This window comes from Mustela lutreola, chromosome 6 (genome assembly GCF_030435805.1).
Source record: "Mustela lutreola isolate mMusLut2 chromosome 6, mMusLut2.pri, whole genome shotgun sequence".
NCBI lineage: Eukaryota > Metazoa > Chordata > Mammalia > Carnivora > Mustelidae > Mustela > Mustela lutreola.
Window position 1 is genome coordinate 26367965 of NC_081295.1, and position 125244 is coordinate 26493208.

At 41.5% G+C, this 125244-nt stretch overlaps 2 protein-coding genes and 1 long non-coding RNA gene across 6 annotated transcripts; 2 read left to right on the top strand and 1 right to left on the bottom strand.

Annotated features, from left to right (window-relative positions):
* The first annotated feature begins 46775 nt into the window (after nt 1-46775).
* POPDC3 (popeye domain containing 3) lies at nt 46776-65370 on the top strand. 2 transcript variants are annotated; one of them, XM_059176986.1, is made up of 4 exons: nt 46776-47269; nt 61733-62472; nt 63421-63529; nt 64533-65370. In XM_059176986.1, the coding sequence occupies exons 2-4, from the start codon at nt 61988-61990 to the stop codon at nt 64812-64814; spliced, it is 876 nt and encodes a 291-aa protein (XP_059032969.1). In that variant the 5' UTR covers nt 46776-47269; nt 61733-61987; the 3' UTR covers nt 64815-65370. The 2 variants fall into 2 exon arrangements, with proteins under 2 accessions (XP_059032969.1, XP_059032968.1); XM_059176985.1 differs by having other exon boundaries at nt 46776-46920.
* LOC131833564 (uncharacterized) lies at nt 63527-82398 on the bottom strand. Its single transcript, XR_009354529.1, has 3 exons — nt 81733-82398; nt 74642-74742; nt 63527-63780 (listed from the first exon to the last, which is right to left on the bottom strand). It is a non-coding gene; the product is annotated as an uncharacterized LOC131833564 (long non-coding RNA).
* Nucleotides 82399-82500: 102 nt separating this feature from the next.
* Nucleotides 82501-120233, top strand: BVES (blood vessel epicardial substance). 3 transcript variants are annotated; one of them, XM_059176981.1, is made up of 8 exons: nt 82501-82679; nt 86281-86517; nt 90151-90275; nt 93296-93483; nt 94220-94328; nt 100727-100894; nt 101816-101957; nt 116384-120233. In XM_059176981.1, exons 2-8 carry the CDS (start codon nt 86292-86294, stop codon nt 116506-116508), a joined length of 1083 nt encoding a protein of 360 aa, XP_059032964.1. In that variant the 5' UTR covers nt 82501-82679; nt 86281-86291; the 3' UTR covers nt 116509-120233. The 3 variants fall into 3 exon arrangements, with proteins under 3 accessions (XP_059032964.1, XP_059032965.1, XP_059032967.1); XM_059176982.1 differs by lacking the exon at nt 82501-82679 and adding an exon at nt 82759-83311; XM_059176984.1 differs by lacking the exon at nt 82501-82679 and adding an exon at nt 83329-83681.
* The last annotated feature ends 5011 nt before the right edge of the window (nt 120234-125244 follow it).

Genomic DNA, 125244 nt, shown 5'->3' on the forward strand with positions numbered 1-125244 from the left:
GCGAAATTCATCATATGTACTCTTTGATATAATGCGATGAGAATGGCACTTTCCTTCCCCAGTATTCATCCCTGGAAGCCTCAGTCTAGTTATGAGAAAACACAGACAAATAAAAAATTGAGTGACAATCTATAAACTACCTGGGTAGTACTCTTTAAAACTATCAAGGTCTTGACAAAGAAAAACTGAGAAGCTGTCACAAACCAGAGGAGATTAAGTACTCATGACAACTCTACGCAATGGGACATGCCGGATAGGAGCCTGGACCAGAAAAGGGATAGTAGTGGGAAAGCTAGTTAAATCTGAATAAAGTCTGCAGTTTTGTTGATAATATTCCAATGTTGATTCCTTAGTTTGACAAATATATCATAGATTTTGTAAGATGTTAACAGTAGGGGAAGTAAATGGAGAGTATATAGGAACTCACTGTTCTATATTTGCAATTTTCTATAAACCAAGAATTGCTCCAAAATAAAAAGCTTTAAATATAAATGAATGAATAAATAAGTGTATTTATATATTTAGTATCTATTTAATAAAGATATATTTGATATAGTTAATATACTTAATACATTAATTATATAATAAATTATTATAACATTATATAATAATTTATTTGAAGTTCTGATGGAACAACATATATAATAAATAAATTTTAAAAATATGTACTTAATAACTATATATTTATTTATATTTATTATATTTATTAAATGTATCTTTATAAATATATTTTTACATATTTAATATGTATTTGTATATATTTATGTATTTATAAATATATTTAATAAATATATATATTCAAATCCACATATTATGTACTGAGCACTGGCTCAAGCATATAAAAGTGTTTCTATTCTATTTATTCTGAATTTGCTTTGCCTGGAAGCTGAAACCTGATTTCTTAAAATCAACCAGAAAGAATGGATATAGAGATGAACTTTCTCCTCTTGAACTAAAATGGTATATAGAAGTTCTTTCAACCCTATGGGTAGAGCCTGTGATGTGCCGGAACAGCAACTGCCAAAGTTGAGCAAATAAGAATTATAGGTCTGTGTCAAGAAGGCTTCATTTCAGCCCTTTGTAATTAACAGTTTGCTTCCATGCCTTAATTCAGCATAAAAGAAACCACAAAGGAACCAGCAGTCTTTGCCATTAAGAATTGCCAGTGGAAGTGTTATTTGCAGTTATTAACACTTTTCAGTTGCGATCCTTGGTAATTACTTCTATACTCCAACATCATCTTCAGTTTTCGCTTCAATTTTTTTTTTTTTTTTTTTTTTTTTTTGCCAGTGCAGGGAGGAGGGGCAGAGAGAGAGAGAGAGAGAGAATCTTAGGCAGGCTCCACACCCAGGGCAGAGCCCATCACCTGGCTCCATCTCACAACCCTAAGATCATCACCTGAGTGGAAATCAAGAGATGGACACTTAACCGACCAAGCCACCCAGGCACACTCCCTTCAATTCTTTCGAAAACACTTATGTGATACACAGGGCGTTGAAATTAATTTTACCTGCAAAATCAAATTTTAGAAACTATCATTTAAAAAGCACTTGGGTCATTTCCTCAACTAATATCTATTTGAACAAAATAAAATTTCCTCTTTTACACGAGATTTAAAAAGTTAAACATGCCAATAACTAATTTTATACTGTACATTTGCAACTTACTTTTATATACCTAAAAGCATCCTTACAATAACCCTTTTGTGTGGGCAGGACAAATGCCATGAGGGTGAAAAGTCAGGCAAGCTGACTTATGTCACACCGGGATCTCAGCAGCAGACAAGTGGGAAATCGGAAAAAGCTCTCGTGGGAGAGACTAGATTTAGGAGAACTGGCACTTTTATAGACAACCCCCCCAGAGGGAAGACCGTGGGCTGCATCTGGCCTGGGCCAGAAGACACCTCATCTGGAGTTGGGGAATGACAGAAAGAGCATCATGGAGCCTGTGGAGAGCCTAGCTGATGACTATGGTCCCGAGAGAGAGAAGGTATCATGGCCCTAGCTATGGCAAGTCTCTGATCCTGGGTAGAATATTAACCAAAACCCAAGCAAAATACCTCACGGGGTACTTCTAACTTTTTTCCAAATTGTCTCAGAACCTATCCAGAAGGCAGTCTTTTTCTGGAGACCTCAGGACATCAGCTTAGAAGCCTGGAGAGACAGGTTGTAACAGTCACTCTCATTTTTTCCAAATTAAGAAGTAGGTTAAGTGATGACAACCAAGGTGAACTCTGTGGCCAGACTGCCTGGGTTCAAATTCAGATTCTCCCACTTCCTGGGGTGTTAGCCAGTGCTGGCCAGCCTGTGGTAACAAGGAGCCCCCCACAAAATGTAATAGTTCTTGTTTGTTTTTCATCTGTGTGATACCCCAAGGAGGCTGTTCCTGATTGATGGGAGTGATTCGAGGACCCAGGCTCCTTCCACCTGCGGCTCTGCACCCTGCCAGTGCCTCGTCCTCATCTTCCTCTAGCCGGCAAAAATGCACGGAAGGGGCACTCCAGCTTCTAGAAATGGCACACGTCTCTCACGTATCATCAGCTGGTACTTAGTCCGGTGCCGCTCTTTCCACAAAAGAGGCTGGGAAAATGTCAGCGGGATTCGTGTCCAGAAAGAAGAAACAGGTTTCGGGTGAATGCGGTCTGCTACCCTACCTGTCTGACCACAGGAGAGATATTTCGCATCTCTGTGCCTTATTTCCTCTCATCTGTAAAGTCAGGAACCTACTACCACCTGCCTCAAAGAGCCTGTAGGAGAAGGAACGAGCTGACACACCAAAGCGAACAGTGCCCCGTCCTCCACCAGCGTTCCTCAGACGCTGCCTCTTGCCGTCATCAGCAGCATCTTTGTCACTGTGGTCGTCGTTACCATGTTTATTTGAAAACGAAGTGGCTCGGATTTAAACCTGCAGCTCTGGACTCGGAAATCAGGAAGAATTCATCCTTCTCTTCTAAGAGCGCCACTGCAGGCCCAAGCAGCCACAGAAAATGAGTCAATTCTCAGCTTTCCTCCTGAAATACAAATATTGTTTCTCTAAAAGACATAGATGAGAAAATGTGGTCACAATAATTGGAAGCAACTGTTGGGGCTAATGGAAGAACGCTGTAGCCTTATTTGATTTCATAAGTAATATTTCAGGGTTTCTTCTTATTTTGAGATTTTTCATTTCAATGAAAGACAGCAAAGAAATGCCATTCTGGGAAGAAAATCCAACTAAAGGCTCATTGTTCCCTAGGTCTGTATTTTAAGGGGATAATATACATATTTGATTTTTTTTTTTTTTCAGAGAACAGCTTAGTATCTCTCCTTACACATTCATTTATTCAGGACCTATTAGAGCAGCCACGGAATGCTTACTCGATTATTCCTTGCCCTTCTAGCCTTTTGGCTAAAGCAGATTATATCATTCCATTTTTAGTTAATTCTATTTCATTTGCTTGAGTATTGAGAAGAGTATCAGGAAATGAAATTTTCCTTCGGTGGATAAGCCGGACACTTTTCAATCAGGTAAATAAAAATAGTAGGACACATATCATCCCTCATGAACGATAAGTTTTTCATTCAATTTTCATTTTCATCCTTGAGCTACTGGGCCATCTCACATTGCTGTCTGTCTGCATATAAACAGGGGCTTTACTGCAAATGCACTGTGATTATGATTCATTCTCAGGCTGCCTGTGCAGCTTGCCAACGGCCTCGACTCGTTTATTATTTTATTTCACTCGCTGGATGGGAAAACCCACAGCATTCTTGCTCCAGGCCTGCAAGACCGTCTCTGCTGAGATGATGTGATACTGGGCTTGAAGCATCAATTTATTCTCACCCGAACAGGAAGCATTAAACAAGTCAATCCTGAGAAGGCATAATCTGGTCCTTTTGTTCACTTTCAAAGTCACGGAGGGAGAAAGAGAGTCTGCTCGTGCCTTCTCTCCTCTGTACTCAGGAAATTCCAGGTGCAGCATTTTTCAAGAAGGTGTCGAAGGAAAGAATGCCGTGATGTGTGGGTCTGGAAAGTGTCCTGGACACTTCTGTGGGGATGCCGCCCCTTTGTGGGTGATCACTAGAGGCCTCAGGGAAGTCCGTGAGGGAACTTTAGATAGAGTGAGGTGACAGGGACTGGGAGTTATCTGCAGATATCTGCTCGCCACTGTTCAAAAGTAATGGAACTGTAGCTGTGTCCATGGCTTCCTGGCATGATTACATTTCCCGAGTGTTCTTGCAGTGATGGGCGGCCGTGGAGTGAAGATTTCACCCAAGGAATAGGAGAAGTGATATGTGCCACCTCTGAGTCATCAAAGTGGCCTCTGTCACCCCACCATTCCCTTTCCTACAGGTCAGACCCTGAAGGTGGGGCTCAGCTCAGACAAAGCAATGAGAAGCCCTAGGGTCTTGCTATACTGGTGAGGTCAGGGAATGGCAGCATTGCCTCATCAAGGAACTGTTAGAAATGCAGAATCTCGGGTCCCTCCCCAGACTTTCTTCTTCTTTTTTTAAGACTTAATTAATTAACTTATTTGAGAGAGAGAGAGAGAGAGAGAACACAAGCAGTGTGGGAAGGGGCAGAGGGAGAGAAGCCAGGCTCCCCGCTGAGCAAGGAGTCCGATGTGGGACTCTGTCCCAGGACCCCAGGATCATGACCTGAGCTGAAGGCAGATGCTTAACTGACTGAGCCACCCATGACCCCCTGCCCCAAATCTTCTAAAGTAGAATCTGCCTTTTAACAAAATCCCTGAGGAATTCCTAGGCATCTTAGGTCCGTTATTAAACGCAACAAGACTGAGACAAAGTGAAAGTTATTTAAAGTCTTATTTTATGATAAGTATTAGAAGTCAGACTGATTGGCCAGTGGAACAAGACTGAGACAAGGTGAAAGTTATGCAAAGCTCTATTCTATGCTAAGCATTAGAAGTCAGACTGACCGGTCAAGGCTGTGTCTGAAGAGAGAGACCACCTCCACCTTACAGGCTCAAGAGTCAACTGACTCCGAAGAGGGCGACCCCTCCCCATCTTACAGACTACCTTTTATACAGCAAAAGCGTGGCCACATATAGGTGGCCAATGAGATTGTAACACACAGAGAAAGTTGCATAGTCATGTTAGGTTACATGCAGATGGCCAATTGAATTACAATTTACCCTTTAGTACCTGTTTGAACTAACCTATTACTCTGGTCAGAATTGGCGCTCAAGTCTGGCGCCCAAAAGGCGGAGTTTGCATTCTTTGGTGGTTAGGGAGACAATATGTGTACTTTTACTGATTGGATGTCTCCACCTGGCCTAACTTGTCCTTGTATTCTGGGCTCTGTTATTAGGAACTAGCCGGGTTTTACTCTGGGGGGGGGGGGGGCAAGGGCAGGGTCAGTGTAAGTTTTATTGTACAAACAACAAAATGGCTTTTAACCAAGATGGAGTCACTCTGGTAAATAGGTCCTTACAAGCACATCAAAGATTGAGGCACGCTAGCCAGGAGATGGCAGAGCCATGACTTGGAGCCGAACTGGGTCCTCATATGAACAAAGCTACCACACTGACCTACCACACTCACTCTGAAACTAGTACGTGAGAGAAAGAAACTTTAAAAAAACAAAACTAGGGGCGCCTGGGTGGCTCAGTGGATTAAGCCGCTGCCTTCGGCTCAGGTCATGATCTCAGGGTCCTGGGATCGAGCCCCGCGTCGGGCTCTTTGCTCGGCGGGAGCCTGCTTCTCTCTCTCTCTCTCTGCCTGACTCTCCGCCTACTTGTGATCTCTCTCTCTGTCAAATAAATAAATAAATAAAATCTTTAAAAAAAAAAAAAAAAAACTATTATTATTATTGATGTTGTTATTAATGTCCTGCTATTTTGGAGTGTCTTGATGATGAGTCTTAGATGTACCCTAATACAAACAATGTGACACTGTCAACAAGGTCTTATTTGTCAGACCTTAAATTAAATTTCTTATGGGAGTTCTTATCCCCAAACAGATCAGTCTTAACAGCCTGGACTATTCTCAGCTTAAAGCTCTACCAGGTGAGAGTTCTGGACCCAAAGACAGCTGACACTAATGACTAGGGATCCTTGCCCTACAAGATTCAGCCGCTCAAATCTCATCAGCAAAGTCAGGAGCTCAGAAAGAGAATTCCCAGTGAAAGTCATGATAGAGTCCAGACTGGAAGTTGAGAGGAACCGAAATAAGTGAAATGAGAGCCGTAAAGAAAGCTCTGGAATCCTCATGGCTCTGGAGCAGCTACTGTCCCGCACCCCCAGCCTGAACCCCTGTCCTCCCCGAGTCCACTGGCTTGTTCAGAACATGGGGGTTTGGGCCCTATCCATCTTTGCCCCCAAATTATTTTAAGGTCAACGTCTTATCTATGAAGGAAATGACAAAATTGTATTTGTGAATGGTATTTTCCACATGAACTCAATCTCATTTAATTCTCTAATGGCTCAGCACATGTGACCCGGCCCTCGGTTCGATGACTTACCACCTGTCCGGCATTCCCACCCTTCCTCCCCTCCTCATCACAGGCCTGCTCCACGTATCCCACACAGAACGCCTGCCATTCCTTTGGGACATTCCCTTTCCCTTCTCTTTGGCATTACATGTGCTTTTTCCTATAGCTTAAGTACTCAGATTTCCAGAACAACGGCCTTTCTCTACCTGGGAATCATTCCTCAAGACCAAATGTAACGCTTCTTTCTCCCAGAAGGCTTACTACCCTGGTTCCACTGTGGCTCTAAGGCTCTCCCTCTTCTGTCTACAGCAGCTGGTAACTCAAAAGACATTTTTCTTTTCTTTTTTGTTTTCTTCTCTTACTTTCAAATTATCGGAAATACTTAGAGGGATGAACTTTGTATTTAAGTTCATCTTTAAGAAACAAAACAAATGAGCAAAGGAAAAAAGAAGGAGAAAGAACTTAACTATTGAGATCAAACGGATGGCTACCAGAGGGGAGGTCGGTGGGGGGATGGGTGAAATAGGTGATAGGGATTAAGGAGTCACCTGGGATGAGCACCAGGTGTGTAGGGAAGTGTTGAATCACCATATTGTACACCTGAAACTAATATTACACTGTATGCTAACGATACTGGAATTACAATAAAAAGTTAATGAAAATAAATAGGTAGACGAATAGCTAGATACATTCACCTTTGAATTCTCCATGGCAGAGTCCAGCTCCATGGAAGGTAAGTGACTGTTTGCTAAATAAATTTTCTCTTCCACCGCATTCTCTCTGGGCCTATTCATGCTTAACTGTTCTAATTGAGCTTCCTTTGTAAACTATATGTACACAGATTCCTGGCTGCAAGCTTCCATTCTTAGGACCCATGTACACTTTTAAAAGAACATGTAAGTACTTGGAGAGCCTAAAAAATGTGCAAAGAGAAGGTATAAAAATAATGTTGGTTGGTCAACTGAATGAAAGGTTTTCTTTAGGAGTTTTTAAATAGGAGTCTGCCGAGTCACTCAAGTAAAAATTTGAATTTTCTGCTAGATTTAAAATATATACACATTTCCATTCTGTGCCTTTGTCAAATTTTTAATTTTCCTATTAAGAATTTGCTTTTTCTATTTTTTGAAACTTTGTATTTAAAAGAATCCTCTCAACACGTGGGTTTACCTTCACTATTCTCCTACTTTACCCTTAGTGCCCAGATTTTGGTTCCCACTACCATTTCCACCACAATGAACCAGGGCTACCTCCAGAAATGGCTGATTCCAGGTCTGAGACAGGAAATGTGTAAGATACTTTATCACACCAAAAAAACAAGAGCGCTCTCAAAGACTTCTAGAAACACGTCAGCTGGAATCAGGAAGCAACTTGCAGTGGCTTTCACTTGCCAAAAAGGGACAATTTGGACATTTATAAAATACGTATTTAAGATAAATATAAATTTCAATGGATTGAAATAAATCAATTAAGTTTTTAAAAAAATCCATGGATTTGTAATGCCATGCGCACCCTTAAAACAAAACAAAACAAAATTAAGAACCCTCATTGATTACCTCACTAATCATAGGCTCTCTGGAACTGATTCACTAGTCTAAAAAGTAGTTTGAAAGGGAAAAGCCAAGCATTATTCTACCTTTTATTGTAGGAAATATACTCCAGAGAAGGTAAAACCGAGTTCATGCACCTTCCCATATCTGCACAGCCTCACCTGCCCCTGAGGCGTGGCCCCTTCTTCAACGAACATCCCCATCGCTACCACAGTCACCTGCTCTAACACAGCAGCTGTCTCAGCCTCCCCTGAGGTAAGAGCTCGGCTCTGAGCGTGCGGCCATTCCTGCTGCTGTGGGGCACCAGGAGCTCTAGTGCCCAGGTCCAATCTGAGAGCATGAGCAGAAACATGCTGCCTCTTCCAAGTGCTTGTGGGCCCAGATAATAGTCTTAAACATTAGGACTTGGGATATGGCTTCCCCAAACGCTGCCTGGGGTAGTCTGAGAGTTCAACCTGGAAGGTTAGAGGAGTTGACAGCTTTTGAAGTGAACTTCGAATTTTGACCAGTGAGAGACAGGATATGAGAAATCATCAGCAGATAGATTTCCCTTCCCTCCTCCATTTTGGACTATTCCAACATGTAGTGTGTCACAACTCCAGAAGCTGTCCTGTGTGACCAAACTAGCTGTGTGGGAAGCTTTACCAGCTCAGTAAAATACCTCTTTGCATTTGGTTTTCCTCCTTCCTGCCTCGCTTCCCATTTTTTCTCACTCATGCTATCTTGAGTTGCATCTCTTAATAAAACTTTAGCATGCAAACTTTGCCTCAAACCTTGGTTTCTGGGGAACTTAGTTAATTCACAGGGTGACCGAATGGATGAAGGAGTGAAAAACAAAATTGGGATTATGTAAGTTCATACATGACAAAGACATGATAGACTAGAACATCAGCATTTTGCTATTTTATAAAATAAGATATTTTATACCTATTAATGGCTATACTAAGTTTTTTTTTAATCCATGGATTTGTAATGATATGCTTACCCTCCTAAAAAACAAAACAAAATTTAAAACCCTAATGAAGGGGCACCTGGGTGGCTCAGTTGGTGAAGCATTTGCCTTTGGCTCAGGTCATGATTCCAGGGTCCTGGGATCGAGCCTGCTGTCAGTGTCCAGTTCCCTGCTCATCGAGGAGTCTGCTTCTCCCTCTCCCCCTGCCACTCCCCCTGCCCCAGCTCATGCTCTGTCTCTCGTTTTCTCTCTCTCTCTCAAATAAATAAAATCTTTTTAAAAAATAAAAACCCTAATGGATGCAACGAGGGAAGTCTGTACTCTGATTTCTGTGGTGGGAGAAAGAGTCTTTCTTCTCACAAAGACTTACATGATCAGAGAGTTCCTATCACTTGTGTCCTCCATACGTGAACTCACCTCTCTAACCTGATACCATAAGCCTGGCACACTTCAGCCAACATAGTCTCTCCTTTCTACAAATATAACCTGCACTTTTTAAAGATCATGCCATCATATCCATTCTTTGACCTTCTTTGAAAATTCCATACAAACTGCCATCTTGGAATGTGTGCAGAAGGACTGGAAGGGAGAAGCATTGCACAGATCAAAGATCCTTGCCCAAGGGTGACTCAAGTTTATGCCAGTGATGCCCCAGTTGAAAATAAACTTTCCTTGAACAAGTTTTCCTTGAATATTTTCCAAATAGAAGTGACATTTTTCCTCCCAACAGTCTCTAAAGCACTTGTTTTGTAATTTTTGCAAGTTAGTGATTACTTCCATCCTTTTCAAACTGAAGTATTTACACCCACATGGACAACAGACCAGGATTTAGTCAAAACCGCGGGGTAAACATGGGACCTTTCCTAAGTTGTCAGTTTTACTTAAGTATTTGAAACATTAAACAAAATTTTAAAGCGTATTTTGACATTAAATATATAAACAAACACATACACACCCGAGAGTACATATCTTGCATAATTTTTTCAGGTAAAACGTGTAGCAGGCAGCTTTAAATTTGATCCTAAACTTCCCTGAGTCACACTCCTTGTCTGAGGGAGGTGGAGATGATGTAGGTAAGCAGGTTGGTCATGATTCTGGTTTAGTAAGGGCTTGGTGAGTCTGAAGGCATCACATACACCTCCACTGCTTTTATTACACAGAACTTAACGTTTTTTGAAAATGGGTGGTTACTCTGATAAGAAGACAAGACGCCTTCTGGAAGGAAAATATTGAGACCTCAGTCCTATTTTTTAAAGGTTCAAGATTTTGGAAACATGGACAGATAGAATAGGATGTTCCTCATAAAGGCTATGTGGCAGGAAAGAGCTACAAGTCTCCTAAAGGACAGCCCTATAAAGATAAGGGTGGCTTTTGCACCAAGTGTCAGAGGTCCTCCTTGAGACAGTGGCTTGGTCTTCAGATCCCAAATGGTAACCCATTTGTTTTGGAAAAAACAAAAGGGTACACTGAAAGACATCATAACTTCTTCTGTCAATGTCCATTGCAGACTAGAGTTCTTCCTATAATGGAAAGGTTCGTAGGGAATATTGAAGGTCCAAGTGAGTCCTTCATTCCTGTCATGTTGCAAGCTCATTCTATACCCTTGTTGTAGGAGAGTCACCCATGTCTATTCAAAATCTACATAATAATTTTGGCTTTCAGTTATTTTATATAATAAATACTCTGATTGATAATTTTAAAAAAATAACTCTATAAAAAATGCCACTGAGCTTCTGATGGCAATAACATTGAATTGGAAGTGTTTTTGGTAGTATGGATATTTAAAAAACATTTAATTTTCCATTTAATGAACATGAGATGTCTTCCTACTTATTTGTGTCATCTTTAATTTCTTTCATCAATATTTTTCAGTTTTCAGTGTACAGATCTTTTACCTGCTTGGTCAAGTTTGTTTGTTTGTTTGTTTTTTAATAAATATTTTTTTCTTTTTGGGAAAAAAAAAACCCAAAGTCTAATACACGGTCAGACTAAGGCATTGGCTTGAAGAGGAAGAAGCAGGGGACTCTGCCAGTACTAGCAGAGACTTTTTAAAAATTATGTGAACTGCACTTTCTAATCCACTTACTTCCCCTTTGTTCTAAACACAACTACCACCCCTAGTTTATCTCTATTTAGCTGCAGAAGATCAATAATGATGATGATAATGAAGACAGATACTGTAGATATGTATGCATATGTATACACATACATTGTATTCTTACATGTCTCTCATTTAATATTAATTAAAATTACATTCTTGGGGCAGAAGACCTCCTCCAGTATTTTTCTCTTAATGCTCCAGAGCATGCAAAGCAGGCTTCTACACACCGTGAGTGGACACTCAAGGAAATTTATCAACTAATTGATGAAGTTACTGCAGGGAATGTCATCATTTGCTTTGCTCTTCCAGGAAATGAGGATTTGGTTTTTATGAATACCAATAAAAAGCTGCTTCTCTGGGTTTCAAAACATCATTTTCTTCACTAACACATTCATATTTCCCAAACATAATTCTCCAAATTCAATGATAAGAAACCAATGGTAAAAGGTTTAAGAGATTATATCTTATTGCATGAAACAATTCTTTTATGCAGGAATTCAATTTTGCTGGGAAGGCTGGAAAAGACCTCAGTCTATGTCAGCACAGAGATGGATAAGATTTAGTGTTTTTTGTGTGTTGATGTGGGCATTATCAGAATTCAAGGCATGCTCTAATTTTCCTTGGAGTACAAAGGATGCAAGAATAGGGAGCTAGAGGTGCCTTACTGGTGAAGAAACAAACACACATATGTGCATATGTTACACTGGGCTTTTTAAGGGAAATTGTTGGTTTAGGTAGCAATGATCTCTCATTACAGAGCAACCTCTCTTTGGGCCAGCACCCACAGAATCATATGCTTGTGCCAAAACATTTTGTTTCATGAAGCACTTTGGACTTTGGCCATAATGAGGATCTGTGAATCTGACAAGGTCAGTAAAGGTCATCAGTAAAGACCCAGAGTCTACAAATCAGACCCAGCCAACTGAGTTACAGGACTGCTATAATAAGAGTACCGGCATCAGCAGAATTACAACCAACAGAGAAAAATAATGACTTTATCAATCAGAGTGCAGAAAATGGCCTGCTTATTAACAGGCAGCAACAGAACCAGCTCGCATGGACTGTGATTTCTAAGACTTCTCAGAAGTGTCCAGTTTGTTTTATTCTTTGTTTCTTACTCTGAGATTCACAGTCAAAATTAATTTCATTTGGGCTTTTTCTATCTACTTTTTCCCTTGTTAGTCTGGTACTCTGTTAATGTAATGTAATTCCAATTCCTAGCTGTAAGGAGAAAAATAACTTATGCCCAATACATGAGTACTTGTTATGATAACTAACCAAAGAGACTAAATGGGAAATCAGCATTTGCCAATCTGCCATATTCTTTTGGTGCACGTTTAAATATACATTATAGATTTCATACTATATTAAAATTGTGAAACTCATCACATCTTTCTATTATTTCTTAGTGGATAAGAATAAACCAGAGATTCTGAAAAATCCACCTCTAACATCATTCCAGTGGGGAAAAATGGAGAGCCTATCCCCTAAGTTCAGTAACAAGACAAGGATGTCCACTCTCACCACTTTATTCAACGGAGTACTGAAAGTCATAGCCACAGCAATCCGGCAATAAAAAGAAAAAGATGGCATCCAAATCAATAACAAAGAAGTAAAACTTCCACTATTTACAGATGATATAATACTATATAGAGAGAAAACCTGAAAGACTCCATCAAAAAACTGCTAGAACTGATAAATGAATTCAGTAAAACCACAGGCTACAAAATCAATGTGCAGTTATCTGCTGCATGTCTATACACTAATACTGAAGCATCAGTAAGAGAAATTAAGAAAACAGTCCCATTTACAATTGCATCAAAAATAAAAAGATACCTAGGAATAAATCTAACCAAAGAGGTGATGGAACTGTACTCTGAAAACTATAAAACACTGATGAAAGAAATTGAAGAAGACACAAAGAAATGGAAACACATTCTGTGGTCATGGATTGGAAGATTAAATACTGTTAAACTGTCTATACCACTCGAAGCAACCTACGCATTTAATACAATCCCTATCAAAATACCAAAAGCATTTTTCACAGAAATAGAACAAACAATCCTGAAATTGCATGGCGGGGGGTGGTACCTGAATGGTTCAGTTGGTTCAGCACGTGATTTCAGGATTGTGAGTCAAAGCCCCATATTGGGTAGAGAGATAACTTAAAAATCTTTTAAAAATGTTAAAATTTGGGGTGTCTGGGTGGCTCAGTTGGTTAAGCTACCGCCTTCAGCTCAGGTCATGATCCCACAGTCCTGGGATCAAGTCCCATATTTGGCTTCTCCTGCTCTGCAAGGAGCCTGCTTCTCCCTCTCCCTCGGCCTGCCACTCCCCCTGCTTGTGCTGTCTCTCTCTCTCTCTCTGTCAAATAACTAAAGTCTTTTTTTTTTTAAAAATGAAAATTTGCATAGAACCACAAAAGACCCAGAATAGCGAAAGTGATCTTGAAAAAGATAAGCAAAGCTGACGGCATCACACTTGTCTCGACTTTAAGTTACATTACAAAGCTGTAGTAATCAGAACAGTTTGGTCTGGCACAAAAACAGACACATACATCAATGGAACAGAATAGAAAAAGCATAAATAAACCCCTGGTCAATTAATCTTTGACAAAGCAGGAAAGAATATCCAACGGGGCAAAGACAGTCTCTTCAGCAAATGGTACCAAGAAAACTGGACAGCTACATGTAAAAGACTGAAACTGGATCACTCTCTTACACCAGACATAAAAATAAACTCAAAATGGATTAAAGACCTAAATGTGAAACATGATACCACAAAAATCCTAGAAGAGAGCACAGGCAATAATTTCTCTGACATTAGCCATAGCAACTTTTTTTGAAAGAACCCCCCCTGAGGCAAGGGAAACAAAGGCAAAAATAAACTATTGGGATATCATCAAAATAAAAGTGTTCTGCACAGCAAAGGAAATAATTAACAAAACTAAAAGGTAGCCTATGGAATGGGAGGAGATATTTGCAAATGACATATCCAATAAAGGGTTAGTATCCAAAATACACAAAGAACTCATAAAACTCAACACCCAAAACCAAATAATCCAATTAAAAATGGGTAGAAGAGATGAACAGACATTTCTCCAAAGAAGACGTCCAGATGACCAACAGACACATGAAAAGATGCTCAACATCACTCATCATCAGGGAAATGCAAATCAAAACTACAATGAGATACCACCTCACACCTGTCAGAATGGCTAAAATCAAAAACACAAAAAACAACAGGTGTTGGTGAGGATATGGAGAAAAAGGAACCCTCTTGCACTGTTGGTGGGAATGCAAACTGGTGCAGCCACTGTGGAAAACAGCGTGGAGTTTCAAAGGGATACACATACCCCTATGTTTACAGCAGCATTTTTTACAATAGCCAAGATATGGAAGCAGCCCAAGTGTCCATCGATTCATGAATGGCTAAAGAAGGGGTGTGTGCATGTGTGTGTGTGTGTGTGTGTGTGTGTGTGTATGCACACACGCAATGGAATATTATTCAGCCATGAAAAGAGCAAAATCTTGCCATTTGCAACAATATGGATGGAGCTAGATAGTATAATGTTAAGTGAAGTAATTCAATCAGAGAAAGATACCAAATGATTTCACTCATATGTGGAAATTAAGATACAAAACAAATGAGCAAAGGGGAAAAAGGAGGGAGACAAACCAAGAAAGAGACTCTTAAATATAGGGAACAAACTGATGGCTTCCAGAAGGGAGGTGAGGGGGGAATAGTAAAATAGGTGATGGGGATTAAGGAGGACACTTACAATGAGCATTGGGTGATTAAAATAAAAACTTAAAAAAAAAAAAAAGAAGAAACCAATGGGAAATTTTAGCTGGAAGGCTTTAAGGAGCACATGTTTAGGCATGAATGCTCACATCAGGTAGATCCTAAGGAAGATGTTTACTAAATAACATCAACAGCCATTTAATAAAACATGACTGATAATATTATTATCATTATTGGGAGTGTTAACACACACAGTAAATTAGGGACACATTTTTAATAGGTAATGCAATAATCATTATATCAAACATCAAATTATATATATATATACATATATATATACACATACATAGAGATATCATATATCAAATGAGTCTTGGAATTGTTTTGATTAGAGAAGTACATAGAGTAAAAGTTGGGGAGAAAATGGACTTTAATATCTTTTTCAATCAGCTTTCTTAGCTTTTATACACTAAATGTTTCACAAATACACGTATGTGGCCATTACCATAATTGAGATGTAAAACATTGCTAGCACCCAAAAAGATTCCTTGTGTTCTTTTGCATTCAGAACCCCCTTCCTCCTGGCCCCGGGGAACCAATATCTGATTTCTGCCACTATAGGTTGTTGTTTTGTTTTTGTTTTTGTTTTTTGCCTTTTCTGGATTTTAAATGAATGGCACCATATGTATGCATAGTATGGGACCACCTTTTTTTGCTTAGCTTAATATTTCCGAGATTCATCCACCTTTTTGCATGAAAGAGTAGTTCTTTTTTCTTGCCATGTTGTTCCCCATTGAGCATAACTTGTTGGACCAATTACTTTCGACTTGTAACGTAATGCAGTGAATTTGGTATTTTTACTTTATTAATTTTGATTAGAGGCATCCAAGTGTCATCACCATGAAAATGTCCAGATGGTTGGACTGACCAGGATTTTGGTTAAACAAATACAAAAAAAAAAAAAAAAAAAAAGACATCTGAAAGCGTAAAGAATTTAGTAAAGAATGAACATGGTACGATCATCAGGGTCAGTTATTACATTTCCACTATTATGGTAGGTACATGGTTTAAATAGTTTTCCTTTTTGGAAAAGTCATTCTTCATTTCCCTGATCAGATAAGCTTTCTTTTATATTTAAGCAATATTCATTCTTTTTTGTATATGGTGAGTAAGAAATCATCTTCATATCACCCTCTGGATTTTTATTCTCTGCCCTTCACAAGTTGGCATGATCCTTTCATGTTCCTTGGAAACAGTGGATTTTTTACATAATTACTATAAACAGTGAATGTTTTTGATATTTATAATATTTGAGTTGTTCAAATAAATATCTGAAACAGAAAACAAAATGAGAAATAAAACAGGGGCACGTGTTGGCTGGAATGTCATATGACATGATAAGAGTCACAAGTCAGTAGAGCATGTGACTCTTGATCTTGGGGCTGTAAGTTCAAGCCCCACACTGGGTGTAAAGATTATTTAAAAAAAAAAAAAAGTCTTAAAAAAAAAAAGACAATTAAAACAAAAAATATGAGGAAGAAAAAAATTCCAAATCCCAAGCTCTGAGAAACTCAGATACCTGTCTTGTGTGTTTGTCAATTAGTTTAATACTTAATATATAGTTAGATATAAAAAGAACTCTCCAACAGATATTCGCACAAAACAAGAACTGAAATAAAGCTCTCTTGAATTTCTTCTCATGAAAATAAAGTTGAAAAGCAGTTTGTGCTACCAAATCACTGGTGGTATATTTTGCAAAAATGAGACAAAACGTTTTAATTGAGTAAACAGAGACTCCGTGATACTATGGTGAGCTTAGCAGACAGATTTCTGGCTCCTACTGGGCTCACGCTCTAGCTCAGGGGTCAGGGAGGCAGCAGCAGACATTAAAACCTTTAAAACATTTATTTAATAATGTAATAAGTGAATAAATGTTATGAAGGACTATAAAGCAGGGTCAGGGGCTTAGGATGGCAGGGGCCGTTTCAGGTGGGGTGAGCAGGGGAGGGCTCCGTGAGGACAGACGGGAGAGGGAGGCAGGAGCTGTGTGAGGGCCTGGGAGAGAAAAGACAGACAGAGCTTCGGAAGGGCAGAGCCAGTTCACTTCTGGCTGTGGTAGACATGATTCTGAGCAACTATGGTCCAATCAGATATGAACCATGGCTTCTCCAGATAATTGAAAAGAGCATAACTTTCTCAGTGAAGGATAGTTTGCTGGTGTGGACCCAGGAAGCAGAGGGTTGTCCTGAAAAGGGGGAAGAGTTACTTCCAGCTGCAAATAGCCCCCTGAGGTCATGTGGACCAATTCTTCCACTGAAGACAACAATAAAATCTGGAACTTTTTTCTAATCTTAAAAGCATCATAGAGATAAAAAAATGGATTTACGAGGGCTAACTTTGAAGAGGAAAATGGAACCTTTTCTATCCTCAGTCCGGAGGAAGCAGTCAAAAGATGATTTGGGGAGAGCAGGGAAGTGGTGTGGAAGAGAATAAAAAAATCAGAGTCCAGTACCTACCAGGGTTGGAAGCTGCTGAGCTCCTCCGCTAAGTCCTGGGCTGGGGTTCCCAAGGGCGGCACCATGGAAACAAGTCTACGGTTTGCAGGCCATGGACCACTGGCACCTTCAGAGGCTGACAGAAAAGATGCTTTCTGCAGGAATAAAACATCAGCTTAGGTCCAATGCCAAGCAAAAAAAAAAAAGTAAGATACACGAGGAGATGAAACAATGTGAACCACAGACATAACGGACATAACAGAAGGTCTGAAGAGACCCATGGGAAGGAACTCCAAACAGTGGAATTATCAGACACAAACTATCACACGGTTTTGCTTATCACGAGCGTGGTGATAAGGGCCAACCTTGGAAATGCTGCCAAGGTGCTGGAAATTTAAAAGGAACATTGCAGTTTGAAATAACCGAGTGCAAAGTGTAGAACTAAAAAAAAAAAAAAAAAAAAAAAAGTATATATAATAATTGAAATAGAGGGAACAATAGATAGGTAGCTGAAGAAACTATTCGTGAAATGCAAAAGAATTTCAAAGAAACTGTCTGGAGTGAAGCACAGAGAAACAGAAAAGTGGCAAATGAAAAGAGAGGGTAAGATGTACAGCGGCTGTGTGGGAAGACTTAGCATGCATCTGATTAGAGTCACAGGAGAGATGAGAAGAGTGGAGGGATATTGGGAGAAACAGGGGCTGAAATTTTTAAAAACATTCACCCACAAAGTCCAGGCGCCTGACAAAGTCCAAGCTTTATGAATAGTCTCTGTTAAGGAAACAAGTTTAAACTACTAGTGTAGGTATTTCCTGAATTTTTTTTTTTAAGATTTTATTTATTTATTTGACAGAGAGAGAGAGATCGCAAGTAGGCAGAGAGGCAGGCAGAGAGAGAGGGGGAAGCAGGCTCCCCACTGAGCAGAGAGCCTGATGCAGGGGTTCCAGGACACTGGGATCATGACCCAAGCCGAAGGTAGAGGCTTAACCCACTGAGCCACCCAGGCGTCCCCTGAAATTCTTTTGAAGTCTAATATGGAACCCAGATATCTAGTCAAATGATTGGGATAATGACATCAATGCAAGGAGCTTTCTTTTAACTTTTGAAGTAAAGGGAATAGGTAGTAAGAAATTAATTAAGACCTACACCCATTACCAAGCTCTTTTGCAAAGCATTTCCCCCAGCATCTCTCAAAACTGGTTTTGTTTTTGTCTGAGGACTGTAGCATTCATCATGGTAAAATGCTTCAAGTTCTTACTCAAAATTATGCTTATGTACCTTAATTATAAAAACCTAAAGGGTTAGGACTACACCATCAAAGAGAAAAAAATAAATATTTATCTACAAATACTGTCTTATCAGATTCTTCAATATTTTCCACTTAAACATGAATTTCATAATTTTATTTTTAAATCCCTTCTTTATAGCAAAGACTCTTTTTTTTTTTCTTCAAAGAAAGGCTGCCTCTTGAATTTACATTTGCTAGAAATTTCTCTCTCATTCTAAGTGTAATATGGGAACTCCAGCACAGAAATTGTGCTGGAAAATACCAAGGGAAAATACCTTGCATGAGTCATATAATAGCAATGCACAATGAATCAACAATGTTAAGAAGTGTTTCTTACTGTATAGAGGGAAATAAGTATGTACATCTTTTTTATTGAACACATTTTCCCTTTATCTTTACCTTTGTTCTTGGTATCACTAGACTTCCCCTGGCTGGTAGTTGAATAAGGCCCTGATATTTGCTTCTTCTTCCCTGCATCAAAAAGGAAAATCCTTGTGGATTAGCTTTGTGTATTTCATGCTTCCTGAATATGGCCTCATTTTATAGATCTCCAGATCCATGTCTCTAATTAAATATTCCTTGGGAGTCATAAAGTCTTTCCTTTAATATTTAAGTGTGACCATGGCAAGTCACCACTTTGCTCGGAGTCTCTACTGATGAGGGGAATCAGGCCCCCACACCCAACAGAACTTCAGCAGATGCTCTAAAAACTAAAGCTTAAGTGACAATGAGACATTGAATATTATTCCAAGTACTGCTGCCCCTATAGATTATGTGTATCTATACAACCACCAACTATCAAAGTTGATTATCAGTCTTCCCTTCAAATGGTCTTTTTGGAGTTTGCTAACTTAATACATCCCCTCTCCTACTGGGGAACCAAGAATGGGAGGTATCTTCTCCCTGTCCTGAACACATGGAGACCCCTCCTCCCTACTGACACAAGTCAATTTTTGGAGGTGATCTTAGCATGTACTCATGAGAGTACACCATCAGACAATTCCCAGTTGAGGGACATTCTGCAAAATACCTACCAGTACTCCTCAAAAGTGTCAAAGTCATGGAAAACAAGGTGAAAAAAGCAAGGAGAAACAGTCACAACCAAGAGATGCCTAAGAGGACATGATGACTAAACGTAATATTATGTACCAGGTAGGATCCTGGAGCAGAAAAAGAACGTTAGATAAAAACTAAAGAATCAGAACAGACCAGTTAGCAGTAAGGGGATTAAATCAGTAATTTAAAATCTCCCAACAAACAAAGTCCAAGACCACATGGCTTCCCTGTGAATTCTACCTATCATTCAAAAAAGAATAAATACCATTCCTTCTCAAACTCTTCCAAAAGACAGAAGAGGAGGGAGCACTTCCAAACTCATTGTGCAAGGCCAGCTTTACCTGACACCAAAACCAAACAAGGACGCTACAACAAAATAAAAACACAGGCCATATCCCCAGTGAACATACAGATGTAAAAATCCTCAACGAAATACTAGCGAACAAAATTCAACAATACATAGAAAGAATCAGACACCATGATTAAATGGGATTTATTCCACAGACATAAGGATGGTTCATTCAGCATCTGCAAATGAATCAAATGTAGTGATACATTACATTAACAAAATGGTTAAAAATAATGTCCATAAATGTAGAAAGAGAATATCACAAAATTCAACACCCATTTAGGATAAAAACCCTCAGCAAAGTGGGTAGAGAGGACACATACCTCAACATAATAAAAGCTGTACATGACAAATCCACACCTAACATCATACTCAACAATGAAAGGAACAAGACAAAAATGCTTACTCCTGCCCCTTTTATTCCACGTACTATTGGAAGTCCTGCCCAGAGCAATTAAGCAAGAAAATGAAACAAAAGGCCTCCAAATCAGTAGGAAGAAGTAAAACTGTTACTATTTACAGATGACATGATACTATATATAACAAAACCCAAGAGATTCCACCAAAAAAAGTATTAGAACTAACGAATGAATTCAGTAAAGCCGCAGGATACAAAATCAATATATAGAACTCTGTTGCATTTATGCCATTAATAACAAACTATTAGAAAGAGAAATGAGGTAACAATCTCATTTACAAATGCATCAGAATGAATAAAATAGGGGCACCTGGGTGGCTCAGTGGGTTAAGCCTCTGCCTTCAGCTCAGGTCATGATCCCAGGGTCCTGGGATCGAGCCCCACATCGGGCTCTCTGCTCTGCAGGGAGCCTGCTTCCTCCTCTCTCTCTGCCTGCCTCTCTGCCTACTTGTGATCTCTGTCAGATAAATAAAGAAAAAGTCTTTAAAAAAAAAAGAATGAATAAAATAACTAGTTATAACTGAAGAGGTGAAAGACCTCTACACAATGAAAACTATAAGACAGTAACGAAAGAAACTGAAGAAGACACAAATAAATAGAAGATATTCTATGCTCATGGATTTGAAGAATTAATATGGTTAAAATGTCCATACTACCCAAAGCAATATATAGACACAATGTAATTTCTATCAAATTCCAATGACATTTTTCACAGAAATAGAACATAAAATCTAAAACCTGTATGAAACCACAAAAGAACCTGAATAGCCAAAGCAATCTTGAAAAAGAAGAAAAAAGCTAGAGACATTGTGCTTCTTGGTTTCAAACTGTATTACAAGACGGTAGTAATAAAAACAGTATGGTAGTGGCATAAAAATAGACAAGTGGATCAGTGAAACAAAATAGAGAGACCAGAAATAAGCCCACACATATACAGTCAATTAATTTATGGCCAAGAATATACAATGGTGCTGGGAAAACTGGACAGCCACATGCAGAAGAATGAAACTGGACGACTTTCTTAAACCATACACAAAATTAAGACCTGAAACCATAAGACCCCTAGAAGAAAAGATAGGCAGTAACTTCTTTGATGTTAGTCTTGGTGATGAGTTTTTAGAATTGAAACCAAAAGCAAAAAAGCAAAAATAAAACAGTGGGACTAAATGAAACTAAAAAATGAAAGTAGAACTACCATTGGATCCAGAAATTTCACTTCTGGGTATTTATCTGAAGGAAACAAAAACACCAAAGATATGCTCCTCCCCCCTCCACCCCGTGTTTACTGAAGCATTACTTACAATAGCCAAGACATCGGAGCAACCTACGAATCTTCTGACGGATGAATAAAGAAAATGTGGTGTATACATATATACACACACCCAGGATTGGTTTTTTTTGTTATTACTCAAGGTGTCTTTCCACACTGCCATCTATCATCACTCCAGTTTTATAGACAGAGAAACCAACTTGTAGGAAAAGCAGACAGGCACACATATACATACATACATACACATACACAACAGGCTATTATTCAACCATTAAAACAGAAGAAAATCCTGCCATTTGTGATCGCATGGATGGAGAGCGTTACACTAAGTGAAATAAATCAGACAGGAAAAAAAAATAAAAACTAATACCATATGATATCACTTACACATGGAATCGAAAAAAACAAAAACAAAACATATTCGTAGATATAAGAGGACCGATTGATTGATAGATGCCAGAGGCAGGGATCTGGTGGGAAGGGAGAGGGAGGAATGGGTGAAGTTGGTCAAAATAAATAAACTTCTGGTTATAAAATAAATGTCATGGGCATGTACTGTGCAGCATAGTGACTATAGTTAATAATACTGTATGTCAAAGCTGCTAAGAGAGTAGATCTTAAAAGTTCTTATCACAAGGAAAAAGATTTGCACCTGTGTGTGTTAATGGTTTTAATATGACTTACTATGGCAATCATTTCACAATATATACAAATACCAAATCATTACACTACACACCTGAACTTAATATAATCTTACATGTTGGTTTTATCTCAATTCTTATTTTTTTTTTTAGATTTTATTTGTTTATTTGACAGAGGAAGATCACAAGTAGGCAGAGAGGCAGGCAGAGAGTGGTTATATCTCAATTCTTAAAAACAAGGGAAATCTGAATAAACTATACAGATATTAATTAATAATAAACTATTAATATTGGCTCATCAATTGTGACAAACATACCATACTATCATTAGATGTTAACATCAAGGGAAACTAGGTGTGGGGTATATAAGAATTATATGTACCATCTTTACAACTTTTCTATAAAGCTGAAACTATTCTAAAATGAAAAGTTTATTTAAAAAGAAGAAAGTTTGCCATTCTGATAAGTTAATTGCGGTTTGCAATCTCCAGCTTCCGGCTGATAAGAATTTCCCTTCTTCCATCCTGCACTGGTCTTTATAAATGGAAAAGCATTGGGTTTTTATGTGATCACTTGTTTCTTAATATTTGACTTCTAATTCTGAGTCTGTGGCCTGCTTTTCCTACAAGTCAGTTTCTCCACCTATGAAATTGGAGTGGTGATAGATAGTAGTAGAGAAGGACACCTTGAGCAAGAACGAAAAACTACTCCTCTGTTTGGGTATGTTCAGCTTAACATTGGGTTCTTACCAACGTGCCAAAACCTCACCAACAGAGATGGGCAGGTTAGCTGTCCCTGGTCTTTACCTGACAGTCAAAGTGGACCTGGATGTGGATCCTTCCTTCAGAATGCCTCATTAAATTCTCTTTAAAAAAAAATGCCGGGACGCCTGGGTGGCTCAGTTGGTTGGACGACTGCCTTCGGCTCAGGTCATGATCCTGGAGTCCCCAGATCGAGTCCCGCATCGGGCTCCCAGCTCCATGGGGAGTCTGCTTCTCTCTCTGACCTTCTCCTCATTCATGCTCTCTCTCACTGTCTCTCTCTCAAGTAAATTAAAAAAAAAAAAATCTTAAAAAAAAAATGCCTTACCTTCCTGGCAATTTCTGAGTCTCCCAGACAAGTCAGTATTTTACAAGACAGGCTAACCAGAAACTCTCGCAGAGCCCTCTCAGGGTATCATCAGCTCATTTATGAAGCACAAAATGTTTCACCTCAGCTGTTGTCAGAAAAGGTGAGTGGAAAGATTCATCAAATGACACTGAGAAAAAAATATATATTAAAATGTCGCACTAAAACCAAGAACTTTTCAAAAGAGTCTCTTTGTTTTTCTGCCTTGATGGAGCTCTACATGTAGATTTATCTTTCATAAAGGAGAAAAGCACACAATTAATCAAAGACAGAAATGAAAAGTCATGCTGTCTAGCTTTATTGCATTAGGAAACTATTTCCAGCATTGTTTATTTTGGCACTGCTAACACGTGTTGAAATGAATTTGAATAATAAAGGGTAAGATCTTTAAGAGACATACCTATTTTTATACTGAGGAAGGTAGGCTATCACAGCAAGGTATGAGCGTTTGTGTGTGTGTGTGTGTGTGTGTGTGTGTGTGTGTGTAACAAAGTACAGAGAAGTTATGATAGGATCAGAAACCCATAAGTTAACCTGAGATGACACACTGGAAAAATAGACCTATATATCCAAGCTTTCTGTGTTGGAGACATTTACAATAAAACGGCCTGAAATGTACACAAAAGTCTGAAGGAATTAACACCCTTTTCACCTAAAAGTTCTCACTGTTTTGCCCCCTACCATCTAAACACTTTTCGTGTCTGGGGAATTCTCCTCCTTAAAAGTTCTGGTCACAGGTAATGGCCACCTCCTAGCATGCAAGCTAAAACAACCAGATTGTTGCTCTCACAACATCTCAATACCCCTGCGGCAGACTTTGACAGGGGACACAGAAAAGCAAGAACAGGAGGGGATCTTCTCCAGCAGTAGCAGCAGCAGGAATATCAAGGACTCCGAGTCCCAAGGAGCAGCAGCAGCCTGGCCCCACAGGTGGAGCAGCCTGTCCAATCCACAGTCTGCACAAGTCAATGATCAAAGAGCCAGGGGCAGTGTCCTCACTGGAGTGACTTTGTGGTATAATTTTAGATGCCTAGGATTCAGGTCTTAGGGCTTCAGGAGCCAATTCAGAATTGGGCTGCCTGGTTTCAGTGGGGATACCAGAATCCAGCCCTCTTGGTATTTCTGTGAGTTATCCCGTATCTTCCCAATACAGTTCTTTCCTGCTTAAGTCAAGGTGAGTTGGTTTATTTTTCTTGCAACAGCATCCTAACTGCTGTGGGGACGGCTGCAGGCAATAGATTCCCAGAGAAATAGGGCAGAATCGGAGACTGATTACTTGACCTGGCCAAGGTAAAAGGCAATGACAATTCAGCTATGATTGAAGGATTAGGGGTCGGGGCAACCCTGACCCTCTTAGCACCTGCGAAGGTGAAACAAGGCATTTCATTATTTCTCCATGGTCATCAGGAATCAAGTGCCCACTGAGGGGCTATTGCCATGGACTGGTTTCTCAGCTTTAGCTCCACTGACATTCTGGGCTGGATCATTCTTTGCTGGGAGGGCTGCTCTGTGTGTGCACCGTAGGCTGTTTAACATCCCTGGGTCTGCCACAAGATACCCATAGTACCCTCTCCCACAGCTGTGACAACCAAAAATGTCTCCTGGCATTGCCAATTGTCCCCTCGGGGGCAAAATCGTCCCCAGTCGAGAGCCACTGTCATAAAAGAACATGGCGAAGCTGATGAATTAAGGGACTCTGGGGTGGATAATTTGATAAAGGAGAATGAAAATCCATAATTCTTATATTCTTAGTTCAAGGATTGGAGAGAAGACCAGGGACTCCACCTGACTTTCCCAGTCACAGCTGCCAGGCTATGAGAGCCAAAGGTCAGTCTCAAACTTGAGCCTCACTCTACCATGTGGCTCCCAAAGCAGAGACAGTGGTGCTCAGAATGTTGCCAATGGGAAGCCATATGGAACTTGAGGCAAGCTTCTCTTGAAGGACTTGCTTCTCCAGCTTCTGGGCCTGGTGGGGAGCCTATAGACAGCGTTCAGCTGTCAGCCCTCTTTTGGAATTACCTCAGCTAAAAGGGGACATGACTTTGTCCAAGGTCATGCCTCCTTCCAGCAGAAGTCGACATCCAGAGACTGATGAAAAAGGGCTATAGATGCCCAGCTCCCTGACGTCAAATTTGGGGACAACTCTAAAGGGCCATCCAGCTCTCAAACAATTCGGCAGAAGTTAACTGGGCTTTCTGGACACGGGGTGGGGGGTGCTGATTTATAACATTTGCCAATTTCTGTGCACACTAGTTCTAACATACCACTTGTCACAGTCCAACTTCTCTCTCAGTACCTTTCTGCTTTCTTTCCTTGTTATCTACAGGTGGTGATGCCAAGACCATGTCCTGAACAAACTCTTGGACTCCAATCTCTGTTTGTCTCAGCATCTGCTTCCAAGGAAAACCAACCTTGGAACAAATGGCAACTCAGGAAAATGGTTGGCCGCTAGAAGGGAGAATATGCTCCCATTAGAGAAAAGAGCTCACTGTTCAAGTCACAAAGAGCCTCGCTCATCACAGAGTTGTTTGGAACTTATTTCATAGGCAATGAGGTGCAGGGAAAGTTTTAACTAGGACATTAACAAGATCCGATATATATTTGGGAAATCTGTTCTGGAAGCAGACTACAGAATTAAGTGGAGACTTATTGGAAAACAGCTGCCATAGTCCACTCGGGATAGTGACAGTGGGAATGTCGAGGAAAGCCCACAATAAACTGGAAAGATATGCTGACAAGATTAGATGTGATGGTGGGAAAGGGAGAAAGGAGTCCAAGAGTAAGTTAAGATGACTACTAGTTTGGGAGACTAGTCAGATTAACTCACGGCAGAGAACTTTCGGAAGAAGATACATTTCCACTATGTTGACATTAAGGTATAACCACATGGATCAATAGGATAGAGTTATTCAGAAGGGGAAGGCATACATGATATAAACATCTGTGTGATATGTCAATTACTTAGATTCATACCTATTCCAAATCAAGGCTATATATGTACATGAAGGCAGGATGGAAATAAGTAAATGGATGAAAAACTGAGGTGAAGAGAATTGAGCAAGAGGTGAGGTTAACACACAGACTTTAAACAACAACTACAGAGAGGCCAACAAATTTCCCTGAACTTCCCAGTTGCAAAGCAGAGGGAAGAACAATCAACCCTATGTTTCATTGAGACCCTCAATTAAAACCAAGTCAATGGCTCCAGAGAACCACTAATTCCTACTGAGATCAGAGGGGCAACATCTTCTGGGACTAAGAATTAGTTGGATATGGAGAAAAGAAGGTTTGTAAGTGAGGCCCATGATGGGAATGGAGGTGTGGGAGTTGGGGGACGTGGGTGGTGGTGATAACAGTAGGCACAAGGACAGTGTGTGTCATGAGAAGAGAAAGGACCAAGGATGGAACCTAGGAATACCGACATTTAAAAGAGAAGTTGGAGAAACAGAGAAAGAGAAAGAACAGAGAATATATCAGACATATGAATTGCAGACACACAGTTCGAAAGTACTTAGAAGTGTGTCTTATAATTTTATTGTTTATGTCAATGACAATAGAAACCCTAGTCTTGAAACATACCAGTAATAGCCTTCAAATGCTTGCCTGGGGTGGGGGGAAACCCCATATCAATCTCGTTTCTATTAGAAAACACAAATAAAAACTACTGTCAGAACATAACCCAAAATGCAAAAGAATATTAGGTTATATCGTTGATGTCATGGTTACTATGATATGACTAAAGGGATGTAACTGGCCATGTGAGGATGTCCATACAAGACTTTAACAATAGCCACTGTCTTCAGTCTAATTTTAAAGTAAAAAATTATAATTCACATTCACCTCAGAAATAACCGCGTCTTGAGAAAAAGATACAGTTTTGAACAGTAAGCTTGTCCTAACATCCTGTCTTAAGACTATACAAGTTTTGTGGGGTTTGGGGGTGTTTTTGTTTTGTTTTGTTTTGTTGTGGTTTTTTGTTTGTTTGTTTGTTTGGTTGGTTGGTTGGTTGGTTTTTTGGTCTTGCATACGAATTCTTATCTATGTCATCCTACCATAAGAGAATCACCTGGTTTAACCTATGGATTAGCTGATAAATGAAACCAGATAATCTTTGCCCTGAGGAAACTTGAGGCCTGCATATTCTCAGAGAAGGAAGGCTTGAGAGCATTCGCTCGAGAGGTCAGTGCAGGTGCTGCTTTCCTTGAAGGGTTTGGGAAAAGATGAAATAGCACAAAATGCAAAGAAATGATGTAAATAGAAATGAGGGAGTCCTCAAATAGTTCCTGATGTCTTCAGTCAGTGGAAATGTCATGGGGAAAAATACACTATTTTGTACCAGATTTTTAAATAGCCATAGAAAATAGGAGTAGTCTGTGCATCTTGTATGAGAAAAGAATAAACAGATGTAAAACAGACAACCAGATGAAAAACCCATTGAAGAGAACTGGATGATTCATGCACTACAAACAGGTTGGGACAGCGTGATTTATCTCCATCTGAGAACTGAAACCTACGATGCAGAAAATGAGGTTAAAATGAAAAATGTAGGAATCTTGACAAACAACAGAACAAGAGCTAATCTATGTTTAAAAGAAGGGCATAAATTAAAATGAAGAGCCAAAATTCTTTTAAAGAATCCAGGAATCTACTGACATGTGTTGGCGAGCAAATAGAGTTGGGATTTTTCTTTAGAGAACTTGGGATTCTTCTCTAGCCCAAGATGAAGCATAGATCCAGAATGACATGACCCACTGCCTTTCTTAATAAAATGATGACACTTTATGAGTGGCAGAAATATTACAGAGGGCCCCAGGCAGGACAGTGGAAGCCGCTTAGATTTTTCTTTGTGGTGGATGCAGGGGAATAATTAAGGGTTCCCAGAGACGTAGTTGCACTCAGACAGTGAGCCATTGCCAAAATCAAATAAAGACAACCTAGAACCAAACTCAGAATTCAACAGTATTCTGATAGGATTCATAATCAAAATAAAAGATCAGTTACCAGGTGGAAGACAAAGTGGTAGGGATGCGTTTTCTTTCTGCAGATGAAGGTTTCCGGTGGAAGGAGAGCCATGTCAAAGGTAAAGATGAACACACGCTCCAACCTCCGATGTCCTAGTGGGAAGACATTTCCAGAATTCTACAGTATAAACTATTCGGGTAAAAGCAGTGTTTTCCTACACTTAGAAGGAGGAATGTCTCCATTTTTCCTGTTCCCACTTTCTAAGATCAAGGCCCCACGTTTTCTGGAAGATGTCTTTAAACAACTGAAATTTCATTATGGTAACAGTTGGTTAACACAGCCCTGTTTTCTTTTTAAACCAAGAGCAGTATCGGGTACTGATTCGTGGCTTTTTATTTTTCATTTTGAATTTTTTGTAATGTGAAACTTTATTGAAATACTTATGCAGAGAGGCACCTGGGTGGCGCGGTGGGTTAAAGCCTCTGCCTTCGGCTCAGGTCATGATCTCAGGGTCCGGGATTAGGCCCTGCATCAGGCTCTCTGCTAGGTGGGGAGCCTGCTTCCTGCCGCCCCCCCCCCCCCGCCCCACCGCCTGCCTCTCTGCCTACTTTTGATCTTTGTCTGTCAGATAAATAAATAAAAATATTAAAAAAAAAAAAAAAAGAAATACATATGCAGAAAGTGCACCCATAAAACGTGTATGGTTCGATTAATTTTCACAAAATGAACACCCCTATGAAGCAAGCGTTTGGATGAAGAGCTAGAACAGGACAACACCCACCGAAGTCCTCTTGTGTCCATCCCTGTCACTCACCTTCTCTCAAGGGCAACAATCATTTTGAATTGTAACACAATAAATTAGTTTGGTCTGGTTTTGAACTTCACAGAAATGGAATCACACAGATTTATATATTATTGTATTCAGCTTCTCTCATTCAGTATTGTGGGATTCACTTATATAGTTGCATGCGGTTTTACTTTGATCATTCTCATTGCTATGCAGTATTCCACAATTTATATATCTACCCTATCATTGATACATATATGTTGGGGGGGGGTTCCTTCAATTTTTGATGGGAAAACACTGCTATGAATACTTCTACATATCTTTTTGGGGAACGTGGGGGGTGATTTTGGAATCGTTCAGATGTATTGGCTATATTTTTGATAATTTTGAATGGAACTTAAAACTCTTATCTTTTCTCTCTTTTCAGTGTTTCCAGTATTCCTTCATTAATTCTTGAGAACATCCACTCTACTATATGTTTTATGTTAAATCTTTCCCTAACAGTGCTTCCAGGGATTGCTTTAATAAATGGCGAAGGCTTAAGCTCCTTGAACATATTACTGCATGATACAGAAATTCAACAGTAATCAAATAAGATGTCACTATAGACTTCTGTTATGGACGTATGGTAGATGAGGTTCACAACCAATGGGAAGTGCTGGATAATATTTATCTTTTAAAAGTCTTCTTAAGTGCATTGACAAACTGCCTAGACTAGACTATACGGAACACTCAGGTCAAAAACTAAAGGGAAGAATGCAGAGAGGAGAGGACACTGATGTGCCTTTCATCTTGCAGGCCTGTACTGGAGTGAACAGAATCCTTAATACGTGCAGTCTCCTGGGGCTGGGCAAGAGAAGATAAAGCCCAGGGCTTGAACAAACAGTAAAGCTAGGACTCAAAGACACTCCCAGTGGAAGGATGAACTAGAAATAACCCCTATCTCCCAGGAAATTGCAAAGATAATCACCAATGAGTGGAAGAAGAAAAAAACATGTAATAAAAAATAACTCCAAACTAGTCCATAAAGTCTCAATAAGTTTCAAAGGAATGGTATCAGAGAGACCACATAGCTTAGAAACCAGCAACAAAATAATGGCCAGAAATATCTAATATTTGAAAACATAGAAATACACTTCTAAGTTATCTATTGTTCAAGGAAGAAGTTATAACAGAAATCAGACAACATTTAGAACTGAACAATAATGGAAATTCTGCATATCAAAACCTTTGGCACGCAGTTAATATAATAATGAGAGAGATATAGAACCTTTGATGCATCTAGTAGGAATGAAAAAGTGAACGAAGAATTCAACTTAAGAAATTAATGGAAGAACAGCAAGATAAATACAAAAAAAATATGGAGGTAAGAAATAATAATGATAAAATCTGAAATTAAACATCAAAAAACAAAGGTACAATAGTGAAAATTAACAACTCCAGAAGTTGGTTCTTCGGGATGATTAATAAAATTGACAAAGTTCTGGTAAGACTGATAAAGAAAAAAAGAGAAGAGGCACAAAGAGCAATGATAGGAAAAAAAAGGAAACATAACTACAGACTCTATAGACATTCTAAAAGGATATTAGGAATGACTTTATACTAATAAATTTTTTTAAAGATTTTATTTATTTGACAGAGAGAGAGAGAGCACAAGCAGAGGAGCAACAGACGGAGAGGTTGCCCTCTGAGCAAGGAGCCCCACGTGGGTCTCCATTCCAGGACTCTGGAATCAATGACCTGAGCCGAAGGCAGACGCTTAACCAACTGAGCCACCCAGGTGCCCCATACTAATAAATTTTTTAAAACTTAGATAAGATTGGGGCGCCTGGGTGGCTCAGTGGGTTAAGCCGCTGCCTTCGGCTCGGGTCATGATCTCAGGGTCCTGGGATCGAGTCCCGCATCGGGCTCTCTGCTCAGCGGGGAGCCTGCTTCCTCCTCTCTCTCTCTGCCTGCCTCTCTGCCTACTTGTGATCTCTCTCTGTCAAATAAATAAATAAAATCTTTAATAAAAAAAAAAAAACTTAGATAAGATAGATTCCTAGAAAATTAAAACTTACCAGGACTGGCTCATAGTAATTGAAATATCTAAAAAAAACTGACTTGGTGATCCAATACCTTCCTATATGAGAGATGATAATAATTTTTTTTTCCAATGCCTCCATATTTTGGGGTAGTTTGCACACAGCATTAGACTACTACAGCAGTATCCATATTTGTGATAAAGGTCTCTAGGTAAATTTCAACACAAACTAGAGACATACTGATATTAAGGCATTATGATTAATTTTAGATATGATTCTGGTATTATGTTAAAAAATAATTCCTTATCCTTTAGAGGTGCATTTTTGGATATTTATGGGCAAAATCATATGAAATTGGAATCTCCCTTAAAGTAATGAAACGGGTAGGGGGTCACACAAGACTGACCATGTGCTGATAGGGCATGGAGGTGGATGGCAGGTGCAGGGGTCTATCACATCGTTCTCTTCACTTTTACCTGTGTTTCACATTTGTCATAACGGATTTTTTTTTTAAGTTCTCAGGGATGAAACCATAACTTCCATATATTTTATACAGATGATTGTGATCTAGTCAATAGTTAATTAACAAACTTTAAGGTGAAGTCAGCATTGCCAACATAAATTTGATGCAACTTCTTAGATAATTTGGATACCTCGCTTATCTATTTTAGGGAAAATACATGGCAGCTTTAGCTCTGAACACACTTTAAATACTTTTTAGACTACCACATCTCTAACAAATTATTTCCTTTGTGTGAAATAACCAAAACACCCCATCATCTTGCCCAGACTGAATCCTTACGTCCAAACTCATCCTCTTCCTAGGATACCAATATTAATAGCAATTTCATGCACAATCTCCAGCCTCAATTTCCCTGCCATATACCCACTAGAGTGCATGTCATTCCCTTCAGAACAGGTACCTCACTCTATCTACTTTGTGTGCACGGTCCTAGCAGAGTCCCAGTCCCAGTCCAGTCCCACAGTCCCAGCCCGTGGCTCATGCTCAATAAATAGCATCTTTCCGGTTCCCACCTCTTGCCAGCTCCCACCTCCCTCACTGGCTTATGGTGAGGCTTCAAACAGATGACAACAAAAACCTTGTAAATTGGATGTCTAATTGTTCCAGATCTTCTTCTCCAGGTAGAAAGCAGGCAGCTCTCACCTGTTAAAAGAGGCTTCTTGAGTGGAGGAGGAAGCTCCTTCCCTCACTCACTCCAGTACCACAAGAAAATGGAGTATTTCTTTGTTCCCTGACTCACCAGTGGACTTCCCCAGCATGGCATAGAGAGGCTAGAGCCAAAGGGGGACAAAGCCCCGATTTGGAGACATGGCTGTCTCCACAGGGACATGTATGTTACTCAGAACACGTTTGGGCAAAAACTCAGTCACTTCAGTTAATTCAGAAGGGGCACAGTGAGCTCCTGGGAAGGAGCCACATCATACCTAAAGGGCATGAAATATAAGGAATTTTCCTTTGTCACCTCACTCAACTTAAGGTATCTTCTTTTTTTTTTTTAAGTTTTTATTTATTTATTTGACAGACAAGTAGGGAGAGAGGCAGGCAGAGACAGAGAGAGGAGGAAGAAGCAGACTCCCTGCTGAGCAGAGAGCCTGATGTGGGGCTCGATCCCAGGACCCTGGGATCATGACCTGAGCTGAAGGCAGAGAGGCTTTAACCCACTGAGCCACCCACGCACCCCTTAAGGTATCTTCTTTAGTAGCTTCAGTGCTAACCAGAAATACTACAAATCTCTACTTCCTTCATCCCTTTGCTCTTGACAAGGCGAAAGGAATTTGAAAGGGTTCTGAGATCAAGCCCAGAGTCAGGTTCCCCCGCTTAAGATTCTCTCTCTCTTCCTCTGCCCTTCCCCCTCTCTCGCTTTCTTTAAAAAAAAGAAATGTCAGAGAAATTGTGGGGTTTTTTTTTTTCAGCTTCTTTTGCCTTTCTGTAGACAAAACAAAATAATGGGTTATTATGCTTCACAGGAGCATGGAATAATTTCAGTTAAATTTGAGATTAGTGTTGAACATGTCAGTTATATCATTTTAAATTGATTTCTCTATGCAAATCAAGAAAGAAAACAGAGTTCTGGGATGAGTCCCAAAGGAGGTGAATAACCAGCCACTCTGTGTGGATTTGTTTAAAAAGCCCTAACTGAGAGGTAGTCTACATAATCCTATTTTTTTTTTTAAGATTTTATTTATTTATTTATTTGACAAAGAGAAAGATCACAAGTAGGCGGAGAGGCAGGGGCGGTGGGGGGGGGGAGGCTCCCCACCGAGCAGAGAGCCCGATGCGGGGCTCGATCCTAGGACCCTGAGACCATGACCTGAGCCGAAAGCAGAGGCTTAACCCACTGAGCCACCCAGGTGCCCCCATATTCCTATTTTTTTATCTGTTGAGATAAATTTTCCTGACTTTTCCTTTGTCTGATAGATACTTGTTTTTCCACATGGTGTAAGTAGGATTAGCTCAAGAATTTCACACCCAGGGCCAGCTAAGGAACCATTTTATATCTGAGTATCTTTGCCCTCCTAATCCACCTCTTTCCTTCCCGCAGATGGGACAAGCTTCCCCTCTCACACCCTCCTGTCATGACTCTGGTCCAGCTCTCCTGTTCCTCCTGGGACATATGCATACAATTTAGTCAACCTTATTCCACAGGAACCAATAATGCACCCTCGTAGCTTAAAAATGTTATCATAGCTTTGAGAAAGGACCTCCCCACCTTAGTCCCAAAGATCAGTGTACTCGTTAAACCAATAATCCCAATTCTTCAGGAGAATCATGCACCATATATACTCGCTGTAGGAGTTATTTTGCAAAAAGTGTCACAGGACCATATACACATTGACGAGTTCTGTTTTCTTTGGCTCAAGAGAAAACTGGCATTTCTCAAAACACTAGAGGAAGTAACGACCTCTCTTACCAACCATATTTGTTCTCCAGGTCTCCTGCATCAGGTCAGCACTAGTGAAGACTTGCGGCCACCCACCTGCACACTTGACAATGGATCTGATCCATCTCCATGTATGCCTTTGAGACGGGGGTGGGGGGAACAGGAGCTGCTCAAACTAAGATCGTTTGCTTTGGTTCCCATTTCCACTGAGGATCCATTCACTTGTGTTTTCTCCTCTCAGACATCCGTTTTGGCTAGTGAACATATGGAGAAATTTCCTATGGCCTGAATGGTGTGTGAATGTGCGTGTGTCTCTGTGTGTGTGTTATTTAGGTAATTTAGGGAAAAAAATACATTTGAAAGATAAACCAGTAAGCACCTGGAACTGATGTCCTTTAACAAGGTTTCCTGTTGCCTTAAATGTCTCTTACAATCATGTACTTGCTGGTGGCTGACAGGATTCAAAAGGAAATTATGCCTAACACAGACCAATACTTTCCCAGATTCGGGAGAGCAGCTTGCTGTGGGGGCTCTGCTTCATCGAAGGGAGCCCTGCTCTGTTGCAAGAATGGCTTGCTCATTCTGGTAATGAATTAGTTGTATTAACAGGCCAGAAAGAAAACAACAATCTGGGGATAGTTTCTATAAAACTCGACGTTTCGTCCAAATGTAATTAACACAGACCATATTTTTTGTCCCTGCAACTCTGAAATAACTCAGAGCCAGAGGTTGAGTTAATCAAACCTAATCTTTTGTCCACATTTGAAGAAAGGTGTCACTTGAATTTTCCTTTCTGCATAATAGCTTTTGAGAGAACCATTAATAAGCCTCTTGGTTTTTCTTTTTTCAGTGTGAAGATATTTTTTAGTGAGAATCACACAATGGAATCTGCCAGATTAGAGATTAATTTGGAGATACAGCATATGTAGGGGGATCAACAATATGCAAATTTTGTAACAAAACAGTTATTAGGGGCTCCTGGGTGGCTCAGTCATGTGAGCATCTGACCGTTGGTTTTGGCTCAGGTCATGATCTCACAGAGACTCTGCTCCGAGCTCCGCGGGGAGTCTGCTTGAGATCCTCTCCCTCTACCCCTCCCTCCTACATGCATGCATGTGTGCTCTCCCTCTCTCTGAAATAAACACACAAGTCTTAAAAAATACTTATTAAATATATATTAGATAGACCCTGACCTCTAAAGTTATAGCATACTAGGTCAGAAGCTATAAATGTAGCCTTGCTTTTATCTACTCATTGGGAAGCAGTAGAGAATTGCCATAAAATATACACACATGGGCAACGGAATGAGTCAAGGTTTTAACGACGCCTCCACCAGTTTTGGCTACGGTGGGAATTGAAGGAAATTGCCCGAGAGTGCTCTCGGTTCCAATTTCACATCCACAGACAGGGGTAAAGATACCTACCAACTTCACTGAGAACCTGAATGAGAATTTACGTAAAGCACCTAGCACAAAATAAGTACTCAATGAGCGGTAGTTATTCCTACCACCTGCTTAACTATTATGTGCTTAATAACTATGCTGTACGTGATAACAAAGATTATGCAGAAAATTGGAATAGTAAGAATTTATCTTATTCAAATTAGCATTAACTCAAAGTGTTAGTACACTAGTTTTCTGCATAATTCACACTGTTTTATCCATATACACTTAGTAGGTTATTTAAAACACACACACACACACACCCCTCAGCGCCTCTGAGACAGCTGACGTTCAGGAAGCTTTCCGAACGCCTGATGATTTGACTACAGCACACTGACTCAGAGAGTGGCAAAACAACACAGTGTTTGGGTACAGAACATGATTTCTATTTTAAATATCTTAATCCTTTAAACCTCAGTTTCTTCACCAGCCACGGTTTCAGATGGAGAGAGAAGGCAAGGCAATCACTTGCCGCTTCCTGCTCACTTCTCCACTAAGTGTAGGAGCCTGGATTAAAAGATGACTCTTTCCCGACCCCCAAGGATGTGCATTTCGCTACTGTACTCTACGGCTTCCCAAGTGAGGGATAAAGACAGGACTGCACCAGAAGTTCCCCAACAGCCACACTCGTGAGAAGCAATGCGGTACAGGGGTGAGAAGGGCGGCCCCCTAGAACCCACGGCCTGAGTTTGAGCCCAGCTCTGCCTCATGGGCTAGGAAACCTTGGGAAAATTACTCACCTCTGTGCCTGAGCTTCCTTCTGTGAGAACAGAAACAATTCCTGCCCCTAAGTTTATAGGAGGATTTAAAAACCTTAAAATATGCAATCTGCTCAGAACAGCGCCTGACCTATAATAAGCAGTTACTACCTGTTACGTACCTTGACGGACATATGGGAATAAGGTTTTACTCTTTCCTTCATTTGTTTGTTACAAGATCTGAGGGATGGTGACTCATTTCCACAAATTTTTCACTTTGTCCTAAAACCTGAGGATGTGCCTTTTATCTCTTACGCACTCGCTACTTCAAACACCACTTGTATCTGGTTTTTCTTCCTTCCTCTTTCACAGGGATTTCTGGGGATTAAAGGAGATATTTCTAACTCAAGTTATCCCTCCGTGAGGACTGTAAGTGGTATTTATCTTTGGGGAAATGATTCCCAAATCACTAAGCTTAAAAAAAATGGGTCATTGGAACTTTCTGAAAACTGCCAAAAATTGGGGGGCGGCTGGGTGGCTCAGTGGGTTAGGCCTCTGCCTTCTGCTCAGGTCATGATTTCAGGGTCCTGGGATCAAGCCCCACATTGAGCTCTCTGCTCAAGTGGTGGGCCTGCTTCCCTCCTCCCTCTGCCTGCCTCTCTGCTTACTTGTGATCTCTCTGTGTCAAATAAATAAATAAAATCTTAAAAAAAAAAAAAAAAAACCTGCCAAAAATTGTGGAATTGTAAGGTAAGCTCCTACCTGGGGAAGTTGGCTCTTACCATGAAACTTGGCTTTCAAGTCAGCATTTAAGGCAAAAAGATAAAGATAGTTAAAAAGCATTCTGGAGCATAGCTTAGAGGGCAGGACAACAGTTCTGTTTTTGTTTTTGTTTTTAGTAAATCCACTCTAGATACTTTTTTCCTCCAGCTTTAGAACAGATCGCATTTCTTCTGTGGAGCACCAGATGAGATAATTGGCTTGTACTTAAGCCAGTCAGTATGAAAAACATGGACAGCCTAAACCAAGCACATTTATATATGCTGTCTCATTTACTCCCCACAGTTAACCTTATGAAGTATTAGGAATCCCTTTTTTAAAAAAATATTTTATTTATTTATTTGACAGACAGAGATCACAAGTAGGCAGAGAGGCAGGTGGAGAGAGAAGGAAGCAGGCTCCCTGCTAAGCAGAGAGCCCGATGCGGGGCTCGATCCCAGGACCCTGGGATCATGACCTGAGCCAAAGGCAGAGGCTTTAACCCACTGAGCCACCCAGGCGCCCCAGGAATCCCTTTTTTTTACTGTGAAGGATTGAGGCCCAGCAAAGTGCATGACTTGCCTAAGTCACCAGCAGGTAGACTGGGAACCGGAATTTTGACCTTGATTGTCTTGGACATGGAAGCCCCTATTTTCCCTCTAGATGCTCCCTCTGCCTAGAATCACTCTTGCATGGCGGTGAAGGAGACAGACCGTCCTTCACTCTGCTGAAGACTGCTTAGCATCTATTAGAGGAAACACTGAATTTAGGCCTCTTTAGCTGGACTTGAATACAAAGAAGCTGGACGAAGTCCAACGAAGACTAAGGGACTGGTTTGAAAGAAGTCCCAGGAGGGCTTCGGTTAAGAGTGGAAAGATTTAGAGAGGGACAGAAAGGCCATTACTGACTCCAGCGGGTTTTAGAGACATAAATAAGTGATGCAGGGCAGCCGGGGAGGAATCAGGCTGGAGGGCTGTGGGGCTTGGCGGCAGCCCTCCTCGGACACAAGGCTGGGTGGGGCCTCCTGTTCCACCTCCTGGTTCTAGGAATCCACCCTGGGCATCGCTGATGAATGTAGCAAAGTCTAAAGGGGTTTTGGCCGAGGCCAGTTACAGATACCACTCAGCTAATTCCTGGAATGCCTTTCTGAAGGGAAACCAGACGTGGCTGTCTTCCTCTCATTTAATGATGGGCAAATGAGACCCAGACACTCAATTCACAGGAAAAGTGACTGTTCAATGGGCCGCCCCACAGTACGGCTTGACACAGTGGTTTCCAGGGCAGAACTCCAAGGACATCAGTGAGAGGGGCCACGCCTACCCTTCAGGCCTGGAGAAAGTGCACAAAGCATACTGAGTGACCCCCCAACTGCCCGTGGGAGGTTATCAGGGCACAAAGAGGGCAACATTCCCCATGGCTCGTCCCGTCTACCTGAGGCCCCCAGCGCAGCCCAGCGCCTGAGACCAGTTACTCAAATTGCTGGTCACAGTAAAGGCAGGATCCTTCCTTGTGGTCTTCCTCTCTCTAAAGGGTTCTTTCCCTTTTCATTGCATTTTTCTGATTATACATACAATATAGTTAACATAGAAAAGAAAAAAACAGAAAAGTACACAAAATAAGATAAACAATGTAAAGAAGATGACATAGTTACTACATGTATTTTTCCTTATAAAACTTAGATATACAATAGTAACAATAATTCTGATGAGATAGCCTATGTGCCAGAGACTGTACCAGGAGCTGAACTGGCACCTTCTCACTCAATGAACGCAGTCCTGGACTGGAAATATGGGACACTTCCTCCAGGTCCAATCCCGTATGGCCCTCTTAAGGAGTCAGATTTTTTTCTTCTCCTTTCTTTAAAAACAAAACAAAACAGCAATAAATAAGTAAATAATAATCCAATGATCCAGAACATCAAAATGAGTTAGATCAGTTTATCATCTTAATTATAGTCCCAAGGGTATGGTTAACATTAAAACCTAAGAACTAACATGAATGAGAAGCCCTGGGCCAGAGGCCCCTCTGGACTCTGTTAATCTGGAAATTCCGAAATGGCCCACCACACTTCGTCACCAGGCCACAGGTAAAATTGTCAGTCTAATTTCAGAACTTGTTTGGAGTCTGTGATTCAGCCCAACTTTATTTTGATGGCCTTCTGTAAAGGTCTACTATTCTTTTCAGTTCTGCAATTTTCAGTCATGTAATTGTTAAAGATGATGCTGATACAAACATTTTACTACGCTTTATGGAAGGTATAATAAAAAAAGACCAACACATCTAGATAATCCATTTCTAAATTTCACCTATCATTTCTTTTTTTTTTTCTTTTTTTTTTTTTTAAAGAACTTTTTATTTATTTATTTATTTTTAAAGATTTTATTTATTTATTTGACAGAGAGATCACAGTAGGAGAGAGGAAGGGAAGAGATCACAGAGAGAGAGGAAGGGAAGCAGGCCCCCTGCTGAGCAGAGAGCCTGATGTGGGACTTGATCCCAGGACCCTGAGATCATGACCTGGGCCGAAGGCAGCGGCTTAACCCACTGAGCCACCCAGGCGCCCTCACCTATCATTTCTAAATAGAATTGTGTATGTAGACTAATACTAAAAAATAATCAATAAAATGTGTAAAGTCCTTACCGAGGAATTCACATTTCCCTCATCCTGATTTCACTATAGCTGGTTTGCATTTCTCTTTTTCAGTGTTTTTCCATTTCTCTATTGGCTCTGAGCATTAATTTTCTCCTCTGGAACTCAGAGATAATTTGTGTTTTAAAAATCCTTTAAGGCTACTGAATTTTAAAATGTGCTTTTTAAATTAAAATCATAGCAAAAAACCAAGTCTGAACAAAGGGCTTACTATTGTGAGACACTTTTACATGGAAAGTTTTCCTCTTTGCATTGTGCCTTAATTCCAACTATTACCTATAAGACAGAAAATCAGACCTGTCCCGTTCACTATTCCGATACATTAAAGCAACAATATCAAGTCACTCAAATTGGGTTTGAAAATATGAGCTGTAAGCAGAATATATTTAAAGGCGAATTTGCCTTCTTTCCTGAGTATATTTTCCTTGGAATGTGGGTTTTGGAATGAACTGCCAAACTCAAACTGTGGCCAGGCCATGACGATGGACCCTAGAGCCATAGAGGGGGATTTGGGTGACAACCCATTTGTGCCCAGAACAGTGCCTGGCATGTAGTCGTACTTCATAAATATTTGTGGAATGAATGAATTTGCAACTGATACAGTGGTATGAGGAGCACAGACAGAAAGGGACAACTCTGGTCTCTACCCCTTACCGTGAACCAAGCCAAAGAAACCTCAGTTCCTCCCCAGGTCCTGCAAAAAGGCAGGGTCACCCCAGTCATTTGGTCTTAGGCATAAAGACCGGCTATCATTGGGTTTTTGCTATGGAGCAGTTAAGACCTCTTCACAATGCTGACCTGGACCTTAACTGTTGATCGCCTATTTTTTTAAGAACGTCTCTGACACAAAGTAGAGAAACAGAGGTTAGATAGTAGTGAGCCACCTGAGTATCTAGGAAAGAACAACAGCTTGTATGACCTAGACATTGAGATTGGTGTTCTAGTTACAGTACTCGTCAGTTTGACTGGATGCACAGAAGAACATTCTTTTTGAATGGTTATAATACTTTAAAATGTTTAGTTGGCACTTGCATATATTTGGACTGATTCATTGGCGAAGGGAAGATTTAAATAAATTTGTTACTGTTTACTCTTCACATACTATCGCCGTTTTCTCCCTTTTTCTTTACAATTATTGTTTTATTCAGACATAGTTGAGTACAATTAACTTTTTATTTAGTCAATTGGAACAGGAATATTTCCCACACAGTTCTCACTCATTCGTTCATAGATCAGTGTTTGTTTATATTTCTTTAATCTGCTCCATACTGATAGTCTGGACCTTACTGTAATTTTTATGCCAAACAGTTTTACTTACTGTCTAAAAATTAACTCTTGTTCATTTATATCCTAAATTTCTTGAATTTAAGTCTTTTTTTTTTTTTCAGGAAAAGAATATATGTAAAGATAATGATGGCATACTCTTGCTGATGTAAAAATTTACATATTATTATTTTCCCCCAAATTTAATATTCTATCCTAACTTCAATCTTTTGCCTTCTGCACTACATGAAGATATATCTTGAAATGAGGAATGAAACTGAAAATTGCCTGGGCCTCACTGGGACACACACTGGGACACACAGAAGTTCATTGTTCACGACTCAGGAAATATCTCAAGATGGATATTCTAAACTGGAGAGCCGTTCCAGATACCAGTGTCTCACTAAACTCCTAAGAATCTTGAATGCCTCGAAGACCCCCCAATCTATTCCAAGCAGATATTCCTGCTATTACACATAGAGACTAAGGGCTTCTGGGTGGATAAATGCTCAGCGTCCTCTGACAAGATGTGACCTTCACCTGAAAGCTGGGAGCACTGGAAACTCTCATAGGAACGACTCCAGGAGCATGTTCCAACAGAGATGACTCACAAAGCTTTGGGAAAACAAAGGAAAAAAAAAGCCAAAAACAAACTAAAGAGCAACCTCGATACAGCACACAACACTTGTTTTAAAAAGCAACAGAAATGACTGAGGTTTTTCCTGGGTGCCGATGGAGATCTAGTCAGGATGGCTCCCTCCACCAGACTGCACACCAAAACATTTCCTATTCCCCTGGCCAAATCCACCCCCCAGCTCCCACTGCCCAAAGGCCTACTGGGCTCCTACCCGCCTCCACACATTGCTGCTTTCCATTCTGGGAGCAGCTCTGACAGCCTTGACTCTGACATGTGCACAAAGACGAGAAGGTCAAGAACTTTTTGCCAGAAGAGCGCAAGATGAGTAAGAAGATGAAGTCTAGACAACTCTAAGTGTTTTGATCTAGAGCCTAAAGAAGTTAGTATTTAAGTGGGAGAAATGTCCAGCTTCAGAGACAAAATAAAAAAGGGAAAGAGAAAGGATAGATGGAGAGAGTAAGTGAGAACAAAAGAGGAGTAAGTGTAACCAAGGAAGCACAAGATTTGTACACTGAAAACTAGAAAACATTGTTGAAAAAAAAAGATCTAAATAAATGAAAGATATCCCATGTTCATGTACTGTAAGACTTAGATGGCAATACCACACCAAAATAAAAAGCTTTTACACAGCACAGAAAACCATCAACAAAATGAAAAGGCAACCAACTCAATGGGAAAAGATATTTTCAGATGATATATCCAATAAGAGGTTAATGTCCAAAATATATAAAGAACTTCTACAACTCAACACCAAAACAAACAAACAAACAAAAACAAATAATCTGATTAAAAATGGGCAGAGGGCCTGAATACGTATTTTTCCAAGGAAGGCACACAAATGGCCAACATTCACATGCAAAGCTGTTCAACATCAGGGAAATGCAAATCAAAACCGCAATGAGATATCATGTCACACCAGTCAGAACAGCTAGACAAGAAAAAAGATAGGAAATACAAAGTATTGGTGAAGATGTGGGGGAAAGTGAACCCTCATATGCTATTGATGGGAATGTAAATTGGTGCAACCACTGTGGAAAACAGTATGAAAATTCCTCGAAAAAACCACAAATACCACATGATCCGGTAATTCTATTACTGGGTATTTACCCAGAGAAAACAAAAATGTTAATTCAAAAAGATACATGCACCCCTAAGTTTACTGCAGCATTATTTACAATGGCCAAGACATAGAAAGAAGCAACCCAAATGTCCATCAGTAGATGAATGGATAAAGAAGATGTACATGTATATGTATATGTGTACACACACACACACATGCGTATAATGGAATGTTACTCAGACATAAAAAAGAATGAGATCTTGCCATTTGCAGCAACAGAAATAGATTTATGGTAATATGCTAAGTAAAATAAGTCAAAGGAAGACAAATACCATATTATTTCATTTATATGTGGAATAAAAAAAACAAAACAAAGAAACAAATAAAAATCAGAAACAGAACATAAATACAGAGAACAAACTGGTGGTTGTCAGGGGGAGGGAGTGGGGGGATGGGCAAAATAGATGAAGGGAATTAAGAGGTACAACCTTCCAGTTATAAAATTAAAAAGTCATGAAGATGAACGGTACCTATAGCATAGGGAATATAGTCAATAAAACTGTAATAATGCTTCATGGTTACAGATGGTAACTCCACTTAATTGTGAGTACTGCGTAATATATAAAATTATGGAATCTCTATATTGTATAACCGAAACTAATACATTTTATGTCAACTATACTTCAATAACAAAATATTTTTAAAAATAAAAAAAGGAGGGGCACCTTGGTGGCTCAGCTGGTTAAGTGGCTGACTCTTGATTTCAGCTGGGGCCGTGATCTGGGGCTTGAGAGATGGCGCCTGGACAGGCGCTCACCACAGAGTCTGCTGAAGATTCTCTCTCTCTCTCTTCCTTTCCCTCCCCTCTTTATGTTTTCTCTCTAAATAAGTAAATAAAGTCTTTAAAAATAAGTAAATGGGGTGCCTGGGTGGCTCGGTGGGTTAAGCCTCTGCCTTTGGCTTGGGTCATGATCTCAGGGTTCTGGGATCGAGTCCCACGTCAGGCTCTCTGCTCAGCAGGGAATCTACTTCCTCCTTTCTCTCTGCCTGCCTCTCTGCCTACTTGTGATCTCTGTCTGTCAGATAAATAAAATCTAAATAAATAAATAAATAAAAATTTAAAAAGGAAATTTCCTCTTTAAGAACTGCTTTTAACCTATGCACCCAAGCAATCCTGCACACAGCTTTCGCTTATGATAGGAAAATATTAGAAACAATCTAAACAGTTAAGGAGATAGATACATTGTGATATCCTAATAATAATACCATAAAATCACAGAGTAGTTCTCAAGAATGATTATATGTGTACGAAAAGAGAAACAAGCTCCGACTTATTTTGATGTCTGAAAAAGATAAATGACAAATGTAGTTTGATGCCACACGATGTAATTTGTATATGACATTATATTAATATATTATTTGTATAATGAAAAAAAATTTAATAATGAAAAGCAAATGAGGAATGTAGAGAAAAAGAACTATGGGAAATTACATGGGGATTAAAAAATGAAAGAACCGGGGCGCCTGGATGGCTCAGTGGGTTAAAGCCTCTGCCTTCGGCTGGGGTCATGATCCCAAGGTCCTGGGATCCAGCCCCATGTCCGGCTCTCTGCTCAGCGGGGAGCCTGCTTCCCTTCCTCTCTCTGTCTGCCTCTCTGTCTACTTGTAATCTCTGTCTGTCAAATAAATAAATAAATTCTTTAAAAAAAAAATGAAAGAACCATGGAAGAAAGAAGGAAGGATGGAAGGATTAAAGGAACGAGGGTAAGAAAGAGGAAGGAAGAAGCAGGGCTAGGGCTAGTGCCAGGCTGGAGCCACACCAGGAAGCAGGAGCTATTAACAAATAAATGCATACAAGGAGGGAGGCTTAGAGGGGGGACAAGTTGATGTCAAGGAGAAGGAAAAAAGGAAGACTCTGGAAGCCTCACATTAAAGCTTCCCCCAAGAAAAGTGACTTGAATGAACCCTGGCTTAGCGCTTAATCTGTTCCTAGTCCTTTCCTGTGGTATCATTCCTTTCACTGTAGGTGCGTGCAGCTTCGATGGTGCGAGCTGAGCTGACTGTGTTTTTGTCCAGCCTCAGAAGTTTAGTCAAGAGACTGTCCCAAAGGACCTGAAGAAATGGAGGCTGTGGATCATGAACTCATAATCTTGGAAGTAGAAATGCAGCTGGGAATTCCAGGGAGACCTACACCTGTGGCTGATCTATAGGGTACCATGTCATTGGAGTTTTGGTTTCACAGGGACTCTGCAAGGAAGATCAAGGCAAGGATTCGTATGGCTGGGAAGAAGAAAGATAAATCAGAACACAACAACGCAGCAATATTTAATATAAAATTTACCAAAGAAGGGACAACACCGAGTGTAGTAATGGGCTGAATATCTAAACAACGCATATAAGCTTTATTAGTTACCACAAACTTAAGGGCTTAAAATAACACACATTTACTAACTCATGGTTTGGGTGGGTCTGGAGTCCATGCATGACTTAACTGGGTCCTCCGCTTAGGGTTTCCCAAAACCACAATTAAGGTGTCCTCTGGTCCGCATTCACATCTGGAGGCTTGACTGGGGAAGAATCTGTTTTCAAGCTTACTTAAATGAGTTCATTTCCTTGTGTTTGTGGAACCAAGGGAAATGGCTTCTTGGTGGGCGTTGGCTAGAGGCTGCTTTTAGCTCCTAGAGGCCACCTACAGTTCCTGCCACAGGGACTTCCCAACATAGCCACTTCTTTCAGCAAGTCAGAGAGGACGATCTCCAAAGACAGTCTGCTAGCAAGACGGAGACTTTTGCAATGTAATGCAGTCACAGGAGTGACCTCCTTCACCGGGGCTATACTTATTGCTTATAAGCACGTCACAGGTCCCATCTACACTCAAAAGGAGGGGATCCCACAAAGCTGTCCACACCAGGAGGTGCTGGGAATCATGGAGTCACCTTAGAGTCTGTCATACATGGATGTCTTTGCTGCTTCTGAGTTTTTAAATCAAAAATAACCATAAATACAATCCTTAAAACTTTGTGATGTGCAATACTAAATAAGAAGTAAAATCTAAACCCAGAGTACGTCCGGTATCAGAGCTTGTGACCTTCACACTTCCTTGGCCGTATTTCAAATGTAGATATACATAACATGTAAATACACACACCATGGGCTAGATTCAGTTCAAATTTTATTTCTAAAATTTCCGAGTAAATCTCTGGAATGAAGAGTAACAGCAAAGACTGACCAGAGGAGTGTTTTCTAGCTGTGCATAGTGTTTAGGAATATGGGTATTTGGCCCCCAGTTTCAGCACAATTAGAAGAGGTTAATTTTACAGTTTATATTAATTATTTTGGCAATTATTCTGGGGACCAAAAGAGACACTGATTATTCAATAAATGTTTGCTTCTGGAATCATCATCACCAACTCTTAGCACCAAGTAAAAGTGAGGGTGCTAAGAGAAGGGAGACGAAATCCTTGAGTAACTTTGTGTGTTTCACTGGTACCTCACTGACTACCCTATGGTTTGATCACCAAAACTAAACAAAACTTCACTAATTTCATGAGAGGAAAATGCATTTGAGTGTTGCCTGAAATTGTACGCATTTGGCTTAGTGCTGATTTGAAGATTTTCTGTCATTTGTATTTTTAATTTTTTTCCTTCTGTGGTTGTTCGTGCTTTCCCAATTTTTTTTTTTTTTTTTTTTTGAGATATCCATTGATTTGACCTTTCTTTGTCCCATGCACCCAAATATTCTCATCCCCACTCCGGTCATTTATTTCGTCATTTTGTTTTTGGCGTGCCCGCGGAGAGGGGCACACATAGAGTTGCTTTTCATTTCAGTAGTCAATTCCATCCTTCTCCAGAACAGCGAACACCAGGTTTGTTTCCTAACCGTGATCAGTGTTGACTTCGGGAAACCCTTCTTGGCAAACTTTGGTCCGCAGCGCCCGCCAGCTTTGTCCGCAGACCTGCAAGCTGGTGGCCGCGCCGCCTGCTGCGGGGAGGCTGGGGCGGCCCGGGCCCCTGAGCCGCCGCCGCCGCCGCCGCCCCCGCCCTCCCCGCTCTCCCCGCTCTCCCCGCTCTCCCCGCTGCGCCCCGGGGCGCGCGCCCGTGCCCGGCCCCCGCCCGCGCCGCCGCGCGAGCTCGGGAGTGGGCTGCGGTCACGGCGCGTCCCGGCGCGGGGCGGACGCCGGCCGGGTGGGCGGCGTGGAGTGCGCGAGCCGGACGCCGGGGGCTTCGGCGCCGGGCAGCCCGACTCAGCGCGCTCGGCTGGGAAACTTCTGTAGGCGCAAGGCCGGAGCTCTGCGCAGGGTCGGGGAACGAAAGGTAAGGAGGGGAGCCCGGGGGCGCCTCGGCTGCCGCCTTCCGGGAGCTGTCCGCACCCTCGCACCTAGCGCGCTTTGGTGCAACTTTGCCGGCGCGACTTCTACCCCGGCCCCGCCCCAGGTTGGGGGCTACGAGGCCGCCGACCCCCCGGGACCGCCTTTGCTTCGCCGCCCTGTGCCCCGCGCTGCCAGCACCGCCGCTCCGCTCCCGGCCCCGCTCCCGGCCCGGCTCGGGCCAATTCGAGCCCCGGAGTCCGGGTGGCGCCGCTCGCAGCTCCGCCGGCTGAGAGTCCGCCGCTGAGGGCTCCGCGCGCACCAGCCCCTGGCAACTCCAGTCGTCTGCTCTCGAGGTGAATCTTTCCCCCAGATCTTCTGTTTGCCCCCCTCTTGCCCAGGCACCCTGGAGCCCAAAGAAAGGGGCCAGATTTTCGAGGGAGAAAAGCTGGTCCAAGGGACCCTGACAGTCTTAGGGTTCGTGGGGAAGTGCAGCGGCTGGGAGTTCCTTTCCCTGTCTGCTAAGGGCCTGACTAGGGTCAGTGTTTTCACACTGAGTTGGGGACACGGGAAAGCTGCCTCATCAAAGGTCAAGCTGACCTGTTTTCTCTACTTGGGGATCCACCTTGGGAAAAAAAGGAAGGAAGGAAGGAAACAAAACCACCAAATTACCTAATCACCAAGGTCAGTTACAGAGGTATAATACATTGTGAGGGTCTGTATTTTAGGAAAAGATTAAAGGCACAGAATCAAAATACAGTAATAGGGCTATGCCCCCCCCTCCAAAAAAAATGTTTTAGCCAGGAAACATTTTTAAAATATGAAAAAGTTCTACATGTGACTTATAAATGGAAAAGCACAATTAGAAGCCCACTTTTGAACGTAATTTAACTTGATTTAGTAAACATTTAGAATGGGACAATCTTCCTTCCTGACTTTTTATTCTAATTCTTGTACATGGGTTTGAATTTGCAAGCTTGGACATAAAAATTGAATTTTATGGAGCCTTAAAAAATTATTGGTCCCTGTTCATAGTAAGGTTTGGTGGTGGCTATTTTCTGTTCTTTTTAATATTAGGGAGTATTGCGTGGTCATATTCCTTGCATGACAGGACAGTAACCTGGCATTGTTCTTTGAGCCAAAAGTAAACTAAACAAGAACTACATGAAACTAAATACAAACAAAACAAAAATTAGATCTCCTTCCACATTACAGAATGAAGAGGTCTAGCTGATCTCAGATGATTTTAAGGCTCTTTTCCTTCCCCGAAGATCAGAGAGTTTAGGATAGAAATACAAACTGAAATGTAGAGTAAGATATTTTCTGTTCCAAAATTTTATACTCATAAACTGGGAGACACTGGAGAAATGAGTTTCTTTCATCTCAATAGTGTCTCAAAATAGCTGAATCATCGTGCATCCTGTGCTTCTAAATGGTGACATTCTTTGCTTATTAAATCAAAACATGTGCTGGAAAACCAAACTCCCAGGCTTCTTAACCACAAGACTGACTAAGCATTGACACATTGGAGCATTCACGTCTGCTTATTTTGAAACAGTCAAGATCAAGAATGGTTATGAAGTATTGGCTGTAGTATATGAGTGTAAGAACACATCAGCAACATGGCAGGCAAGAAGTTTCAAAACTGCTTTGGAAAATATCCAAATGATGGATCGATCTGCAAACCTGCAAATTGCAGTTGAAATTGGTTTTTATAATTATGGTTGTTGGCCAACTGAGATTGGGAACTATAGAGAGTAAGTCAGAATTGACAAGAGTATATTGAATCATTAATTAGATTTTTTTTTTTTTTGAGGAAAAGGGAAAATGTTTCTGTTACCCAAGTAGTTACAAGAGAATGTCTTAAAGTGAAAGTTATAACAAGCATTTTTATTTAAGATTTTATTTATTTATTGGTTATAGAGAGAGAGACAAAGAGCACAAGCAGGGGGAGGGGCAGACAGAGAGAGAAGCAGGCTCTCTGTTAAGCAAGGAGCCAGATGCGGAACTCGATTCCAGGACCTGGGAATCATGGCCAGAGCAGAAGGCAGACACTTAAACGGACTGAGCCACCTAGGCATCCTATTATAGGCATTTTCTAAAAAATTAAATAAATTACCGAAAGTTGTTGACCTAGAGCAATGCTGGATCACCCTCTGACCCAAAGAATACAAAGACTGATTCACACAGACCCAACATGAGACCTTCTCATTTTGTTCTTCTTCACTTGTATTCTTCAACAGAATAATAAACTCTGGTGACTCTTACACACACTATGAAATTGGTTCTAGAAAGATAATCAACTGGCTGAGCCTAGACTAGAATCTTCATTGCTCTGGGCCTCATTTTTCACTCCAGACCATGCTGATAAAACCACTGAGGTTGCGGAGGTGTTGTGACTCCTGAACAGGTCAGTAAATGGAAGACCTGGTGACTGGCACGTTGTCAGAACACAACTAGTCATAATTTTCCCTGTCTCCCTAAGTAGGTGTTTGTTGATTGACTGAACAAACTATAGGATGAACAGTAGGTACAGTTTTTGCTTTTATTTATTTTTTTTTAAAGATTTTATTTATTTATTTGACAGAGATCACAAGCAGGCAGAGAGGCAGGCAGAGAGAGAGGAGGAAGCAGGCTCCCCGCTGAGCAGAGAGCCCGATGCGGGGCTCGATCCCAGGACCCTGAGATCATGACCCGAGCTGAAGGCAGCGGCTCAACCCACTGAGCCACCCAGGCACCCCCAGTTTTTGCTTTTTAATTCAAAAACTCTGTGTAGCAAAATCTTGATAATAGTTGAGTCTGGATAATCAGTATATGGAGATTTACTATCTAGTATTTTATCTATCTTTGTATGTGTTTACTCATAAGAAAAAGAATTTAATCATGGACCTGGAAAAAATGCATAAGATACATTTCTAATCTTGCACTGCACTTTAAATTGCAATTTTAAAATTATTCTATATGGCTTGGAAGGATAGACACAATTATATATAAGGAGTGAGTGGGTGGAGAATGGTACTTGAGAATAATCCATGGGGATCTTCAATTTCTGAGGAATTTTTTTATTATAAAAAAGACTTTTGGGGCGCCTGGGTGGCTCAGTGGGTTAGGCCGCTGCCTTCGGCTCGGGTCGTGATCTCAGGGTCCTGGGATCCAGTCCCGCATTGGGCTTAGCGGGGAGCCTGCTTCCCTCTCTCTCTCTGCCTGCCTCTCCATCTACTTGTGATTTCTCTGTCAAATAAATACATAAAAAAAAAAAAATCTAAAAAAAAAAAAGACTTTCAAAATGACAATGATGTTTGTTATTGCTGGTCATTGGGTTCATGGATTTTAGTACTTTGAAATTTTTGTATTTAAAAATTTTCAAATTAATATAAAATCACCTTATTTTATAAAATTGTTATAAAGAATGCAAACAATACAGATATATACAAAGACAAAAGTAATGTATCCCCCATTCAGAAATCATCATCTTTAACATTAAGTGTAGATGGTTCCATGTCTTTCCTTGCATTTGTACAAATAGAAGGATATAGATCATGTATTTATTAATACATATGTATTAATATGTAACATATTACTCTGGGGACACAAATAATGTGTATAATCTAGGGTTGGTTTGTCTAATTGTTTGTGTTCAATCTTTGATGGACATTCTAGAAAACTAGCTTGTTTGAATTTTCATTTATGAGACTTTAGACTATCTCTTAAAATATAGTATTTATTTAAAAATTTAGTATGCAGGGACGCCTTGGTGGCTCAGTGGATTAAGCCTCTGCCTTCGGCTTGGTCATGATCTCAGGATCCTGGGATCAAGCCCCACATCGGGCTTTCTGCTCAGCAGGGAGTCTGTTTCCCTCTCTCTCTGCCTGCATCTCTGCCTATTTGTGATCTCTCTCTGTCAAATAAATAAATAAAATCTTTTTTAAAAAATTTAGTATGCAGTAACTAACTTTAAATGAGTCTTACATAACTTAGGTTTATTTGCATATAAGAGATATTTTTAGCTATTTAAAATAGATCTCATAATTTGAAAGTAAGCTTAAATTGTATCAACATTTGAATTTCACTAAAATGCAAGCTCCAGGAGGGCAGGGATTTATTGAATTATTGCATATTAATTAACAATATTTTTCTGGCCATTTGAAATTTCATGACACAGTCAATTATGTTATACTGTTTGTTTTGAAATTAAGCATCATGTCAATGCAAGGGAAATATTAGGGAACAATTTAAGCATAGCACAGATTTTTTGCTTGCTCGTGGATCATTTACTCAACCAGAATACCAGATGAATATATTAAGCTATAACCTGCTGACTTGAGCCATATAGGAATACACAACGCACAAATACCCGTACACCTGAAACATCTGCCAGCTACCTTGGTTCACCACAGGTCATCCTGCAAGAGTGGGTTCTGCTATTTATTCTTTTGCAGTGGCACACTTTTCTGTATAAAAACACAACCTTCAGCATCCTGAGAATGTCTAAGCATCTTGATTCAACATGTCAAATAGTGCATACAAAAGGAAAGGTTCAATAATGAAGAGAAACTTGAAATAATCAAACATTTCAAAGGATCAGGAGAATATGTATATTTCCAGAAATAAGGGATTGGCCTACATTGCTTATCCACAGGCAGTGCTGCCACAATAAAAGGAACATCTATGGTTGGAATAACTTCCAAGTGTTACAAGTCAAGAAAAACAAGACCGAAAGAAATAGAAGAAATGGAAAGATTGTAGAGCATGTGGATTGAGGACCAAACAAGAAACAGTCTCCTACAATCAAAGAGAAAGCTCCTATCTCTGTGCAAACACCTTGAAAGGAAATCTCCATACCCTGCAGAAGTGCTCCTTTTACCACTAGTGGTGGCTGGTTTGGTGGTTTCAAACATCACTGGCCCTGATGTGTGGTCCACCTGGTTTATCTGGCCAGAAAAAATGAAAAAGACTCTACCCAGTTAGCTAGATCACATGAGCTTTTAGGCATGTGAGAGAGAAACATGAGAACCTGAACTACATAAACATAGAAAGGTGAGTTCATTTGCTGCATATAGGTCACTTGGAGGAAAAGGAAGTGAAGGTGTCTACCTTTGATTCATATCAAGAGAAGACCATTTAATGGATCCATGGATCCGGCTTGTCTTGCATTTTTCATCATGAATGTCTGGTGAACTTACTGCTTGACATGATAGCAGCTGCTCGAAAGTGAATGGCCTGCTTGTGCCAGGATTACTGCTGTTTCGTCAGATTGAGAATTATAGGACACTGATTGGTCCAGCATGGGTCCACCATCCCATTCCTGTGTTGCTCAAAAAGTTGTAATTTCTTTTTTTTTTTTTTTTAAGATTTAATTTTTTATTTCACAGAGAGAGAGAGAGAGAGCACAAGCAGGGGAAGAGGCAGAGGAGGAGGGAGAAGCAGGCTCCTGCAGAGCAGGGGAAGCCTGATATGGGACTCCCATCCCAGGACTCTGGAATCATGACCTGAGCTGAAGGCAGTGGCTTAACCCACTGAGCCACCCAGGTGCCCCCAAAAAGTTGGGGGCAAAAAAGTTTTGGGGGCAAAAATGCCACCCAGGTGCCCCCAAAAAGTTGGGGGCAAAAAAGTAATTTCTTAAGAAGACATTTAAATTCACTGAATCTAGAACCGAAGGGAGAAAACAAGAATGTTATTGATTTGTTCCAGTAAGTCCAGATATTTAGATTCAAACTGTACATGAAGCAGTGTGTCATTATTTGCATGTCTGTCTGGGAGTGATTCTGAGCTCTATCATTTGTGTATCCTTAGGCAACCTCCTTCACGTCCCTGTACCTCAGTTTTCTCATCTGTAAAACAGGGACAATAGAACTGTATATTTCAAAAAGTTGTAAGGATTAAATGACACAATATTTTAGTATTCTTAGAAACATGCCTGGCACATAGTAAATGCTTAGTAAATGTCCAGTGCTGGTAGTAACGGTGGTAGTAGCAGTCATAGTAGTAAATGAGGTTCAAGAAGATGGCAATGAGATATTGCATTAATTCCCCATCGCTCAACTCATCTGAATGTCATGGAGTCACACAATGAGAAGAATTACAGAGCTATTTATTTGAGTTTCTGTAGTCTGTCTTTTGAGTGTTAATCTCTAGATGTGTCTGAGACATCAAGTATTTGCCCTATGCATATGGCTTGGTTTTGCAAAGAACTAAGCTGGAAGTCACCCAAGGAAACTTGGTATTCCAGGAATTTTGGAGATTGTATATGAATGACATAATTATTCTGGAAATTGCCCATGTGTCCAAATGCTTGACAGTGTTGGGTGTCTGACTCCACTAAGAAGAACCTGTAATGTATAGCTGGGAACCACTGTGAATTTACATGTAATTCCCAGGGCCGTTCTTGGTGTCTTGTTTTCCAGATACTATTCTTCAAAAGTATTACTGTTCTTACCTGATTTTCCTGATTTAAAGCTAGCAAAGATTTCATGTCTTCTTCCAACTCCATCATAAAATGCAGATTATTAGATTAATGAAAGTCTTGTATAGTAAGTACTCATAATTGGGTGTGTGTATTAGTTTCCTACTGCTTTATAACAGAGTACAACAAATAGTGGCTGAAAACACCACAGACTCATTATCGCATAGTTTTTGTGGGTCAGGAGTCCAGGCACAGCTGAACTGGCACACTGCACTCCTCGTTTGGAGTCCAAGGCCCTCTTCCAAGATTTTCAGGTGGTTGGCAGAATTCAGCTCCTTGTTGTAGGACTGATATTCCCGTTATCTTGGTCACTGTTAGTTGGGGACTACTTTCAGCTCACAGAGACAGTCCTTGGGTTGTGACCCCCATAAGCAGTTCACAGCATGGTATCTGCTTTCTTCCAGACCAGTAGGAAAATGACTCTCTAAGTTTCCCTCTCTAGTCCTACAATCTTATATAGATTAATAATCACAGGTGATTATTCTAGCACCATTTGCCATGTAATGTTAATCAAGAAAGCCTCTGTCCCATCTCATTCACAGATCTGCCACACTCAAGGAGAGAGGATTATAGCATGTGTAAACCAATGAGACAGGAATCTTGGGGGCCATCTTACAATTTTGCCTATGTGATAAAGTGAGAAATCAGACACAGCAGCAGGTAATCAAATGGACATTAGCAAAGATATGAGAATCAGAGAAGTCCGGTGCGGGCTGTAGGCACATTCTTTAATTTTCTCGAGTCTCAAGAGAAGCCAAGTTCTCATAGGTATGGAAGGTCAAAGGCATATTCCAGCCCAGAAGCCTAGTCATACATGAAGAAACTCGTATATTATATGAAAACAAAGGCTGGTATAGACCCTGTGGAATCCAGAAGACCACAATTCAATCTCCACTACAAAATTTATGAGATTATCTGTCTGGGATTTCCAATGTATTCCATGAGGTATCATCAGAAGATGAAATGAGAAAATGAAACAATGGGATATAGTTGCTTGGGAAAGTGTAATTCTCCCAAGGCAAAAGGAAAAAGTAGTGACTTCCTTGGTAGGATAAAGAGGCCAAGAGCTATAGTGAGTTTGGCCACCACCTATGTAGGCAGAAACCAGATGGCGACATCTATGCCATGGATAACATCTGATGATTGTAGCATGTGAATATTGTAGCCAATATCATTTACATTTATATCAACTCTCTGTTCTTAATCTTAGATAATTCTTCCATATTTATACACTTCTACATTATACATATGCACTGTTTGCCCAGTGTCATGCCAAGTCTTTTTCATTTCCTTTCTCTGTTAGTTGAGAGGCTCTAGACCAGCACTGTCCAAGAGAAAGATAATGCAAGTCACATACGTAATTTTAAATTTTCTAATAGCGACATTGAAAAATAAGACATGGGCAGAATTAACTTTAATGTTTTATTTAACCCAGTATTTCTAAAACATAATCATTTCAGCCTATAGTCAATATAAATGTTATAATGACATATTCTTTATCTTTATGCTAAGTCTTTGAAATCCACGTATATAACACATCTCAATTCAGGCCAGCCACATATGGCTAATGGCTACCATATTGGACAGCACAACTCTAGAGTTCTAGCTAAGGCCTCGGCTCATGGGCATTTAATTTCAACTCTCATTCTCTCTGTGCTCACTTTCTAGCTCCTCTTGCCAACCCCAGGCTTTCTTCAGTATTGCCTTGCGCAATAGGAACTATTAAATATCCCTCTGTCCTGCCTATTTTCTGCTGTGAACTCTGCAGGTATACCAAGAATATTCGGTTAATTGAGGATGAAACTGTGTTCCCCTTTCCTCTGGTTTCTTCCCAAACTTTGGGATATCTTAAAATTCCAAAGGGTCTTCAACCCTTCTTTGATCCTCTGTCTCAAGACATTTCTTCCTTTCACTTCTCCCTCACAGTAGAATATATGCTTTCCTGTCTTTCTATGTCCAACATCTAAATCATTGATTCAGGTATTAGATCTCACTGGGGCTTCTTACTTTTTCCAAAATTATTCTGAATACTGCATTTACAGCTGGGCATTGTTATCCTTATCAGTCATTGAACGTTTATTGAAGACTCACCCTGTGCTAGACAGAGGGGAATTCCATAAATATTTCCATACACACACACGTAAAATAATCAACCAAGGGCACCTGGGTGGCTCAGTTGGTTAAGCAATTGCCTTCAGCTCAGGTCATGATCCTGGAGTACCAGGATTGAGTCCCACATCGGGCTCCCAGCTCCATGGGGAGTCTGCTTCTCCCTCTGACCTTCTCCCCTCTCGTGCTCTTTCTCTCTCAAATAAATAAATAAAATCTTTTTAAAAAATAAATAATCAACCAATAAAGCTGACATATGACCAAATATATATGACCAATGATCAATATATATATAAAATGGTCAGTATAACATAACATATGATGGAAGCCATGTTGACAGATAATAAAGGCCATAAAATTTCAGAGCTAGAAGGTGCAATTCAGGCCACCCTGTTAAGGAAAGCCTGCTGCAAAATATCCACAAGGCTTGCGCCCTCTTGGAATCATGAGTGGCAAGGAAGGAAAATGCTTCCCCACCTGAGCAAAGCATGGGAATGAGAACACACAAGGCAAAATGTGCCTTTCCAGCTCCTTCAAAATAGGAATTAAAATCAGATCCTTTACCGTACAGGCTGTTCTGGTGTCTCTCAACCTCACCATCCCCCAACAGTTCTTAACCCTGGTTGCTCATCAGAAAATGCCAGTGCCTGGGCCTCACCACAGTCAGTAAGTAATTAAGTGAGCAGTCTCTAGAGTGGTGCCCCAATCATAAACGCAGTGTTAAGACCTGCAGTCTGAATTCTGTTCCACTACTCGGCTCTATATTTGAAGCCATGCTAGGGGAGTTCCTGGGTGGCTCAGCGGGTTAAAGCTTCTGCCTACGGCTCAGGTCATGATCCCAGGGTCTTGGGATCGAGCCCCGCATCAGACTCTCTGCTCTGCAGGGAGCCTGCTTCCCCCCTCTCTCTCTGCCTGCCTCTCTGCCTACTTGTGACTTCTGTCTGTGAAGCCATGCTAGGAAAAGTCTTCTATTCCTTACCACATAGAGTCATGTTATTTTAGAGCCAAAAGGGACCTCACATTATTTTGTCCACCTTCCATTTTACCAATGAGGAAACAGGTCTAGTAAGATTAAAATCACACAGCTCTTTAGGGGCACGGCTAAAACTAGAACTTTGCTTTTAAGTAACACTGTCAGCCGAACCGAGCAGACGCAGAATGGAGCACTAACACCAGCACTACTGGCCCCGGCAGACAGTGACGATCAAAAGCACAAGAGTAACCAGCACAGAAGGACAGCCAGTGGTCAGCCAGGAAGGAACAAAGCAAAGGTCCGGCAAACAAACAAGGATAATTCAGAAACCATGCAGGAACAACGTAAAACAATGACCTTCAAACTTGAATGTGCATCAGAATCAACTGGGAACTAATTGGAAGGGCATCTTCTTGGGTCCCTTCCAGGCTCAGCAATTCTAGGGTGGGGCCAGGGAAGGGACAGTCTAACAAGCCACCCGGGTGACACTTAACATCAGTGACTTGAGGATACCTGCTGGGAAGCACTAAATACTAATCTGAGGTACAAGAGTAACATTGTCCTCCAGGGATGGCTTCTTGGCCATTGGAAAGTAAAGACTCAAGGGTGGGTTGGTTATGAGGGTACCCCTACCAGCCGTAGGAGATCAGGACCTGGATAGGGAAGAACAACTGAGATCACCCCTGCAGGAATAAGTATATTTAGAATTTGAAATTTAAAGTTGGGTAGCCACCGACAGTAACATTTGTATTTGCGTATTGAACTGTAATCCTCTGGGTGAAAGAAAGCTTTTAAAAAACTGAATTCTCCAAAAGGCTCAGCTTTGTAAAAGACAAGCCACAAGTACGGCGACACCATCTCTCTATTATTTTTAAATTTGCCAAGAAGTTTTAATAGAGATTTCCTCATCTGAATCTTTGAGCCCCCTTTAGAGTGGACCGAATAAGTGATACTACCTCTGCTTGACTGATGAATAAACATGCCTGAATTTATCTAAGCAACAAGGAGGGAATGAATGCTTACATTCTCTAAACCCGGCTACTGTGGAAGCAGAATAATAAATGTGGTGTAGTCTGTGAGCTTCGGAATCAGGCAGGACTGTGTGGAATGTTAGTCCCCGTATGAGCAGGGGGCCTGAAACAATTTGCTTACCTTCTCTGGGTTTCGATTTTTCTCATCTGTAAGATGGAGATGTAGTACCCTCCCCAGAGGGTTGTTGTGAAGGTTAGGTGAGGTAATTTCTAAATACTTCTGGCAAGTAGGTCCTGAGTAAGTATACCTCCTTGAGAATAAGTAGAGAAAACCAGCTTTAAGCAAATGATTATTTTTGCATATGGAACACATACCAAAGTTAGGATCTATTCCAATTAATGAGTAGAATATTGATGGCATTTTTATCTTCTGGGTTGCCTAGCAACCAAAACTAACGCAATACCACAAGCTACGAGAGTTGTTGTTTTTAATCAGATTAAAATTCCACTGCTCTTAAGGAACTCAATTTCTATGAAGACAAAAGGATTCCCCTATGAGTTTGGAGCTGTGCCAGACGTTTAAATAAGCAGTGTCCCACCTCCTCAGTGATTTTGTACCAAACTTCCTTGGATGTTGGAATAGTCCCTACTTCTTTTCCCCTGGGTGACAGAAGATTTTAGATCATCCATTAAATCGGAGAGAAAATAGGCATGGAGAAGGCAGCCTGCTTGCCCCTGGATAGCAGGGTACTCAATCAACGCTCCCCGAGGGCCAGAAATACAAAAACATTTGTCTTTGCCCCTTAAGAGTTTCAGAAGCTAGGAGAGGAAGTCCGCCAGTGTTGAATAATAATACAGCAAATTATTTCACGAGTGCCTTTGTAGGTCTATCTCCCTGGCTCCGCGGTGAGCATTACGGATGGAGCCGTACATGTGGATATGGGAGGTCTTAAATATTTGGTGTTAGGATTATTATTTTCCTGGCAAACCAATCCGGACAGAATATCCCACTGTGTCCCAACACCTTCATATCCGATTCCCAGCCTTGAAAGGTGACCCTGCGTGCTGGTGAGGGCATGGCATTGAGCGGACTGGGACTCCTACCTCGCCACTGGGACTTCCTGCCTCTCTTACCTCAAGCCCGTGACTTGGCCAATCTTGTGCCCTGCTTTTCTCATTTGCAAGCAGGGCAACGAGCCTCCCTCACGGCAATGAGTCTAATGCAATGAGATATTAAACGTACAAGTTTTAAATAGATAAACCCAATTTCAGAGCTAGTCTTAATCCGTTGGTCCCAATTCTCCATCATATTTCATGGATCATGCTCATACCTGCCTTTAAGGTTCCTCTCTAACTTATTCCTCTATAACTCAGGGTCTTACAATCTAAGGAGTAGAAAGGGGGGAGCTGGGAATTATTGTGTTTATTTGCACTTAATTTGTGTCTCCATCATTTGTCCATGTGCTCATTTCTCTTGCGGGGAAGGTGGGCTTTGTTGCTGGAGAATCTATTGTGCTACTTCAGCATCTCAACGTTTATTTACCCAAAAACGGGACTTAAGGCCTCCAGACCTTCTAAGCAGGCAGCTGGCTGATGAATCACGTACAGTCAGAGAGTGCTGCTGGCACACATCAGAGGAACACTCACGCCCGTCACCTGCCCCTGTCAGTTCTTTCTCTTCTAATAAAGTACATCTGTTTTGGTGACTGAATAAAAACACACCAAGTGGAGAAAGGCTGGGTGTGGAGTAATTTAATCAGGGCAAGTCAGCACTCCGTGTTGCTGTGTGGAGTGATACAGGATCAAGGATAGGAAGATGATTTGGTAGCAGCTTCTTGAAACAGAAGCCGCTGGAAAGGACCGGAAGCACAGTTCCTCTGATGAGCACAATGGGTCACCCTCCTGGAATGCAGGTGGCCCAGTCTGTCCCCCAAGTCCCGATCGTCAGGGGACAAGATTCCCAGAAGCTCCCTTCTGCATTGCCGCATAGGTTTTACATGGCCCTTCTCTGTTAGCATCATTTTAACATTTTGTTGAGGATTATAAATTTTTAAGGAAGTTCAAACCGAAGTTCAGAGCTCTGCCAGCAGTGCTTTTTAATATTGGCTTTCGCGGCTGTGTTAGGTATCCTGAGGAACTGATTAATTTAAAATACCCTAGTTTTAAAAGTGAAACAGCAGGGAGACTGACATTTGCAGTCTGGTATTCTGCGGTTCTCACTACTCATTGTATTTTTTAAAAAATTTTCTTTGTTGTGAATATCCAGTAGTGTATAATTCTGTGTTGCGCTTAAAGAGGAGAAAGTAAACACTTTGAGGGTGCTGTTCTACCCCGACTCACATCATCTCACAGAGTGAGGGAGGAGGCACGAACTAGGGGGCACGGGGGGGGGGGGGTTAAAGTACATTTGAAAGTAGCTTTAGTACAAATAACAATGCAAGTTCTAGGTCTGTGTTATTTACTTTTTCTTTTTTTTAATGATTCAACTGGTGATGCTGTTAAAGGCGTTACTTGCTGAGGAAAGGATCCGCTATCCAGGATGAAGAGCCAGAACTCCAACAGCGGCTCCTTTACTTCCATTTCTAGTTCTGTTGGTGATTATACTGTTCCCTTTTTTACTTCAGCCAAGTCATTTTCACCTCTCCATGTGTATTTTTTTTTCTATGAGACAAGATCTGTGATATTTGATATTTTATTAACAGGTGTTCTGGAAATGATCTATCTCAAAAATAAAGGCACTAAATATAGCTCTTAAGTTCAAGGCTTCTGAATGTTGTTATGGTTTAAAAATCCAGTCTACTGAATGCTTCACAGTGAAACTACTTATTGTTAAGAAATCTGGGGTAAATGATACATATCCTACAGCTCTATCATCCCGGGTGAATCTCTCCTGACTCAGATCACACATTAGCATTTTTACCATATGGCTCAAAGGGTAGAGAATATATGTGCAGAGGAACAAGTCAGTAACATTTTTTGACCATCTGGTAAATAAATGTGTAAGCAGCAGGAATTTTAATATTATTTATTTAGTTATATGGGTGCAGACTTTAACTTGAAATAACCTCCAATACAGTAAGGTAGATCTGAATTTATATGTCTCAAATAATTTTGATCTAATTCATGAAACAGAATCCTGGTCTACTCGGTGTTCTTAAAATCAGACTCCTGACAAGGATAGAACTAGAGGGTATTATGCTGAGCGAAATAAGTCAATCAGAGAAAGACAATTATATGATCTCTCTGATATGAAGAATTTGAGAGGCAGGGCGGGGGATTGTGGTGGGGGTTAGGGAAGGAATGAAACAAAATGAAACAAGATGGGATCGGGAGGGAGACAAACCATAAGAGACTCTTAACCTCAGGAAACAAACTGAGGGTTGCTGGGGGGGTGGGGGGTATGGATAGGGTGGTTGGGTTTTGGACATTGGGGAGGGTATGTGCTATGGTGAGTGTTGTGAAATGGGTAAGCCTGATGGTTCACAGACCTGAACCCCTGAGGCAAATAATACATTATATGTTAATTTAAAAAATCAGACTCCTAATTACGTGTTTCTCGTGTTTTTTGTTTTAGTAGGGCTCCTTACAGTGCCTCATTTAAAGTCTTTTTCATGAGAGGCCCCATGATTGGATCCAGCCTCCAGGCTTACGGGCAAAAGTTCTGCTCTATCCTGACCCCTGGGTGACCTGAGATAAATTATTTGGCTCTCGAAGCCTTGAATTTTTCATCTGTAGAGAGTGAATACCATTGTCCAACAGTTCTTTCTCGGAGGGTGGGCCACGAAAGGCCATGGATTGGTGCATCAGAATCATGTGGGGGGGTTGCTGTCAAGATACTAACACAGGCCCTACCTGTAGCATAGGCCCTCAGACAGTCTGACTCAGTATGCCTGCACAGCGTATGAATCTGCATTTTTAGTCATTGTCCCAAGAGATTCTGAGGTACACTGAGCTATTATTATGAAGACGAGTTGATGAAAACACCTAGCTTTCTAGCAAATATGTAGTTAACAGCTAGGTCTAACAAATATTAAAATTTTGGGAAATAATTTTTTATTATTACTAAACATAACCCTAAAACTATACATGTTCTATCCTAGAAACTTAACAGCCTTTGTGCCCTCTCTGTATTATTCTTTTTAACTAGAGCAAATATATAATTATGTCAAAATAAAATGTTAAAATACATTCTAACTTCATAGAAAATAGGATACCAACTTGAATAGTAATGCTGGGGATTCAGTTAAATATACCCCTCAATTTTCCTTGTCTAATTAGATCCTTCTTTTTTTTTCTTGTCCAGGAAACTGTAAAATATCTGTGGACTAGATCTTATGAACTTAAAGTCTAGTCTGTGGACTAGACCAGATGAACTTAAAGAAGCTAGCCTGGGATTTTTAGTGTTTCAAGATCTAATCACTCCAACCCCAGGGTCCAGGCTGTCTCCAGTTTTATAAGGACGTAGGGAAACTCTGATGATGGAAGAACAAAGGACTTAACTACTCGCTTCCGTATCATCTAATGTCAGCTGAAGAGTGAACCAGACAGAAGGACAGCCATGGAGAGAAACTCAAGTCTGTGGACGAACCTGATAGATGAGCACCCAGTCTGCATCACCTGGAAACAGGAGGCCGAAGGAGCCATTTATCATCTTGCCAGTATTTTATTCGTCGTAGGTTTCATGGGCGGCAGTGGATTCTTCGGGCTCCTTTACGTCTTCAGTTTGCTGGGCTTGGGTTTTCTCTGCTCTGCCATCTGGGCTTGGGTCGATGTCTGCGCGGCCGACATATATTCCTGGAATTTCGTGCTGTTCGTCGTCTGTTTCATGCAGTTCGTTCACATTGCGTATCAAGTGCGCAGCATAACTTTTTCCCGAGAATTCCAGCTGTTGTACAGCTCCCTTTTCCAGCCTCTGGGGACCTCGTTGCCTGTCTTCAGAACAATCGCTCTGAGCTCTGAAGTGGTGACTTTGGAAAAGGAACACTGTTACGCCATGCAGGGGAAGACCTCCATTGATAAACTCTCCCTGCTAGTTTCGGGGAGGTTCGTACTCTTGGTCCTTCCTCTATAGTAGTGATTTCCGCTGTACAAGCTACTAGCTGGTGTTTCTTTTTGCTACGCTTTTCTATCTTAACGTAACACAGTCCTGGGCGGTTTTTAGCACTGTGAGGCATGAGAAACCCCTCGACACATACATGAGTCACGGACATAGGCATTTAGAGTATGTGCTGTTATTTACTCGAAGCAGGATATAATCTAGAGCCTTAATATTTCTTCTTATAAATTTGTCTGGATGTGCTATTTGTTTCCAAGCTAGTCATTGAGCATCAAGAACAGGATGGTGCCAGCTTCAATTAACAGTATACTCAATGTGGGCATCCAAAGTACTTTAAGTAAAAGACTCTGATGGGGTGTTCTTTCAAGTAATAGAGAACATTTAAGTTCTATAATGATCAATTTTTTTAGTATATTCTAGAATTGCCCACTTGCTAGAAGCGGGGGCATATATTTGTAGGTAGATAAATTTTGAAAACACAAGGTTTGGGGGAAGAAACAATAATGTTTAAATGTCTTTAAAAGCTTAAATATTTAGTCAACAGAGGTATCTACAGTGATATTCCTTTATATTCTGCAGTGTTTCCCTACTTAATTTAAAATCTGACTGAGTGCATTGAAACTTTGTCTTGAAGTATCTTGAAATATAATAAATCCATACAAATGGGCACATACCATCCATGTACACTTTGATGCACTATCTGATAAATTTTACCTAATATTCTAGAATCCCAACTGTGAGGAACATCTGTACATGTTCAATCTTACAGGAGATTTTGTCACTTACTGTAATGTATGAATTTAATATTTTAGCCTACAAAATTTTAAAAGCATAAAGGCCACCAGAGATCTAAAATACTGCTCCCTCCCCTTTGCCTCCGGTTATGGGCTTGCTTTCTCTTTCTCTCAAAAATGATGTTCTTTGTGTTTGGGTAGGATCAGAGTGACCGTTGATGGCGAATTTCTGCATTACATTTTCCCCTTCCAGTTCCTGGATTCGCCTGAATGGGACTCACTGAGACCCACAGAGGAAGGCATCTTTCAGGTAAGGGATAACTGGACTGCAGAGTGAGCACTGTCTCTTCCAAACAGATGTTTGGTTTAAAAACCGGCCACCAAGTAAAGCAGAACAATGATTTATATTCAACTTTGGAATGTACTTTGCAGCATGCATTGACTTCCCAGTTCTCTTGCTGATTACCGTGTCTGTGGAGGGCCAGTGACAAGAAAAAGAACGGGTTTTGTATATGGCAGAAAGAGTCCACAAAAGATGCTCTTCAATTTTCCTTTGCTTAGCTTCATATATGGAGATTAAAATATAATTAATTGAGATTTGACTATAAACAAAACACTGCCACTGACACAGTGTAGAGAAACACCAAGAATTATTGCAAAAATGAGTGATTCTTAAGATTTAAAATGCTAATAGATTTCAGTTGTTTTCTAGAAAAAAAAATAAAAGTGCTAAACTTAACCATCACTACTCTGCTGCTGTGTCTGATAATTTCAAAAGATACTTACTTCAGTAGTAAGAATCAGTGGATTCTACTATGGTATATTGTTTTCCTACAATGAATACATGTAACATATGTGTGTGTATGCAACTATAAATTCATATACATATGCAGAATAGGTAAATAAGTTCCATTTTGTGCTACAGAAATGATTAGAATTAAATATTTGTCTGCAGTCTTTGGGACTGACTTGGAAATACTTCTCTAACATTCGCCAACTTCATTATTTTTTAGTATCAAGTAGCTCTCGCTTCAGTAACAGACAAAAATACATCCACCCAGATTTTGAAAAAAGATGGATTGGGAATGGGCACAACGTTGTGATTGTTCATGTTATAAATTATGTATGTGCCAAGACATTTTGTAGTTTCTCCCCATTTTTACCCTATATTGTGAGTCAGTTTTTTTAACCCAAGAAATCAGCAAGTGAAAGTCATTTAAAATAAGGGCAAAAAAAAAAGGGGGACGGGGAGGCAGAACTTTAGTGGCTTCCTAATCTTTGTTTTTTATGTGGCCTTACACTTTTTTTTTTAGGTAACCCTCACAGCAGAAACTGATTGTCGATATGTGTCTTGGAGGAGAAAGAAATTGTATTTGCTCTTCGCTCAGCATCGTTACATCTCCCGCCTGTTTTCAGTTTTAATTGGCAGTGACATTGCAGATAAACTCTATGCCTTGAATGACAGGGTATATACAGGAAAAACATACCACTACGATATTCGGTTACCCAACTTCTATCAAATGTCAAGTCCAAAAATACGCAAATCACCCCTGACAGAACATTTCCGGAATTCCAAACGGGGTTGTGATAAGTGATATCAGAGTTGGAAGTTTTATAATCATAGAAAAGACCCTCTTTGTCATTCCCCAAATGAAATACAGAAAATTGCACTCACTATTATTTTTATAAATCAAACTCCGAGGCAAGATGCCACTGCCAGCTGTTTGACTCATCTCAGCTTCTGCATTGTGAATCAAGTTTACAAATTTCTCTGTATTTCTTATTGGAATAAATGGGGAGGGGGAAATGAATAACTGTGCGCAGTTTCTCCTTTTCTGTGTCAGAACTGGAAGAATGGAATATTGTGTTCTCAAATACTTCCTCAGATCTATTCAAATCTGATGTCCTGCCCTATTGAGTTGGAAACTGCTTCTCAAGCAGCAGCCAGAAAGTGCTCTCAGCATGAGAGTGGGCTGTGACTGTCCACATCAGTGTTTCCAGAACTGACTTTTGGCCACAACCTCTGAAAAAAGCAAGGTGGATTACTGTGGTAGGCAGCAATTATTTATTTTAAATGTGAAGTTGTTTACTATGACTAGAAAGTAGAATAAATGCGAGAGATGATCTGTCCATCTTGAAGGCTATTTTATTGCAACAAATACTTTATCAGCTCAATCTTTCAGTAACATTTTAAAAAGGCATTTCGTGAAAGACAAAGATGTATATTAATTACGTATATTAATTACGGAGTAAAAAGAATATTAATCACGGATTAAAAATACCCGGGAACAAATAGTAAAAACGTTGCACAGTGTTTCAGTCTCATACGGTTATAGCTGAAAGAGCAAGTGTGAATGGTCTGACTGGACAGCAAGGGACCCGTAGCGAAAACTCCACCCGCCACACAAACACGGGAGACCCTTTGACATCGTAAAGAAGAGCTACCAGACAGATGGGCAATCTGATCCCTATCTTCAGAAAACTGGTTCTCTAGAGATCGTGAACAGGCCACGTTCTTTGGTAGAAAGATAAATCATCAGACATTTAACCAATATGTATTGAGCACCTGCTTTGGCTCCCCGTGCTGTCCTGAGCACTAGTAATACCTCAGGTAACAGATCCCATACCTCAAAGAACTTACATTCCGGGGTGAGAGAGACCAATAAGACCAATAATAAAATAAAACAGAAAAACCTGGGGTTAAAAAGAGTGTCACCATGGAGGGAGAGAGATTAATTAGGGACGGTGGGTAGAATGGGGCATTGTCATTTTAATAGGATGGTCAAAGAAGGCCTGAATGAGAGGGTAACCTTTGAATAGAGACCTGAGGGAAGTCAAGGAGCAATCCATGCAGACACCTGGGGAATGGGCAATCTGGGCGAGCAGAGAGAAAGCAAATGGGTAGGCCTTTAGGTCTGAGCAGGACCAGCTAGAAGACAGCATGGCTACAACGGAATGAGCACTAGGGAGAAATGACAGAATTAGGGGCAGATTGGGTGGGGCCCAATAACTCACTATAAGGACTTTGGCTTTTATTCGGAGAGTGACCAGAAGCCACTGGGGAGTTTTAAATAGAAGGTGGTATGATTGACCCTATTCAATAAATTCAACTATCACATTGGTCAGCCTAGTGAGAACACACTAGGGGGGAAGGGGAACAAGAAGAGTGGACTTGGAAGGGGAGATGAGGGTTAAGTGTGAGATGCCTGTTGGGTCGGAGGCTCTGGGAATGCAAGAGGAACAACAGAAATGACCACTGGGCCGCCATCGTCCAGGCCCCTCCCCCTCCTTAACCCTTGACTCTCCCACCAAAAGGATGTATGCCCAGGACACCTCTCTAGAAGTAACCGGATAACTATGCAGGAAACAGGAGCATCAGGACTCCCCCATACCTTCCAATCACCAAATACCCTACCTTATATGGCTGTAAACCTATGCCCTGTCTTAACCCAGATAAAAGACTCCCCCAACCCACTCCCGGCACCACTTCCCCGACTCCTCTCCCGAGTCTCGGAACCTCTCGCCCAAGGACGCCTTTAATAAATCTTGCCTGGTGTTGTGTTTATCTCACCTGTAAAACCTTACAAGACACTACTAGACACTTAAATAGAATGAATAGTTGGATAAGTCTAGAGTTCAAGAGAAAAGTCTGGGCTAGAGATAAAAATCTGAGCGCATGTCACCTACAAATGATACTTTAAAGCCATAAGACTAGATGAGATGGCCAAGGCAGTAAGTGTAGTTTCAGAAGAAAACCTATTGGGAGGACTTTCCCTTGGAGCCCTCCATTGTTAAGAGGGCAGGGAGATGCGGAAGAGTCAGCAAAGGACAAGAGCAGGGGCAGCTAGTGAGGTAGGAAGAAAACCAGAAGCGTCAGGTCCTGGAAGTCAAGTGAAGAAAGTGTTCAAGGAGAAGGGAGCGATGAACCGTCTCAAACAGGGCTGACAGGTCAGGTGCTGTAAAGTCTGAGAAGAAACCATGGGGTTAAGCAGCATGGAGGTCCGCAGTGAACTTGACAGGAACAGTTTTAGTGCACTGATTGGGAACGAACACTTGACTAAAGCAGGTTGAGGGGAAAGGAAAGGCAAGAAATTAGAAAAGCAAGTACAAGTAAGGTTTTCGAGGAATGTTGATATGAAGTTTAATAGAAAGGAACGGTAGCCTGAGCAGGAAGTGCGGTCAAGAGAGAAGAGGCTTTTCTTGGTTGGTTGTAAGATAAGGGAAATAATGGTGTATTAGTATGCTGATGGGAATGATCCAGGAGAGAGCGGTGAATTGCTTGAGGGATGACCTTGAGCAGGTGAGTGATGATGGGATCCAGTGAACTTAAACAGGGACAGGGACAATCAATCATTAGGAAGAAGAGTAGGCAGAAAGTATGGGGGAGCGCAGTTGCTGGCAAATGAGAGATATACTAGCTTGTGGAAGTTTCCTCATGATTCTCTTTTCTCAGTGACCCAGGAAGCAAAGTCAGCAAGAAGGGTGGGGGAAGAAGTATTGGGGTTATGTAACATACATTATCGTTCTGTACATTAGCATCTGCTGCAAGTGGGACAGTGTGACAAGGTCTGAATCCTTAGTCTGGATGAGCTCCTGAACTCAGCCAGTTCAGCACGAACTAAAGGAGTAGTTGGAGGGGTTGGCTCCCAGCCCCACATGGCCATCATGGGCAGCTATTACGCAAGCAGACACAATGGCAGCTCTCTGCTGGGTACAACAGAAGGCCTTCAGCTATTAAAGTACAGAGAATCCTAAGGAGAAGCCACACCTTAAGTTAGTACCAGCTAATAATTTCACAGGTGTTCCTGACAGGAGAGCTTTCTAACCAGGAAAAACAACTGAGAACAAACCACAGAGAATATGGGATGTAGACTTTTGGTTCAAATCATGTTGGCAGAGGGAGCAGAAGAATTTTCCAGAAATTTTCCAGAAATCTAACCATTTTTAGGATGACGACGAAAGAGTACCAACAGAACAGGCTAAAGGGATGTTGAAAGAGGAGGTACGGACATGAACCTGACCTTCCTCCCACTTGTGCGTAGGGCCAGCAGCAGCCCTCCTCTGTAGAACGGACACATGACCATCCAACACCTGGTTTGCACCCAGGTGTTCTCACTTCCACAACAATACCAAAGTATCAAATCCCTCTACTAACCTCCATGTACACACACTGTATGTGTGGTTTGAAATGTCTAGCAAACCACAGTTTGCTCTCTCAAAATACTCTGATCACTTGAGACAGAAAGAAAAAACCACAGACACCAAAAAAAAGTACCCCTGAAGCACAATATCACAGTGCCCTTAAAATTTAATTTCTATTAGAAATTGGGCTCATTTCCATCTCAGCCTAATTGTCTTCAGCCCTAAATCCCTTTGATTTCTTTATCACTGGCGAAAGTACAGTAAGGTGAGGAACGGGTTGTTTCCTTGTGTTAAAACGGCTTTCTGGCTTTGTACACAAGCTCTGTACACGCATAAATAAATAAAGCACCTTGTTCAAAAGTATGAAGAATTTTAAACGGGGAAAGTAGAGCACTGAACCGAATGCAGAGCTTTTTGTAAGCCTGAGGCCCTTTGCATGCCCACGAAGCTGATCCTGGTCAAGAGTTGTCCTTATGACTTAAAGAACTGGGGTGACTGTAATTTTCTGTCCTAAATTTTGTGGTCGGAAATAACCCTAAGAAGGAGCCTGGGGCGGGGGGTGGTGGGAAGGAAGAAGTGGCTTAAAGTGAGCCCATGAACACTCCCCCCAGTTACCTAGGCAAGTTGCCAGAGGCTGCAGGCCCCGGTTGCTTAACCTTCACTGCAGTTGGATATTTGAAGGCTTCTCGTTCCCCTCAAGAGCTTGTCCTTTGAACTTGACTTCACCTCCACACAAAGCACCAGGAAGATTTGCCCTGGACTCTGCACCTCAAGGAACTCATGGTGCTAAAATTAATCCACCATAAAGAATACCGTGATGCTCTCTCAGCACTTACGGGCTGAGGAATTTTCTCTCCCCTTCAACAAAGGAGCAGAAGGCAATTCAGTTGCTCTCAGCTCATCTGGATAAGCTTTGGATGTCATTTTGTTACACTGCACAGAAGCAGAAGGACAGAATTGATTTGACAGAGCAGTTACTAAGTGAAATCCCCCAACCTAGCTGGCAAGAGCCAGAAGAAAAACATACTAAGCAGACAATACAAATTATAACAGCGATACATTATACACCATGTACTTGAGACTGCTGGTTTAACCAAGGACATAAATACACATGTGGCATTGGATTGCACTGACTGGGTTCCACATCGTGATAGGACACATGGTTATAGAAGAAATTAGCCTTCAAAAATGCTGCTCCCAAATTAATATTATTTTTTAGCAAATGACAGCTTACTGAAACGTGGCCATCAGTGAGCCCAGTTCCCTTATTTTTCTTCCTTCTACTAAAATTTAATACCTATGTATCAATAAAAAATAAAATGAATATTAGTATCAATAGACTTATAATAAAATACAAGTTCAAGTTGATAGAACTGTGTGTGATTTCAAGTTCAAAATCTTACAATAATGAAAAGATGTTGCAAGTCTGAAATATTACTTTAGCTCTTAGTCATCTGTGAGTGTTACCATCATTTTAATGCGGGATTGTACATTTGCATGTAACATCAGCACAGTTTCAATTTAATCTGAGGTTTTATTAATATGCTAAATTCGACTAGTTTTAAAACCTGCTAGCTATTAAAGATTGACAGGGAACTTTTTTTCCCCCCCGAAGAACTGATTATTTGTGTCTTGAACTATAGTTTTTCCCTTTACTCTATTTCAATTCATGCTTTAGTGATCCTAATAAATATAATTTTATTTTATTTATAGGATTCCAAAGCTATTTGTTTTTACATACTTTTACAGTAGGATTGTAGCCCCACTTGATATAACGTGAGATGCTTAGCATGATCTAACCTGTGATTATCACTCTTACTAAATATAAAATTATCTCCCAAATTATAGAATCACAAAGCAAAATCCTACATCGATTTAATACTTTATAGTTTACAAAGCATGTCCACATATTATTTCCTCTACTTGTTTCTTGAAAGAATCCCACTTTATGGGTAAAGATTAGAGAGGCTGGATTACAGTAAATGGTGACACTCAACTCCACCGTGTTCTTCCAAATCAGTGTGCTTGCATTTTGCACGCTACATGGACCATGGTGCTGAGTGACTTGAAGGGAACTAAGATGCCCCCAATCTGAACCAAAAGAAAAGTCAAAGCCAAAAGGCTAGTTATACATCTGCTGAATTTGTTGGTGACAGCGCAGGGACCTAAACATGAACCTTTCTTCTTCAGAACCATCAGCAACTCACTTGAGTTCAAATGAGGCTTATAAGTAACATGTGCAATTAAATGTAACCTTATTAAAATGGCTATATGAAAGAGCATGGCCCAGCTTCTCTGAAGAGTTTCTTTGTTTGTTTAATTCGAGAGGGAGAGAGAGAGCATGAGTAGGGGAAAGGGCAGAGAAAGAAGCAGGCTCTTGGCTGAGCGGCTGAGCAGACAGCCTGATGTGGGGATCGATCCCAGGACTCTGCGATCTTGACCTGAGCCAAAGGCAGATGTTTAACTGACTGAGCCACCCAAGCACCTTCTTTGAGGTTATTTAAATAAATTCTTTAAATCTGGGATTTGTCCCCTATCATTTCAAATATTCCCATGTCTTATTTGTGATCTCTCCAGAAATTTTACTGAGAAGCCTTCCTTATCTCAGGCCACCAGGCTTTATGTGCCATCACCCCCCAACATACAAGTAAATTAATTTAGTGTCCCCCCTGTAGTGCTGTTTCTCTCTCTTTTCAAAGATGGAATAAAATTATATGCACGGTGAAACTTTGTAAACAGAAACATCTTCAAATAGTAGCCAGTGAGGTCTCCAAGATACAAAAGATATTTTTCAGTGCAGTATAAGAGGACATTTGTGAAGAACAGGGTATTACTATGGGTAGGAATCGGGTCATCTGAGATCAAAGTTTAGTAAATGTATGAGCATAATATCTATATTTCTGAGGAAAGGAATTTTTTTTTCAAACTCTTCCTCTAGTCTATATCTGTTTGGGAACAGTGCCTAGTACATGGTAGCTGCTTTGTAAATATTTATTGAGTCGAAGGAAAGTAATTGCATCTGTTCTTGAATCCATATCTGAATTTTAATACTGATTCCCCCTCCCAGTTGGACTTTGACTATGCAGTGCCACTGGCAGTTTTCTCATGAAAGAAAATTAAAGACCTGTAATAATATTTTTTCTACATATCATTTTTTCTGCATGATACAGAACTATCCTATCTTTAACGTGACTTCAAAGCCACATTCTTCTTGCTGATGTTGAACTGAGTTTCAGCAATATTTGTTCAGAATGCACAGTTATTAGTTTTCAGGTTTCAAGATCATTCTCTGGGTTGAAAATTTGCAAGCTGATTTAGCTTAGAGTCTCTTTGTGTTGGACACATGTGATGGAGTATTGTGTCCCCTGAGAGTAATTCTATTTTAAATGATAAATAATATAACAGTTTTTGTATTTCATGTTTCTCAGAAATGTAGTTTGTAGAGTTTGATCTCCTCTGAGGTCAAGTACTCATTAAATTATTTTTGAAAAAAAAATGAATAAAATGTGTAGGACATATGAAATGGGGAAACACCACTCCGATGTGTGCAAAACACACCTTTTTAAAACCTGTTAGTGATCTCATCCTGTTCTCATACCCTCTCGCCTGTGATGGCAGAAATACTTGATCCTGACACTTAAGAACAGTTTCTTCCCCTTTTAAACAATCATTTAAAATACTTCTGTCAGTCTTTCTGCTTCTCTCCTTGCTCTGGGGGCAGGGGCAAGTTTACAAGGCCTCATGGATGAGGAGAAGAGGTGTTTTGGCCTCTCTCTGTCTTCTGAGTCCTCCCTGGATGGACAGCAATGTTGCTTGGCCCCTTGGTCTCTGGGGTTCTGGGCTGATGGCCCCAAGAGTGTGGCTGTGACACTGAGGCCTCTGCATTCTTCCTCCACTGCACCCTGACCCCAGGCATTTCTCACCATCAGACCACTCCGTGTTTCTAAATGAATGAAGAATGAATGAATGAATGAATGAATGAATACATCTTAGGCTTAGATCCTCATCTCCTCCCCTTCTTCCAAACCTATCTCTTCCAGCGTGTTCCTGTTTATCACAAGTCAGCTAGATGGGAGGAGGGAAGAGAGGTCGACGGGAGGGATGAGGGTGGGCAGGGGAGTGAGGTGTCACTATTATGAAAGAGAAGCCACCATAATTCTGATAATGTGATCTAGAACATCACGTGTCATTTTGTTGTTATTTATTCCTTTTATCAGAAAAATGATGTGATCATATTATAAGTAAGCTGGACTAAAGTGAATAATAAAGACAATAATTCCACCATTCCAACCTGACTTCTGTTAACGTGTCGGTGTATATTTCTTGTTACTTTCCCCATTCATAATAACTTAAGTTGTAAAACAAATTCAAAAATATTTCGTGTTTCTTCTATTGGAGAATAACAGTACTTGAAACAAAAACACTCGATTATTCCATCCACTAATATTTACTGAGTTCCAAATATATGCAAATCATATGCTAAGTACCATGGAGATATGAAAGGTAAACCAAACACACTTCCTACCCCCAGAAACTAACCACTTAAAAGGAGAAATAGACCTGTACATAAATGTGCAAAACAGCAAGTGAAAAAAGCCATAACAGCGTTAGAGACTAACTGCTCGGGAGAATCCCATTTCTGTAATTTCACTTTGAAACGTGTGGGAATCACACACCAATACATTAACCACTGATAATATAAGTACCAAATGCCAAGGCATTTTTAATGATTTCATCTTATGATGGTCATTAATAGCAATATTTTTAAAAATATTTTATTTATTTATTTGACAGAGATCACAAGTAGGCGGAGAGGCAGGCAGAGAGAGAGGAGGAAACAGGCTCCCCGCTAAGCAGAGAACCCCATGCGGGGCTCGATCCCAGGACCCTGGGATCATGACCTGAGCCGAAGGCAGAGGCTTTAATCCACTGAGCCACCCAGGCACCCCTAATAGCAATATTTTTTACCAGATTTTTTTTTGCTATTCAACATACATCTTTTAGGTACTGAAGTATTATTTATTCATTAAAACAGTCACCTGAAGTCATCTGCAAGATTTCCCAACTCACTTTGGAATACTTTGTTGCTTTTAGATGCCATTTTCTGAGCTTATAATATATTCATTGCACTTCTCTTCAGATAACTTGAAGTATGTAGTTGATGTTACCAACAAATTCCTAAGTTGTGGCAGGCAGAGAACTGTGTACGAAGAGTTTTATACAGGGTGTTAAAGCCAAATTTGTGTTCTATCCAAACATGTGCTTCCCCAAGGTATTTCTAATTCTTCCCAGACTTTGGAGACTCAATGACTCTAAAACCCTTACCTTGTCAAAGCATGACCTTGTTCTCCCAGGAAGGTGTGTGGCACTTTTGGTGGTTTTCAAGCCGAATACCATTGTAACCATTTTGGGTTCTAGATTATACCAAATAGGTTTGGTCTTGGGCTAAAAAAATATTTCATCTTGTTTACCATTTTTTAGGCCAGATGATAAAAATGCTGGAAGCAGGCTCATAAATATTTTATTCAGTGTTATATATGCATTAAGCTCAGGAGGTGTCTTATTTTCATGAATTTATTACAACAATTTAAGTAGTAGTAGTAGTAGTAGTAATAATTTGCATTTAAATAATTCTTTTCTCCCGAGAACTCTGAGTGCTTTTGCACATCAATTAATGCCGGATGGCAGTGTCATTATTCCCAACTTTATTTTATTATTCCATCTTTATAATGTGTTGCTCTGGGTTTTTGTTTCAAGCTGATGTCAATTACTGGGCTGGCTATTATCGGACCTCGCATTTACCTCCAAGACCAGCCCTTTTTGAAAATTAATTACACAAGAGAATGGCACTGCTCTGTAGAAACTCTATGAAGTTCTGCTTTCACCAGATGGAGATTCCAAGTCACCCCACAGCTTCACTATCCATCAGAATTTTATCTATACCCTAGACGACGCGTTACCAAGAATTGCCAGAAGTTATTTCTCTATCATTCACAATTTTTCCTTTATCACCACCAAATGCCTCATATAAAGAAGTTATTGACACACTAAAAAAATAAAAAATTGGGGCGCCTGGGTGGCTCAGTGGATTAAGCCGCTGCCTTCGGCTCAGGTCATGATCTCAGGGTCCTGGGATCGAGTCCCGCATCGGGCTCTCTGCTCAGTGGGGAGCCTGCTTCCTCCTCTCTCTGTCTGCCTCTCTGCCTGCTTGTGATCTCTCTCTGTCAAATAAATAAATAAAATCTTAAAAAAAAAAAAATAAATAAATAAAAAATTGTACCTTTGAAATTGTCTTCCTTAGGGTTGTTGCATTTTCTCTTCTCTACAAGTAGAAGTGATTAACTGGGGATTCGTAGATGGGGTTCGAGGGTCTGTGAATTTCTAGAAAGTCCCAAAAGGGAAAGAACAAAACACAAGAGAGGTCATCACAGTGATTGGAGCTAGACTTTGGAACCTGTCTTCTGGGGGTGCCTGCCTGGGGCCTAGCACGCAGTTTTGTTTTGAGGACCCAACTGGGACCCCAGTTTGAGAGGTCTGCGAGAATTGATTGCGAATTCAGTTATTTCTCTGATCATCTTTTCCCATTTTTTTCATCTTTTCCCATTTTTTAAAAAACCATAATTCTGTCATGCTTAACTCCTTATAATAGCTTCATTCTTTTTGAAACGACTTCCTAAAAGATTAAGAAAACTGATTACTCACTTTATCTAGGTCATTCGTTTGTTGTTGTCAATATTTAAAACACATAATTCACAAATGCAACTCTTCTGCTTTAGAGTGAAAGCTACATGAGGAAGAATAGACAGAAGGACTATCAGGCCTCTAAGTTTTTGTTTTTTTTTTAAAGATTTTATTTATGTATTTGGCAGAGATCACAAGTAGGCAGAGATGCAGGCAGAGAGAGAAAGAGGGAAGCAGGCTCCCTGCTGAGCAGAGAGCCTGATGTGGGACTCGATCCCAGGACCCTGAGATCATGACCTCAGCTGAAGGCAGTGGCCTAACCCACTGAGCCACCCAGGCACCCCGAGGCCTCTAGTTTTTGACATAATAGTCACCGTGTGCATGTTTCTGCCAACCCCAGAATGGTAAATTAGCGTACCTTAGCTTTGCCAAGTACCCGGTTTCTAGAATCTATACTACTGCATATTTCATGAGTTTGCTTTTGAAGCCAATATCTCATTTCTGACTACTCCAGGGAAATCCCAAACCACTGGAAATTTTAGCATATGCCAAAGTCCTGTAATTTACAAATTTTGTTTGAAACATCAGTCTTGGGTCTGCTGGAGTCCAGTTGTTTACAAGAGGCAAATACATAAAAAATAAAACTACCTCTTAGCTATTTCATGTGTTCATAAGATATTTCAATTATTTCACCAGACTAGGGAATTTTGATGACTGAAATTCTAATAATTTTTATTCATTCTGTACCATGTGCAAAGCACTGTAAGGGGGATAGAAAAAATGTCCAATTAATGTAACAAAGACCTGATGCCAGACATTTTTTAAAAAACATGGTCTCTAAAGTCAAGATAATCCTGTCAAATATGAATTCTTATCCTGATTTTATAGACAAGTGATTGAAGCCCAGAAGAGTTTAATAAATGATTTGAATTCACCTAGCTTTTTAAATATAGAACCATGGTTCAAATCCAGCCTCTAATTCCAATCCCTCCACCCTGCTTTTGACTGCCTTCATAATTCATTGTCCTCTTAAAATCCTGAGTCACTTTTCATTTAGGAGTTTTACCCTTTGGGTAAAAACTCATTTTTATTTTTATTTTTTTAAGATTTTATTTATTTGACAGAGAGAGACACAGCGGGAGAGGGAACACAAGTAGGGGGAGTGGGAGAGGGAGAAGCAAGCTTCCTGCGGAGCAGGGAGCCCAATGAGAGGCTCAATTCCAGGACCCTGGGACAAGACCTGAGCTGAAGGCAGAGGCTTAATGACTGAGCCACCCAGGCACCCCTAAAAACTCATTTTTAAACGAATCGGTGGTAATGCAAAGTTTTTTTTGGAGCTTCTCCATGAATTTAGAAATATTTAGATAGATGCTGTTTTAATTACTTTTCTACAGACTGTGGGCTTCATATCCCTTTGCTTTGAGACAGTTCTCATTTTTTATTTAGCCAAGATACAAACACCTGTTCAATGTATAACCTGTTTCGTTATTTTAAACAAAATAACCAACTGTGTCAGTTTGAATGTCATTAAAAATTTAGTCATTAAAATGACTAAATTGAAAAAAAAATTCATAATACCAAATACTAGCAAGAATGTGAAATAACAGGAACTCTCTCTCATTGGTGGTGGGAATGGAAAATGGCACAGCCACTTTGGAAGGCCGTGTGGCAGTTTCTTACCAAGCTAGCATAGTCCTACTACACAATCTAACAATTGCTGTCCATGGTATTTACCGAAATGGGTTGGAAACTTGTCCACTCAAAAACCTACACACCAATGTTTATAGCAGATTTATTCATAATCACCATAATCACCACACACTGGAAGAAACCAAGATGTTCATAAAATGGTGAATGTGTAAACGAACTGTGTATATCCATCCTACGGAATATTATTCAGTGACTTTAAAAATGAGCTATCAAGACTCAAAAAAAAAAAAAAAAATGGAGGAAACTTCAATGTATATATCTTAGGGAAAGAAGCCAGTCTGAAAACTCAATATTCTATATGATACCAACTATGTGACATTTTGGAAAAGGCAAAGCTATGGAGACAGTAAAAAATATCCGTGATTGCCAGGGGTTAGGGAGGGCAGGAAAGAGAGGGATGAATAGATGGCGGACAGGGGATGTTTAGGGCAGTGAAACTCCTTGCGATGATACTATAATGGTGGGTACTTGACATCACTAAAAGAAAACTCTATTTCCTCTCCTCATAACACTAGGCACCAAATGGGGTGGGGGTAGGGTAGTTCCCACACTAACCAATTCTCCAACTCTCCAGACTCCAAGCGGGTGTCTTACAATGCAATTCTGACTGAGTTAGTGCACACCCTCAGGTTGGGTCTCAGTTCCACACGAGTACCTCCTTACTGCAGAGGCCAACCACAAGTAGTGGGCCCCCAGGGTCATACTTCTGTCTGACTTGGCTATAAATTGGGGTTCCCTTGACCTTGTCCTCAGGTTTGATAATTTTCTATAACAACTCACAGAACACAGGGAAACACATCTGCTGGTATGTAAAGGATATAATAAAGGATACAAATGAACAGCCAGATAAGAAAGTACACGGGGTAAGGTCCAGAAGGCTCCTAAGTGCAGGAAATTCTGTCCCTGTGGAATTGGGTTGTGCCACCTTCCCAGTAGGTGGATGCACTCTCCCAAGCTGAATAAAACTCCTTCGTTTAGGGATTTTTGTGATACTTCATCATGTAGGCAGCATCAATGATTCATTCAGTCCCCAGCCCCTCTCCCCTCACCAGTAGATGAAGGGTGTGGCTGGAAGTTCCGTTTCCAATCATGGCTTTGGTCTTTCTGGTGATCAGGCCCCATCCAGAAACTAACCAGGAGCTCACCCAGAGTCATCTCGTTAGAACAAAAAATGTTCTTCTCACCCAGGAAATTCCAAGGGAGTCTAGGAACTCTGGGTGCTCCTATCATCCCCATCACTCGGGAAATCCCAAAGGCTTCGGAGTGCCATGTCAGGAATTGAAGGTCAAACACTGAATATTAGAAAAAAAATGTGCCCCAGCATCCCATCACTCAAGAAATTATAGAGGTTTTAGAAGCTCTGTGAGCGGAACTAGGAAAAAACACCAAATGCATAGATTTCTTACTATGTCACAGGTGGATACCCAACATGATACATTTGGCAAAACCCATAGGGCTATACAATGCTGAACCCTAATGTAAGTTTTTTCATAATAATGTATCAACAGTGGTTCTCCATTGTGACAAACGTATCACATTAATGTAAGATCTTAATAACAGGAGAAACTCTGAGCCAGGGAGAAGGGGGTATATAGAAACTTCCTAGACCACCTGCTCAATCATGTATGAACCCAAACCTGTTCTAACAAAACAAAGTCTATTAATTTTTAATTTTTTTATTAATTTTTTATTTTTTAGATTTTTAATAGATTTTATTTCTTTATTTGAGAGAGAGAGAGCATGCACGTGCCAGTGGGGAGAAGAGCAGAAGGTGAGGAAGAAGGAGGGGGAAAGAATCTTCAAGCAGATTCCATGCTTAGCGCGGAGCCCCACCCGGGGCTGGATCGCACCACCCTGAGATCAGGAGCTGAGCCAAAACCAAGTTGGATGCTTAACCAACTGAGCTACCCAGGTTCCCCTTTAATTAATTTTTTTTAAAAAAGGAGAGGTAAAGAAATTTCAAAAGTCAACAATATTGGTTGTCAAACTGGTCAATGAAAAATTTGATGAAACATTTAATGCAAGGAACTAAGGTATACAAACAATCTAATTAAATTTAATTTAATAAAACTTAAATTTAATTAAATTTAATAGTCCATGTTTGATCAGAACTGTCTACCTAGAGACCATACCAGAAGAAGCTATGGTCTCCATAAAATGAGAAAGACTGCACTGATGTCAACCATGGGCAGATATGGATATGAAAGATAACGCTACATACTTTTAAAAACAGGGACTCCCTGAGGTCTTGTTTTATTTTCCCAAAACTTACTCTATCTGAACTTTGAAATTTCATCAAGGCTTTGTCTAGATAGCAAAAGCAGTCTAGGATGCCCATGAAGAAATAAAGGTAGTTGTAATTACGTCAATTTAAGCTACATTAGCCAGAGGTTTTGCAGAGGAGACAGGCTGGCCTTTATTTTGTCATTTATCCCTTGTATGTATGTTTTTAATTTTATACTTCTGTGAAAGTTACTTCCTTGCATGATATCAGTTTCCAAATAGTGTTCAGAATCTTTCAGTCTGACTTCTCCGTGACAAGCAGGAGGACACCAGGGAGCAGAGGTCATTCCCAAAACCAAGTTTTGTGTCTAAAATTCTTATCTTAAATTTTATAGAGCTATTATTATTCATACATCTGTGATAATAAACTTACATATTAAATTATATTTTAATCCTTAGGTGCAGAATAGTCTGATACTTTTATATTTAGTTCAGCTTCTTCTTTCTATGAAACACATACTCAGAGAAAACACAGACTCTATCAAATGCCAGTTCTCAAGTCTTGGGATTTTGAATCCACTACTCTTTTATAAAAATATACAATCTTTATATGATGTATAGGCCTTAGAGGCATCTTATTCTGCCAGGTAAGGAATGAATGTGCTCTATACCAGCTGACTGTAACCATACCTCTGGAGTCTGGCCTTCCCATCTGCAAAAGCCAGAACCTGGGATATACTATTTTAATAAACATGTTTTTAAATTATTATAAAAGTAACATACAATCATTGTAGAAAGTTTAGCAGAAGGAGAAGCAGGAGGAGGAGTGGGAGGAGTTGGAAGAAGGGTAGAGAGGGAGGAAGGAAGGGAAGAAAGGAGAGAAAAGAAAAATCATTTACAGCCTCAGCACTTTGAGGTAAGGAAGGTACACATTTTAGAGCTTATCATGGATGATTTCTAATATTCCACACACCCCTGTCACTTGCCTTTTTCTACTTAGCATCTCTCCGTGGGAAGCAATATAGCTAGAAATAGAAGGTAGCAGAAACATGTACCTAGTGGACAAAGGCGCAAGCTCTGGAACTAGACAGCCTGGTTCGCATCCTGGACCAGCTCTTTAGCTGGGCTACCTGGAGCAGACCACTCTGCCTCTCTGTTTCCTCAGCTTCCCATTTATGAAATGGTGATAATACAGTTATCACCATTTCTTCATAGGGTTCATTGTGAGGATTCAATGGCTTAATATTTCTAAACCACTTATAACTATACCCAGGACAAAAGTATACTCTATTATCAAAGGACAATAGTAAAGAACTAGAAAGTAACTATTTTAGGCTTTACTGGGGCATATGGTTTCTTTTGGAACTCCTCCATGCTGCCTTTGGAGCACTAAAGCAGCCATAAATGAGTGAGTATAGCTGGGTTCCAATTAAACTCAATGAACAAATGGGGCACCTGGGTGGCTCAGTGGGTTGGGCTCTGCCTTAGGCTCCGGTCCTGATCTTGAGATCCTGGGATCAAGCCCCGCATTGGGCTCCCTGCTCCCAGGGGAGCCTCTCCCCCTGCTTGTCCCTCTCTTAAATAAATAAGATCTTTAAAATAAATAAATAAACTCAGTGGAAATTGAGTTTGAATTTCATATAATACTCACACATCATGACATATTATTCTTTTGATTTTTTTGACCAATAAAAAATGTAAAAGTTGTATTAGCTATGCAAAAATGGATAGTGGGCAGGACCTTTCCACCATAGATCACCAGCCTCTGCTCTATATAATTAGCTGACAGTATTAGATTTCTAATAGTTCTCCAAAAATTTTTAAGTAGACTCCAATCCCAACATAGGGCTCTAACTCTTGACTGTAAGGTCAAGAATGGCAGGTTCTACTGATTGAGCCAATCAGCTGCCTCTCTACAGCATTTTTTTTTTCTTTGCCTGCTTAGAACAAGATTGTTTGAATGTTCTATAACTTACTTAGTCGCCTAAGGTTAGAATTTAGGTTATTTCCAGTGTTCTTTATTATAAGCCATTCTCCAATGCATATCCATGAAGAATCTTTGGGCACATACACTATTGTATCTACATCTTTAAATGTACTTAGCAGTAGCTACCAAATGGCTGGCAGAGTATCTAGAAAGAAACAGACTCTGAAGAAGTAGCCTTGAAAATGAACCTTGAGTAGTTATAACAAATTTCAAACACGTTAGAGAAGGAGGTTTATCAGTATAATATATATTCATATACATAGAACTCACTACATACAACATCCCATTCTAAGCCTCTTGCATAGATTAAATCATCTAGTCCTCAAAGCACTCTAATGAGGCACAGGTGCAATCATCATAGTCGTCATCACCATCCTTAAGGTACAAAAGAGGAAACAGAAGCACAGAAAAGCTAAGTAACTTTCCAAGGTCACACAGCTAGCTGGTGCCTGAGGCCGGTTTCAAACGCAGCCTGTCCGGCCTTAGGCCCCATGTTCTTGAACACGGTGTCGTCCTGCCTCTTTCTTGGAGAGACTTGGCAAGTGTGTACTTCCGGGTACCCACCTTGTAATGCACCTGTCGTCTTTTTCACGTTGAGATCATGTTTGGCACGCACCATCAACCTCATACTCTAATAAGCGGCACAAATTGTACCCCACGATGGGACATTTCGAGTGGAAACGGAATGTCCATCTAACCTTCTTCCTCTTTTGTCCTCCAGCCCTTCCCCCCAGAGCCAACTCTTCATTAATTCGCCCTGCATTTCTTACCCCAAATAGGTGTCCTCTGTGAAAAGTAAAGATTGACACTTTCATATCTCGGTTTCCAACTTAGGGTCCCAAATCTACCAAATTCACTTGGCAATTTCGGGTGGAGCTTCGCTTAAAGGGAAGGGCCCTGAACGGCCACGCGAATGCAAATTTCGGATAAGTGCCCTCCTTCTTTGAAAACGAACAGGGCTTGGGTCAAAGGTCCGTCCGGCGCGGCCCCGCGGCCCCAGGGCGGGCTTCCTCCGACCCCTAGCCGGTTCCCGAGGGTGGTGTCCTGCGTCGGTGCGAGCCAGCCAGCCTCCGCGGCACGGGCTCCGAAGCGGAGCTGCGCGCTCTCCCGGCCCTTCCTCTGGTGCTGAGAGGCGAGCGAGTGTCCCAAAGAGGAGTTACGCGAGTGGGTCCTTCGACTTCGAGGGGAATGAAATTCTAGTTCTCATTTTTATCCTGCTTTCTCTCCCTGCCGGGGTCCTACCTCTGGAGTTAGCCCCATGGAGAGGAGCCACCAACGCCGCGGGTCCTAGAATGCTGCCCGCCCCCCCACCGATGCCCAAACAAGGACAGAATCGAGAAGTAGAGAGGAAACGGGGAAAGAAAAAAGCGGGTGTTTCAAACTGATCACCGCGGTGCAGACGCGGCGGTCGCGCCGGAGCAGCGGGGCCGCGAGGCGCGCCGAGGCCCAGGGCTCCGCCCGCCGGGGGGCACCGGGGCGGCGGGCGCCTGCGCGGTGCGGCCCCAGCCCGGGCAGCCACCGTCGCGATGCCTATTTTAGTCAAAGCCGCTGCAGGCGCGGGGACCCGGCACGGGCCAAGGAGGCTCCGGACCCGCGATCCGGGGAGGCTTTCGCCTGGGGCGCCCGTCGAGCCGCCGCGTCGCTGTCCCCGCGCCCTGCCACTGTCGCCCCAAACTTTGGCCAGCGCCTCCCGGGTTCGGTGCCAGGGACAAGCCAGGTAAGGAGCGGGAGGCGTAGCTGCCGGCGGCTCCCCCCGCGCGCCCGGCTATTTGCAGCCTCGGGCTCCCGGGGCTAAATCGGGAAGCGAAAGTTGGATCGCCGCTCCGCTGGGAGCAACTTTGTCAGCCCCGCGGCGGCTGCGGGTTCTTCGCGCCCGGGCCGCCGGAGTCCTGCCCTCTCCTCCCTGGCCGAGCCGTCGCCCTCGCGGGCTTCCCTGTTCTTGGAAGCCGCCTTCCTCCCATGTCTGGGGTCCACGGCCACAGACCCTAAGGCGTCGGCAGCTGCAGCACCCGGTCTGGCAGCGCCAGCGTCCCCGGGCGCCCCAGCCCCACTCGGGGGCTGGTTCCCGCGCTCTGCCTGGGACAAGCCCTTGGTGGGCTCGGCATCTCTTCGTCTGGCTGGACGCCCGGGTCTCCTGGCCCCTAAACCCCTAAGGCTCCACCTTGCCCTCTGTAGGGCCGCCCGGGGCTCCTGCGGAGGCTGCGCGCAGCGCGGCGAACTGTGTGGCCTGCCCTGGGCCGGCGCTGGGATTGCCAGGAGCTGCACGGGGCTCACCGCAGACCCCTCGTGGCCCGAGTCTTCTGGTCAAGGGCAACAATAGTAGACACTGATCATCTTTTAAGGAGCGAGGTGAGCGGGCTCCCTGGGGAGAACGGATGGCTGGGGACCCCGTGAACCTCGCCGCCCGCCCGCGCCCTTTTTTCTGAGGCTTTGGGAAACGTGTTGTTGGCCAGACACGTCCCAGAAATTGCTTGCTTTGAAACAAGAATAAGTGCGAAAAGACTCTTGGCAACGTCATGCCCTTTGCCATTCCGCGGAGGAGCGAAGCTTTGGGCCGATTTACAGAATGAATCAAGTCTGCCAGCACGACTTTTGCTCATTGCTGCCTTTTGGTTTTTGTAGTTTGGTAAAGGGTTAATGTTAGTTTCACCGTGTAGCTATTTAATCCTTCAGACACCTATTTGGAAATAAATAGATAAACAGCACTTTACGAGACCAGGTAATTAAAAAAATTAGACTCTGAAGAAATAATAGAACGAAAATTTCTCTTGATTCAGTCAAAATGAACCTGAGCGTTAACCAGTTTTTTAGTCTAGCCTGCCTCCTTAGACTCACTGTCTGTATAAGGATAGTTCAGTGTAAACGACTTAAATCCATTGAAAGTGATCAAAGGGAGCTGAAACTGGTAAAATCCAGTCAGGATTATTGGCGATAGGTAACTGGCATTTCAAAATTGGCATGGAGATAATACACATAGATAAATAATAGAGATTCAAATAAATAATAAATTATATAATAAATGTATTATACAGTGTAAGCTATTCTACAAGCTAAATGCATATAGAAAATAAAATAGATACGTATTTAAATACTTATACCCTTAATAAGGTGTGGTTCATCAAAATATGTTGTAGGATGATCCCACCTCTTAAAGATTCCTATTGCTATTTCCCTGGTTCTTGTGTCAGTAGATTGTGGTTTTTCCCCTCATTTCTCTTAGAGCAGATGTTGGTACCTTTAGTGCCACTTGAAGAACGTTTAATAAAAAGCCTGATATTGAGCTAGAGTGGATTAGTTGGCAATACAGGTGCCATTGGGTGGAATATATATATGAACTTATTATATAAATATGTATTAGAGCCTCAAGCTATTAAAACTTGAAGGGGTTTCAAAGACCACTTAGTCCCACCACCTCTATTCCCAGGAAGAAGCAGACACAAGGAGTGGAAGTCACTTTCCTTGACTTGCCAGGCTTACCCCTGGGCTTTTGGTCTAGAAACTGACTTTCTTAGTCCCAGGAATGCTGGGCACTTTCCTGCCTTTACTACTAAGGTTTGGGGAGACTGAAAGTGACTTCTAAAAATGTTTGTCGTGTCTGTGTCCCTTCCGTATGGCTTTCAACTCTAGCATTCTCTGCAGAGTGTAGGCCTTGGGTATACATAGATGGCTGTGACACTGCCTGTGCCTCATAGAGAACATAGGTTAGTTAGAAAAGCAAATAGGACACATTCTAAAACGCCATAGAAATGTAGTTAGTTTAGGTAATGTTAATGAATAAGCTGACACTGACACTAGTTTATGAGTGAGAGAGGTCCTTGAACATCATTCTCCTGCAGAAATTACAGGATTAATTCTCATTTGGTCCTTGAGAGCAAACTTTGTATAAATGGAGCTATTCAAATAATGATACCTCTCACCCCAATAGGGTTATAGTTTTATTGATTTAAAAATTTGGAAAGTAGCTGAATTTATGTAGTTTCTTTCCTTGTTGTGGAAAATCAGTATCTATGTCAACTATTTATCTTATATTTATGAAGTATTTCAGAATTATGTGAAGAGAGCTTTAATTGCCTTGATCATTTCACTCATAGTTTGTAATGCAAGGATGTTTTATCATCTTAAGAGATGTAGAATTCTTTTGGATTTGTCTAATAATATCCTTTCAAAATGCCCAATCTGTACCAATTATTCTACCACCTAAAGCCTTTACTTTGATATGGTGGGGGGGGGGTAAATATAAAAGTAAGTTAATTGTGTGATCTTATTATGGAAAGACATTATTAGATTAAATTTAAAGATATTTTTCCTCCCCGTTTGGAATTCTCTTTCTGAAACAGAATAATTCATATAATCTGAAAACCTATGTGGTTTTTGTTAGGGACCAATTTGTATAATTAATAATAGAAAGAGTTTTTTAAGTACCAGAGATGGAGGACAAGTAATTTAGTTAGGAAATGGTGCCACTTTGTGTTAAGGTTTAGGTAAGCATGTGCAAAATGTGTACTCTTTGAACTGTAGTTGCTACAGATTTTAATATGAAATAGTTGAACGTATATTCATTACCTCTCCTACATATAAGTAAACCACAAGTTTACTACTTTGTAATTTGTAACATTGCTACCTAGTGGAGTTTTTATGGGAACGAAAGTATAGATTTAAATTAGACAATGAAAGGAAGAGTTAATTTTATATTTCTCTGTGTATGTATAAATGATTAGTAGTGTATTTATTATGTGTATATATGATAATATAGAATGTATATGTGTATGATGCAATGATCTAATGACAGTATACTAGAGCCTTCTAAATATACTAAACCTTCAAGTAGTAAATATGAGAAGGTTAATTTTTTTGACATACTTAAATAATCAGTTTTTCCTGTTATTTTTTTCTGTGTTTGGATTCAGTGTCATAGTGGGAATGTGATGAAGACTTTGTAATTGCTGTGGCTTATAAACATTGGTGGTTATCTTTTAGAGTCATTAATTTCTCATTTCTCTCTCCCCCAACATGTATGTCTATACAGATATATATATATTAGTGAATGGTTGTATACTATGCTAAATATTTTATATATTTTACTTCATTTCATTTCATTAGAAAGTCAAATGAGGTATTACTATCATCATTTAACATATAAAGTAGTAACACTTAATATGTGACTGGTTGGAGTCAAACCTGGTTCTAATTCTTAAGCACCAGAAAAGTCTATCTAACCAACATTTAGTTCACAGAAATCATTTTGATACAATACATATGGGGTAGAAAGAGACAGCTGCCATTTTTATGATTGTCCTTTTGTGTCTTTGTTCTTTCAGGGATTTTCAAGATGAATTATACCAAGTCCAGCCCATTGACAGAATCGACTGCAATAGGTTTTACACCTGAGTTAGAAAGGATCATACCCGTGCCTTCCAATGAGACCACATGCGAAAACTGGAGAGAGATACATCACCTCGTTTTTCATGTAGCAAATATTTTTTTCACGATTGGGTTGGTTATTCCAACCACCCTTCACCTTCATATGATACTCCTTAGGGGAATGTTATCTATAGGTAAGTTTCCTAATCGAGACCTTTGTAACTTCTCTGGAACTGGCAATGGATGGGCTTTCTGTTAGGGGCTTCAGGGCATCTCTTGTCAGGTCTGTCGCATACCAAAAATACAGGTCTCTGTCAGCAAATTGGCAGCATGTCAATCAAGTAACTTGTAACGTAGGCCTTTACATGCCCTTATTTATTTTAGGTAATACCGTGTGTGTTTTGTATATTGTTTAGATTTTCTAGATATCAAAAGATCCATTTGTATGTCTGAGTGTGTGATCCAAATCCTGGTTCTGCCACTTGCCAACTGTGTAACTGGGGCAGATGATTGAAACTTTCTGCTCCTCAGTTTTCCCATGTGTCAAAGGAGCGCAAAAATAATACCCCCTCTTAGGGTTGTTGTAAGAATTAAATGAGTGTGTGTGTGTGTGTGTGTGTGTTTGTGCACGTGCACGTGTGCATGTGTACACACACATATGTGTGGTATTTGACTTCTAATAGCTCCTGGCACATGGTAAGCCCTATCCAGTCTTTTTTTTTTTTTTTTTTTTTTAAAGATTTTTTATTTATTTATCAGAGAGAGAGAGGGGGATAACCACTGTTGTTTTAATAGGTTTCTTATAGCCTATAATGTGACACTGGGAACAAAAGCAATTTCCCAGACACAGTAGTTCAAGGAAAACTTTTTGGAGGGCTCCAGTAATCCTGATGAAGCATGTCAAATTGATTCACATCAAAATGCTAGAACAATTGAATGAATTATTTTAGCCAGTGATTCTTGACCAATGACTCTCTATGTGATTGTTTCTTTGGTGATTTATGTATTCAGGTATATTTTTGAGCACCTATAAGTTCTCAGGCAAAGACTGAAGAAGGAAGGGGAGCCTGGGTGACTCAGTCTGTTAAGCGTCTGCCTTCAGCTCAGGTCATGATCCCAGGGTTCAGGGATCGAGCCCTGCATTGGGCTCCTTGCTCAGCGGGGAGCCAGATTCTCCCCTGCCTGCTGTTCTCCCTCCTTGTGCTCTCTGCCCCTCCCTCCCGCTGGTTCTCTGTGTCGAATAAATAAATAAAATCTTTAAAAAAAAAAAAAAAAAGGACTGAAGAAGGCAGGGTCCATCTTTGAAAAGGATACTTTTTTTTTGGGGGGGGGGCTGGAGAGAAACAGATGGGCAGTCACGTGTGAGGTACTAGATGCTATGTTGTCGGTGTACACCCAGGGCCAGGGAGAAATGGAGAGGGTGACAGGCCCAGCAGGAAGGAGGAACAAGGTCACGCTGAGGAGATGACCCTGGAGCTGGCTTTTGGAAACTGAACAGGATTTCTCCAAGTGTGAGTGTGTACAGTATCCAGGTAAAAGGCACAGAGGAGAGGGGAATTCAGCATAATAAGGGAAGATGAAGAGTAGCTCATTATGCCTGGGATACATGAAGAATTACAAGGAATGGTCAAAGTCAAGCCTGGAAGTGAGAGACAGGCTTCCAGTTATGGAATGAATAAATTATGGGAATAAAAGGCACAGCATAGGGAATCTAGTCAGTGATAACTATAATAGCGTTGTGTGGTGACAGATGGGAGCTGCACTTGTGGGGAGCTTAGCATAATGCAGAGAGAAGTTGAATCCGTGGGTTATACACCTGAAACTAAAGTAACATTATGTTTCAATTATACTCAAAATGAATAAATAAGTAGATATAGATGGATAGATAGATAAAATAAGAAAGGGCTGGAAGGGAAGCGAGATGGTAGCTTATGGATTTCTGCGTTACCTCTGAGTAAGGCAGGGATTGCAGCAAGCATTACACAGTGTTGAATGAAAAACTAAGCAAAACCAAGCCACACCCTATGAAAAGGCAAAGGCTAATTATGAATTTTTTAAAGATTTTATTTATTTGAGAGAAAGAGAGAGAGAGAACACACACGTGCACAGGAGCAGGAGCAGGGGAGGGGCATTGGCAGAGGGAGAAGCAGACTCCCCATTGAGCAGGGAGCTCAAGGAGGACCCGATCCCAGGATCCCAAGATCATGACCTGAGCCGAAGGCAGACACTTCACCGACTGAGCCACCCAGGCACTCCGCTAATTATAAATTTTAAGACACAGTTTTAGAGGTAGGATAGACCAAGGAGATCATCTAATCTGACCAAGAAGAAACCTGGAGAATTTCAATGACTCATCCAAAATTAAGAATGTGAGAATGTGGCCAAACCAGGACTCTAATTCAGGTCCTTGTCTTCCCAGTCCGTCGAAGCATTATTTTTCCCTATCCTCTTTAATAATTTTTAAAATTCCACAAAATTTGCTATGAAATGTTATTTTAAGAACTTAAAAAGTTTTACATTTTGGTCTACTCAGATGCCCCAGATCATTCTGATGAAATAAAAATTGCAAATGGATAAGTTTTTAATGTGGAAGGTTAGCTTTTATGTGCATATATAGTTGATATATTTGTATCATATTGATCATTTTATTATAAGTTAAAAATATATATGGACTCTCCCACCATAAATGGATCAAAGGAAACGGATTTTTCCTAAAGTGAGAGAATTGATTAAAGAAAAAAAAAAGGCAAGAAGTTTTCCAGAGGTGAATGGAAAATCATCAAATGAAAAATTCAAATGGGTAGAAAATCTTGGTAAAATATGCAGGCTCACCAATGATCATGGAAATCTAAAACAAAATAAAACCTCAGTATCAAATTAAGAGCTTTCAAATTTTGTAATATTAAGAAGTTGATAGTGGCATTCCCAACTAGTAGGATTACAAATATCTATATACCTTTGGGAAAAAATTCTTCAGTCTCATCAAAAGCTATAAAGTTCATTTCCTTGACTTACTGTCAGGTAATCCACCCTAAAGAAATAGTCAGAAAAACATTAATTCTTAATGTATAAAGGTGTTTTGGTGATGTATCAAAAATTATACGCAAAAAATCTCATCTGTTTACCAGTTGGGAAATGGTTAGATAAATTAGGGTTTAATCAGTTACAGTCATTAAAAACTATGTATATGAAGAGTTTTAACAAAATAGGGAGATTACCACAATAAGTAAAAAAAGTAAGAAAGTGGGTTTTAAAATTTTGTATACTGTAGGTTTGCCATCAGGTAAAAATGCATCAAGACTGTAAGGAAGTATTAGGTATCAACAGTAGTAGAATTGTGGGGGGTTTTTCTCCTATAAAATATATTTTCTACATAAATTTTCTGCAACAAAACATGTTTTTCTTTTGTAGTAATAAGACAAAAAACCAAAATGGAACTTAAAGTAATGCTTGGCTTAGGTTTTTCTTTTTTTTTTTTTTTTAAGAGCGAGAAAGCAGACGTGTGTGTATGCACAAGCAGGATGAGGGGCAGAGGGAGAGGGAGAGAGAGAAAGATGGGCTTCCAAGCAAGGCCTGGCCCAGTGTGGATGGGAGGTGGGGGGAAGTGCAGAGGTGGGAGGGTACGGGGGTGGCTTTATCTCAGGACGGTGAGTTCATGACCTGAGCCAAAATCATACTTAACTGACTGAGCCACCCAGGTGCCCGTGGCTTAAGTATTTCTAAAATGTGTGTTTTTTTTTTTTAAATATGCAGAGGATATCAAATGTATTAAGCTTCATCCTGATGCTATTGAAGACATCTAACACATTGACTTTGTTACTCAACAGGATGTACCCTTTATATTGTCTGGGCCACTCTCTACCGATGTGCCTTGGATATCATGATCTGGAACTCCGTATTCCTGGGTGTCAACATTTTGCATCTGTCATATCTTTTGTACAAGAAAAGACCGGTAATTACTAAAATTAATGTGGAGGAGATTTTAAAAGAAGAGATTTTTAAAGCCAAAAAGCTTTTAAAGTGCTTTGTTAGACTTGAAAATGAACATGAACATTTAACATCTTTAATCCCCTTAGTATCATTTCTTTGATTTGTTCGTATATGTCTGAAAGGGAAATATTTGAATCCCATGAACTTTGTTCTACAAATGAGTCTTTTTAAAAAGATGCATGTATTTATTTTAGAGAGAGAGAGCAGGCGGGAGGGGCAGAGGGAGAGGGAGAGAGTCTCATGCAGACTCCGCACTCAGCAGAGGTCCCACACAGGGCTTCACCCCACAACCCCAAGGTCATGACCTGAGCCAAATCCAAGGGTTCGGGTACTCAACCAACTCTGCTACCCAGACACCCCTACAAAAGAGTTTTTTAAAATTTTTTACATCATTAAGGCAATTTACACATGAGAGAACATTTTTTGTCATATAACTCATTATTTCTTTTGTCTATTGATTTTTAAATGTCACTTAGAAATATCTTTGCCCAGCTGTAAAATTAATTACTCATGGGCAACTTCCTTGAACATACTAATGATTTACAAATAGTTCCTGCTATTTTGTAAATGTAATGACTTTATTTTTTTCATTACATTATGCCCAAAATATTCATTTAAGAAAATCATCATTTTGGGAGGGTATTGCCAAAACACTAATATTTAACCTTTTTCTCAACATCCTGTTGTGTTTCCTTGGTCATTCCAAGAACCAAAAGATGTAAATAGGATACGAAAGCAGTGTGGCTTCTAGAAATCACTCCCTGTTTACTAATGTTCAAAGTACACACTAATGGTTCAAAATACACACAATTATTAAGTAAGGTAAAAGATACAGGTCTTGTCCTCATGTTCAGTGCCAGACATGTGCACAGAAAACAAGACATTTCACAGGAAATGATCGAATGATATAGATGATACAAGTAATGGGCATTCTACTAAAGTGTAACCTCAAACATTGCAACCCAGCCCATTTTGCTTACTATATGAGTTCTCTCTAGGTTCCCCTGTGTCATAAACAACTTGAAAGTCTCAGTGACAGGTCCTTTCTCTCACCCACCTTATACGTGGACTCTAGCAATTGTGTGTCAGCTGTGATTCTGGGCTGTGTCTTCATTCCAGGGTCTCTGCTGAAGCAGCAGCTTCTGTTGAGACATGTGTTCTCATGGCAGAGAAAAAAGTACAAGAGAACAACAGAGAAAGACCTGGCGTCTCTTAAAACTTCTCCACAGAAGGAACATAACATCAGTTTTATTCACACTCCATTGGCTAAAGCAAACAAAATGGGCAAGAGTGATAGTGTGGGAATGGGCTGGGGTCAGGGAATGAATAATCCTTTCACCAGGGATGGGAGAAGCAATTACTTGGAAATAACAGTATCATCTACCACCTTAAGGTTGTTTTTCAAATTCCTGTCAGCCATGATTGTCACATAACAAGTGCTCAGAAAAACACGTGATGAGTGATAGCTTTCACAAGAAGAATTAAGAAGGCTTCATGAAGGAATTGGGACTTGAGCTAAGACTTGCAGAATGAGCAGATTATGAATTTGAGTTTTAGATTCAGTTCCTGTGTTTATTACTAGGTCACATAGGCTAGTGTGTATCTCGAAAGTAGGACATATTTGTGAGTAAACTATCTTAAATCCTCATTACTAGAACTCTGAGGTAGAGGAGGTAGATGGTAGTGATAATGAGGATTATAATTTCTATCAGAACTTGCTGGAGCCCCAAGCTCTGATCATAGGTTTAGAAGTTGCTGATGTGGTGATGGCAGTAGCATCAGGTAAAAACACTTACACAGTATCTGTGTTTTTGTTTCTTCTTGTATTATAAGCCTACTTTCTTGAAAAGTATCAGTGCCGGTTCTTTGTTAAAATGAACATGGCAAGGGCGCCTGGGTGGCTCAGTGGGTTAAGCCGCTGCCTTCGGCTCGGGTCATGATCTCAGGGTCCTGGGATCGAGTCCCGCATCGGGCTCTCTGCTCAGCAGGGAGCCTGCTTCCCTCTCTCTCTCTCTCTCTCTCTGGCTGCCTCTCTGTCTACTTGTGATTTCTCTCTGTCAAATTAATAAAAAAAAAAAAAAAAAAAAATGAACATGGCAAGAGCATCGCAAAGGCTGTAGAGACATCTGAGTGGCCATCATGATGTGGATCTATAAACTTTAGAGTGTGGCTGTCGTGGATTTCATTGGGACAGATGATCTTTTGAGTCCCAAAGTTCATTCACATCTTTCCAGTTTTCCCAGACTAATGCTGGGCCCCAGTATGGCGTGTGACCTGGGTCTTATCTAACAGCAGAGGTGATTCAGCGATTTTGCTTTTCCCTCCCTCCAACAGCCAGACTTAATTCGGCGGGCTCTTGTTCTACAGAGTATTTTACTTTAAGAAGAAATTGCTACACCAAAACCTTTTACTCTCTTTGCTTGGCTTCAGAATAAATAAATCAGAAGCAATGATCGCAGCTGTGGATGTTTGTTTTCCTACTGTGATGCATTAAACAATACTTAGAATAGGCAAAATGCTTAATGCATGTATTTTCATAGATCTCTCCCAAGTTGATCCCTATTTTATGTGCTAATGTTTTGCGATAACATTGAAAAGTTCACGAAATTTCTTTCTGTGAAACAAAATTGTTATAAAGACAAAATGGTTCTGTGTTATTTTAAGGAAATGCTAAGATTGGAAAGGTCTATGTTGTGGTTAACATTCAAAACCTCCACAGCTGCTCTGCAGTGCATGGGAAGAGATGTGATCAATAGTGCAAATCTTTTCCATATGCTCTTGGAGTTAACTGCAAAAGTGCCCTTTGAGCATCTAAGCTTATGCCATTGCTTCCTGTCTGTGTATGAGTCCATTGAATGAAATGCAGAAGGGCCATGGTGCGCGTTGCAGATCTGTTTCTTCTCAAGCCTGTATCGAGACGGCAGAAGCCAGTGCTCCGCTGTGGCTGTGTTATGGCAGCATCTGGTCATTGCTGCATTTCAGGTAAAGATTGAGAAGGAACTCAGTGGCATCTACCGCCGACTGTTTGAACCACTCCGTGTGCCTCCAGATCTGTTCAGAAGATTAACCGGCCAGTTTTGTATGATCCAAACCTTAAAAAAGGGCCAGACGTATGCTGCAGAGGATAAAACCTCAGTTGATGACCGTCTGAGTATCCTTCTGAAGGGGAAGTAAGTGTGCTCTGGAAATTGAAATTCCCAGATCGCCTGGAGTCTTCTCATGTCCCCCAGAGGAGGGAATGACTGGAAGGGAACCATGCAGATCTTCAGGTCACAGAGTTTGTTGGTGGTAAAATCCCATTTTATGACTGCATTTTAGAATAGTACAGAGCAACAGGTTAGAGTTACATAGAATTGACCGCGTGGAATCTTGTGGATGTTAGGATTTCCACCTGTGAACATTTTGAATCTTTACTGACCGTTTTTTCTTTTTTCCCTTTAAGTTAATGAGTCAACATTGAAGTAGGTTTAAGTTAGGCATTAAACTTCCAAGCATGTGCTTGTTTCCCAAGTGATTTGTTTATTTTTTGAATATCACAAAAATACAACTTCTAGGAACATCAGCCTTGTGAGGAGAGAGTCACTATATACTGTTTCGGCATAATTATTAATATCAACCCTTTCCTTCTCAAAAGTATCTGATTTTGAGTAATAAATTTATGGTTACTCTAGCTATATGGGTAATGACATCCATGGGAAGGCACATGTCTTCTCAGTAGTGGAACCTGTCTTTTATTTTTTTCTTGTTGATGAAATTTATATTGAAGTAAATATTTATGCTTAGAATTATTTTTTGTCTCTATGGAGTCTTTAAAACTTCAGTACAAAATGTCAACACGTAATATTAAAGACCAGAATGTTATTTGTGAAATATTATGTGTTTATTAATATTAATTTCTGTTATCAGAATGAAGGTTTCCTATCGAGGACATTTTCTGCATAACATTTACCCCTGTGCCTTTATAGATTCTCCTGAATTTAGATCAACTCAGATGCACAAAGGTGAAAAATTCCAGGTATGTTTTGTCATGATTTTCAGAAGATTGGAACTAGTTCTTGTCTCATTTGAAATCCAAAAGATACTGATAGAAAAGTGATCTATTGAAAAAAGAGATTACCATATGGTACATATACATATAGCATGACCCCATTTTCATAAAACTTAAAAAAATAGTATCGCTACGTGCATAAAAAGAGGTCTAGGAAGATATAAACTACTTTGACTGTAGTGTTCACACTGTTATTTCTGGGTTGTGAGTTTGGCTACTTTTTTATTTTCTTCCTTTTGGTCTATTGGAATTTTTATAATTTTTTTGTAGAAAACATCTAGTGCTTTGATTATGGGAAGAAAGGAAAATGCCAGTTGTAGATATTCAGTTGTTCCTAAAACATGTGATTGGTTACTTTTACTGGGAAAAAAAAAATAGAAGCCGGCTTTGCCCTAGAGATCATCTTTAATTAATCCTTCTGAAAAAACTAATGACTTTGCTCTTTTATATTTAATGACTACCTTAAGGACAAAAGATGAAGTTCTTTATGGCTAAAAATTACTCCATCATGTGGCATTTTGTTTTTATTCTGTAAGCATCCAGCCCTCCTATTTTGTTCCCCACTTACCTGATAGGAGAGTAACCAAGAAACTGGGGGAGAGTTCCCTTCAGTCTCAGCCTCCAGGGAAACAGCAATAAGGAAATACCTGAGAAGATCCTGAGCAGGAGTATAAATGTGTGTAAGTAGGAAATGGAATAGAAGGGAGGTTATCACCGCAGGGAGGGAATGTCAGGGTTTCTTGATGACACATCATATTTCTTACCTCAATTTGGGTGACATACACTTTGGGAGGCCACATGGAGATAAAAGGGAAAACTGACAGACATACGGTTGAGTTTAATCGAGCTTATATGGTTGAGGCCCTGCCCCACTCCTCTGCCACCTGAGTAACAGGTCTGAATAATTGCACGACCTGCGCAAGTTACATGTATTTACTACAAGGTCTCATGCAAGTTCATTGACGGGGTGTAGCACTGTTCCCAAGCTGGCTGAACTTGAGATACAGAAATGGCAAGTTCGTGCTATATCATGGCTTCTCGAAGTTACACTCTCACCTTGTGTTTGAGAGGGTCAGCCGTGCACTGAGACCTATGTTCTTACTGTGTCTTTCATCACCACCATCTACAAACGAGTACAAGGCCCCTCTTCCTCTTTCCTTTCACCTGCCCTCCTTACAATTTCTTCTTCCAAAGCCCATTTATCTTTTGCATCCATTTCTCTGTGTAGAATAACAAGGAACATTACACAATAACTCACTCTCTGGATAACCCTGAAGAGACTGGAATTTGGAGGGGGGAGTGAAAACAGACCCCTCTTTGTTTCTAGAAGCAGTGCTACCTGAGAGGTCAGGCATATGAACACGTGCTGTCTTCTCCATTGGACATCAAATTATAGTTTAATTAAGTTAACAAAAAGGAAAGCCTACCACGAGCTGGTTTCTTCTTGGGGACTAGGGATTAGGATTTGGTAGTTGAGAAATGTTCTTGATAATTGCTGTGGAGATCCCAAAATCATGACCAAGATCGAGGTATTATAGCTAGGAAAGGATATTTATTCAGCCTTTCCAACACCAGCCATCTTTTGTTTGCACAGAGGTGGTGTGACATCTTCTGATTGGCCAGTGGATAAATACCACTTTAGCATCACGGAACCTGTGTCCTGCACAGTTGAAACAGGCTCCCTCCAAGCAAACCCTTGGGAGAGCTTGTGTTTTGATTGTTCACAAAATGTTCCCATTGGCAGATACTCAGGAGTAAAAATAGCTGTTGCACATCTGGGTAGAAGTATGCAGTGCCTCTTTCTGAAGCAAGCTCCCCAGTGAAACACGGAGCCTGCTCTGACGTCACCACCTGTGCCCGTAGCAGGGGACATTTGACAGTGTCAGTGCCCACTCTCCTCCACGTACATGCTTGTACCTGCTACTTCGCTTTTCTTTAATTCTGAACAACTCAAAATATTCTGAAAAGGAGCTCCTACCTTTGAATTTTTATTTCTTTAAATTCCTCTTTGGAAAGGGTAGTAATGAATTAAGAAAGAGGGTGGAAAGAGAAAAGAAAGGCAAGTGGGCTCAGTGACTGCCTCTCAAGCTTGCGCAGCAGATGTTGTCTGGGTGCACGTATGACCGTTATGAGAGGCACAGGGACAGAGCTGAGAAACAGATTCAGAGCCGGAACTCACAGGTGCCGTTTTGGTCCTTACCCACCAAAGTTGCTGCTTAGAACTCTTGAGAGCCTCTTGGGTATCTTTATTACAAAAGGCAGAAGTAGTCTCTTGTGTTTGGTTTCTTCTTCGTGCAGCTGTTTTATGTCAAGTGAGCTTTGCCCTTTTCACATTTATCTTTTATATTCTGTCTCCCACTGTTGCTTTCCCCTGGTCAGTTGCATATGCTGTGCTAAGAAGCCTGAAAACCAAAGCTTTATTGGTTTTAGGGGAAGAAGAACGTCTTAGAGACCCCAGCCCTCACGAAATCAATGAACACTAAATTTTCACCTGTATTTATAAGATTTCATTTATTTATTTGACAGAGAGAAAGATCACAAGTAGGCAGAGAGGCAGGCAGAGAGAGAGAGGGAAGCAGGCTCCCTGCTGAGCAGAGAGCCCGATGCGCAGCTCGATCCCAGGACCCTGAGATTATGACCTGAGCCGAAAGCAGAGGCTTTAACCCACTGAGCCACCCAGGCACCCAAATTTTCACCTGTATTTAAGCCAGACTTTATCTTAGTGTTAAATAAATATTTTGGCTAAGCTGTGAAGCCTGTTGATCTACCAGCTTTGACCCTGCTATATTCTGGTGCTTAGGAGAACTCTAAGCATTGGTTGAACAGATGAGTCCTAGGACCTTTTCAAGTTCCTGATGTGCGAAATGTTATAAAATACGTGAAGAAAAATAACAAATTCTCCCCTGAAGACTGTGAAGCAGTCATACTCTTGAACAGCTGTTTCCAATCCTGACACATGTGGCAATTCCCCGAGACACCCTTGTTCCTGTGTAATGTCTTCCCGTTCTGTGAGGGTGTAGAATCTAAAGGGAGGGACAGGCCTAATGCCTTGATGTAATCAAGGCAAACCTGAGGCAAACACTTCGTCCCTTCCTCTCCCTGAAAGAAATCCTTTTGTATCTCCCATTGCCATGCTTGCGTTTATGTCCTCAATAAAATCCTTCCCCAGAACTGAAGCATGGTACTCCTGAGGTACCCAAATGACTTGACGAGTGAATTTATTTTACAGAAGCTTTAAAAATTCTTATATTGCTTTATAGAAATTCCTCATTAAAATATGTTTTACTTGGCTGTTGTGACAGGAAGTCATTAAACACAAATATCTACTTGGCAGAAATGAAGCATTAGCCATCGTGTAAAATGACCTCCATCAATATGCTAATAGCCACGTACTTCCAATCAAATGCCTGCACTAAGGGACTTACAAGATACTCACACAAACTGTAGGTATAGCTTATTATTTGAATCCTATTGCTAAATCTAAATTTAATAATAATTTGCACAGGTTTAAAGTATTTTTCAGGGACGCCTGGGTGGCTCAGCTGGTTGGGCGGCTGCCTCCGGCTCGGGTCATGATCCCAGCATCCTGGGATCGAGTCCCGCATCGGGCTCCTTGCTCAGCCAGGAGCCTGCTTCTCCCTCTGCCTCTGCCTTCCTCTCTGTCTGCTTGTGGTCACTCTCGCTCCTCTCTCTCTGACAAATAAATAAAATCTTAAAAAAAAAAAAAAGTATTTTTCAACCATCAACAAGATATGTATTTGCTAAGCAAACAATAGTATCAGAAGTATCTTTGCCTCTGAGGAAACTTGAGGTTGTTGGAATGGTTGAAAAGAAGTCAAATGCACTGTATGTCACTTAGGTACGATTCCTTTTTCTTTTCCTGGATGACTTCCAGCTCCTCTAACTTCTTACTGCATTACACCTTTCTTGTCCACGGATGACCTCTTTGGCAAACGAGGAACCTCCAACTCCTAACCCTTTCTTCAGTGCTTGGGTACAGGGCTGTGCTATAGTGAGTCCCAGTGCTCACCTTTCTTGAATTACTCCTATGGAATATTATTCAGTGGCCTCATGTTTATTTACCCATCTCTTAGTGTTTCTGGGAACTCCTCAGTACTGGCTCGAGCTTATACTTCTCTTCTTAAGAAAATTTTTTACGGGGGTGAGGGAGTCAGATGTCTTTACTTACTACCATCTTCCTCCACTAGAATGTAGGCTTCATGACATTGTGTTCAGCTGTTCTTTGTATGAAAAACTCTTAATGGAATCTGAGCCGACCTGGTGGTCACTTAGTCAAATTACTTTCAGTGTGATCCTGTTGCTGAATACTGGACACATTAGGTAGGGTTTGGCCTAGTGGGAAAAGATGTCTGGGCGCGAAGTCAGAAGTACTCAATTCCACCACTAGTCAACATGTGTTCATGAATACGTTTTTTGGTTCTTGTCATTTGGCATCTGAAATATGAGGAAGACTACTACTTGCCTTATCTGAAAGGCAATTTGGAGGCACTTACTACAGATGTTAAAAAACCTAAATGTTTAAAAGTGCAATAAATGTATAAACTCAGTGGCAGTATGTGTGTCATTCCCTGAAGTGTCTCTACCCTTGCTCCTGTTCTATATTTGTCTAAACAATTATTGTGTTTTGACATAATTGTCAATTACGACACCACCGAGGGTATCAGCTTCCTTCACTAGAGTGTGAGCTTCCCAGGGCAAGGCTCTTGTCCTCTTTGTTCACACTGTAATGTCAGTGCCTTTAACAGCGTCTAGTATAAAGTAAGTGCATGACGTGTGTTGAAAGAATGAGTAGAATTTAGTTTTTTATGGAGTCACAGAGCTGATGATGCGTTTCTTGAATCCAAATGTGCCTGGTTTTGGAGATTCCTGCCCTTAATATAATCAATAAGTACAAATTTTTCCCCCAGGAGTATTGACCCACTTTTTAAAGTAGCCAAACCCTGTAAGTTGCTAAAGGTCAATTTTCAGCTATTGATGTTAGTTGCAAAGCTGGGTTTTCCATTTTCTCTTTTCGTAGACATAAATACCCCTTCATCCTCAAAACTATGTTTAATTTTGTGACAAACCAAGGGGAAATGGTGCCTTTGGAAACATGTGCTCTGAGGCTCAGATAACAATTTCACGTGAATTAAAAAAACCCTTTATGAATTTACCTGGACTGAGATTGGGTTTAACTCTGAGGATATAAACATGGATTTTTGCCTTCAACAGTACTTGTGTTCAGTTGTTACTTCCTTCGTATAACAAATGTACACTGAGAACCACTCTGTGTTGGGAGCTGGGCATTCAGACATGAACTTGCACAGCCCCTGCTCTCAAGAGTGCCTGGTGGACAGATGTGTCCCCAGATGAGTGTGGGTTCTGTGATTTCGGTGCCACATGGAGTTCAGCGGAAGAGTACTCCTTGATGACAGGGTACCCGTGTGCAAGGAAGGACTTCCTGACGCGGAGCTGTGAGGGCATAACCCCTCACTCTGGAGAAAGAAGTTATTTGAAAAATCTTGAGCTCTGTGCGGTACAATTACAGGATTTTCCACTTTGCTGTGGAACAAAGTTCTAGGAAAAGATATAGTCTCCCAATCCTGAGCTCCCAATATAGTCTCCCAATCCTGGGGGATCTCTGTGTGAGTCCCCAGTACCCTGGGGCTAGCCCTGAAAGGTCACACTCAAGAAATACCTGTGACTAAAGGACCCAGAGGAGGACCCTCACTAGCCACATTCCTCAGCTAACAGCCTGGATTCTAAAACCAGTTCACAGGAGTTAGTTTTCTGCTTCACCAGGGTGTGTTTGCAAGGTTGGCAAGGCAGAAGGTCTTTCATCTATAACTTGCCTCAGGGATCTTACCTTAGTACTGTTGCCTGAAGTCATATTCTTAAACCTCTGTTGTAATCATCTGGATGTAAGGAAATATTTAACCATAAATTCTATGTCTAACTGGAACATTGGTCTAGTACAGACTATTAGTTTTTTATGGAGTCATAGAGCTGATGATATGTTTCTTGAATCTACACGTGTCTGGTTTTGGAGATTCCTGTCCTTAATATAATAAATAAGTACAAACTTTACTCCAGACCTCACACCAGACCTCACGAAACAGAACAACAACAAAACTTGGAGAATTTGCTTTTGGTTTGTAGATTTCTTGATTTTAACCTGAATTTAAATATGATTTTATAATAGCTATAGAAGTTTGCATGTCTAGATCTTGCTTTAACTTAACTAATATGAAAAATAATTGCTTTAATAATATTCACTAAATTACTCTATTCTTCCTTTCTCCAAAATTATTGTACTCATCATTCATAAACATACTTTTTCCTTCCTATGTCTGTTTCTCGGACAGGTCACCATCATTGCAGATGATAACTGCAGATTTTTATGCTGGTCAAGAGAAAGATTAACTTATTTTCTGGAATCAGAACCATTTCTATATGAAATATTTAGGTATCTTATAGGAAAAGACATTACAAATAAGCTCTATTCATTGAACGATCCCACCTTAAATGATAAAGTAAGTGGGTTTTTTTTAATGAGTGTGTTTATTTTGTTAAACAATGATGTATAGTGAAACATACCTCACTTTATGCAATACCTATTTTTCTGAATTTTCATTTATTCATCATGTTTTAAGTAAAGTGGGGATGCTTATAATATAGAGACCTTTTGAGGGAGTTGTTTCTCAAGAGGATGGACATATTTTGTAATTATTATATTTGCCATCACCTGGTGAGGTGTCGCTAAATGTCAGGGACCTCCGTTTGTGGTGATGTGGTGCTGGTCTCTCACGAAGAGTCTTTTAATCAGTCTAAGGAAGACAGTACGTGAGTTGGAGGTAGGGACGGGGTGGGGGGGTAGAGGCGACCAGGAGGGCAGTGTAGCTGGGAGGCTGCTGACTGGTCACTGCAGTGAGCAGGAACTTGGCATTTTAACACTGGTGTCCTCCAGTTTGGGACATCCTCATGGTCAAGCCCCCTCCCAGAAAGCCCATAAGTGACTAGTCAGGGAGGGGAAGGAGCCTGTGGCAGTGCAGTTAGGAATTTCAGAGCTGTAGGCATCTTCTCCAGGTTGCAATGTGATCTTCATTTCCCCACGTCTGCTTAGAAGGAAATTATAATGATGACAGAAGAGAAATTGCAGAACATGGTTTCTGTGCACATGAGCGTGTGCTCTCTTTAAGTTCTCTTGCCTAGGACCTTTATCAAATCAAGGTGGTGCTTATTACTTTTAGATTAATAAATAAGCCACTGAGTATATTACATTTTTGTAACGTATGTGTCGTTACAGCTTATAATAAAAGTTATAGCTAACATTTATTGGCCACTTACTATGTACCTGGTAGTTCTTTATTTCAAGGAAAAAATAAATGCTGTTTACAGGGTATACATGACCTAAGTCCCAAAGATCTCAGAAATCTTAAACCTTTGCTTTGTAGAAGGCCAAAAAGCTGGAACACCAGCTCAGCCTGTGCACGCAGATCTCCATGCTGGAAATGAGGAACAGCATCGCCAGCTCCAGTGACAGCGATGATGGCTTACACCAGTTTCTTCGGGGCACTACCAGCATGTCCTCTCTCCGTAAGTTATCCCGAACAGAGAATCTTCCAGGATTCCGCTGGATGTCATTGGAAATAAACAAATGACAACCGTGATTGGAAAAATAGCTTTGCAAGTAACAGTTGGGTGACCTGAAGGTATCAACAATAATAATAATTTTTTTGTTGCTTTTCCTTTTCCATGTTGCACCTCAGCTTAAATCTAACACGAGAGCTCTTATTGCTTAGTCCAAATTTCAGAACTTGGTGGTTTGTTTTGCCATGGACTCTCCTTCAATACTGGTTCCCTGGGATAACGTGAGAGAGTCCGTAGTGTTTGCTGGATACTCGGGTTTGTTGTTTCCATGATTTTTGTTCACGTGAAAAGCTAGACCCCGCAATGTGTATAAATAAATAAATAAGTAACACAAAATAACCCCTTTTATTGGTGAAGATTTTGTTGGCAAAATCAAACGGATTGATAGCACACTGTGGTAGTAAAGCAGCCAAGAAGCAGGAATTCTTGACTGTCGCTGTCTGGAGAGGCTAGGGGTACAACCTCTATGGAAATAGGACATGTCTATTAAAATTTAATGTGCACAGGTTTTGACACAAAATTTTACCACTAGAGTGTTACCCTATGAATATGCACAATGGCGAATAATACCACATTAAGTGCTATTCATTCCAGCATTTTTCTACAATCGCAAAATTCTGGAGCAAACCAAAATATCCATCAGAAATAAAATTGATAAATGTTTGATAAAAAAAGAAAATGATAGGAAACAAAGGCTGAGTGTTTTACTGCTGACTGGTTATCTCAATGTGAGCCCCAAGAGTTAACAGGGGATTGGGTGCTGGGATGTTCCTGAAGATGAAGGAGACCACCCAACACCCAACACCCCATGAGTTACTTCCTTCACACACAGCCACTGACAGGCAGGTTTTCCAAGATTGTGCTGTAGGTTAGATCATTTTAAAACATCTTAAGTAAGGAACACTTTAAGAAACAGATGTTGAAGATTAGTAAATAATATGAGAGAAACTAAATTATTTTAAGAATTATTCCAAGAATGGAAGTCTAAGCAGAACTTTGAACAAATTCATTTGAAATAACAAAAAGATGAATTCTTCCATTGTATAAAACAAAAAACTATTGATGTTTCTAATTGTGTGTTAGTCCAAAGTAACTTTTAAGGAAATCCAGATACACATTCAACAATACTAAATGCTTATGTAAATGATCTTGTATCTTTGGATGCTGTAGACAAATTGGATTATGGATGTTAAGAATCACATAGCGTCGAGGGGTTGGAATTGGCAAAGCCATCGAATCGGCATAAACTTCCAAAGCAAAGTCTAGGCAGAGCAATGTGTTGTGGACCCAAAGGAGAGTCACATCATTTCACATTTCACAAATGAGAAATGGGAGATGGTTGTATCTTATTCTAATGTAACTTTTGAAAGTACTGACTGAGGCTGACCAAACTCTCCAGTCTGATAGCATATCAAATGCATTATCTGCTCTGTTGAAACAGTTTGGTGGTTAATAATCATTTTCAGGTGGATAATTGCATGTATCTTAATTGCATATATAGTGATTACTATACTAAGAAAGGTCAGCAGAAAGGGAATTTTTTTTTTTAAGATTATTGTTTATTTATTTGACAGAGAGAGAGAGAGAGAGAGATTGTGCACAAGCAGGGTAAACAGCAGAGGGAGAGAGAGACGCAGGCCCTCCACTCAGGAGGAACACCACTGTGTGGCTTGATCCCAGAACCCTGGGATCACGACCCAAGCAGAAGGCTGACACTTAACCAACTTAGCCATCCAGGCGCCCCAAGTTGTTATTTTTGTTGTTGTTGTTGTTGTTGTTATTGTATTTTATTGTATAAGCTAAATCTTTTGGGAATAAGATAACATGTCAGAAAAAATTTATCTAGAGTATGTTGTTTAAACAGAATAAAAACACGTGTTCACGATTCACACTTGTACTGTTTGTGGCACCAGAAACCTATATTACCAGGTGGCTTGATCACCCGTGTGGTGTTCAAATCTTGCACTAATGATTATTAGTTGTGGAACTGGTACGTGTGGGTTTGAGTGTGGTGTGTGTGAATCACGCAACAAAGTCCTGCTCATCCCTACTTCCCTTTGACTAATCCCTGTTCTGAGTTTCTTGCCTTCACTTCCTGCAGTTTAATGGAAGACATCGGTCCTTGAGCACCGCACTGACACTAACTATGAATTCTTTCATTCATCCTCGCCTCTGATTTGTCAAAAACCAGTTAGTTCTGGTTTCTCTTTCTTAGGTTTTAGCTCAGAACTCCTGAAGTCTGGGTTTCTTGTTTGTGTTTTGTCTGCCAGACCCATCAATATGCTATCAACTTTCCCATATTACAGATGACATTTTTTTTTAAGATTTTATTTATTTATTTGACAGACAGAGATCACAAGTAGGCAGAGAGGGCAGGCAGAAAGAGAGGGGGAAGCAGGCTCCCTGCTGAGCCGAGAGCCCGATGCAGGGGCTCCATCCCAGGACCTTGAGATCATGAGCTGAGCCGAAGGCAGAGGCTTTAACCCACTGAGCCACCCAGGGGCCCCACAGATGACATTTCTTATAAAACAGAGAATACAGAACCAATCTCATATGACTTCGGCTTACCACTTTTGGAGCACGTGGGAAGTCTTAGTAAATGTGAGTTTCCTCAAACAAGTGAGCTTTATTCCGAGAATCTGATGGGCACAGGGGGCAACTACGGCCGCTCCTCTCAGCAGCAGAGGCAGCTTCACGAATGCTAAGGAGAGACGGGAACAAACATTTGTGGTGGCGGTAGCTATTGTTTTTTTAGCATCTCTGGACATAATCACATGCAGTCCTCTAACCCCGCACGGCAAGGTATAGTGGGTTTTTGCTAGATGACACAGCACTAACAGCCTCCCAGATCTCTGGCTGGGAGGAAGGGGCTGCTTTCTGACGCAAGTGCACCCGGGTGCTACTCCAGGCCCATGTCCTCCTGAGACTCGGATGCAAAGAGCAGCCGCTGTTTGGATGACCGCCCTCCAGGCAGGGGAAGGCAGTGACGGCGGAATCATGTGATGGCTCTGAACGCTCCCACTTAGAAGTAGCACATGCAGGGCGCCTGGGTGGCTCAGTCGGTTAAGCGACTTCCTTGGGCTCAAGTTATGATCTCCGGGTCCTGGGATCGAGCCCCACATCGGGCTCTCTGCTCAGCGGGGACTATGCTTCTCCCTCTCCCTCTGCCCTTTGCCCGCCCCCACGCTCGTGCTCTCTCACTCTGTCAAATAAATGCATAAATAAAACCTTTTAAAAAAGAAGAAGTAGTGCGAGCAATCCTGCGGGGGCTGAGCAGGAAGGCCCCTGAGGCGGGAGGGAAAGCAAGCGTTTTGACAGTAGCTTGGGTCTAAGTATTACTTCATTTTATACCCGAGGGAATTAGGAATCTGGACGCTTACTCACTTGTTCCATTTGCACAGGGAGAAGCTCTGAGATACAGAGCTAGGTGTCCTGTCCAAGCCATACTGCTTGAACACATTGCCTCTCTGTTTTAAAAGGAAAAGACCAAAATATGTGTGTAACACTTGACTGGCGCGTTATAGTTTACCCGTCACTTCCGCTCCCATTCCTTCATCTACACCTGACGACTCTGCAGCAAGACACAGTCACTATTAGTATACCTACGCCTTTCCTGAAGGGGCCACCTGTCCTCAGTGAGAAGGCTGTGCTTACCCCCAAATCACTTCTTTCTCCTGCAACCTACCTCACTGGAGAAACCTACCACCCCCGCACCCCACCAAATTCCTCCATTATGACCAAGTAGTGCTGCAGATCGGTTTTCACAGACCCGTTGATTCCCATTTTGATGAAAATTTTTGCTTTCTTCATTGTATGCGGGGTTCACCATAGGAACATTTAAATTATCCAGTAATGTCCTCCAGTTGTTTATTGTTGGGTTAGCTTTCACTTGGCCTCATATGTCTTTCAGAATTACAAGCATTGCTGCTCTATAAAAATTACATGTATTTTGTATATTTATTGTATATGGTATATTGTAATATTATATGTATATTTGATCAGCATGTACCCATTCCATTTGGTTGAAAGTCTCTGAATCTCTGGGCTTCCCCTCCATCTCTCTCTCTCTCTGTTTTTGCATTTTTGTTTTGTCTTGTCTTGTTTGTCCAACAGAATCTTGATTCTTAAATATAATTGTGAATATGAATCACTTAGAGACTTTATTATAGATTCTGATGCAGAAGACTAGAAAAGGGCCTGGCGTCCCCCTGTTTAACCAGTGCCCCAGGGGTGCTGACGTGGCTGTCCCCTGAACCACTCTCTGAGCAGTGAGGAGTAAGTGTCCTCCCTATAGTCTGGAATTTTGCTGAGTGCAGCCCCATGATGGTTTCTTGTATTTTCCATTCACTGGTAGGTAGATCTCTGGGCCTGTGTAGATTCTGGTGAAAGCATGAAAAAAAATGGGTGCTGATCCCACTTTTTTACATTGCACTCTATTTTTACGATATCAGATAACCCTAAATCCAGAGCAAGATCTCTACTCTTTGCCATGCAGACTGTGTATTCCACATCAAATTATCATTTAAAGACAAGAAAGTAATGAGAAAGTCTGAGAAAAATTGCTTCCTTCCCATTTACTCAGTGGCCCGTAATCCACTCAGCTCCCTTTCAGTTTCCCGTGGTTTCACTTACTCGTTTCGTGTTTGGGAAGCGTGCTGGTGAGGCAGAAGGACCAGAAAGGATGAGCAGGGCAGGGCATGTGGGAAGGAGTGTGTGTCCTCACGTGGCTACAAGCTCCCTTCTCTCCGCTCCTGCCCCGAGGGCCTCACCAGGCTGCCTTGCCATTTTCTCCTGCTTATGAGGTTTAGCTCCTACGTGTGATGCAGAAAACACAGATTGATTGGAATTGGCAGGTGCATCACTGACGAGCGGTGCTGGGCACAGACGTCGTCATGACAACGGGAGACCGTATTCTGTTCCCTTAAAAGTTGTAGAACTTTATTTTGGTTAATTAGGGTTAAATAACCTATTGTGTGGTTTGTTCGTTTGTTTGTTTCTTAAGTCCGGAGGCATTATAGAAAATGCATTCCATTGGAACTTGTCTTGGATAGCTTTTATTTTAAACCATGTTTTTTTTTTTTTCAGAAATTATAATTAAAATGTATGAATTTTAAAGACACTGTGAAAGGGGCTCCTGGGTGGCTCGGTGGGTTAAAGCCTCTGCCTTCGGCTCAGGTCATGGTCTCCGGGTCCTGGGTTCGAGCCCTGCATCGGGCTCTCTGCTCAGCAGGGAGCCTGCTTCCCTCTCTCTCTCTGCCTGCCTCTCTGCCTACTTGTGATCTCTCTCTGTGTCAAATAAATAAATAAAATCTTAAAAAAAAAAAAAAAGACACACTGTAAAATACTTAGAGCAAGGTTTAAGATGTTTTTTGTTATTATTGTCAAGATGGTGTTCTGGACGCTCTCTTAATTTCAGGTGACCTGGTCACACAAATATGCCTTAAGTGAGCTTGCCTTTGGTTGGTGGTCTTACCTGCAAAGAAGAGCAGCATATCTGACATAAAGAGTTTCTGTCCTCTATCTTATCCATTTATTTACCTGGAAGGATACAAAAACCCAATATAGCATTCTCAGTTTCAAGGCTGGTTTCATGAAATAACCTGTTCAACTCGATTTATATTCCATTCACCCCACAACCGCTGTAGACCAATAAACAACACCCTTGACATGAATCGTGTGGAGAAGTCGAGAGGAGATGGGATCAGGCAGCAGAACTACTGAGGGAACACTTCTCAGACCCACCCAGATGGCAAGAGAAAAGCCGTGTCCCCACTTTGTACGTTAGTAAGGAGCAGCTTAGGGAGGCTAAGTAACGGGGTCAGGGCCCCTGGGCTAGCTCTGAAACAAAGAAGTGTTGAATTTAAGTTCTTGTTTTACTTTTGACCCTATGCATATCCGTATCCACTGGGGAGTGTACCTTTGTTTAGGGATGTTCAGCCCCTGCCATCAGAGCTGACGCACCTTTACCACGTTAATACACGTTCTTATATCATCGTCAACCCACCCAGGAAGGTTGGTGTGTTTTTCCCATTTAGGGTTGAGAAGTATGACATTTATGTCCTCTGAGTCCTTGGTCCCCCAGCCAGCAGGGACTGTGCTCTCTGTCTCCAAAGACACCAATCCATTCACTGTCCTCTATCCTCACAGTGTTTTCTCTGTAAAATGATAGTATAGGGATTTTATACAGATACACATTTTTTTTTAAGATTTTACTTGTTTACTTGAGAGCAAGAGCCCACAAGTCAGGGTAGGGGGACAGAGGGAGAAACAGACACCCCACTGAGCAGAGAGCCCTATACAGGGCTTGATCCCAGGATCCTGGGATCGTGACTGAGCCGAGAGCAGCTGCTTACCTGACTGAGCCACCCAGGCGCCCCTCTAGTTACACATTTAAACTTTTAATAAAAAATTTAAAAATTAACAAGTTAAGGGTAGCCTAGGTGGCTCAGTCTGTTAAGTGAGTCTGCCTTCGACTCAGGTCATGATCCCAGAGTCCTGGGATCTAGTCCTGAAGCAGGCTCCCTGTGGAACAGTGAGCCCAGTGCAGGGCTTGATCCCAGAACTCTGGGATCATGACCTGAGCCGAAGGCAGAGGCTTAACACACTGAGCCACCTGGGTGCCCCTACCCTTTCTTATTCTTTCCTCTTCTACCTTTACATTGTTGTAGGTCTCTTCCTTAACTTTTAAACAATCACAATTGATAACAAGTATATTCTGTTATTTCTTTTTTTATTTTTTATAAACATATATTTTTATTGTTATTTCTTTTTTTTTCCAAAATACTTTTGTTGTCATAAAATACTCATAACATCAAATTTACCATCTTAACCATATCTAAGTGTACAATTCAGTGGTATTACGCACTCTACTCTCTTTTGCAACAACAATTAAGTCTTCTTGCTTTCTCTATGATTTGCTTTGCAAAGTTTAAGCAAATAAACAATGTTGACATTATTATGCTTTATTCAGAACCAAATAATGGACTGAGACTACATTTCTTTCTTTTTGGTTATAACGTCATGATTCCTACCTATTCTGTTCAAAGGAGACTATTTCTAATATCAGGTTCAAATAGATTCTCTTTTCATATAAAACAGAAAATCATGGGGCGCCTGGGTGGCTCAGTGGGTTAAGCTGCTGCCTTCGGCTCGGGTCATGGTCTCAGGGTCCTGGGATCGAGTCACGCATCGGGCTCTCTGCTCAGCAGGGAGCCTGCTTCCTCCTCTCTCTCTCTCTCTGCCTGCCTCTCTGCCTACTTGTGATCTCTCTCTGTCAAATAAATAAATAAAAATCTTAAAAAAAAAAAAAAAAAAAAAAACAGAAAATCATGCCACAGTTTACTTCATACTTTTTACTTGCTCTCCCTGGAGGGTTTTTATTGTCTTGCTTTGGGATCCATTTTATTCACCATGTCCCTAGTATCTTCTAGCTTCTTATTCATTCTGTCTTTTAACTGAAATCCAGTTTGTTTCTTCTTAAAGTCTTTAAGCACTTTTTCATATTTGAACCGTGCCTTATCATACTGCTTTTTGTCTTTATCGGTATTTCTAGTTGCCTTTCTTTCTCCCCATCCTTGCATTTTCTTCTGTCTGTACTCTCTCAGTACATCAATGGTGTATCCCCCTTTCTCAGAAAACTTCCTCACAGAACCTTCCATTCTATCTCATCCTAGACGAGTTGTTGTCTGCATTCTGTGCACAGCTGCCCCCAGGAACTGCCTTCCCCATCCCCTTGAGTTTATTCACCACCCGATGATGTTACAGCTTTCTCCTTGTGGGCAGGAAGGGGCTGCAGGATGCCATGGTTCCTCGGCTGTTCACCCCTGTTGCCGGGCAGCTCAACACCCTGACCACCCATGTGGTCATTAGCCACTGATCTGCAAATGACCTGTTGGGCTGAGAAAACCTCCTCATGGGAACCACTAACTCTCTCCAACCTATTTCCCATAACTTGTACATTTCTTTGGTTGGGTCCCTCAATGCTGGTGCCTTCGTTTCTCTAAGGGAATTAAGGACAAAAGCTATACCTACCCTTCTTCATTATTTTTCAGAAAGTTTCAATCCAAACTCAGTCTCTTCAATTTAAAAAAATCTTATGATATACATAAGGAAGGCAGGAAAAGAGATGATAATCCTCTCTAGCCATGAAGCCATTAAATCCTTTCCTATCCCCATTCATCAAAAATTGTATAACCTAATTAAAATTCTAAACCCTTTGTAAGGTTTTTAATTACTTGCTAAAACATTTGGCCAGATGGTTAAACATAATAAAAATAAGAGCAATTTGAAAGGAGTGAGGAAAATGTCATCAAAGATAATGGAATAAAGGGGGAAAAATCATATAACATTGTATTAGATAGTTGACAAAAGTGTTCCCTCTTTATAAAAATTGAGCATCTTAATTGAGTATCTTAATCTTCTTGAGAGAAAAGTCACTTGACAAATTTCATATTGGGTTTTTATATTTATTTGGAGATCCAACCTGAGGTTGCCTGTTCATTCTCTCGAACAGGTGTGACTTTCACTCTGGATTTAAGCCCCAAAAATATGTCTGTTTATTTTGACTTGCTAAGAGACGCCCTTGGGCCCTCAAGTAATTAGAAGCACACTGAAACAGAAGAAGCTTAATAAGGACAGAATTCTGTCAAAGGGAATTTCTCTTACCTAATTTCTCACTACTTTGGATACTAGAATTTTGACTGTTAGGTAAGATCTCCGTGGTCTGCCTGTATAAAGGCTTCCCGCAGTTCTTTGACTCAGTCCCTGAGGAAGGCAGGAAAGGGTCTGGTGGGGCAGGCTAAGCTTGTCCTCACAGAGGCCCCTGACTACCTTCCCCTGGCAGGGAACAGCCTGCAGGAGCCACACTGACTCCTCCTCAGGGGGGATCCTGCACAAGCCGCTGAATGGGTCAGCTGAGGAGAGCCTCGACTTTCCAGATCCAAATCCTCCGGTGGGCATCCACAGTGCTGTCCCGCCCTGTGATCTGACAGGAGTGGAAGGGTCCACTGTTTGGTTCAGGGGCTCTTACTGCTAAGCCTCTGTCTTCTACACACGCTCAAAGCTCATATTCTTGAGTTTGAGTTTTTCTTTCTTCCCCTCAGGATTGCTGTTCTCTCTCTCAGCTGCACACACCGAAAGTGGTGTACAGCTCAGAGGAAATGCCACTCCGCTGGCTGTGCCTTCTGGGTGCCTGGGATCCATGGGAGGGATGGAGAAGTCTTTCTGACAGAAGATTTTTTTTGCCGCTTGGTGTGATATGAAACATCCCCCAGCAACAGTAACTCTTGACATAACTGTTTAACAATTTCACACCTGATAAATCTGGATTGCGGTTCAGCCTGCGACTATTTGTTTTACATACTTTTATAATAAACTGTAAATTGGCACCCAGAGCCAAGTAGAAGATGATTATAGCTAACAGCAAAAAATAATGTTAATTATCTCTTTTTCATTATAATAAATACCAAAGGATATAGTTAACCACTTCTGTTTCCCAACTGTAAAAGCGGTTTTACTAAAGGAAGGGTAGAAACCAGATTTCTGGAAAATTTATGGATATGGAATTATTAGTCTGCCTAGAATTTGGAGTAAATGAAAAGTAAAGCATCCTACGGAGGTCACGTACCTCATAGTAATGACCTTGAGGGACAAAAGTAATTTGAAAATGCACTTAACTAAAGATAAGCTCAATATCTTCCTCTCTCCTGTCCTCGTGCTCGTCTATCTAGGTAGGTTTAGCCCCTCCTGGGCAAATTTCTGATGATGTGTTGGTGCATAAAATTAATGAAAAACCAGGCAAACTTGTAGAAAGAATTTATTCATGTTCAACTTGGGAAATGTAAGATAGTATCCTTGAAGCAGAACGTTCTCTCTTCTTTTTTTATAGTTTTTGGAGTTTTTGTTGTTGTTCACACTCCAAATTGGGCTTAGCTGTATTAGTGGACCAAGAGCTTACCTCTAACAGCACAGTGACAGTGACTGGGTCTTCCCGCCGAACCGGTGGGTCCCCCACGGAGGCTGGAGAGCAGGAGGTGTGGGCAAGTGAGCTCCTGCTCCCCAGAGCCCGACTTCCTCCTGGCCACAGCAGTGCCAGATCTGCAGGTAGACCAGGTGACTGTCACCCTTGGCCTTCAGTGGCAGAGGAGACCCAGGCCAGCTGAGGTTGGGACAAAGTGTGAGCCTTCTCTGCGACCCTGATTCCTGGGTCAGGCTGCCAGCTGGCTCCGGGTAGCTTCCCGTGGTTACTGACAGGCCCGGTGCCCGCTGCCCTCCGGCGCATCTGCGGCAGGGAGGAAGGGCTGTAGGGCGCGCTGCTCTGGGAACTGGGACTGGAGGGGCCTGTGCGCTCTAACCCAGCCCCGGAGCCTGAAATGGGAGTGAATCTAGGATCCTGTGAGAACGTTAGCGGGAACACGCAGTCTTGCGGGCCGGGCAGGGCCAGCCCTCCATCCTGCCATAATGTGATCCTGCCGAGGCGGCCCACTTCCTGTGAGGAAGAAGTTCTAACACCACAGCCCCCCGCCACGAGTCTTTCTTTCACAGGCTCTCCAGGTGGCCTTTGCTTTAGCTTCTGAGTACAAAGTAGAAAAATTGTGTGGATATGTGAGCATGAATGGCTCTAAAAAGTGCGTTGAGTTCCTGAGAAACGAAGTAAGATAGAGTTAGAGACTCTGCAAGTCATTTTTATTTCCCTGACATTTAACCCAGCTTCTAGCAGCTTGTCATCACTCAGGGGCACCTTTTGCTAACTGGGTGAAAACTTCTTGGCAGGTGATGATTCGGCCGAGCCTACTGACGTTTATGTGAGGGGAGAGCGCTCTTGCCCGTGCGCCATGTGCTGCTGTAAGCTGTGCTATAAGCCCATGCTATAAGCTCTGCTGAGTCGATTATAGAACAAGGATCCCCCAGGGAACATGACACAGAATATAGTGATAACAGTCCCTTCTCATCGCAAGGTTTACTATATCCTGAGACTTCCTGCACATGAGAAATACAGGTGGTTCCCCACCCCCATCCGAGACTAAAGGTGACGGCCATGTGTCTTTGCCTCATGTTCAGGCTCAGCCTTCTGAAGGCCTCATGTGGAGTTTCATGTACTAAGTAATAATCAAGGACATGGCTATGTGGGGGCTACTTCTGCCGGACAGAAGAAGGTATGGTTACAGCCCTCAAGGTGCTTGTTTTCCAGTAAGAAACAGAGGCACATACTTGTGATCACAGTGAACTACAGAATGTGGAAGGGCTGTTGGACTCTGGGGAATAGAATCTCCCCTCGTAAGGAATTCGGGAAGACTCCAGACGAAGAAGGTGGAGTTCGACCTTGACCTTGAGGAGTGGATAGGAATTTGATGAATAAGGATGGGAATGGAGAGGCCACTCCAGGTGGGAAGAAAAGCAAGAGAAGAGGGAAAGGATGAGTTGGATTTAGGGCGCAGTGAGGTTTGCCAGAGCTTGGACTGGAAGGGGAAGGAGGCCAAACTTGGAGGCCCTGGGGAGCACCCCAGGACTGTGGGTGACTCCCACACTACTGTTTTTTTTTTTTTTAATACTATGTGGTAAGCACCATAGCTCTTCCTTGGCCCTGGCCAGTGTACTGGGGAATGAACAAATTCTTTCATGGAGAAGTTGAAAGTCCTTGCAAGGTTTTCACCAGGTCATTTCCAGTTGTCTTGGGTCCTCTCCTCATTCTGTCTCAGTGGGAAAACACACCAGTTGGTGACGGAGCTGAGAGGGCAGAGAACATTTTGGCCCCGATGTAGATGGCAGCCGCAGGGTCCCCTAGAATGTCTCCCCTGTTGATAGATGGGCTAAAATCCAGAGCACGAGTCCACTTCCGCCATCAAAATTAACTGGGTGTGTTTCTGTTATGTGTGTTACACAATTACATCTGAATCCTTTGCCTTATTGATTTGGTTTAATGCTCTCAGACATGCCATCTTGTTTGTTCAGAGAGTTTTTATCCGATTGCAAATACTCAGTCTGAGTTACTGTTTCATGAGGCTCAGTCATACCTGGAGGCTAGACATACGACGGAAGCCATGGCTACTTTTTAAGACAAATTTTGCTGCGGGGCGCCTGGGCTGCTCAGTGATTCAAGCCTCTGCCTTCGGCTCAGGTCTTGATCTCAGGATGTGGGATCGAGCCCCACATCGGGTTCTCTGCTCAGCAGGGAGCCTGCTTCCCCCTTCTCTCTCTGCCTGCTGCTCTGCCTACTTGTGATCTGTCAAATAAATAAATAAAATCTTAAAAAAATTTTTTTTGCTGTATGTGGGACCGTTTCAACTGAGAAACACAAACCCCATTCAAGTACAAGTCCCGCATGTTTTTATCTGCCATTCGTACCGGCGATAATGAATTTTAACAAACGTTCTAATTACTCAGGCCATTGCCCTCCAAAGACCATATCAATAACTCATTTTATTAACTTGCACACTGACAAAATGACTGTTGCATCACAGGCACGGAGGTAAGAACTGTCAGCCACTTAGTCCTCTTATCTACGAAGTAGATAAGAGCAGTGATTCCTATTTTACAGATAGGGACACTGAGGCAGGAGGACGTGAAGTAACTTGCCCAAGTTCACATGGATAGTATTCACTGCCATTTGAGTAGACCCGCAAATTGAAGGTTGTGGCTGGTGGTCATGCCGTCACCTGCGAGAAAAAGGACCAAAAGACTTGCCTGGGTGGTTCCGCCGTGCGGTAGTTTGTGACAGAATTATGTCCCTGGATCATCTTAATAGAGGCTCATCATCTACAGTTAACGTCAGTAGTTGTCTCTCAATAAACTCAGGATTTTAATGGACCATAAATGCTTGAAAATAAATAGTAACAGAAAATAAAGTTTCCATGTAGGCACAGCACACACAACTATGCCAAACTATACCAAAGTCCAGGCCAGTCTAATTCCTAACTTTTTTATGTTGGAAGCTGTGGCCGTTGGGAGTGGCATTCCACCAGTGCGTGACTGGGACCGTGCAGCTCGTCATAAACACGGAGTGGCATTTTCTACCTGCCCAGCACCCTGCTGAGCCCATGACCCCATTCTTTTGTCTTATCCCCCAACAACGGCACTAGATGGGCCCTGGGAATATCTCCCTATAACAGGTATGGAAACCGAGGCCTAGAGAGGATTAGTGACGGAGCATAGATCACACAGCTAGGAAGCAGCACAGCGGGGTTCTAAACCTGGGAACTGTTTTTTGAGGCTGGGGCCTTGACCATGTGCGTGCTGCACGCCACCTTCCCCCGTGCCGGGCCCATCCTCCTTGCCTACAGCCTCTGCTGTCAGCTGCCCACGCTTGCCAGGGATTAACAGGTGATCTGGATAAAGCTCTTGTAGCAGCTCTGCTTCATGCCTTAGCCGGGGCCCACTATCCACCTCTGCTCTCTACCAGGTATTTGAAGTCAGGTTTCACCATCATTCTCCCACCATCAATCTTAAGTCCAGCCTGAGGTCAGCATTTGCTGATTGACTGACGGACGGAATACCACTCCGCCCCGTTGGAGGGCAGCACACGCACACACACACGGCTGTGCGCAGGGCAGACGGGGACCCTGCCGGATGAATCCTGACACTCGGTGTGGGAACTTTGTGGAGGGGCGTTTGTGCTGTTCGGGGAGCCGCTCATCAAGCACCTTGAGACGTCTGTGCACCCATTTTTAGTAACTCTTCTTACTTTTAAACCACGTTTTTTTCCTCTCTCAATCATGGTGTCCCTTATGTGGTAGATACTCAGTAAGCCTCTGACAAACGCATAAACAAAGGAGGGACAGACCGAGTCATTATTACTTCACTTCTCGGATATAAAAGGCTTTAAGGATGTTCCTGCCCTCTCTGCTACTTGGGATTGTATTTTCTTCACCTGGCTTTTCCTTCCTGTTTGCCTGCCCTGCCCCCCTCTCCCTCCTCCTCACCCCTCGCTCTCCCATAGCAGTCCTGGCAGTGGCTGGACAGGTGGTGGCAACAACTACTATTTTAGGTGGTGCCACAGGTGGTGTTAGCTTCCATAGCTTTGGGATGGAACTCTTCTTTAGGGAAATTAGGAGTTAAATTAGCTTTTGAGGAACTCAAGTCACCACATAGATTAATGTAGGAACATGCATTCTGAGTCCTAATCACACTTTAGGGCAACCCTCCTGAAACTGCATGTGCACAGGCACTGGAATCCATTCCATGTTTGTTCTCATGACTGAGAGTCATTTCTTGACTTCGTTGTTTTCTCGAAATGCTGAATTGAAAATACAATGTTTAGGGGAATTACATGCCTGGTCCTAGCGATCGATTCCCAGAGAGTTTTACTCATTGATACATCATCCCAGCATCGGCGCAGGCTGGACAGTAAGTGGTTTTCCTCTTTGTGTCTCTGACAGATGTGCCGTCCCCACACCAGCGGGGCTCTACCAAGATGAAGCCCATCGAAGAAGGGGTCGAAGATGACGACGAGGTCTTTGAGCCCGTGTCTCCAAATGCACTGAAAGTCCATCAGTTGCCCTGACCAGAGAGAGAGGACAAGGGACCTGGATGGAATCTGTCTTGAAAAATACCAGCCCTTCCTCATGGCTTCTTGATTAGTCTGCTGTAGCTCTGGTAGTGTGAGGGCAGGAAAGTGAGGAAGGGTCAAAGATGGGAAGGTTGTTTTAGCTCTCCTTTTTACTGATCAGCTTTTTAAGCAATTATTTTACTGAGCCTTCTGACTAAACCTAGTTCTATTTTGAGATCTATATTTTCACAGTGTTTTCTAGATATATTATTGTTTTAACTTAGATCTATCAATGCAAATGCCTTTTCACTTTTTTTTTTTTTTCCTGAGTTGTGGTTCATTTTCCTCACAGTTTTTTTTTTTTTTTTTTTTTCTCCACTGTGGCAATGGGGTTGTCCACTTGATAGGTTTAAGAAACAGTGTAAGTTTGAAATTGAGGTTGAGGTATCATTAAAAGGCAGGGAGTCTCGAGCGTTGTTCAACTGAATTTTTAGCTGGAAGATTGTAAAGAAAGATGTGATTCGGCTGGTGTTTATTTTTCCTCCCCGGCCAGACGCATGACCCCAACTAGATCACCTTACTTATTTGGGCATTGTGTGGAGAGCAGGATAATGAGGAAAACTCATCAGCCTCGGCTCATGATACCCTTCCAGTGTGCTGGGTGCAATCAGGTCTGAAACCAAAGCTGGAAAGAAAACAAATGGAAGCAGTTCTGAGCTCAGCTTGATCTTTAGCAAAAACCCAGCTCACCTGTGATTTGGAGCCACCTTGTCCCACACACCCTGGTCTGGGGAACACCTGACTTGTGGTAGGGTGTCCAGGGGCTAAGCAAGGGTCATAGAATGAGGCGATTGAAAGAGCATTTTCATTCTGTGGTCTGAAGTTTCAGACAGTTCCTCCAGAGTCACAGATGTTTCCTTAAAATGTGCCAAATAGCCAGGGCTGGTGATGCAAATGTCCACAGAGCTTTGGGGACAGACCAAAGCCGTGTCATGGGCACCCAACCTAGATGTTGCTGTGAGGGCCTTGACTGCAAATCTCCCTTTTCTCCTGGAATCGTGTTCCAGGAAACAGTGATGGGAAGTGGGAAGTTGGCTGAAATCAGCGGTCAGACGGGTCAGCGTGACGGAGGCACTCAGCTGGGAGAACCCCTTTGATTGACTACACTACGTCATACGCCATGACGATTTTATTTCATCCACTAGAACCCAGTTGAGTTGGTCCTCTGTTGTATTAAATGGCTAAAACAAAGTTCCCAATGAAATTACTTTTAGGTAAGTTGAGCCCAAAGCAGCCTGTCTTGCCAAGAGGTGATTTCTCTCAGAGAAGGTAGATAAGCTACTCGAGGGTCACCTCCCTTTCCTAAATCCACTTTTTTAAGGCTAATTATTTTAGTAATTTCACTGGAGTTAAATTTTCGCACTCGGTCCCTCACTAAGAAAATTTCCACCAATGGGGGGTCCAGTTCCTAACATCTCTATCAAATGTTGCCTAATTAACGCCACATTGGAAAGGCTGATTTCACTTCACCTTAACACGGCCTCTTTAGTTTCCTGAATTATCAATGTATTGGGGGGAAATGAAGCACAGGTGAAGGATTTAGCCTTGGCTTTAAGATTGTAGAGATTCATTCGGTCAGAGGTCCCTTGCCGTGCCTGAGACCCCACGTGTGGTAACTGTAGCTAATGGCGCTGGTACTGCTTTCCTCTAACTGTCGGGGTAAGGTCATATGGACCACTTAGTTTCCACATGCATAAGACTAATTTGCAAAATCACTCTATAGAGTAATTAGACATGACACCCTTCCCTGAAGAGAAAGTAATTTTAGATTCTGCTGAGGCCACGTTTGTAATGTTCTGTGGATCCACAGAAGCTTGGGGTTTCTTACCTGACCCATGTTCAGGGGTGTCCCATTTTGTCGAGCTGAGACCGTGGGAAGGATCCTCTCTAATGACCAAGCTGTGCGTGTTGGGAGGCTATTTTCTGCAGCACCAGGAACAAACATTTTTAAAGGCAAGCTGCTAAAACCAGACGATCGGAATTCACTGTTTATTAAAAACCCATGTGTGCGCATGCGTGCACATCAGCTCCATTCATAACAGAGATAATAATCTCGAGCTGAGGAATCTTAAAAGAACCACTTAGCCTGAATGGGAAACATGAACCTATTTTTAAATACACACTTCTGAGGAAGACAATGAGGCTTGGAGAAAAGGAGGTGCCGGCCACTGGCTAGCCCTCCCACATAGACTCGATAGCAAAGAAGCAGATAAGAAGACAGAAAAGAGTTTTAAGTTGTAAGATCTCATGTGGATGGCTTTGAATTCATTTATACCAGTGAACAAGTGTATCTTTGTGAAAGGCATAAACACATAGACCAAAAAAAAAAAAAAGCGTTTGCTGCCAAAGCCACTGATAAAATGCTTCTTGTGTTTTTTGGTGTTCACTTAGCTGTGTGACCGAGGCTTGGAAAATGATCTCCAAAAATTATTCTATATATAACCCCACATCTACTAGGTTTAAATGCAATACCGAGTATGTTGTATGATTCAGAAGTGTAACATTTACACATGGATGTATGTGTCATTTGTAATATTTTTAAAGCCCTCATATTTATATTTATGAGATAATAGCACAGATACTAGATAGAAACCCAATGATGTTTATATATCTTAAATTAGTAATAATGGGTGCTATATGATTGTCAGTTACTGCCCGTTGCTTTCTGGGGTCTTTTCTACTGCTCCCCATGGTTCAGTTGCCCTGTCACCATTGGACATCTTTGTGTTTCGCTGCCAATAGTGTGTGCCCCGGGAGACACCGCCTTCTTCATATCTGGTTCTTTTTCCATGTGTCTGAAACATTTCTGGTTTTATAACCTGGCACTGCCAATTCCCGGTTCCCGGGTCCTATCCTGGCCCCAAAGGCAGAGTTCCTTGGATGCTGGGAAAAAAATCTTTGGGAAAAGTTGATGTAACCTACACATGCTGCCCTGTCCTTGGTGCACCGGGGGAATGACTCCAGCCTTCCAGGAAAATCGTCCTGCCAGTATGTGGATGGCGCCCAGCGAGAGTTGGGGTGTGCAGGGCAGCCCGAGTACTGCTCGGTGCCCACCTCCCTGCGTACTCCAGAGACCAGATCCAAGGGATCACAGTTCTTTATTTCCTCTATCCATTTCTTTGGACATTTCTAAAGCCTCTTTGCAGAAACTTCAGACCTCGCCATGCCTCCATTTCGCCTCCCTTTTTTCCAACGCTGGTTTCCCAACCTCCTTTTCTACTTCTTTCCAGCAGCAGTGGTTAGAAATTCCCACCCGTTCGATCCCAGCTCCCGAGGACCTGAAAGAACAGGGTAGTGTGCCGGGAAGTCAAGGCTGCCGTGTAATCACGCGTCAGTTTTGCTCCAAGGATGACACATTTCCTCACCGACGGCCTTTCTTTGATCCTCACAGGAGCCCTGGATACCTCGAGTGTAACCATATATTGTGTCATTTCAGAAACCGGCTTTTAAGCACTATTTATAGGTTAATCTGTTATACTTACAACCTAGTTTTAAAGTAGGTTTATGAATGCTTTATACAGACACGTTTATAGGAAAGTCAGTCTTTCTGTTTTTAGGTGCCATCGACATTGATACCATTTACTTCAGATCAATTGACATTTTGTCTGAATAGGGCCTTAGAGTTGAAAATATCTCCATATACTGTCATTTGATCAAATAAATTTCTTACTTAGAAAATACGCATTTGATCAAATAAATTTCTTACTTAGAAAATATGACGTTCACTTCATTCCTCTTACAAATAGCCGATTTGCTCCGACTCTATGCCTAAAGGCGGGGGTGGGTTCATTTACCCTCAGGTTGTGGGAATTGCTCTGGTTTGCCAAGTGAACTTGGGTCAGTACCACTTGATTTCAAAGCTCTGCCCTCTTGGCTGCCTTCGGCCCTGACAAGAGGCAGCAAGACAGTGCTGACGGGATGCCGGGATGCCGCCGCTGAGGAGCCTTCCGAGTTTCACTGTGGGACCACGTGCTTGCTCCAGACACGTTCCTGGTTTCACCTCACAACTCTGAAAAATGATTTTCTGAATTCTGTTTATTTCTTTGACATGAAAAATGATTTTCTTTCCAGCGATGCTCTTCCTCTGCTCCTAGGCCTTGTTCTCCTTCCATGTCGGCGCCATTTTCACAGTCCCACCGTGGCCTCTACCAGCTTCCTGCAGGCTGCGACAGCCCTGGGTCTTGGACGTCAGACACTACGTTAATATTTCCTTGCTGTTCACCAGGGGCAGACATAGCCCCAATGACTTTGAAGCTCTCCCAGCCTCCTTCTTCATCCTGAGAAAATCTTCCTCCAGCATTTTTTTTCTTTTTTAAAGATTTTATTTATTTATTTGACAGAGAAAGATCACAAGTAGGCAGAGAGGCAGGCAGAGAGGCAGGCAGAGAGGCAGGCAGAGAGGCAGGCAGAGAAAGAGGCGGAGAGAGAGGAGGAAGCAGGCTCCCCGCCCAGCGGAGAGCCCAATGCGGGACTCAATCCCAGGACCCTGAGATCATGACCTGAGCCGAAGGCAGCGACTTAACCCAATGAGCCACCCAGGTGCCCCGTCCTCCTCCAGCTTTTAGCCGAGGCTTTCTAGGCTTCTTCCCCCAGCGGCTGGGCACAGCTGCAGGTTCCACGATAGGACTGGCCGTGGCTGGGCCAGACCCCAGAGCCCATCCACCCCCAAGCCCCATAGCGAAGCACGGTTGGAGGGGATTTGATGCTTGGACTCCTCGCATGACTGGCCCACAGGACAAAACGTGATGTGAACAAAGCTGAAACTACCTCACCCCGGAGAAATGGAAGTCCCACAACTATAAGACGGCTCTTAGAAGAACGGCAGCCAGGGAACCTGGGGGGCTCAGTCAGTTAAGCGTCTGTCTTCGCCTCAGGTCAGGGATTGAATCCTACGTAGGGCTTCCTGCTCAGCGGGGAGCCTGCTTTTCCCTCCCACTCTCCCTCTCTGTCTCTCTCAAATAAATAATAAAATTTAATTTAATTTAATTTAATTTAAAAATAAAGGCAGGCTGCCTTGAGGGGAAAATGATTATCGCCGCTTACTTCTTGATATCACCAGCAGATGATGAACATTTACCCACCGGCTCACCTGTTGGTGGTTACAGACAATTACCCTGTTTTTGCAGAGACTGACGGGCGTGAACACAAGTCCCTTCGAAGGAGCTCAGACAGAGGCTGTAGACAGCACTGCTTGTCGAGGCACAAGACCCCGTTTTCATCTGCTCTGAATTCATTTCTCTTAAAATAGCTGCTATCTTGGGGATCTAGCTAAACTGTTTCAATGTGCTTCTCACTATTTTTGTTATTCTTATCTGATCTCTTTAAATGTCCCTCCTTAAGAGTATGGATATATTTTGCTCGTAAGAATAATTATAATAATTTACATTTTTTGGTACCTGTATTATATAGAGAGGCCTTTTTTTTTTTTTTTTTTTTTTAAAGAAAGAAATACTAGAAACTTTTATTGAGAGGTGCCTGGGTGGCTCCGTTGTTAAGCCTCTGCCTTCAGCTCAAGTCATGATCCTAGGGTCCTGGGATCGAGCCCCGCATCAGGCTCCCTGCTGGGGGTGGGGTTGGAGCCTGCTTCTCCCTCTCCCCCTGCTGCTCCCCACCTTGTGCCTTCTCGCTCTCTCTCTCTCTCTGTCAAATAAATAAATAAAATCCGTTTTTAAAAATCTTGATATTGCCCTTCAAATTCACCTATCCTTTATGTGAAAATGCGGGTTTAGTTACATGTTACGTGTCAAACAGATTTCTTATCTCTGTTGTTCACCTCAACCTCCCTTTTAGCTCAAAGCAACTTAAAAGCACTGGCCTGAGTCCTACCCTTCTCCTTGGACATGGATTTTAGGTCAGACAGATACAGTTCTGAACATTGTCTCTGACTATGGGATCTTAGGCAAGGTGTTAAACCTTTTAAAGCTACTGTGTCATCATGCGTCCACTAGAACTTTTCCCAACACATAGCTGGTACTCAGTAAATGTTCTCATCCCTTTCCCTTCTTTTCCATTGGTTTTCAAGTTCAGTCCTTAAAGCTTCTGGAATCTTGGCAACCACAGTTCTTGTAAGGAGCCAAGGGGCCAGTGCCAGCAGGACCTGAGGGACAGGCAGAGCAGGGAACTGTTACCATGACCCCTTCTGCTTATAGCAGAAATGACTGAAGTCCCCACGAGTCCTGTGCTCCATGTCCTTGGATGCACTTGACTGCGGCAGAGAGAGGAGCCCATCCTGACCTCAGCAAGTGGCCCCAGAAAGCGGTAGGCAGGGGAAGAAGGCTGTAGGCACCTCTCTGTGTTGGCTCATGGGTAGAAAACAATAGCTTTAGGCTAAATAATGCTTTCCATGAGGTTCTTCTCTAAGAACCTTAAGCGCCAGTCAACATTTAACAAATTATTTGAACTAACAACCTTGCTTATCTATCCACGGCGGTGACTGAATTGGGAGCACCTGGAATGGATACGCACGCAAGACATTATGGGTAAGTTCTGACAGCAGGAAGGATGGAGAAAAGTTTATCTTGACCCCACAGAGTGTGGGAGAAGGAAGAGAATTTATTCCTGATGCAGTTCGATTCCTAAAGACAGTTTGATTGCCAGGATATCAGGAAGGTCACATTACCTATCCGGATTTCAGTTTTCTCTGGAAAATGAGGTTATACCAGGAGAGGACTTTTCTGTCTCTGCTGTCCGTAATTCCAAGTGTGTGCCCTTTTTAAAAGCTGACATAGTATCTCCTCGTTTCACGTGTCCATTATCCATTTGACTCAGGACTTTTTTTTCCTGGTTGAGGATGATTTGGGGGGTTAGGCAAACTCTCAGCAGCTGCGCCACCTCTGACTGTCCTACCTACCAAGGGCAGTCGCATCCTTGCCCTATCCTTCATAAATGCCATGCTGGTTTGAAGTCCTGAGAACATTATCAATACCCAGGACTGTGTTGGGTCCTTTCATCAGCAAGCACACCATGTTTCCTTTACTACCATTGAAAGGGGTTCTTGAAAGTTCTTATCAAAGCAGCAGCTTGCTGAAAAACCGCTTCTTAACCCTTCTCGAATGGTGATGTCTGAAGTTTTCCTCCAAAGGGGACAGAACTGTAGAGTTTCAGAGCAGATAGAGTATGTAAATTTCAATGAGTTCTCAAACTTGAGCAGGCATCAGAATCACTAGGAGTCTCCAGCTTGCTGGGTCCCACCAGCAGTGTTCAGCTTAGCGTATCTAGGGAAGGGTCCAGAAGGTTTCATTTCCAATAAGTTCCCAGATGGTATTGACCCTGCCATTCACATGACCACATTTTGGGTCCCCTTAACTAGCCCAGCTCCCTTATTAACAGACAAGGAGACTATGGCTGGGAAAATTGAGCCCAAGAAAAATTAAAAGCCAAGTATTCTCATTCCCTCCCCAGTGACTTTCAGTCAAAAACAACTTTTTTCTTTGGGCTGTAGGCCAATAGTTTTCAAGCTTTTAATAATAATAATAAAAAAAATCCCTTAGGGCACAAGTATAAATACTCTAAGAACTGCTAGATCCTGACTCAATGTTTTTAGAACAGGGTTCTTCACCTGCTGCACATCGCCTTCAGAAACTCTGATGTCATTCATCCAGGTGTCAGGCTTCCCAAAAGCTCTGCAGATGATTCCACAGGTGGGAAATGGGAGAAGCCCTGGTCTGAAGGAAGGCCTGGGCATCACAGGTAATATGGGTACAGCTTCGGGCTGGTCCAGATTTTGCAGGCAAATGCTTTCCTGGTCTTGCCTCCTGCTCTAGGAACCATCAAGGAGCAGCAGTGGTGCCAGTTTGCTGTTTGAGAGGCAAACAGTAGAAGTGGGGAGCATTGATGGAGAAGCTCGGACCAAAGAGAATGGAGGCCATCTGGTGGAGGGGGGGGGTGTGATCTTTTTTTTTTTTTTCCTTGTGTATGTCAACATTTATTTTTGATATATTTATTCTTTTTTATTGAAATACAATTGACATAGAGCATTATATTTAGTTTCAGGCATACAGCATAATTATTACATATATGTATATACGGTGAAACAATCCCCACAGTTCAGTCTAATAACCAACGGCAACCACAGAGTTAAAAATTTTCTTTCTTATGATGAGACCTTTTAAGATTAACCCTCTTAGCAACTTAGAAATACACAACACGTATCACTAACTATAGTCACTGTGTTGTACATTACAACCCCAGGACTTCTTTATTTTCTAACTATAGGTTTATACTTTTTTGACTACTGTGGATGTGTGATTTTATTTTATTTTTTTAAAGATTTTATTTATTTATTTGACAGATCACAAGTAGGCAGAGAGGCAGGCAGAGAAGAAGGGGAAGCAGGCTCCCTGTTGAGCAGAGAGCCGGATGTGGGACTCCTTTGGAAAACCAGAGTCAGAAGCTTACTGCCTGCTTCTGGTGCCCAGAATGAGAGAATGCTTTGGCTTTGACTTCTGAGGTGTCTCTTCTAGCTCCAAGACTCATTATGAGACCTGAGCAGTTGATGTCTTCTCCCTGAGTCCAACTGTAATTCTTTTGTAATATAGGAATATTAATATCTACCATCTTTACCTTTGAAGAACTTCGTGAGAACCCAACTTAGCGCACTGTGGAAACTAGAAAGCACTATAAAAATGAGACCTATTATTGTATTAACCAGTGACACATACATGGGGGATTAAGGTGAAAGAAACATCTCTT

What these genes read in the sequence shown, in the direction of transcription:
- POPDC3 (XM_059176986.1), top strand. Translation starts at nt 61,988, where the DNA reads ATGGAGAGAAACTCAAGTCTGTGGACGAACCTGATAGATGAGCACCCA. An exon ending in TCCCTGCTAGTTTCGGGGAG is followed by an intron (nt 62,473 to 63,420) that starts GTTCGTACTCTT and finishes GTGTTTGGGTAG; the next exon opens with GATCAGAGTGACCGTTGATG. An exon ending in CAGAGGAAGGCATCTTTCAG is followed by an intron (nt 63,530 to 64,532) that starts GTAAGGGATAAC and finishes TTTTTTTTTTAG; the next exon opens with GTAACCCTCACAGCAGAAAC.
- BVES (XM_059176981.1), top strand. Translation starts at nt 86,292, where the DNA reads ATGAATTATACCAAGTCCAGCCCATTGACAGAATCGACTGCAATAGGT. An exon ending in TTTTGTACAAGAAAAGACCG is followed by an intron (nt 90,276 to 93,295) that starts GTAATTACTAAA and finishes GCTGCATTTCAG; the next exon opens with GTAAAGATTGAGAAGGAACT. An exon ending in ATCCCACCTTAAATGATAAA is followed by an intron (nt 100,895 to 101,815) that starts GTAAGTGGGTTT and finishes TTTGCTTTGTAG; the next exon opens with AAGGCCAAAAAGCTGGAACA.